The sequence below is a fragment of the Hyperoodon ampullatus genome, assembly GCF_949752795.1.
Source record: "Hyperoodon ampullatus genome assembly, chromosome: 8".
NCBI classification, from domain to species: domain Eukaryota; kingdom Metazoa; phylum Chordata; class Mammalia; order Artiodactyla; family Ziphiidae; genus Hyperoodon; species Hyperoodon ampullatus.
The window spans coordinates 116,795,616-116,939,794 of record NC_136921.1 but is presented as its reverse complement, the minus strand read 5'-3'; the positions used below and the strand labels follow the sequence as shown (position 1 = coordinate 116,939,794).

The 144,179-nt window shown below is 47.4% G+C and overlaps 2 protein-coding genes across 2 annotated transcripts in view; one reads left to right on the top strand and one right to left on the bottom strand.

Moving 5' to 3' along the window:
* Positions 1-44,831, bottom strand: part of SCTR (secretin receptor) — a gene marked incomplete at its 5' end in the record, with an annotated part of 62,177 nt that extends 17,346 nt beyond the window's left edge. Inside the window, 7 exons of the mRNA XM_079710718.1 lie at positions 3,199-3,352; positions 5,335-5,467; positions 6,697-6,794; positions 11,258-11,361; positions 15,625-15,732; positions 32,674-32,779; positions 44,781-44,831. Of these exons, the coding sequence (XP_079566844.1) occupies positions 3,199-3,352; positions 5,335-5,467; positions 6,697-6,794; positions 11,258-11,361; positions 15,625-15,732; positions 32,674-32,779; positions 44,781-44,831 (754 nt within the window). The remainder of the gene's footprint in view (positions 1-3,198; positions 3,353-5,334; positions 5,468-6,696; positions 6,795-11,257; positions 11,362-15,624; positions 15,733-32,673; positions 32,780-44,780) is intronic.
* Positions 44,832-59,908: 15,077 nt separating this feature from the next.
* On the top strand, positions 59,909-143,167 carry CFAP221 (cilia and flagella associated protein 221; the record flags this gene model as incomplete). Its single annotated transcript, XM_079710567.1, has 24 exons — positions 59,909-59,951; positions 61,329-61,514; positions 64,113-64,213; positions 74,220-74,306; positions 74,467-74,565; positions 76,339-76,439; positions 98,378-98,481; positions 103,948-104,107; positions 106,357-106,477; positions 106,561-106,672; positions 106,835-106,943; positions 109,971-110,058; positions 111,821-111,910; positions 114,981-115,079; positions 118,599-118,704; positions 119,843-119,976; positions 121,520-121,600; positions 122,371-122,478; positions 122,564-122,698; positions 127,405-127,563; positions 128,923-129,014; positions 135,434-135,526; positions 137,707-137,802; positions 143,062-143,167. The coding sequence occupies exons 2-24, from the start codon at positions 61,376-61,378 to the stop codon at positions 143,165-143,167; spliced, it is 2,520 nt and encodes an 839-aa protein (XP_079566693.1). The 5' UTR covers positions 59,909-59,951; positions 61,329-61,375.
* Between the last annotated feature and the right edge of the window lie 1,012 nt (positions 143,168-144,179).

Below are 144,179 nucleotides of genomic sequence, written 5' to 3'. Positions count from 1 at the left end.
CAAGTGGGAGCCTCTTCAGGAGGCTGCTTGCTTTTGTTTGTTTCTTCATTTTAGACTTGTAGATCTATTTAATTCTTTAAACCAAGTACACGTGTGGCTTTGATAAAAAAAATTCTCTGCCTCAATTGTGGGTACTTTGGGCAAACATGGATTCTGAGGGCCACCTGTTTATGATTGTTTGCCTTACATTTTTAACAGTGAGTCAGTGGAAAAATTTGAAAAGTGGATAATGACTTAAGTCGTGGTTCTCACTGTGGTCCCTACAGCAGCAGTATCAGCATCACCTGGGACCTGGTTAGAAATGCAGAGTCTCAGGCTCCACCGCTGGCCCACTGGACTGAGACTGTGGGGCGGGGCCCAGGCAACCAGGTAGACGTGCCCTCTGCATGGTTCCAATGCAGCTCCAGCTGGAGCACCACCAGTCTGAGTTCCCTCAGTGAATGGGAGTTGGACGCAGCTCCTATAAAAGCCAGAGGTGTCCCTCTTTCCTGGGCATAGACTGACCCCCCAGCCACCTTGAAAAAGTAAAAGCTTTGGATAAGTAATAAAAACTTCCAAAGCTTGTGCCTTCTGACTCAGGGGTCCCAATTCCAGGATGCTCTGTTACACGTGGAACAACCTTTGCCCATAAAAGTATTCCTCACTGTGTTACTTATCACAGTGAAAAATGAGAAACCACCTAAACATCCAAAAAATAGCTATTTGGTTACATACATCCACACAGTGGTTAAAAATGTTTACTGAAGATTTGAAAGAATACAGAGCGTGCTTCTGTGTTTGTGGAAAGAGACAAGATTCAAAATTCTACATACAGGATGATTGCAACCATGTGGGAAAAACTGGGAGTATAAAAGAAGTCTGGAAGGGAACCCTACTTAAAAGAAAAAAAAATTTTTTTTTTTTGCAGAGTTTTATGGTGGCCACATACTCATTTCAGCAACCTATCTCTGAGGAGGGGGGTGAGTAAAAACCGAGGCAGGAGCCGCTGCTTTTGCAAGACAAGAGCCTCTCTCAGACAAACAGCTTTAAACCTTCCTGAGTCCCTTCATGTCCCCTGGGGGTTGTGCAGGCAGAGAGGCAAGGAGAGAAGGAACTGCTGCTGTTTAATGTGCTGCTCTATCCCCAGGGCCTGGCATATAGTAGATGCTCAATAAATATTTGAGGAAGAGGGACTTCCCTGGTGGCCCAGTGGCTAAGGCTCTGTGCTCCCAATGCAGGGGGCCCGGGTTCCATCCCTGGTCAGGGAACTAAATCCCACATGCTGCAACTAAAAGATCCCACTTGCTGCAACTAAAGATCCCGCGTGCTACAACTAAGACCCAGTGCAGCCAGATAAATAAACAAATATTAAAATATATATATTTGAGTAAGAAAAGAAGGCTCTCATTATCTCACTTAAACCTCCTAAAAACCCGTGATGGAGATATTATCACAATGCACTTTTGTCTCCTTGCTAGACTACAAACCCCTGGAGCGATGGAACCATTTTTGGTTTTGGTTTTGTTTTTGTAATCTCTGTAAGCCCTTCTGAGCACAAAGAAGTGCTCAAAGAAAGTTCAGCAAATTATGATCCTGATATTATAGATGACGAAACTGTCCACGTTCATACAGGGAAATCCTGGCAGATCTGGGAGTCAAGGCTCAGTGAGGTGGCTAGACACTGGGGGGCACCTGGACCAGAGTTGGCAGCATAAGGCAAGTCCCTTGTCCCAGGCTCTCTGGAACTACTGGCCTATGTGGAAATCCAGATCTGCAGAGCCCTACATCTCCTGCTGACTGAGGGTCATGTGCTAATCAGGCTGCCAGAGTTCAGAAGCAGGAGGGCTCAGTGAACTCCGCTGGTTTAGGCAACTTCCCTGATGGTCTGATGAGGAGATAGAGCCCTTGCACATAAGGATTCAGACAAGCAGAAAAGCCAGTGGAGGGCATTCCTGGCAGGGGCTCTTCTTAATTAAAGGCACCAAGAAGAAAGTAAATGAAGCTAATGGCTACTACACATGACTACCCCTGTAAGCCTGTGAGTCACTTACAGAAACCTGACTCTATCTAGAACCCAGTGGGGAACTTACCTATGTTTATCAAATGAACAACTGATGGATGGATGGAGGGATGGACGGAGGGATGGACGGATGGATAGATGGATGTTTGTTTATGGCAGAATAAGAGTTAAGGGGCTTTGCAAATAGCCAGGCCTTGGTTTGAGTTCCGGTTCTACCCTTGTCTACAGTGTGAGCTGAGCATGTTATGTTATGTCTCTGAGCCAAGGTTCCTCTAAGAGGCCTCTGGAGGTTGTTGTGATGATTAAATAATGCATGCAAAGTGTTGAGCTCAAAGCCTGGCATACGGTAGGTGCTCAAGAAATCAGAATTATTATCATCTTCACGGACCAGAAAGGAAAGGGGGAAGAGAAGCAATGGGGCCTGCAGTTAGCTGTCTTACTACCGTTTCCCCTCCTTCCTGGAAACTGAATCCTGAATTTCCTTTGGGAAGCTATGTGGCTTGAGTAGCTTAAGCCCATCAGTGTATTCCATTCTCTCAGGCCCCTGTGATTGGTTCAAGGATGTGTATAACACTTCAGCTGGTCCAATCAGAGTGAATCTCAGAGCATTTGCCGGGAGTGCTTGGACACAGCCTCTCTCTTTCATCAGATGTAACAATGAAGCCAGGAAGAAGCCCAGAGCTGCTGGCAGTTACATTGGGAGCACTTAATGATAACACTGATGTTACAGAAGGCAAAGCAGAAAAACGAAAAGAAACGTTGAGCTGCTGGATTCAGCCTCACCTGAAGCTGGTGATCCCTGGACTTGTCAGTTACATGAACCAATTAATTTCTTTGATGTTTAAAGCCTATCTAAGCCAGGTTTTCTGATACCTACAGTCAAAAGCACCCTAACTGATACAAAAGGAAGCAGGAATATGGATGCAACGTCTGGGGAAGACGAGGCAACAGTGTTGGGGGTATCAAACTGTAAAGGCTTTGGATGCCAGAAATTGGGGCATCCAAATTTTAGCTATTTTTCCCCATGTGACAGACAAACTGAGGCCAGAGAGTTAACCATCAAGCAACTTGTCTAAGATCACACAAGTTCACGAGCGTACCTAAGTATAGAGCTGAAACTGGAACCCACGCCCTTCTCCTTCTGCCTCAGTGCCCTTTCCCACGTAGCATGCAGCCACCGTACCCCTGGAGAAACATACCCCATCCGAGGGCAATAAATCCCTGGAGCCACTTCCTTTCTGAGAAGAAGGAGATGACGAGGAGTGTGTGAAGGTAGAGGCCTTCCACCAGCAGCCAGGAGTAGTTGGCCATGATGCAGTACTGGAAGAAGACCATGACCAGCTTACAGCCCACCTGCAAAGAGAGGCAGCTGAGTCCCAGGCTGGCGACCCTGCGCTTCCCTCCAGGAGAGGTGGGGTGCGGTAGGGTCAGCAGCCAGGCCAAGGAGCGAGCCCCTGGGGCTCACGGCCACCCCCTCTGGCCTTCCACTATGAGAAGACCAGGCTCATAGTGTTCTCTAGAGTGGAAATCCACAGGCGAGCAGGCTCGGTCAAGATGGCCAAAGGGCTGTTGCAGCAGCAGGAGCGGCATTCAAATTCTGGAACCAGCTGCCAGGTGTCAAACGGTCAGATATCGCCCCATTCCCAGCAGCAAAGGAGGGCATTTTTCAGATGAGGGAACTGAGGCCTAGAGAGGGAAAGGGATTTCTGAGCAAAAGGTTAATAAAATCCTTTCCAGGTTTAGTTTTCCTGGAAATAGATGAAGGGACGAGCTAACACTGATGAGAATACATGACCCTGCCTGGTGCACTGAGTCTGGACTGCAGGCCTCTGAATACCCGAGGGCGGTGACAGGATTGGCCTTGCCTGATGCTGTGACTCTTGTGGCAGGCCTGTCCCTTGTCGGGATCCCTGGAAGCTATGCCTGTGGGACTGTCGGGCCGAGGCTTCTATGCCAGCACGGCTCCCATTCCCGCACCGTGAGGGCCTCCTTTTCTTTCACCGCACTGTTCCCTGAAGAGAGGACAGCTCCTGGGATGGCCCGAGGGCTGCTGCACAGAGCGCAGGTCACGTCCACGTCCACAGGGGAGGAGCGCCCAGGGCCGCCTGTGGCCTCCCAGACACTCCGGCTCCAGGCATGGCCTGTGGCTGGCTCGTTAGTCTGCGGGTTAGTAGAACCTGGAAAGCTTCCCTGCTGGGCACTGCTGGACTTCTCCACTGGTCAGTGATGGGGTGGGGCCTGAATCTGTCTCCTGACTCCCAGGAAATTCCCTGCGACACAGGGGCCCTCCTGGAGTGACCTCTCAGTCTTGAGTCAGAAAACACACACATACACACACGCACACGGAAAACTCTAAGCAATGAAAACCTGACAGATCTGTGAGCAATTACAGATGTGAGCGGTGGGAAGTAGCGGGCAGGCTGACTAAACCAATCTTGATTTCCAATCCCCTTCTCCCTTGCTGGCTTCTGCTGTGGAGACTATGATAGTAAAATACTCAATCTCCCAGCTTCCTTTGCAGTTAGATGTTGTCACATGACACAGTTCTAGCCCGTGAGATGTAGACATAGTCTTGGGAAGAGGCAAAGCCTCCCAAAGAGAAAAAAAGTTTAACCTTGACTTTCCTGCTTTTTGCCTGGAACATGGCTGTGCGGCCTGGGGTAGCAGCAGCCACGTTGCTAACATGCAGTGTAAAGCATGGGATCAAGAATGGCAGAGCAGAAAGGGGAAAGGACTGTGTCCATCATGGCATGGAGCCAGTGCCACCTCTGGGTCACCCACCTGTGGACTGCTTCTGTGGGGAACAAACCCCATCTGTTTAAGGCACTGGTGTACAGTTTTCTGTTACCTACAGCGAAAGGGATCCTCAACTGGTACCCAGTGACATTGCAATGAACAAAGACTCATCTGAGCTTTCAGAAGGAGGACGAGGGTTAGATTGAACAAAACGATTGTTCTACTGCACATCTGGGTGTGCAGACACACAAGCACATGCTCACCTTTTTCCTTCTACAACCCCAACCCTCTAGCTTTAGCGATCTGTCTACATTTGGGACTTGGCAGGAGCAGGGAAGGGAGAGGACTGCTAGGTGTCTAATTCCCAGAATGGCTAATCCACTCCGGGACACTGGGAGTTGAACAGCAGCCCCACGGGCTTCTCGACAGACTGCTTTCATGTGGGTCCCAGACTGTGCATCTGGGGACATGAGACTCCCTGAACCTCCCCAGCGCTGGCCCCCTGACTCTAGGCATTAAGTGCAGCCTCAGCAGGGACGGCGGGGGCAGCGGGGGAGCAGGCAGGCCTGGCCACGCCGTGGGCCACGCAGGCGTGTTACCCTGTGGGCATCACAGTGGGCGACGTCGTCGGAGGAGAAGAGCACGGCATCCTTGATGAAGTTGGACAGGGCCCGCAGGATGAAGGACACAAAGAGATGCATGTGGATGTAGTTGCGGGTGCAGTGGAGCTTCCTGGAGGGAGAGGATGCAGGGCCGTAGGGGCCAGAGCCGGAGAGGCCCAGGGCTCGGCCGCCCACCCTCCCCCCACACCCACGCACCACGGAAACCCAGGCCCTGGACGTGACAACTCTGTACATCTCCCTGTTTGCAGAACCTGAATGAGCCCAGGCCCCCAGGTGCCCAGCCTACTCTGTCTCATGCTGCAATTAAAAAAAAAAAAAAAAAAAAAAGCTGGGGTTATAAGGGCGAGATCCTATTCTGCCCCGACCACCACCTCCAGCTCCCAGAATTGTCAGAAGGGGGTGGGGAAGGGGGCAAGTGGCACAGAACGAACACAGGCTGCGGGGAGAAATCAGACCCGGGCTCTGTCACTTTTCAGCTACACGACCTAGAGCAATCCCTCCACCAGCCAGAGCCTAGGTTTCCCCCTTGCTGTAGGAGCAGAAGTCTCTTAACTGTTCCCCTCCTTCCGCTTCAGGAACCAGGGTTTCTTACGGGGAACGCATGCCAGCTCTGCTTGGGGACGACGCTACCCCTACCCTCATGACAGACCTGACCAATCAGAGCCCCATACCTGGCTGCAGTGATTGGCTCAGGGCTGGGCATGTGACCCAAGCCAGCCAATGAGAATTCCCCCCAGGACTTTCATTGCAACTAATGGAGAAGGGGGTCCTTGGCCCTGGTGTCACTGAGCTGGCACAATGTACGTCTGCAGCTGCTGGTGGTTGTCTGTGCCAGCCCCGCGTAAAGCCTGCCCCAGGCCAATGCAAGGTGAAGAAATGGCAGGAGACAGACCCAGTTCTGCTGATACCTTTGAGCACCTAGATCCAGGCATACCTAAAGCCAGATGCCCCTGAACTTGTCAATTGTGTGCATCAGGTCACCTTTGTTTTTCTTAAGGTGTTTTAAGGTGGATTTCTGTTTCTTGCAACCAAGAGTCTGGCTAATATACCTGCAAAATGGGGATGATACCTATCTCACAGCATTGTGTGAAAATTAGAAAGGATACACGTAAAGCAACTGGTGCCGTAAGTTCTAGTGATGTTCAGTAAATGTCAAATGAATAAAGGAATGAACGAGGTCACAGAAACTTCCAAGTTTTGCCACAGGTAAGCTTTAGATCAAGAGGGGACAAAGTGGCCCACCCAGACCTTCCTCCCTCTGGTCAGAACAATTAGAAGAGACCCGAAGTCTGTGCCGGGGAAGGCTGGGAAGATGGAGAGCTGGCAGCAGGTTCTTACCGAAAGGCACAGAGGATGCTGAGGGCCACCAGGAGCATCACCAGGGAGGAGCTGTAGCCCACGGTGTACATGACCTTCAGCTTGAGGAGGTACTCGTACTGCAGAGAGAGAGGGCCGTGTCAGCCCCACCCACCCACCTGGCTGAACCTGCCCTTTTCTGCCACAGAGTGCACCTGCTCCAGGCTGCCGAAGCCCCTTCAACTCTGACCGCTATTCTGTTCATACCCCAAGGACACACATTCACAGACTCACGGCATCTTGGCTTGGGAAAAGACCTTAGGGATCATCTGATACCAGTTCAAAATTCTGTCCCACACACAGGGCCCCTGACCATCACCCTGAATTCAAGCCTTTGCTTGAATACCTCCACGGATGAGGCGCTCACTGCTTTTTGAAGAAGTCGCTGGGTATACAACAGTGCGAAGTATTAGATACTTTTTTCTCAAGTGAATCTAAAATCTATTACCTTTAAATTGTACCTATTGGTCCCTTTTCTTCTTCTGGAGTCACTGAAAATAAATTCAATTTGTCTTGTACCTAGAGCCCATAATTATTTTAAAAATAAATTGTTCACTATAGAATAGCTTTAGACTTATAGAAGAGTGACAAGGATTCTACAGAGAGGCCTGTCCTTTCTGAATACAATTCTTCTGCCCATCTGTCCCCCACTTATCGTCTGGGCATTAAATATTCCCTGTGTCTTTAATCTCTTTCCATAACCCTTCACCACTTTTCTCAACTAATATGCTCCAGTTTGTGAATATCCTTCTTAAACAAGACACCCAGAACCAGAGAGCTGAAAAGCTCCAGATGCATTCTCTGACCATGAAGAAATAGAGTGGGACCGTCACTTCCCCTGATCTATACACTGCACTCTTAATGCAGCCAAGCAGTCATTTACTTGTTCAGCAGCCACCTCACAGTATTGGCTCCTCTGTGATTCAAGAAGATCTCAATGGAATGGAATAATGTGACATACAGAAATAAATGTGAAGACCTGTATTTTTAAGGTTCAAAAAAAAACCAAATTGTACAACAGTCTTTTATTTTTTTAACATCTTTATTGGAGTATAATTGCTCTACAGTGGTGTGTTAGTTTCTGCTTTATAATAAAGTGAATCAGTTATACATATACACATGTTCTCATATCTCTTCCCTCTTGCATCTCCCTCCCTCCCACCCTCCCTATCCCACCCCTCTAGGTGGTCACAAACCACCGAGCTGATCTCCCTGTGCTGTGCTGCTGCTTCCCACTAGCTATCTATTTTATGTTAAAAAGAATCAAGGAAATAAAAAGTAAAGCAATAATGCCATACCATTTTTTTTTACCAACCAAATTAACAAATATTTAAAAGTACTAATATTCTATGTAGGTGAAGGTATAGTGGGAGTGAAAATTGGTTCAGTCTCTCTGGAAAGTAGCATGTATCAAGAACCTCTGAAACATGCATTCTTTCTGACCACCCCTCTACCTCTAGGAATTAATTCTATTCTTATCAGAAATATAAAAGCATATTTATATATAAAGATGTTTATCACAGAACCATTTTTGATGAAAAACACGCAAATGTCCAACAACAGAAGAATAGTTAACTAAATTCTTTTAAATCCAAAGGTAAGACTACATTAAAAAATGGTGCTTACCAAGAGTATTAAAAGATGTCAGGACATAATGTAATATTAACTGAAAAGGCAGAATACAAATTTTACATGTACAGCGTGATTTCTGCTTTATGTAAAAAAAAGTGTTAGGTTGAATTGTATGAAATTGTCCTTTCCTGTGCATCGAAAAAGACTGAATATTGGCCATCTCGTGTGGTTCAGTCTCACGCACACACAGAAACGAGACAGTGAGGAGGTGTGTAGACATTATTAGTGGTTAACTGTGGAGTATAAACTTGTGGGTACAGTCGTTATTTTCATTTGTATTTTTTTCTGTACTTTTCAGTTTTCTTCAGTGGGTAAGTACTATCTTATAACCAGAAGAAAAAGGTAATAAAAAACAAAGAACCACAAGCACAAGAATACTATTGGGGAAACCTGACAGCTGCTCATATGAAAATGACCTTGAGGTTTGAGTGGCCCAAGCTCCATGGCATTAAAGAAGTGTATGCAGAGAGAACGTGCACAGGCTTCAGAGCCAAGAGACAAGGGTTCCAAACCCAGGACTGCTACTACTCACCGGCTGTGTGACCCTGGGCAAATTACTTAACTTCTCTGAGCCTCAGATTCCTCATCTGCAAAATGGGGATAATACCTACCGTGCAGGCTTTTTGGAAGAACAAACAGGGTATCAGGTAGCGTGTCTAGACAGTGCCTGGCACTTGGAAGACACTCAGCACAGGTTGATTCTTCCCCATCTCCACCCCCCCAACCACCGTTCAGTCTGAGTCAGCAGTCTGACACTGCCGGTGTGAGGTATGGGTATGAGGTAGCTGCTAGGACAATTAGGTCCCTTCTCAGTTACATTAATGGAGTGCTGTGAAGCAGGCCACTCCAGGAATGTCTGGAGTGTTTGGTCCAGTTCTGGGTATGTTATTTTAAGAGGAGCATTAGTAAAGTGGAGCATTTCCGGAGGAAGGTGACTGTCATCTGAACTGGCTACACTGCACCCTAAAGGAAACAAACAAGCTTAGGGAAGCCGAGTACTAAAACGCCTGAGACTTAATTGTGAGCCCCAGGGGTAGGGGAGTGACCACAAAGTCGACGGGACTCAGACCGACCGAAAGTTTCCTGGCAGCAGAGGGAACCTTTGACGGGCTGGCTGCCATGTGACCCTGCGCTTCTGCACTGAGGCGACTGCAATTCCAGAAGCCAGAAGCCACCTCTCAGCAACAAGCGGGGAGCCACAACGGCAGTTAAGTTGCATTGGATGAATGGTTCCTAGACGCGGGGACGTCAAAGAGCAGTGAAATGTCAAAAAATCGGAGGACCGATGTGTCAGCCTAGGATCTCATCACGTGTGGGATGTGCCCCACAGCTGAGGGCGTCAGCCTCACCCCGGGGACGCCTGGGTCTGCAGCCCCGGGTCAGGAGCACATCGGGTTAGCCTGTGGCAGCGTGAGGAGGCATGGGGTGACAAGCGAGCAGGGTCCAGGCTGAGCATCTGCCCCCGAGAGGGCTGCTGCCTGTCCTGGATCAAGCTGCCCATCTCTCTGCTGTGTGTCTCGACTGGGCCCCCTCCTTCTCCATCCTCTACATCAGGAGACAGCAGACGTTTTCCATAAAGGGACAGACAGGAAACGTTTTAGGCTTTGGGCACTATTTGGTCTCTTTTGCAACTATTCAACTCTGCCCTTACACTGCAAATGGGTGTGGCTGTGTGTCAATAAATCTTTATTTGCAAAAGCAGATGGTGGGCTGGATTTGGCCCAAGGGCCCTAGTTTGCTAACCTCTGCTCTGGGTAAGCAAACTCCATTTTTTTTACCCAAGTGGCAGCTTTGCCTGGTCTTTCTGCTAATCTGAGTGCACTGTTGGCAAATGGTGTGTGCCAAGTCAGGAAGTTGCAAAAAGACAACCAACAAATATATACTTGCACCATCATTTGATTAAAAGAGAAAAAGACATTTCAACACTAAGAAAGGATGATTCAATTCTCAGAATAAAAGAAAAAGTTTGTGGGAATTCCCTGGCAGTCCAGTGGTTAGGACTCCACGCTTTCACTGCCAAGGGCCTGGGTTCAATCCCTGGTCAGGGATCTAAGATCCTACAAGCCCTGGATCTCCCTGGTGGCGCAGTGGTTAAGAACCCGCCTGCCAATGCAGGGGACGCGGGTTCGTGCCCCGGTCCGGGAAGATCCCACATGCCGTGGAGCGGCTGGGCCCATGAGCCATTGCCACTGGGCCTGCGTGTCCGGAGCCTGTGCTCCGCAACGGGAGAGGCCGCAGCAGTTAGAGGCCCGCGTACCACAAAAAAAAAAAAAAAAAAAAACTGGGAGAGAAGAATCTCCATCCTCCACATCAGGCCCCACTCAATCTCCTTTGGGAAGGGCTCTGAACCAGACGGCCCCTTCAGGGAGCCCACCGCACCAGCGTCCTGTTTCAAACCAGGCCTGCCCACTGCCGGGCTCTCCTGCCTCTGGAGCCCGAGGCTCCTCTGAGAAGGGACATCTGTGAGCAGGCACTGTGGCCAGGCACCCTTGCCTGCACTTCCACAGGTTCACGAGCCTGTGAAGTCAGGACTATTACTAACCCCATTTCCCTGATGAAGAAACTGAGGCACAGAGAAGTTACATCCTCCCCAACCCCCAAGGTCACAGGCAGGTTCAGACTCACCACCGGGCCCCAAGCATTTAGCCCCAGTCTCTGCTCTTTCGGTTTCACGCCTGCCCGACCCCAGCATCCCGATGGCACGTGGCAGCTCTCACTGTGCCATGCTCCTCAGGACCATCACCTCTGGGCTGGTGGACCAGGGCGGGGAAGTGGGCCCATCCAGCCCAGGGGAGCGAGGAGGGTGTGGGGCTGAGAGGGGCAGCCCGGGGTCCCCAACCTCGCCCTGAGCCAGCTTCACTCTCTCCTCCCCAGCCACCTCTGCCCCGCAGGGAGGTGTTGGCAGGCTTACCCTCTTCTCGTTGGAGGAGTCGTTCACGTGGACCCCACAGGCCAGGTCGGGCCTGGGGAAGGTCTCTGACCAGCCGCCCTGCGTGCAGTTCCGAAATATGGAACCTGTGGAGGCCAAGCAGCCTGCAGTGAGCAGTGGGGACCGGACCCAAGGCTGGCTCTCCGGGTGCCCTCGCCACGTCTCAGGGGCAGCTGGAGCTTCCTTCCGTCACCCTGTCCCTTTCTCTGAACCACACAGGCAGCTGCAATTGGCCCAGCTGGCCCTGGGAGCCTTAGTAAGAGTCAGTCAGGAAAAGCAGTGGGAAAGGTGCGCAGGCAGATGGCTTAGAGTGGATGCGCAAGCATGGGACAGACCCGTGGCTCCTGGATATGTCGACCTGCAAAGCTGGCCGGCCCTGCACCGGTACTCCTCCGGCCCCCGCCTCACGGCCACTGTGCCAGGCACCGAGCTCCACAGTGAGGGAGACGACTGACACATGCCCCAGGCCCAGGCCCAGCAGAACTTTCAGCGTCACCACTCGATTCCCTGGGTGCCCCCGGAGAACCTTCAAGCTGGGAGGCACTGCAGTGTCTGCTATGAGGAGAGAGGCTGGATGCAGTGCTTAAGAAGAGCAGGTTACACACCTTGAATCAAACAATGTTGATCTCACACTAACGGCTGCATATTTACTCAATTATAAAATTTCGTGCTCTATTGTAACAATACACGGTCACTGCTACGTGCTGGGCACTGTTCTAAGCGTGTGATGGGTATTAACTCGTTTCATCCGAACAGGACTAGGAGGCCAGCACTGTTACTTTTACAGTAAAATGTACTGTAACATGTAAATACTACGCCCATTTTACAGCTGGGGAAACGGAGGCACCCCGTGGTGAAATAACTTGCTCAAGATCACACCACAGTAAATGGGGGCCCTGGGATTCAAACCCCGGGGCTCAGGCCTACACTCCTGGCCGCAGGCTTTGTCCCAACGCCCTTTCTTACTCCTGGCCTTCCTGCTCACGGGCCCTGCAGCCATCTAATGGGTGGGTCCCCCAGAGAATCTGCCCGGCTGGTGAGCACCCAGCCCTGCCCTTAGCGAACCTTCCTCAGGCTCCTGGTCCTACTCCTGCACTAAAAAGTTCTATTTTACGTCTACCTTCCCATCCTGCTCCCCAGCATCTGAAAACCAGCAGAGCTAGCCCTCCAGGCAGCCACCCCTGAGGATGGAATGATCAGCTCTTTAACCACGACACCAGGCACACCTCTGCGTTTCTCTGCGTTACAAATCGCAAGGTAGCCGCAGCCCTCCCTCCCTGTCCTGGGGCTCACCGCCCCACCCCTCCAGCACAAGGCTGCAGCCTGCGCCCCACACGGAGGTGACAACGGTCCCCCTGCCTCCCTGGCAGACGACAGTTCCCGAAGGCTCCCCCGGGCCTGCCCAGAGCGCTTGCTCATCAAACATTTGCGGGCTGGCTGGCTGGCGAGACAAGCAGATGAGGGGGGATAAGAGCCTGCTCCAAGCATTTCTACAAGAGGAGAGGGAAGAGCTTGCCCACGAGGAGCTCTTAGAACAGGAGCCCGTAGACGGGTAGAGGAGCTGCCGGCCAAGAAGGAAGTCTGGGAAAGCAGGGGGAGCTGCCCTGCCTGCACTGACCGGCCCAGCTGCATCCTCCTCTCCGGGCTGCCGAGGAGGGCCGAGTTCCGGTCCCCGGGTCTGGCTGCTGTGGAGGCTGCAGGGGTGCAGGGAGCTGACCCTGTACATAGGAGCCCTGCTGCTCCTTTCGCTCTAATCAGTATCCTGTCCAGGGCCCCCAGCCACCCCAGCTGGGCCTGGAGTGTTCCTCTCTGACAGGCCCCAGGGTCTGGGCCACTGGCTCTCAGGGTTCCACTGAGCTGGAGAAATATGGTGGGCATTTCTAGGACCAGCCACCAGGCTAACGTACTGATTCTGATCTCAGCCTCACAGCGCCCCACGGAGGGAGGGGCTGCTGACCTAGCTCACAGACGAGAAAACCAAGGCCCAGAACTGGGCAACAGTGCTCAGCCAGGGTGTGGCCCATCATTGTACGGCCCTCCTGCCTGGCCCTCTCTCTGAGGTCCCAGGGGCGGCTCTAGCAGGAGACCGTGGCCTTTGGGCTCTAGCTATGCCAGGTCTAGAATGGCTCACAAGACCTGGAGCACTGGTTTAGAACCAGCCAGATCTGAGTTCGAAACCCGGCACTGGTTCTTTGTTGCTGTGTACCCCTCGGGGCGTCACTTCTCTGTGCCAAATGGGAATAATCACCCACACTGCAGGACGCAGCAGGAAACACGACAGCACACGGACGTCACACGGACGTCACTCAGGCTGGTGCCAGACAGAGTGGGAGCCACAGGGCTACTTCCCTTCTGCTCTTGGCCTTTCTAAAATGGACCAGGACGGTGGGGCTTGGAGTCTTGGAATTCAGGAGATGGGTGGAAGGTTTCTGTAATTAAATCAAACAAGCTAGGCTGTCAGAGAGGAATGAATGGTGGTCAGAGATACACTGGTTGGATGAGAGGCTGAATTAAAAGCACACACACTGCCTGGCAGCCAGCAGCAGTTATCAGACAGCGCGTCCCTGGAGGCTGGGCTGCCTGTCTGGGGGCCTCTCTTCACAGACCCCACAGGATTCCCAAGATGATGCTGCATGTGGTCCAGGCCAGGTGCCCAGAGCAGTGAACAAGGCAGTGCCCTCTGCTGACACGGCTCTTAGTAGAACTGCAGAGGAGACAAGGGGTGAGCTCCCTCTGGAGCCCCTTCCTCCCACCCACTTCCCCTGGGTTTAATTCCTAATAGGTAAGGGATTCTGCCCCAAGTTCAGGTCAGTGAACACCTCAAGGGCCCCCGAAACTACAGTCAGCATTTCCGCTCACATATATGTATGTGTGTGTGCAGTCTGGGGAAGAGCCAGGCCAAAGCTTTTATCTGATTCTCATAAGTCCCCAGGACCCTAGTCAGGTTAGGAATCTCTGCTGCTATGAGGCTCCCATCCCCACCAAGGCAGAAGGGAAAAAAAGCCAAGGCCTGACCCCACTCGGGAAGTGTGCTTTTTAATAAGGAACTCTGCAAGACCAGCGCCCTTTTAAGCATCAAAGGAATGCATCCTAGATGGAACATTCTAGGCCCTGGCACAGACAGACAAATACCTGGAGACAGAGTCCAGCCTGCAGTTTCCCCAGTCACACAGACACTCATTCCATCTGGGCCCATGTAGCGGGTGCCCTGAGAAAGAATTAACTCATTCTGTTTCTTTCTTCTTTCAAAAGGAAGGGCCTGGAGTATCAGCTTGTTCTCACGGGGTGCTCCTTCCTTGCTTTGGCTGGGGAGCCCTGGAACCCTTGGGACACCACCAAGAAGCCTTCCTCTGGACCCCGGACCCGAGGTGGCTCCATGGGGAGGGAACGGGTGGTGGGAGGATGGTTCTCGGTAACTGATGCTGGACTGTCCCGACCTACGCTCCTGGGCTGCCCGATGCCCTGCACCTGCTGCTGGGCATGAGCACAGTGGGACCCAGGCTGAGATGATCCCCCCACCCAGCCCTGGGCGCCGGGCAGCGCAGCCAAGGGGCAGCGCCTCCGTGCCGACGGGAAGGTGGTGGGTCCTGCAGCCCCACAGCGACACCGTGCGGCAGAGAGGAGAAACGGCAGTCCCCGCCTCTCCACCTCCCAGCTGTGAACCTGAGGCCAACGGCTAAAGCCCTCTTTGACGCTGTTACTTTTACTCCTGAACTGGGTCAAGCGCAGGGAAAAGGTCTGTGGTTTGCAGTGGCTTTGTGATGACCGAACGAGCTCACGTCTCTAAACATGCCTGGCGCGTGACAGGGCTTTAGCCAGTGTTCGTCCCTGCGTGTCCCCCGAGACAACCTCCTCACTCTCCCTTGCCTGAAATTAAGGGAACCCTTATAAACTGCAGCTTTGCCAGAAGCTTCCAGGGAGGGCAGAGTTCACCAGCAGGGCCTGGCAGAGAGAGCACAGAGTAAGTAAGTGTCCTGGAAGGCCAGCCTGGGCCCGGTGTGAGCCAGACACGAGGGCTGGAGCAAGGGCCCCGGGGGCTAAGTGGGCAGAAACGTGGAAGGGGGGAGGGGAGCCCCTTGAAGAGGGCACCGGGCAGGGAGAAGCAGGCCTGGCCTCCTTCAGCACTTCCCCAGTATGTGGCCCCCGGCCGCCTTGCTTGGCGCCCTGACAACTGAGGCCACACCACACCTCCCCAGCCAAGGCTTCCCATCCCCAGCGAGGACCACCCCCACCCTTCCACTCACTCCTTGTCCCCAGAGAAGTCTCCTCGGCCTCAGGCCGCCAGGCCCAGGCCCACCCAGAGGGCCAGCCCACAGCCTCCCAGCTGGGCCCCTGGGCTGAGCGGTTACCGTTTCTGCCCACGAGCATCCAGAGGAACCGCGGGCAGGCCACTTCCACCGTCTGTCCCAGCGCAGAGGAGGGCCAGCAGCTCGTGTTGTCCCACAGCCCCTGGCAGCCTGCCGAGGAGAGAAGCGGCATCAGACGGGTCGCAGCGTGGACGCAGGGCCTCCCCAGCACCGTGGCACCAGCACCAGCACCCGCGCCTGGGCGTCCCCACTAGCTGCACTCCCGGGACCAGGAACCATGGCGTCTAATGGGCCCTGTCACCTTTGGGGCGGTGGCCTCGGCATCTACACGGTGAGTGCTCGGTGCTGAAGACACACGGGGACACACTGTCTCACATAAGCCTCGCAAGGACAGGGCTGGGCTCCTCCGGAGCAGAAGATGGAGCGTCTCCTGGCCTCTGCTCGCACCCACTGACCCCATGGCAGTGAGCCTGCATGCTGGCTGCACAGTACAACCACCGGGGAGCTTTAAAAACATACCTAACCAGGCCCTACATCCAGGGAGCCTGATTTCATCGGTCCTGCGTGGCACTCAGGCATGATGCAGTGTTAAAGCTTTCTGGGTCATTCTACCGTGATGGCAGGGTTGAGAACTTTGTCCCATGATTCTCAGACTTCAGCTTGTATCAGAATTATCCAGAATGCTTGTTAAAACACAGATGGCTGGGACCCCATCCCCAAAGTCTTGGTGGAGCCTGAGAATTTGCATTTTTAACAAGTTCCCAGGGGAGGCTGGTGTTACTGGTCTGGGACCACACTTTGAGAACCGCTGCCTTGGCTATGGAAGCAGCGCTGCATTTGTGGTAGGAACATCACTGAGGACGCTGCTTTCACCGCACTGGGTTCCCTTGATGAGGCCCCCGCCCCACCCCCGAAGGAGAACATGGTCTCAAGGCAACGTGAAGCTGGACTTACGGTGAACAACTAGTATACATCTGTCCTTATAGACACTGAATTTGAGGCTGTTTCCTTTTTGCTTTGTTTGGCTGCTAGGAAGCTCAGAGCCACATCTGTGGCCCACTTCTGGTAACTGAAAGGCTTTGAAATGAAAAGATTATCAGGTGTCTTCAAGGCAAAACTAGGCGTTGTCTAATCACAGCCTTCTGGGTTACCCGATTCTGTGGATCTCTGGCCTTTTACGTCCTTGAGCTATTTTGCAACTCTATACAATGTAGACAACTGATGTCCTGTCCAAAGGCATTTGAATCCACATTTCTATCTCTTCCTTTGCATTTGCATGACTATCAGTTATCTACAATTTATAAAGAATTGTTTCCAGCCAGTTTGCATCTATTTGTAAATTCATTTTACCATTCTGCCTTATGCGTACAGTACTTTGAATTCTCCTGTGAACCCGTGGTAATATCTTACTGGTTCTCTCATTACTTAGGTACAATGTTTGGCAGGTATTCATTTTGCACTTGCCCGTGAGTTATGATTATACTCTGTTAAAAATGATCATTTAACATAACCACCCACCAATTCTCCCAAAGTTGATCCCGGGGGAAGAAAGCCAGGGAAATTGCTCCTGTGACAGGCTTCTGGGGGCCCATGCCACCTGGGAGGGCATCACCCGGGGAGGTCTGGAGCAGACCGGAAATAAGAGCTGAGGTGACACCCATGAGCTCAGCAGTCACCCCACATCTGGTTTGGGGAACACAGAGCAGACCACACTAACCCGGAGCCCCAACCTTCAGAGAGAACCCAGACTCCTGAGGCCCACAGACCTGGGTTCCAATCTGCCTCACCACACACGCGCTGCCCGAGCCCGGCTCCTCGCTCAGCTCTTCTGGGGGAAACAGATGCCCTCCTCCTGAGGTTGTCCAGGGGAGGAGATCCACCTCACATGGGAAGCCCAGCACTCGGTGAGGGCAGGGGAACTACAGCTCCTTCCTGCCGTCCTCCCCAGTCCTCTTCCTCCCCAAGCCCTTTCTTGTTTCATCCTGGCATGGGGAGGGCAGGCCAGGCTGGGTCCTCTGAACTGCAGGGCACTTTTTAGCTCCAGGGACTGGCAGATGCGTGTGGCTTGAAGGGGGCCCTTGGATTACCCAGATGGCTAATTCCCAGCTTTTGTAAAGAGCAAGAGTCTCTTTCCAGGGATGAATAAAAACCAGGCTCAAAGCACCAATATCCTCCTGACACCCTCGTCCACTCCATGTAAAGTCCTTTGGTGATGTGTCCCACTTCAGAGGCTCTGATCCTGCAGTGGACGTCAGAATCACCTGGGAGATTCTAATTCAATCATCCTGAGCCCCAGGAATCTGCATGTGAAGACCTCCCTACAGGCGCTGCTGTATGTGTCATCAGGCTTTGCTTTGAGAATCTTCGCACTGCACCTCCCCACAGCGAAGGCCCCTGTTTCCGGGCTCAGACCAGCCTTGGGCTCCCAGGAGCACATCCAAGATGATGGTGAGAGGCCAGAGAGGTCACAGTGAGGTCACCTCCTGGTGCCTGGGTGCAGATGGCTCCCCCCACCCCAGGCAGACAGTCCGGAGAGCAGGAACCTGTCTGATTCCTGACTGCTGGACGCCTGTGCCCGCAAGGGCTGGGCAAGGCACAGACGTCCACAAGCGTCTAAGGAATGGATGAACGCCCCAGCCTCCGGCCCCTTCCCTTCCCCGTCACCCATCCCTTGTAAATGGCCTTTCACTGTGATGCCCACTTGACTTCTGAACCCCACGCTAAGGTCCTGGCCTTCCGGTTCTCTGCCACCAGCTCTGCTTTAGTCCCAGCAGGAGTCACTCCATGCTTCACACACAGCAGCTCGCTGAATGCACAGCAGCGCTGCCAGGCACCCGGCTCTGTCCTCGGTTTACAAACAAAGCGGCAGAGCAGGGAGAAGCAGGTTCCTGGAGTCACACAGCCAGGAATGGACGGGCTGGGAGGCGACCGTCCAGCCAGGCTCTGCCCACCTGCCTGTCTCCAGGGCATCAGCCCCAGCTTCCTGGAGGAGGGTGTCTGGGGGGCTCTGGAGGTGGAGAGCCCCGGGAGGGACAGGGAGGCTGTGGCCCTGGACAAGGGATGGAGGAGAGCCGCCATGGGCACACAGGGCGGGGCCTGGATGGGGCTCCCACAAGGACAGTGAAGGCATCCAGGAGTCCAAGGACCAGGTGTCTGCGTCCTTCGAGGAATGTGGGACTTGAGACCCCCTTGGATATTCCCGAGGCTTCACCCCAGCTCTCACAGAGCACCCTGAACGAGGGCGGGCTGGACCTTCTCTCTTCTTGAAACTCCCCAGGGCACCCAGGCAGGGTTCTGCCACTTCTGGGCGCCGGTCCTGCAGATTTCCACCATGGACGTGGCTCACCTGGCCCCCGGATGCCCTTGGGACAGTGACACGGTCCTGAGGGCCCTGGACAGACAAGCACAGTTTGCCTCCACTCTGAGTTCTCCCACACCTGGAGGCTGGAGGGTGAGGGGACCCCACGGCCTCGTTGCTTCTAAAGAAGCCCCACCGGCTCAGGCACACCTCCTGGGAGCAGACGGGGCATTTCCCCACTGTGGAAACACACGGGAGCCTCTTCCCTCACTTTGGGAGAAGTGGCTTCAGGGCTGAGGCTGGCCAGGTCAGCCAGGGCACTGGTCCATGGCCCCAGTCCATGAGGCCGGACGACCCATGTCCGGCTGGCCAGACAGATGGGAAGGGGGCCAGGGTGTCTGGCGGGCTTCCTGAGCTGGGGCATGTCAGGCCGGGCCCACAGGGACACTGGCCTGTGCTGGCAGAAGGCCGGGCGGGAGCGGCTGGTGGGGGCTGGGAGGGAAGCGGGATCCCCCTACAGCTGGTTCACACCCACGCCCTTCCTATAGCCCAAGTAGGCAGAAGAGGCTGGGAAGGGGCCATCCAGCCCTGCGCTGGACACACAGCAGGCGCTGTGCGCCGCAGGGGTCGAGTAGGGTTGCTGTTCCATGGCAGAGACGAGGAACCCAGGCCCCAAGAGGCGAAGTGACGTGCAGGGTGACAGCAGGACTGGTGGAGCTGAGATCCCACGCCAGGCTGAGCACTGGCGGTAGGAGGCCTGGATGCTGACACCACACGGCATCTCTCACGTCCCGAGCCCTGTGACATGGCCACACTCTCCCAGCCTTGGCCTCACTGTCTGGGCAGGGCAGGGCAGGTGCTGACACACACCCAGGGGACCAGCGTGTGAGGAGCGCATGATGGCGGTGTGCCCCTTTAGCTGGTACATGGTTGAACCCTTTTAACAGCTGTACATGTTTAAAAAGAGAATTGAATATGCATTAAAAGGTTACAGAACAAGCACATCACAGTTGTGACTCTGAGGGTTACTACTGTTTAGGATGAGGCTAAGTTAAAAAAAAGTCAGTTGAAAAAAAGGGAACCCTCATGCACTGTTGGTGGGAATGTAAGTTGGCGCAGCCACTGTGGAAAACGGTATGGAGCTTCCTCAAAAAATTAAACTAGAGCCACCATATGACCCAGCAATGCCACCCCTGGACACACACCCAAAGGAAATGAAGTCACTATCTCAGGAGCGATCTGCACCCCACACACACTGCAGCGTTATCTGCCACAAAGTATGGAGACAGCCTAAGTGTCCATCAAAGGGTGAATGGGTAAGAAAAAGTACAGTGAAATATTATTCAGCCTACTGGGATTCCCTGGCAGCCCAGTAGCTAGGACTCGGCACTGCAGGGGGCGTAAGTTCGATCCCTGGTCAGGGAACTAAGATCCTGCGTGCCAGGCCGCACAGCCAAAAACACACAAACAAAAGGAAATCCTGCCATGTGTGACAACACAGCCGATCTCAGAGGGCGTGATGCTCAGTGAAGTAAGCCAGACACAGAAACACAAATACTGTTATCAACTCCCTGGTATGTGGAATCCAGAAGAGTCAAACTCACAAAAGCAGAGAATAGAATGGTGGTTACCAGGGGCTGGGGTTGCAGGGAAAGGTGGAGAGGTTGGTCGAAGATTCCAGAGCTGCAGTCAGGTATGATGAATAAGCCTAAGAGCTAACGTACAGTGTGCTGAAAAAAAGTCAGCCAATTGATTTAAAGGAAAAAACATTAAGGAAACCACAGTACCTAAGGGGCATGGTGCAAGCGGGCTGGAGGGACTCTGGCCGGGGGAGCAGGGGGTCCGCGCAGCCCCCTGGCTGCTTGCAGGGACCCCTTTTCTGCTGCTCCAGGGTGTGAGTGGAGGGCCTCAGACCCCACTCCCCACAGGCTCCTGCTCTGAGTGCGGGGAAGGCTGCACAAGTGGAGCAGGAAAGGGAGGGGGGCGTCCTGGTCTGGCCTCCCGTGGGGCTCTGGTTCGGAAGGGACGAAGCACAGAACTCGGGTCACTGTCGGGGGCTGGGAGTTTTGGACCCAGAGCAGCAAAGCTCAGCGCCTGAGCCGGGGTTGAGGGGGACCCATGAGGTAAGGGATAGGGGAGCTTTGTAAACAGAGCCACTAGGGAGGGCTCAGCGCCTCTGGGAGGGCAGGGCTGGAATGAACGTAAACTGGCTGCTGCAGGGCAAGCAGGGCCAAAGGCGTCCCCACAACCCTCCACCACCTCTGAGGTCATCTGCTGACACTGACTGCCTGGCTGGAGGGGAAGGGATGGAAGGGTGTGCAAGTTTAAGCAGGGAAACAAGAAAAGACACCATGGGACCACAGATGTCACCTGGAGGGGCCCACGGCACAGCATGGCATCCTTGGTGGAAGTGAAGTGTGGCGGAGACGGACTGAGCTTCGGACATGCCACTTACCTCTATGAGCCTCACTTTCCTCATCTATAAAATGGGCATAGTAACGTCCCCCAGGATTTTGGTGGGAATTAATGATTTGTGTTTGCAGTGGATCTTTTTTTCCTCCTGGTTATTTTTTTCCTTTTTTCTGTCCTTCCTCCTCAGATTACTAGTTCACAGTCTCCAAGGAGGGCAGGAAAACTTACGATCTCCCTGACTTGGGCTTCCAAAGGTCCCTGGGGCAGGGGGATCAAGAGGAATTCTGGTGTAATCAAAACGCTTAGGAGAAAACAGAAAAAGAGCAAGACTTCCCTCAGACTAGGGAGACAAGGGGTGATGTGATGAGCAGGCACACAGAAGGTTCCAGAAAGAGGCATGAGTGCCCTGCTGCCCATTCGCCCCAGATGGCGGGAAAGCCCAGAGGAGAAACGGCTGCGGGAACACGTCCAGATGGGCAGGACCGACAGCCTGTTTCCTGGCTTCATCATGCCCGCTCTGCCTTCTGAGCCCACCCCCAGGGGCAACCTAGGGCGGTCTCCTTGGCTTTGCAGTATTTACGGTATTTAGGCGTTGCCCTGCTTGTGATGGCTGGACCACACACGGAGGTGGTCAGGGTGGGTTAGAGGAACTGAAGGCCCAGGGTGGCAACGGCGTTTACAGGCATGGCACAGGAGCGACAGCAACGAGGCTGGAGGTGTTCCTCTTTAAGCCAAGAAGCACAAACCGGTCCACAGAACTATCTTGGGGAGTAGTGGGGTGCCCACCACCTAAAGTGTTCAGAGAGGGTCATGCAATTAGGAGGCTGCATGGGATGAGACGAAGGACCCTTTGAATGTGAGGCTGAGCGCCACTTCCCTGAGGCAGGCTGGCTCTTCTGCCTCCGGGAGGCTTGCTCAAGGCTTCTGAGCCCGGACGCTGAGCCTCCCCACCCCCTCCCCGACGGCACAAGCTGCTCCTGGGGCCCGAAAAGTCCTCCTAGTCCTCCCTGGCTGAAACGCTTCCTTTCACGCCACCCCTCACACTAAATAGACATTAACTGGTATCAACAGTCTCTCTCTTCCTCTTTTTTTTTTTTTTTTTTTTCCCAAATGCCAATCTTTTCTTGAGGGGTGAGAGTATCAGTCCCTCACAGCTCAGTCAGGATTGTAAAACAGACAATCCTCAGGATTTGCAGTCAAAAGATATAGGCTGAGAGTCCTGTTTCAGCTCTGGGTGATACTGTGCCTCTAAGAGCCTCAATTTCCTCATCTGTGAAGTGGGGATGACAATGGTACTTACTGCACAGGTTGTTTTAAGAACTGAAAAAATATGTCGAAAATGCTACATGAACATAAGTTACTTGTTTCTGAAAAACGAGCCCAGATCAGTAGTGCCAAGGAAAGGGTCAAGAGAGCTGGGCTCTGGGCAGGGGAGGGAGGTCCCAGGTTGCCTGGCTGCCAGTGGCCCTCAGGAGCCAGGAGAGGCCAGAAAAGGACTGGAATGTTTGTTAGAGAAACTGCATTAAAAGCCAGCACGTGAGACACACTGAGAGCAGTGCCACAACGTGGATGAACCTTGGAAACATTAGTGGAAGGAGGTGACACAAAGGTCATGGACTGTGGCTCCATTTGTTATGAAATGTCCAGAGTCAGCAAAAGCATAGAGACAGGGAGTGGATGCATGGTTGCCAGGGGCGGAGCAGGGGGCAAGATGAGGAGTGACTACTCAACGGGTACAGGTCTTATTTTGGGGGTGATGAGAATGCTTTGGAGCTACGTAGAGGTGGTGGTGGTTGCATTGTGAATGCACCAAATGCCACTGAGTTGTTTGCTTTAGGATGGTTAATATTGTGAATTTCACCTCAATAAAAAAGCACTGCCCCCTGCCACCCGCTAGAAGCCAGCCCATGTTCTTTGGGAGTGGGCAACCAGCTGGCAGAGACAAGAGGAAAAGGGGATGCTGTGTCCCCATTTTGAAGGCGAGGACACGAAGGCCCAGAGAGGATCGGGGTCTTGCCCAAGGTCACACGGCCCCTAAGTGACGGAGCAGCACACCTGCCCAGGTCTGTCCAAAATGCTAAGCCCATATCTTTCCTGCCACTGCACTGTCTCTCAGGAACATTCTTCCTTAGGGAGAGGCAAAGCCCTTCAACCGGCCAGCTCTGAAGGCGTATCAGCTTCTGAAAACAGAGCAATAAATAGCCGGGTAGAGCACACCATGCAGCTATTAGGGTGACCCTGAAATATTCCCACAAAATGTTCCGCAGGCCTTGGCCACCTAACCCGGAATAGCTGAAGAGTTAATTTTTTATTCGTGATAAGTGTGCCGGGCTTGGTGACAGCTCGGTGAGTGGTGTTTCCTGGGACTCTTCTGGCGTTCAAACATTAACCTCCTCCCCAGGGAAGACCGGGCAGCTTAACCATTAACCTATACCCCCAACAGAGAGTCCGCCAGCCCCTCCCCGCCTCAGGCGCCAGACAGATCCTTGCTGGGGACGGAGGGCCTGTGGGCCCTGGCACCCAGGACTTCAGGAGTCGCGCTCCTGAGTGGAGGTTATGGGGCCGGACCGCCCCCAGGTGGCCTCAGCCCCGGCCCACCCCCGCAACCTGGTCCTGATGGGGATCCGCGGGGCGGAGCCTGACCAAGGGCTCTATGCCTTTGCTGTTTCTCCTGTTTTCATTCTTTGAAGGAATCTTCCCCCGCGGCCACCATGTCGGTTCTAAGCTCCACGATGGGTCTTCTGGCTCAGCTTTCTCAACCTGTCAGCGGAACAGGCCTCAAGACTTTCCCAGGAGTCCAGGTCCTTAGAAGACTTCAGAAGACTCAGAAGTCTTCTGGCTCAGGGGCTTTTAAACCAGGTTTTCAAAACAATAGACCTCTTTTCCTAAATGAAAATTGCAGAAGGCCAAACAAAATGCAAAACAGATCTAAGCGGCCTGAGCCTTTGTGCTGGGACGGGGCCGACCTGGCCCCGTTCACCCAGCTGCCGCGGCCTGGCCAGACACAGTTGCAATTACTGCGTGTGCAGCACAGCCCCATCGCACACGAGGAGAGCGAGGTGTCCCCAGGGAGCTCACGGCAGAACCCGGCAGGAGTCCCACTGCGCCTTCTCAGCCCTGGATGCACAAGTAGGACCACATGGGAGCCTCTGGGGACAGAAGATGGCTAGACCTGCTCCAGGTCGGTCAAGCTGGGCACATCCGCAGCCTCCCAGGAACTGCAATGTGAGGTCGGCATCCACAGGGTGACGGGCCCGCAGGTCAGGCTCTGGGGAGCACTACCCATGGGTGACGTGGCTACGCTGCTCACCCCGGCTGGTCTGTGACGAGCGGGGCAGGCCGGGAGCGTCCACATCCTCTGCTGCAAAGGCTCTGCTTCACCTCCCTCTCTCTCCTTCAAGTCTCCTCTCTCCCTGCCCTCAGTCAAACGTCTACACTCACTCATTCACCCAGTAAGCCATCAACAAACACACAACTACTAGGCCTTGCAGGCCCTGTGCCCCATGCTGGGGAAAAAGAGGAAAGTGACACAGTCCCTCCCAATCCAGGAAACATCCCTACGATGCAGTGCAGAGGTGCCAGGAGGGAGGGAAACAGAGGGTCCTGCAGAAGTCCGGGTGGCCAGCTGCACGGGAGAAATGGTTCCTGGAGGAGTCTAAAAAGGAGAGTGGTTGGCAGGGTGGAAGAGAGGGAATGGTGTTGGAGCAGAGGGATCAGCATGTGCAAAGGCCCAGAGGCAGGAGAGAAACAGACACGGTCAGGAAGTTGTAAGCAATCTGGTTGAGCCAAGTGGAAATGTCTGGGGTGGATGCGTGGACAAGGGAGTGAGGAGCTGAACCTCATCCTGGAGCCACTGGGGAGCAAAAGGACATTTAAACACTTCAGGCGCTTATTTTTAAAATAACCATCTGTAAGCTCTCAGTGTGAACTAAAGTTCACCATCAGCTCTCCCAGTGGCTTGCCATTCTAGGCTTTATCCCTCAGGCCTGAATGCAAGTCCCACGCCCTGTCACGGGAATTTCTGGCGTTCACCTTGGGGACATGCAGGCAGCTGTAGTTTCTGGGGTGGCAGGAGGGCCCAGGAAGTCAGGAGGCTGTGGCTCAATGGTGGGCCCCTGTGAGCCGTAAGACTACTGTCTGGCTCCCCCGAAGCACCTGCCACAGCCAGCAGAGGGGAAGGAAAGGCTCAACCTACAGAAGAAAGTAGTCATCCTGCCCCGTCCCTCATGCAGAGGACGGGTGACTCGACTGAAGCCCATTGCAGCACCCACACTGCTGGGCCTCTGCCGCCCACGGCACCACCTTCCTCCTGCCCACGGCTGCTCCTGACGGATTCGTGCGGGGGCTCGAGCCGCTCCCGGGCTCTCTCCTCCTCCCCTTCCCTCACCCTCTCCTCCCGCAACCTCAGCCTCAGTTGCCAGCCAGACAGAAGCGTTCCCCAGCCGGCCCTCCTTTGAAGCCTCCACTCCGTGTGTCTAAAACTGAACTCATGACCTTCATCTCTTCTCCCCCAAAATACTCCCCCCTCCTCCCTGGAGGTGCTGCAGCCACCTTACGACCAGGAGGCGAATGCCACACATTGAGCAGAAAGACAAGAGGAATCTGGAATCTGAGGAAACCTGGGAACTCCACACCAGCTCTGGATCTTTCGTGGTGTCTAAGAAACCAACCCCTATTTGATGAAGCTCGCTTATCAAGTCTCTGCCACATGTGCAAAAACACATTCCTAAGCCATAAGAGAGGAGTCCAAGCTCCTTTTTTCTCACCATTCTCAACTCACAACAAGAAGTGCTAACTATCTTTTGAATGAATGCTTTCCATTTCACACCAACCCCATAAAATAGATGTCGAAACTGAGGCCCAGAGACATAGGACTTGTTCAAGATCACACAGCCTAATTTAAAAGCCTGGGCTCCCCCTTCCCCCTCTCCTCCCCTGCACCCCTCTTCCTCTCTCTTTCTTCTGGAAAATACAGAGGTGGGGCTGCCTTCCCCTTGCAGCCACACACATACCGCCGCCATCGCCACCAGAGGGCAGACAGTTGTCTTCAGGGAGCGAGAAGCGGGACAGGAAAGGAAGGGAGGGGGTGGCCTGGCGGACACAGCTGAGAGGACCAGAAGGCACAGAGGCGGCAGCAGTTTGGGTGGCAGCCAGATTCCTGGGAGGGTTGAGCACGGTGGGAGGGGGGCTGGGAAGGAGTCACCGGCCTGGCCATGGGGGACAAGAAAGTGGACGACCAACAGTCCAAGGATTTCAAGAACAAAGGCCATGACTTGGAGATGAGAGTACTGCAAAAGGATCTGCCTGGTCTGTACACCAACAAGCTGGATAACCTAGATGAAACGGATCCATTCCCAGAAAGACACAACCCACCAAGATGGAAGCATGAGCAAGTAAAAACTCGGAGCAGACCTCTAACTGGTCGGGAGATGGAATCTGTCATAAAAAATCTCCCAACAGCAAAAGCCCAGATGGCCTCACTGATAGAGTCTACCAAACATTTAAAGAGAAATTAACACCAAGCCTCCTCAAAGGCTTCCAAAAACCTGTAAAGGAGGAAACACTTGCAAAATCATTCTATGAGGCCAGCATTACCCTGATACCAAAGCCACACAAAGGCTCTACAAGAAAAGAAAACTACAGACCAATATCTGTGATGAACACTGATGTAAAAATTCTCAACAAAATACTAGCACATTGAATTGAACAGCACATTAAAAGAATTATACACTATGACCAAGTGGGATCTATTCCTGCGATGCAGGGATGGTACAAAATGTGAATATTGCTCAATGTGATACACCACATTAACAAAATGAAGAACAAAAACCACAGGATCATCTCAGCTGATGCAGAAAAAGTATTTGACAAGATTCAACACCCTTTCATGATAAAAAACATTTAAACTAGAAATAAAAAGAAACTGTCTCAATATAATAAAGGCCATATATATAAAGGCCACAGTGAACATCATACTCAGTGATGAAGCCTGAAAGCTTTTTCTATAAGATCAGGAACAAGACAAGGACACCCACTTTTGCCACTTGTATTCAGCATAGTACTGGAAGCCCTAGCGTATAGCAAGTAGGCAAGAAAAATAAATAAAAGGTGTCCAAATTGGAGGAAAGAAGTAAAATTATCTCTGCAAACGATGTGATCTTATATGTAGAAAACCCTAATGATGCCTCAAATGGACTCACCAAAGTGACAGGGTAGATATAAAATCAACACACAAAAATTAGTTGCATTCCTATACACTAGTGAGGAACAACCTACAAAGGAAATTATGAAACAAATCCATTTACAATAGCATTAAAAAGAATAAAAAACTTATGAATAAACCTAACTACCAAGGTGAAAGACGTGCACACTGAAAACTACCAAACACTGCTGAAAGAAATTAAAGACACAAATAAATGCAAAGACGTCCTGTATTCATGGATTAGATGACTTAATATGTTTATGTCAATACTACCCAAAGTGATCTACAGAGTCAAAGCAATCTTTATCAACATCCCAATGACAGGGAGTTCCCTGGTGGCCTAGTGGTTAGGATTATGGGCTTTCACTGCCATGGCCCAGGTTCAATCCCTGGTCAGGGAACTGAGATCCCGCAAGACGCACGGCACAGCCAAAACAAACAAACAAACAAACAAACAAAACCCAATGACAGAAATATTTCATTTCATATTTATTTATTTAATATTAGTTTCAGAAATAGAAAAATGCATCCTAAAATTCTTAATGGAATCTCAAAGGATCTGGGAATAGTTAAAACCATCTTGAAAAACAACAAATTTGGGGATCTCATACTTCCTGATTTCAAAACCCATTTGAAAGCTACAGTAATCAAAACAGTGTGGTAGTGGCATAAAGACAGACATATAGACCAATGGAATAGGAAAGAGAGCCCCCAAATAAACCTTCACATATATGGTCAAGTGATTTTTTTACCAAGGTGCCAAGACCATTCAATGGGAAAAGGACAGTCTTTCAATAAATGGTGCTGAGGGCTTCCCTGGTGGCGCAGTGATCGAGAGTCCGCCTGCTGATGCAGGGGACGCGGGTTCGTGCCCTGGTCCGGGAAGATCCCACATGCCGCGGAGCGGCTGGGCCCGTGAGCCATGGCCACTGAGCCTGCGCGTCTGGAGCCTGTGCTCCGCAACAGGAGAGGCCACAGCAGTGAGAGGCCCGCGTATCGCAAAAAAAAAAATAAATAAATAAATGGTGCTGAGAAAACTGAATGTCCATGTGAAAAAGAATGAAGATGGACCTTTACCTTATACCACACATAAAAATTAACTCAAAAATGGACCAAGGACCTAAATGTAAGAGCTAAAACTATAAAATTCTTAGAGGAAGTTTCATGAGATTGGATTTGGCAATGCTTTCTTGGATATGACACCAAAAGAACTGAAAACAAAAGTAAAATCAGATATATTAGGTTATACATCAAATTTAAAAACTTGTACATCAAAGGACACAATCAACAGAATGAAAGGGCAACCTACAGAACGACAGAAATTATTTGCAAATCATATATCTGATAAAGGGTTAATATCCAGAATATATAAAGAACTACAACTCAGTAACAAAATACCAAACAACCCTATTTAAAAATGGTCAAAGGACTTGAAAGGACGTTTCTTTAAAGAAGACATGCAAATGGCCAAGAAACACAGGAAAATATGCTCAACATCACTAATCATCATGTAAATGCAGATCAAAACCTCAATGAGATACCATAAGCCAATCACAAAAAGACAAATACCATATGATTCCAGTTATTTGTGGTACCTAGAACCATTCAATCCACAGAAACAGAAAGTAGAATGATGGTTCCCAGGGGATAATGGAAGAGAGGAAAAGAGTTGTTGTTTAATGGGTATAGAGCTCCAGTTTTGCAAGATAAAAGGTTTTGGAGATTGGGTGCACAGCAATGTGAACTTAACACAACTGCACTGTACACTGAGAAATGGTTAAGCTGATGAAATTTACATGTTTTTTTAAACTACATTTCTTCAAAGAAGACATACAGATGGCCAACAGGCACATGAAAAGATGCTCCACATCACTGATCATCAGGGAAATACAAATCAAAACCACCACAAGATATCACCTCCCACCTGTCAGAATGACTATTATCAAAAAGACAAGAAATAACAAGTGTTGACGAGGGTGTGGAGAAAAGGGAACCCTCGTGCACTGTTGGTGGGAATGTAACTGCTTCAGCCACTGGGGAGAAACTATGGAAAGTCCTCAAAAACTTAAAAAATAGACCTATCACATGATCCAGCAATTCCACTCCTGGGTATTTATCCAAAGAAAACAAAAACACTAATTAGAAAAGATACATGCACCCCTATGCTCACTGCATTATTTACAATAGTCAAGATACGGAAGCAACCCAAGTGCCCATCAACAGATGAATGAACAGATAAACAAGATGTGGTACATATATACACAATGGAATATTACTCAGTCATAAAAAAGAATGAAATCTTGCCAGTTGCGACAATATGCATGGACCTAGAGGGTATTTTGATAAGTGAAGTAAGTCAGACAAAGGCAAATACTATACGATTTCACTATGATTTCTATGATTTTATAAATGTGGAATCTATAAAACAAATGAACAAACATAACTAAAAAGAAACACATTACAGAGAACAAACAGCTGGTTGCCAGAGGGAGGCAGGGTGGGGGAGGAAAGAAATAGGTGAGGGATATTAAGAGATACAAAGTTCCAGTTGCAAAATAAATGAGTCACTGGTATGAAGTGTACAGAGTGGGGAATATAGTTAATAACTATGTAATATCTTTGTATGGTGACACATCATAACTAGACTTGTCTTGGTGATCATTTTGAAACGTATAGAAATATTAAATTACTATATTCTGTATCAGAAACTAACATAGCATTGTAGGTCCATTATACTTCAAAAACAATCAAACAAACAAATTCATAGACAGAGATCAGATTTGTGGGAACCAGAGGCCGAGCTGGGGAGAATTGCAGGAAGGTAGTCAAAAGGTACAAACTTCCAGTTATAAGATAAATAAGTACTAGGGATGTGATGTGCAGCATGATAAATACAGTTACCACTGCTGTGTGTTATATGTGAAAGTTATTAAGAGAGCAATCTCAAGAGTTCTCGTCACACCATTGTTTTCTATATCTTTAACTCTGCATCTATAAGAGATGACAGTGTTCATTAAACTTCTTGTGATAGTCACTTCATGATGTATGTAAGTCAAATCATTATGCTGTGCACCTTAAACCTATACACTGCTGTATGTCAACTATATCTCAATAAAACTGGAAGAAAAAGAAATAAATAAAAATGGTTAAGACAGTACAATTTATGTTACATGTATTTTACTACAATTAAAAAAACCAAAGCAAAACACTGACAACATCAAATGTTGTCAAGGATGTGCAGCTACAGGAACCCTCATTCACTGCTGGTGGGAAATTAAAATGGTGCAGCCACTTGGAAGACAGTTAGGCAGCTTCTTACAAAACTGAACATGCTCTCACCATACGATCTAGCAACACTTCTCTTTGGTATTTATCCAAATGAATTGAAAACTTATGTCTGCACAGAACAACTTGATTTAGAATTGCCAAAACTTGGAAGCAACCAAGATGTCTTTCAGTAGGAGAATGGATAAACTGCGGCACATCCAGACGGTGGAATATTCTTCAGCTCAAAGAAGAAATGAACTACCAAGCCATTAAAAGACATGAGAAAAACCTTACATGTATATTACCAAGTGAAAGAAACCAACCTGAAAAGATTACACACTGCATGATTCCAACTATATGACTTTCTGGAGAAGGCAAAACTATGGAGAGAGTAAAAAGATCAGTGGTTGCCAGGGGTTAGAGGAGAGAGAGGGATGCATAGGTGGAGCACAGAGGATTTTCAGGCCAGAGAGACTACTGTGTATGATAGTAGAATTGTGGATACGTGCAATCATACATTTTTCAAAACCCACTGAATATGAACACTAAGGGTGACCCCTAATGTAAACTGTGGACTCTGAGTGACGATGGTGTGTAGGTTCATCAGCTGTAACAAATGCAGCACCGGCTGCAGGATGCTGAGAGTGAGGGCGGCTGTGTGTTTGGGTGGCAGCGGGTAGCAGAGAGAACGTGGGAATGCTCTGCACTTTCCGCTCCACTCTGCAGGGAACTGCTCTAAAAAATAAAGTCTATTAAAAATAAATTCACATCACATAAAATTAACCACTAGCCATTTTAAAGTGTACAATCAGTGGCATTTAGTACATTCACAGTGTTGTGTGACCGGCACCTCTATCTAGTTGTAGACATTTCACCACCACCACCACAAGGCAGTTCCTACACAGTTACTCCCCAGCCGTTTCCCCTGAGCCGCTGACAACCACGAATCTAACTTCTGTCTCTATGAATTTGTCTAATCTGGACATTTCATACAAGGAGAATCATATAACACATGGCCTCTTACAACAGACTTCTTTCACTTCACGTTTTTTAAAATTTATCCATGTGGTAGTATGTATCAGTACTTCATTCCTTTTTAAGACTGAATACTGTTCTATTGTATGTACAGACCACATCTTCTTTACCCATTCATCAGCTGACAGACACATGGGTTGTTTCCACCTGTTGGCTATTGTAACCCGTGCTGCTAAGACCTTGCCTGTACAAGTCTTTGTCTGACTATCTGTAAAGGATTATTCTCTTAATGCCACATCCCTCCCTGCCCTTAGATGAGTGAAAGCAAAGCAGATAAGTGAAAGAAGGGAACAGAAATAAAATTAACATGTAAATATCAAATTAATAATATTTACAGTCCTGACTATTTAAATTAATAATATTTAAGAAACACCTGTATTAACATACTTTATCTCATATACCTTTATAATTCTGATGTAGACTTTATCACCTGTGTTTCATAGATCAGTAAAGCGAGACTTGAAAGGTTAAATAATTTGTCCATGTTCAAACAGCCGGTGAGGGTCAGCCAGCCATGGACTCCAAGTTTTCCAGACCCCACGCTGCCTCTCCCATCAAACTAGCAGTAGAGGTGAGAGAATGGGTGAGAAGTACACTGCCTTGATAAGTAATTCCCACTAAACGCTTACCTTGGTAAAGTCATCACGTAGAAGCTAATGGTTCAACAACCCTGGCTGTAACCACAAACTCAAAGAACCAAAGAGAGGCGATGACGTGGTTTCTCTGTGTGTGTATAGACCGGTCACCAGGGTCACTCCAGGCCCTTCCCCTCAGCTTATTCTCTGAAAGGACGCAGCTGCTCCAGCCCCTACCTGCCCCCAACCCAGTGGACCTGGACGTAACTCACATCTCAGAGTGGGCCCAGGTGTGCACGTACCTGGGGCCGGGCGCCTGGCCCTCTCCTCGGCGAGTCCCTGCAGACACTGGTCCCGCTCTTCCCGCAGCACCTGCAGCACAGTGCACAGCCGAGGGAGGGCTCCCACCTGCAAGCCCAAAGCCGAGAATGTTCATCACTGCCACGAAGCTGAGTCTAGTACGCAGGGAAGGGCCAGACAATGGAGACTCAAAACGCGGAAGACAAACTAGTGAATATAACAAAAACAGAGCGTGCTCACAGATACAGACAACAACCTTGTGGTTACCAGCAGGGAGAGGGAAGGAGGGCAAGCTAGGGGCAGGGCAGTAAAAGGTACAAACCGCTAGGTATAAAATAAGCTACAAGGATACGTTGTGCAACACGGGGAATGGAGCCCATATTCTACAATAACTATAAATGGAGCATAACCTTTAAAAATTGTGAATCACTAAGTGTACACCTAGAGCCTATACAGTATCGTACAGCAACTATACTTCAATAAAAAAGACTTCTAAAAAAAGTAATGTAAATTAGAGACTTTGGTTAACGTAGCAATATTAGCTCATCAATTTTAACAAATGTACCACTTTTATGCAAGACATTAGTAATAGGAGACACTGGAGAGGAAGGGTTGAGGGAGTATATGGTAATTCTTTGTACTTTCTGCAGAATTTTTCTGTAAACCTAAATCCTCTCAACAAAATAAATTATATTAATTTAAAAAAATAAGTGGGAGGAATCAGTTCACCTAGTTTAAAGACTCGCTGTATAGCTACAGTAATCAAAACAGCAAGGTATTAGTAGAGGAATAGGCAATGGTGTTAGAGCGACTGGACAGCTACAGATAACAAAATGAACCTTGAACTAAGACTCATACCTTGTACAAAAATTACCTCAAAATGATTATGGACTTGAGCGCAAAACATTAAACTAAAACTTTTAGAAAAAAACATAGAAAATCTTCAAGATGTAGGGCCAGGCAAAGATTTCTTATACTTGACACCAAAAGCACGATCCATAAAAAGAAAAATTGATAAATTGGATTTCATCAAAATTAAAAACTTTTGCTCCAAGAAAAACCATGTTAAGAGGATGAAAAGGCAAGCTACAGGTGAGGAGACGATATTTGCAATCCGCAAATTAGAACTAATATCTAGAACAGACAGAGAACATTCAAAACTCAATAGTAAACAAATTAAAAAATCTATTTAGGGACTTCCCTGGTGGCGCAGTGGTTAAGAATCCGCCTGCCAGTGCAGGGGAAGCAGGTTCGATCCCTGGTCCAGGAAGATCTCACATGCCGCGGAGCAACTAAGCCCACGCGCCACAGCTACTGAAGCCTGTGTGCCCTAGAGCCCACAAGCCACAACTACTGAGCCTGCGCTCTAGAGCCTGTGAGCCACAACTACTGAGCCTGTGTGCTGCAGCTACTGAAGCCCACACACCTACAGCCTGTGCTCCACAACAAGAGAAGCCACTGCAATGAGAAACCCACGCACCGCAAAGAAGAGTAGCCCCTGCTCGCCACAACTAGAGAAAGTCCGCATGCAGCAATGAAGACCCAACATGGCCAAAAAAAAAAAATCTATTTAGAACATAGGCAAAATGCATGAAAAGACATTTCAGAGAAGACACACAGATGGCAAATAAGCACATGAAAAGATGTTCAACATTATTAGCTATTAGGTAAATGCAAACTGAAATCGTAATGTGATATCACTACATGCTTATCAAAATATCTAACATAAAAAATGACAACAATGCTGGCAAGGTTGTGGTGAAACTAGGTCACGGACAAATTGCTGGTGGGACTGTAAAATGAGACAACCACTCTGGAAAACAGGTTGACAGTGTCTTAAGAAAAGCTAAACATGCAACTACCATATGACCCAGCCATTGCACTCTTGGGCATTTACCTCAGAGAAGTGAAAACTTATATTCACAAAAAAACTTGTACACTACTATTTGTAGCAACTTTATTCCTAACAGCCCAAAACTGTAACAGTCCAGATGCCTTTCAATGGGTAAATGGTTAAACAAACTATGGTACATCCATACTATGAAATTCTACTCAGCAATAAAAAGGAACAAAGTAGTAATACATGGACCAACTTAAATGAATATCCAGAGACATACGCTGAATGAAAAAAGCCAATCCCAAATGGTTACATACTGTATGATTCCATTTATATAACATTCTTTTTTTAATTTAATTATTTTATATTGGGGTATAGTTGATTTACAGCCTTTGTGTTAGTTTCAGGTGTACAGCAAAGTGATTCAGTTATACGTGTGTCCGTTCTTCTTCAGATTCTTTCCCCTTACAGGTTATTACAGAGTACTGAGTAGCGTTCCCTGTGCTGTACAGTAGGTCCTTGTTGGTTATCTATTTTATACAGAGTCGTGTGTATATGTTAGTCCCAAACACCTAATGTATCCCTCCACCTCCTTTCCCCTTTGGTAACCGTAAGTTTGTTCTCTATGTCTGTGAGTCTGTTTTGTAAATACATTCATTTGTATCATTATTTTTAGATTCCACATCATTTATATAACGTTCTTGAAACAGCAAAATTATATCAATAGAAATGGAGACCCTATTAGTGGTTGTCAGGAGTGAAGGGAGGGAGGTGTGACTCTAACAGGGCACCACGCAGGGTCCTCAGGGTTGCAGACTTGTTTTGCACCTTGACTGGATCAACGTCAGTGTCATAGCTGGTCAGTCAAACCCCGGCTCACTTGCAAACACTAAGAAAGAAGTAAACATGCATTGCTATGTGCCACTAAGTTTCTGTGACTGTTACACAGCACAGCTGACTGGGTAGGAGTGACGTTTCCTGAAAGTGGGTGGCCATGTGCGTTGCTGGAAATGAAGAAAGGGGCGCTGCAGCAAAGAGGGTCCTGAGAGCGATGGAGCAAGATGAGGAAGGAGGGAACACCTACAATGGGAACCTCTCCAAGAAAAATTTAACTTCCTTTGTGTTTTTCCCTGGGACTATGGAAAAATAAACATCAGAAGACAGTGTAACTTTTCCTTTTCATTCTACATTTCTTTTTAAGTTGTAGTCAAATATACATAACATTTACCATTTTAACCATGGTTCAGTGTACAAAGTTGTACAATGATCACCCCTATCCATCTCCAGGACTTTTCAACTGTCCCAACAGAAACTCTGTATCAATTAAATAGTAACTACCCGTTACCCTTCCTGGAGCCCCTGGTAACCTCTATTCTACTTTCTGATTCTATGTATGTGTCTGTTCTAGGTACTTCATGTAAGTGGAGTCATGCAATATCTGCTTTTTTGTGTCTGGCTCATTTCACATCCACAGTGTAGCATCTATGAGAATTTCATTCCTTTTTAAGGATGAATACTATTCCATTGTATGGACAGACCGCACTTTGTTCATCCATTCATCGCTGGGTTGTTTCCAGCTCTTGGCTACTGTGAATAATGCAGCCAGGAACAGAGGTGTACAAATATCTTTTCGAGTCCCTGCTTTGATTCTTCTGGGTACATACCCAGAAGCACAATGTGTGGATCGTACGGTAATTCTGTGTTTACTGTTTTAAGAAACCACCACACTGTTCTCCACAGCAGCTGCCCCGTTTTGCCTTCCCGCCAGCCATGTACAGAGTTCTAATTTCTCTAGGTCCTCATCAGCCTTTGTTATTCTGTGTTAATAATATGCATCTTAGTGGGTACAAAGTGGATCATCCCACATTTCTTTTACCCTTATCCTTCCATTAAAATTGAATAAACTGGGACTTCCCTGGCGGTCTAGTGGTTAAGACTCCATGCTGCCAATACAGGGAGCCAAAAAATATTTTTAAAGACAGAAAAGAAAAATAAAAGATGAAGAAGAAAAAAACTATCCTCTATAGTTCACCCCCTTTAAAAAAATATTAAATATAATTTTACTTAAAATTCACAGGAGGAGAAACAAGTGAAGGTGAAAGTATTGCTAAAATTTATATGAAATTTTCCTCAAGAGCTATTAGTACTGAAAAGTTCCCTTTAAACAGTGTTTAAAAATCAAGTTGGTCTTTGTCTCTTAGGGGAAAACATAGGCAGAACACTGTATGACATCAATCACATCAAGATCCTTTCTGACCCACTGCCTAGAGAAATGGAAATAAAAACAAAGATAAACAAATGGGAGCTAATGAAACTTCAAAGCTTTTGCACAGCAAAGGAAACCATAAACAAGACCAAAAGACAACCCTCAGAATGAGAGAAAATATTTGCAAATGAAGCAACTGACAAAGGATTAATCTCTAAAATTTACAAGCAGCTCATGCAGCTCAATAGCAAAAAAACAAAGAATCCAAAAATGGGCAGAAGACCTAAATAGACATTTCTCCAAAGAAGATATACAGACTGCCAACAAACACATGAAAGGATGGTCAACATCACTAATTATTAGAGAAATGCAAATCACAACTACAATGAGATATCATCTCACACCGGTCAGAATGGCCATCATCAAAAAATCTACAAACAATAAATGCTGGAGAGAGTGTGGAGAAAAGGGAACCCTCCTGCACTGTTGGTGGGTGGGAATGTAAACTGATACAGCCACTATGGAGAACAGTATGGAGGTTCCTTAAAAAACTAAAAATAGAATTACCATATGACCCAGCAATCTCACTACTGGGCATATACCCTGAGAAAACCATACTTCAAAAAGAGTCATGTACCACAATGCTCACTGCAGCTCTATTTACAATAGCCTGGAGATGGAAACAACCTAAGTGTCCATCGACAGATGAATGGATAAAGAACATGTGGCACATATATACAACGGAATATTACTCAGCCATAAAAAGAAACGAAATTGAGTTATTTGTAGTGATGTGGATGGACCCAGTCTGTCATACAGAATGAAGTAAGTCAGAAAGAGAAAAACAAATACCGTATGCTAACACATATATATGGAACCTAGGGGAAAAAAATGGTCATGAAGAACCTAGGGGCAGGACAGGAATAAAGATGCAGACATAGAAAATGGACTTGAGGACACGGGGAGGGGGAAGGGTAAGCTGTGACAAAGCGAGAGAGAGGCATGGACATATATACAGTACCAAACGTAAGGTAGATAGCTAGTGGGAAGCAGTTGCATAGCACAGGGAGATCAGCTCGGTGCTTTGTGACCGCCTAGAGGGGTGGGATAGGGAGGGTGGGAGGGAGGGAGACGCAAGAGGGAAGAGATATGGGAACATATGTATATGTGTAACTGATTCTTTGTTATAAAGCAGAAATTAACACACCATTATAAAACAACTATACTCCAATAAAGATGTTAAAAAAAAAAAAACAGCCCTATTCGTTTTCCCCTGGAGCCCTCCCTCCCCCAGACCTCCTTCCTCTTCCCAACACCGGCCTGTGGTTTTGGGGGCCGCTCCCCACTCCCCCGGCCAGAGTTCCATTTCCTGGACTCCCTTTTTCTTTACTCTTCTTCCTTGTTTTACAGAAGCACGTTCTCTAGTAAACTTCCTAAGAAAGCACACAGAGGAAGTAAATTTTTGAATCTCTGAAGGAGTGAAAAAGCTCTTATTCACTTGAGTAATTATCCAATTAATTAATAATTTGGGGATAGAAAAGTCCAACCTGCAGAGAGAGAAAATAACGAGGCAGACCCCAAAATAAGAGAGGAAAGATGTTAAGAGAGGGTTCTGTTAGCTATTTTGGGCTCTTAAATCCGAAAAGGTAAAATCTGGGAGGAGATACAATGAAAACCTGTTGAATTCTGAAGGAGGTGAAGAAACGCAGCATCACTTTGCTCATCACACTTTACAATATAATGACTCACCTGCCAACATTGAGACCGGAAAGGAATAGTTTCAAGGGGAAAACAAGAGAAATACTAGTCTAGTTTATAGGATGAGAAAGAAAAAGAGGGAACTCGATCGTACAATCAGTTCGAAGCACAAAACGTCATCAAACACTTACTGGGCCCCCAGAATGCCCCGTGATCAAAGGCGAATGGACGCGGGTCCTGCTCCCGGAGCTCACCGGCTCCAAGGAGTCAGAGTGGCCCGAGGCGGGAGCGCGTGGGCAAGGCAGCCACCAGGTCACGATGGACCACCAGCAGCGGCAGGGGCCCCCGGGAGGCGCCTGCACCCGAGAAGTCATCCCCACAGAGCGGAGAAGATGCGGACGGACGAGACGGAGCCGGCAGGGGCCTGAGGGCCGGCTGAGGGCAGGGCCGGCGTGGCTCCCATGATGCGTCTGCTCTGGGTGCCTCGACAGCTCCAAGAACAGGGAAAACAAGGAAAGGAGACGTAGGCCTGGGAGCTGAGGTGAGAGAAGTGTGGTTGAGCAAGACTGGGTTTGTGACGCGGTAAGACGACCAAAGAAGCTCACACGGTAAGACGGAGCAGCTCCAGAAGATCAAGGGCCAGAGACAGGGCCTCGGGGAACGACCCCCACAGGCTGGGAATAAGAGCGTAAGGAAGGACCACGCCAAAGGACGGACCTTGCACGAGGAGGAGCCAGCCGCGCGAGGAGGAGCCAGCCGCGCGAGAAAGAGTCAGCCACGCGAGAGGAGCCAGCCACGCGAGAAGGAGTCAGCCACGCGAGAGGAGCCAGCCACGCGAGAGGAGGGGCCTAGCCACTGGAGGAACCATTGCGAGAGGGGGAATGTCTCGAGAGGCGTAGTGGGACCAGCGAAAGGTAGGAGCCAAGGCGGGGAAAGGGTCAGGGTGTCCTGGCACGGAATGATTCCAAGAGCCTGGGGTCCCATGGGTGTCCTGCCCAGTTTGACCAGGACAGTCTGGGTGTGCGCCTGCTGCCTTGATCTTGTTATTCATTAACGCCCAGCGCCTCTCATCAGTCACGTGGTCCCCGGGTAGACCAAAGACTGCACCCTGTCTAGTGAATGTGGCAACACAGGCCCTGGTGACTGAAGCCTGTGCGTGGCGGCTGGGAGCTAGGGTGCGGCTGGCTGAGAAATGGGCGGAGGTGGAGGCAGGGGTCGTGGACACTTCTTCTAAGATGACGCTGGCCGTAAGACGTCAGAGATGGAACTGTGGCCAGAAGGCCCAGAGTGCAGGGGGAGGACCCTGTGCCACCAGGCTTGGCAAGGTTGAGCAGCTGATGGAAAAAGCCAGTCAAGAGGAGGACAGTGAGGACTGGGCTGCCTCTGTGTCGTCTCAGGACACAAGTCACTGAGCATGGTAGGGGTGGGGTGGAAGCACAGGTGTAGGGATGGCCGTGGGCTGGAGCAGACCCTCTGTTCCGCCTGGATGTGTTATGGACAGGATATCTGTGTCCCCCAACGAATACATTGGTGCCCTAACCCCGGGTGTGGCTCTGTTTGGAGCCGGGCCCATAACGAGGTAATTAAGGTCAAATAAGGTCCAAGGGGTTGGGGCCCGGATCTGATAGGTTCGTGTCCTTATGAGAAGAGACACCCGAGGGCTCACTCTCTCTCTCTGCCCGCTCAGAGGAAAGGCCATGTGAGGATAAGGCAGCTGTCTACAAGCCATCTAGGGAGGGAGGGCTCCCCAGAACCCGACCATGCTGGCCCTGGATCTGGGACTTCCAGCCTCCAAAACTATGAGAAGATAAACGTCCACTGTTTAAGGCCCCCAGTCTGTGGTGCTCTGTTATGGCAGGAGGAAGGGCACAGGAGGATACAATTCAGACACCTCTGTGAGAGCAAGATGTTGCTCAGAGGAAGTTCATTCCCTGACTCTCAGGAAATGGAAGGTAGACCCGGTCTGTTGAAAATGAAAGAGGAGGTGGTGAGGTCAGAAATCTGAGAAGACACCAGGGGGAGCCTCTGGGAGCCAAGGTAAAGGGAACTGATGTGGGCCACGAAGGGATTCTGGAGAAGTCTGGAAAACTCAGGAATCCTGGCAGCACGCCGGGCAGGACATGATGCACCGGAGAGGTCCCTTCCCCAGAGGCCCCTTGGACTCTGTCAGACATGGCCTGTTGAAGCTGGGTGGGTCCCAGGAGATCCCTGTTTTCTCGTGTCCTCTCGAATGCTGGGCAGCCCTCTGTTTGTCATGTAAGCAAGCAGATAGGATCTGAGTGTTGTGGGGCTTGCCTTGGGCTGCAGGTTGTTCCAGAGCCCTAGCGAAGGTCAGTGGTGAGAAACCTCAGCTTGCTAAGGGCAGGGGTGCAGGCACCAAACCAGGGGCCACTGCAGGGGCCGCCCTGTGGGCAGAGCTCTAATGCTGGTTATGAAGTCTGCGCTTTCAACAAGGGGTGCCAGGAAGAAAGCTCTGCCCGTCCCTGGCATGCGGGGAATACTGGGGCTGGGACAGAGGGAGGGGAACTCTATAGCATCTCCTAAAAGGGGTGCCAAAGCCTGGAGGACTCCCCTAAACAGTGTGGGAAGCGCACCTTCTGTTGGACTTCGTGACCCCAGGCTCATCTCTGGCCCCCTCAATAAAATGCTGTGTGTAATCCAGTATTTTGTTTATGTTTTATGAAGCGATTAGATTAAACTGAAATTAGTGTCATTTTGCGGTGTGGGAGAGAATTTCATGACAGCGCCTTGGGCACCAGAAACCAGAGCGGCCTCTCCTTGGGAGCAGACGCACGTTCTGGCTAAGAACCGCTGGGTTTGGGTCCTCACGCCACCGTGTCCAGCTGGGTGACCTTGACCAATGGCTTCACCTCCCTCTGAGCCTCTGTTTCATGTGCACAGTGGGGATACTGGTTGTTGGTGTGAGAAGTAAATCAGACAGTGCCAGGAAGGGCTGAGCAGAGTACGTGGCGGGAAGCAGGCGCCCAGTAAGGGAAGCCTTCACCATCATCACCATCATCGTCATCAGTCACGCTAATCTAGGGGCAGTAAACCCTCAAAAAGAAACGCACAGATACTTCCTCAGAATATTGTCCAAAACTGCCAGTGACTTTCCTCTAAAAGGCCGCAGAAGCCAGATCCTCTGGTGACCTTTGCAGGCCTTCCTAAAATTCTGCTCACCCAGCTGCCACAGAGCTCGTCAGCCTCTGGGTCCAGACGCAGCCCTGAGAGGCGTGGGGACCACCATGTGTGCCAGATCCCCATCCTTGGAGTTTCTGTGTTTCTGAGCCGTCAACTGAGAAGGAATGAAGCGGGGGTGGTGGGGGGAAGGGAGGGTGGAGAAGCCCAAGGAACCCATGCCCTGCAGAAGTCTTCTTGTCTGGAAATGGGTCTCCATCGAGTACACCTGCTTCTGTCCTCTGGCTCAGATTCCCTGTCACCAACCCCACCACCCTGAATCCAACATCCAGAGACACCTGTTGTGAACCCTGTTTACGCATTTCCCCTGAAACATTACATTGAAGACAGTGGTTCTCAACCAGGGCAGTCTTGCCCTGCCTGCTCCCCGAGAGCATTTGGCAACGTCTGGAGGCACTTTGTGTTGGAACAACTGGCAGAGATGGCACTGGCTTCAGGTGGCTAGAGTCCGGGGACGCTGCTGGACAGCACACAAGGCACAAGACAGCACAGCCTCCGCCCCGCCCCGCCCCCTGTCTCCACGCCCTCGTTCCCTCCCGTGCCAGGGGACGGCCTAGCTCTCTTCCCAGCACCCCTTGTGAAAAGCCCAGGTTTAATATCCAGAATTACAGCGTCAAAGTTAAGAAACCCTGCTTGAAGGAAAAAGCAGCCCTGCACCCCGCTTGACTCAGGTTCTCGGATGGGCAGCTTGCCAGACGCCCTGGATTAAAGAGCCCTCCCCTGAGTGACTCCTCCCCCTTGCCTGACATATTTGTGTACAATTTTGTAAGCAACGATTGCTTTCAACATATCATGCTTCGCTACCTGTTGCTATATGAAACTGTCCCAGCTGAGGACAGCCACTATGGATAGCACCATCATTTCATTCACTCATTCATGCATTCAGCCCACACACACTCATTGACTCCCCCTTACGCTGGGACAGGCTCTAGGGATAAAGGATGAGCGACACTAAGGCTCAAGCTCGAAGTGAACATAGTGGGGAGGACAGATGTGCTGGTAAATAATGACAATAGCGTGCCAGGTAGAAGCCCTCATGAGAGACACGGGTGGGGACAGGCGAGGTGTGGCCAGGGTTTCCCACCCAGGTCTCAGAAAACTGCCCCATCAGCCATCAGCACTTGTTAGTCCACTGGCAAGGGACCCTCCCGACATCACCCTGTATGGAAAGGTGGGGGAGGGGATAGTAGTCAGCATTTGGCCTTAGTGACTGCCCCCCCCCAATCAGAAAGATGCCTATGATTTCCCTCAAGAGGGAGCACGGAATGAATAAGGAATTGTTTGAATGCCCTTCAGTTTCAAAATCGAATGTCTGACACCTCAAACAAACAGGAAAAAAAAAGCAGGGTTTCATAGGCTGGGAAATAGTCCAACCGAAGTAGGTCAGTTCCACTCCTATTTGTTGAAGGAGTTCTCTGCCAAGAAGTGTGAACCTCAGGTCTGGATAAGCCCATAAAATCACCAGAGAACCAAGACTGACACACAGGAACCCACCTCGAAGAACACAAAGTGGTACCGGCGTGGATGAAAATGAACGTAAAGACAAGGGGCGTCCCAGACAGAGCTCTGGGCCCTAGTCTCAGCGCTGCCACAAACCAACTGATGTGGAACAGGTCCCTGCTCTCTGTGGGTCTCAGTTTGCTCCCCTGTAAAAGGAGGTAACTGGACCAGGGCATAATAAAACATCCTTCCAAGGCACACAGAAGACTTGAACCAAGGGGAGGCTCTCCTTTCCCCTCTGTTTATTCCTGAGATGACACCGGGGTCCCCTCGAGATTAAAATGTAGGTTGAGCCTCAGTCCTGAAGCCCAGCTACCTGTCGATTTCTTCTGATAACCGCAGAGTTACTGCAGATACTTAAAAAGGAGGCTGGGAGGATCACCAAGAGGGAGCGGCTGCCTCCCAGCCCTGGGCACCGAATAACAACACACCTGGAGGCTGCACTGGGCTTCGAACTGTCCCCACCGTCTCAGGTGGCGTTTCCCCAAAGTGGGAGCTCAGACTAACGAGCGGGTGCTGTTGCCCTAGCACCTTCCAACTCCAGCCCTAGGACAAGAGGCTCCAAGTTACAAGCGAGCTGGGAACAGAGCCCCAAACCCCAGCCTGGATGCCACAGAGCCGCCCCTCCTGCGTGCCAACACTCCTGTCAGCTCGGGAGGCAGGTCTTTCTTGCAGTCAAACAGGATAGGACTACAGGAAGGCGAGGTCACTGGACGCCAGGAAGGACTTGCCCAGGACTGAGACTGCACACTCAGAAGTAGGTGCCCAAGTGCTCTCCCTGGGAAGTTTCTTGGGACAGAGGCCCCGGGGGCCAGTTTGGAAGGCTGGTGGGAAAGAGTGGTTCTGGAACCTGTGCGCCCACTTCCCAAGCCCCCGCCCTCGCTTCCAGCCAGCCAGTCTGGGTGCAGCCACTTTCCCATTCACAAATCCCACAGGGAGAGGCCCGGATTCCCTGGAGTTTCCGAGAAAGAAAGAAAAACACGCCACCCACTCCGCTGCCTTCTCGTTCTCGGCCAGCTCCTCCCTGGGCCTGGTTTGGGGAGACCAGCTGCTCCCAGGAGTCCCCAGACACACAGACATTGGGGAGCCAAACCCACAGGAGAGACGAGGGGGAGAGCCGCAGACGCGGTCCCATCACAGAACCAGCAGCTGCTGTGGCCAGAGCTTTCGGAGATCTTCCCATCCGCAGCCCGGTGTGTGTGCAAATGTCAAGGCTTTGGAGCAGACGGATTGGGTTCCAGTTGTCTTTTCTCGGGGCAAGATTTTTGGTCTTTCCAAGTCTGGCTTTCCTTGTCCGCAAAGTGAGGGTGAAAACATCAACCTCGAAAGGCGATGATGAGGTTTCAAGGAGATAACGCAGGCAAAGCGCCCGGCACACAAGACGCACGGCCAGGGGCGGCTCCAGAACTCCGCCTAGGAGGGCCCCGGAGGCGCAGCCCGGGAGGAAGGGGTGGGCTGGAGGGCATGGGGGTTATCTCAGCGCTCCCTGCGCCCGGGCTCACGCCGATGGTGTTTTGGAGGAGCGGGCCCTCCGGAGAGGAGCGGAGAGACATCGTAGCTGTGGGGGACGCATGTGGAGGAAGGGCTCCCACTCTCCAGCGGAAGATCGGCCCCCCACCCCCACCCCCACCCCCACCCCGCGTGGGACCCGCAGAGGCGCGCGTACTCACGGCGTGCGCAGCGCAGGCGAGCAGCAGCAACGGAGGCAGGAGGGCGTGCATGGTGCCGCGTGCGCTCCCTGGGCGCCCCGACGGCCGCCTGCCCGCGCGCACCGCCCGTTCCGGGCTCAGCGCTCCCCGCCTCCCCTCGGACCCTGGTCGGCCGCCGCGCCCCGGGGAGCCATGGCCGCACCCGGGACTTCGCCTCCTCGGACTAGGTGGCCGCGAGCCACGCCGCCCGGCCGGTTGATAAGTACGCGGCGCGGCGTGCGGTCCTCCGCCCACCGCGGCTGGCTGGGGGCCGGCGCGGAGGTCGGCGGCGGAAGAGGCAGAGGGAGGGCGCGGCCGCAGCGGCTCCCACGGGCTCGGCCTGCCCCGCCGCCACACCCCCGCGGACGGAAAGAGCCCTCCCCAAAGCCCGGGTCCGCCCCGCCGCCGCTGCGCGGCGTGCGCCACCTTTTCGAGCCTCTGTTCTCCTCCGGAACAACACGTCTAATAATACCCACCTACCTTCCGGTGAAAGAAGGTTGGGCGGGTGCCCTGGGACACAGCGGGCGCTGGGGAAATCGCTATGGCATCTGTTCTGGGGGGCAGCTACTCTATTTCCTATTTTCACTTTATTTTTCTGATTAGTTACACACGCTCATTCCAGAAAGTTGCACACCCATCACGCTGAGAAGCCTTTGATGAGCACGTGAGATGGAGGAAGACCATCCGGTGTACCCAGGCGTTTGGGGCTGTGCTGGAGGCTTTGTGCTTCCTGGTGTCCCCGGGAGGCTCTTTCAGCATCAGGCAGGTGTGCCCGGCAGCCGCTCATGCTGAGTCTGAGGCCTCAGATGTCCTGGAGGTTGGCTTTTGGCCTCTCAGTACAAGGCATCTTCAAATGGCTTTTGTAGACCCAAGTTTTCCTTCTTCTGCCCTGGTGCCCATTCCCTTTCCTCGTGTCTCTCCTATCTAGATCTTTCTCTCAGGCACTTCAAGTCCGTCAGCTCATTGAATTCCCCCCTCCCCCGACCCGCTCCCGCACACGTGGAGGTGAGGCGAGCTCTGCGTGATTGACGCATTTGGGATAAGGATTGGCCTGAGGTTCTGCGCGCGTGCACACACGCACGCACATGCACGCGCACGCACGTGCACGCACAGTGCTCCCACTAGCAGAGAGCCTATAACTGGATTGCCCTGGGCCAGGCTGTCATTGGAGGTCAAGGTTCTGACTGCCTTGATCCAGTGGTCAGTGGCAGGTGGTGGTTTTTATCTCATTCCAGCCCACAAGTATAAGCCACATTCTCCAACATTATCAGTGACAAACCCACTTGCCCACAAGTAGAAGCCATATGCTCCAAGACCAGCGTTATCACTAATTAAAGTGATATTGGACCCCATCTGTCTTAATCGTATTTCTCAACTGGTTCAAGATTCAGGCTGGAAAAAAAGTTACCAACTGGGTTTCCCTAAACCCTGACGTCATAAACGTGCATTAGAAAGTGCATGAGTTAAAGACGTGCCATTTTTACTGTATAGACTTTCATGTTACTTGAATAGTTTCTGTAACCACTGTGTGTATTGCTTTTTCGATGGAAGGACAAAAAAGGAAACAATGCAAGATGCAATCTGTGCTCTATACCGGAACCTCGTGAGTGCCAGTGAAAAAGCAAGACGACATTTGTTCTGGGCAGTTCAATCAATGGCCTGTGGCAAGCCATTCTTCCTTAAACAGGATGCTGTCTCTCAGAGTATCGAGAAAAAGATCTGAAATGCTCTGTGGGAAGCCGTGGATGCAGTCAGTGGCTTTGTAAAACCTGCCTGAGAAAACAATTTCAGAACAGGAGTGGAAGGGAGAAGGTAGGGAACTAACCATGTATTTAATACCCGCCATGTGCTAGGGAGTCTTTTAATAATTGGGGGTGTGTTACCATAGCCATTCCTCCAGGACTCAATGAGAGGCATTCACTTTCTCTGATGAATAGAATGGGAACTGGAGGGTTGGGGAAGGTAAACACTTGCCCCAGTAACACAGCCCAGGACTGAGCCCAAAGCCCCGGCCCTGCGTCCTTTGCGGGGCACTAGGATTTCTCTCAATCGTGAAGATGACTTCCTTACCCTCAGGGTTTCCAAAGCTCTTTTGCCTGCAGCATCTCCTTGGATCCTCGAAACAACTCCAGGGGTCGGTAGGACCAACGATCAGGGGCTGCAGGAGAGGAAGACCCCATGGCTCACATGGTTTCATTGAAGAGCTTAATGAAAGGACACCGTGCAGAGGTGTGGGCAGGACTGAGGGAACCGAGAGGGGACGTGAGGTGCCGGGCTCAGCCGCAGCGGGCCTGACAGGGGACGGAGACCCTCTCCTTGACCAAACGTTGGTCGGGCTCCTCTGAGCCTCTTCTCGACTAGGCTCTGACCTTGGCCCCGTCTGCCTTTGGCCTGCACGCCCAGCCTCAGCACGACTCCGACCGCCGGTCACTGGGAATCCTCCCCCCTTGAGGTCTGATTGAGCTCCTCTGCCCCCACCTTTGATGTCTAATCCCGCCCTGCCTTCAGCAAGAAGGCTGTTCTCTCAGTTTAGTGGGAAGTCTCCGTGCCTTGATGTCTCCTCTTAGCAGTCTTCCATCCGCTGCCGCCCTCACCCTGCTCCCTGGCTACGAACCCCCGCTTGTTCTTGCTGTACTGGAAGTTGAGCCCCAGCTCTCTACCCTATTGCAATGCCTCTGTTGTAACAGTCTTTTTTTTAATTAATTTTTATTGGAGTCTAATTGATTTACAATGTCGTGTTAGTTTCTGCTGTACATACAGCAAAGTGAATGATTTATACGTATACATATATCCACTCTTTTTAGATTTGGTACCCATATAGGTCATTACAGAATACTGAGTAGAGCTCCTTTTGCTATACAGTAGGTTCTTATTAGTTATCTGTTTTATATATAGTAGCATGTATAAGTCAATCCCAACATCCCAATATTATCCCTCCCTCCCCTTATCCCCTGGTAATCTGGATGTTTGTTCTTTGTACAGCCGTGACTCTACTTCTGTTTTGTAAGTAAGTTCATTTGTACCCGTTTCTTAGATTCCACATATAAGCAATATCATATGGTATTTGTCCTTCTCTGTCGGACTTAACATCACTTAGTATGACAATCTCTAGGTCCATCCATCCTGCTGCAAATGGCATTATTTCACTCCTTTTTATGGCTGAGTAATATGCCATTGTGTATATATACCACATCTTCTTTATCCATTCCGCTGTCGATGGACATTTAGGTTGCTTCCATGTCCTGGCTATTGTAACACTCTTGAATAAAGGCTTCCTTACCATTTTAACAAGAATCAGAATAATCTTCCTTTAACAAGGAGCAGAGAGAGAAAGCAGTGTCCCCCGAAGCTGGCAAGAGCTGCCCTTGGGAATGCAGCCCCTGTCACAACTGTGGCCTGGCAAGGGGTCAGGTTGGGATAAGTACCCTGACCTCTCCTCTGCCCGCAGAATCTCTTGGCAATCTCTTCCATCAGCTGGACCCAACCCAAAGCCAGAAACAAGGCAGACAGAGGGGGAAGAAACTGTCCACAGAGTTTAACCTCCTGCGTGGAGAAGGTAGGGATGAGGCAAAAGGAGAATAACCCCGCCTGGATATATCATTGTGCCCATTTAACAGATGAAGAAGCCAAAGTGGATGGGGCCAGAGGTCCAGATCACACAGGACTGTCTGTACTGAAATGCTGGTCTTTTGATTCCCAGCCCTGAGTTGTCTCCATCACGCTTATACCCCTTACACCTGAATCTAGTGATGGACAATCAGAGCAATGATTTACTATCCTTTCAAAGTCCTGGGGGCTACCTGGACTCGGCAGGCCGTTCTGGTTCGGGGTGTCTCACGTGGCTGCAGTCAGAGTCACCCTAAGACATGCTTCCTTGGATGGCTGGGGTTCCTCGGTGTCCCCCTCTATCTGCGTGGATCTCTGCGTACTCCCTACACATGGTCCCAGCGTCAGGCAGCCTCAGGGTGCCTGGGCTTCTTTTTTTTCTTTTAACTTATCTTTCATTTATTATTTATTTATTTATTTATTTATTTATTTTTGACCACACTGTGTGGCATGTGGGATCTTAGTTCCCCGACAACGGATCGATCCTGTGGCCCTTGCATTGGAAGCCCAGAGTCCTAACCACTGGACCACCAGGGAAGTCCCCTGCCTGGGCTTCTTACATTGTGGCTCTTGACCCCAAGGTGCTTGTCCCAAGAGAGAGCAGGTGGACAGTATACCGTAATTTATGACCCAGCCTCGGAGGTCATACAGTGCTGCTTCCGCTGCTTTCTGTTGTCTAGACAATCACAAAAGCCGGCCCCGGTTCTAGGCGAGGCAGAATAGATGCCGCCTCTCGATGGAAGAGTACGAAGATCCTGGAGGAGCATGTGAGACCCTAAGTACCGCTAGGTGGGATGTGGAAAGAAACTGTATGTCCACCCTCTGAATTCATTATAACCCTTACGAGCGACAGAGAGGGGCGTCTCTTTGATTTTGATGATTTTCTAGGTCTTCAGTCCTCTCCCTTTCTCCAAGTTACACTGCAGAGGTGGAGTAGGGTGTATAAACCTAAGTCATGGCCGCTTCAAACACTAGAAGTCATGTTCTCACAACAGCAGGTTCTCGCCTAGAACCGGGGCCGGCTTTTGTGATTGTCTAGACAACAGAAAGCAGCGGAAGCAGCACTGTATGACCTCCGAGGCTGGGTCATAAATTACGGTATACTGTCCACCTTCTCTCTCTTGGGACAAGCACCTTGGGGGTCAAGAGCCACGATGTAAGAAGCCCAGGCAGGGGACTTCCCTGGTGGTCCAGTGGTTAGGACTCTGGGCTTCCAATGCAAGGGCCACAGGATCGATCCGTTGTCGGGGAACTAAGATCCCACATGCCACACAGTGTGCTCAAAAGTAAATAAATAAATAAATAAATAATAAATGAAAGATAAGTTAAAAGTTACCCTGAAACTCTAATTCGAAAAGATATATGCGCCCCAACGTTCATAGCAGCGCTATTTACAGCAGCCAAGACGTGGAAGCAACCTAAGTGTAAGTGTCCATCGACAGAGGAATGGATAAAGGAGACGTGGTATATATAAACAATGGAATATGACTCAGCCATAAATAAAGAATGAAATAATGCCATTTGCAGCAACATGGATGGACCTAGACATCATACAAAGTGAAGTAAGTCAGAAAGAGAAAGACAAATACCGTATGATATCACTTATATGTGGAATCTAAAATATGATACAAATGAACTTATTTACAAAACAGAAACAGACTCACAGACATAGAAAACAAACATAAGTTTACCAAAGGGGAAAGCGGGGTGGGGGAAGGATAAATTAGGAGTTTGGGATTAGCAGATACAAACTACTATATATAAAATAGATAAACAACAAGGACCTACTGTACAGCATGGGAACTATACTCAATATTTTGTAATAACCTCTAATGGAAAAGAATCTAAAAAGAATATCTATCTATAAATTATATATCTGAATCACTTTGCTGTACACCTGCAACTAACACAACATTGTAAATCAACTATACTTCAATAAAAAAATTTTTTTAAGTTACCCTGAGGATGGGAGATCCTGTATTTGGTTCCAGGGTAACTTATTCCCTAACTGTTTCATACAGATATTCTTATCACCCCTGTAAGGCAGAGTGTAAGGCTGAATACTGAAGGGCACCAGAACGTCACCCCAAATATGCCACTTTGGCATAAGGATTCTTTTGAGCTAAAGGGAATTGAGAACCAGCAGACACAGGAAAAGCTTTTCACCTCCCCAGAACTGCCCAAAAGTAAAGTACAAAGGTGCCCTTTTGTAAAGGAAACGTCCATTTATAAGAAGTCTCTGTAGCAGGAAGAGAGCTACTCCTCAAGACAAGCCTTATCACCTGAGAGAGTCTTCCCTGCACAGCCAGACAAACCTCATTCACCATCCAGCCACCCCTCCTTCCTAGCTCACCTCCCCACCCAGAAGCCCCGAAACCACTTTTCCTTTGTTTAGCCTGAGATGGTATATAAACCTCAATCATCTGGGGACTTCCCTGGTGCCCAGTGGTGAAGACTCCGCGCTCCCAAAGCAGGGGAGCCGAGTTCGATCCCTGGTCAGGGAACTAGAGCCCACATGCCGCAACTAAGACCTGGCGCAGCCAAATAAATAAATAAATATTTTTAAAAATAATAAATAAACCTCCATCATCTGGCTGCCTCCTGGACTCTGGTTTCCTTGTGAAAGTCCGTGCATAAGTGGGTAATTAAAACTGTTTTTTCTCTTGTTAATCTGTCTTTTATCAGACTGATTCTCACAGGCTTCAGCCATTGAACCTGGGAGGGGAGAGTGAATAAGATTTCTCCTCCCCTACAATGCAAATTCCCCACCCCCTACCAAAATGAAATATAAACATTTCCCTGGCATCAAAAGGGAAAGAGAGTTTTTCTTCTCTCCCTTTTCTTTCAACATTTCCTCTAGAAAACTTATAAATCCCATTTGTCTCTTTGAGATGTATGTAAATCTTTATAAAAGCTCAATAGCCTCTTGCCAGTTTTGCATCCCAGCAATGTCTTTCATGAAGGTCTTGGAACCATCTCTTTGCAATGTGAATGTCAAGGAGGATGGTGCCCTGTCTTCCTAATACTGTGGGAGTTTAGCCCAAGCACTTGGCTCCAAGTTGTAATTTCCTGCTTGTCAAAAAGATAAGAGAAGTTTTATTTTTCCTTTGGTAAAGACAATTAGCATGTGTGCTGTGGATTGTATTTGTCTGGCTTTATAAAAGGGTAAGATTTCTATTTGTCTTTGTCGTGGGATTGCCAGTGATGTGCATCAGAGTCTGGTTATTAATGGTCACTCAGTAATAAAACTAATTCATTCTTTTCTTCATTTTGTGGAGAGGGGTCACGTGGTTGGCTGGAGATTTATGTTTAACTACTTCAACAAGAAATTAGGATATATATATATATATATATTTTTGGCCTGTTTTCAATAGCGATAAACACTTGTTAGAGAACTTAGCTAAGCACATCCACTCAGTGCTTATTTATTGAGCAGCTACTCTGTTCCAGGTGCTGTACCAGACCAATAGAGGCCTGGAGAAATTGCCTGCACGAGGCCCATGGTGCTGTGATTGCACCCCTCTCCCAGGAGGGAGGCCGGGAAAGATGACTGAGGCTGGTGGTCAAGACTTCAGAAGTTTGCACAACCAAACATTTAACAAACCTATTGGTTGGCTGAAGTAAGCAGAATGTATGGTGGGTATCATAAACTGGGATAAATTCTATGGGAGCGTATACATACTAAAGGAGCAGACTAAGCCTTGAGGGTTAATGTATTAGGCTGTCATGTCAGTCATCATTTTTGTAGATAAATTACATCTGGATAGTGATGATTTAACAAGGTTCAACCTCCTAGGCGTGTGTTGGTTGTGTCTGGCCAACCGCCATTCCCTCTTCTTCTGCTACAAGGAGCTCCCTTGGCCGTCCCCACTCGCAGACCACATGGCTTGGGTGGGGCTTGCACCACCGGCAACTCAGGCGTGAGCATGTGACCCAGACCTGGGCAAGGAGAGTCACCCCCTCCAGCTGACCACAGTGACTGCTTCAGGGATGGACACACGGCTGAAGCAGGGCCAATAGGAGTGGCACCAACAGAACCTATGTGATGGCATATTACACAGAAGCTGGTAGCAAGATGGCAGCCTTCCAACGTTATGGAGAGACCCAAGGGACAAAGAAGCCATCCTCTGGCACCTGCACGCAGCTGTGATGGATGCCTTAATAGATAGGTAGGTGGGTAGATAGATAGGTACGTCGATAAATAGATAGATAATTTTTATTATTTTATTTTATTTTTAAATGTTGAGCATAGTTGATTTTCAGCGTTGTGTTAATTTCTGCTGTACAGCAAAGTGAATCAGTTATACATACATATATATTCTTTTTCATATTCTTTTCCATTGTGGATTATCACAGGGTATTGAATAGAGTTCCCTCAGATAGATAGTTTTTAAACTTTTATTTTTTTAACTTTTTAACTGTCACTTGTAACAAAAAGAGCCCTGCATACACTATGGAAGCTTCCCAGGACAGTGATGCTTGAGCTGCAGGGGCTGGTTTGGGGGCGGGGGGTTGAAGAGAGTGCTGGGGGAGGGGTGTGGTGGGGGGGTGAGGAGCTGTCCTGGGGGTCCAGGTCTAAGCCCCCTGCACGACTACACCAGCGAAACCTCACTGAACTTGCTCTGCCCTTCAGCTACTCAATAAACCAAACAAAAAGGTCTGTTCTCCCGTGTGTGAGCTCCTCTGGGACGCAAGCTAATGTATTATTGATGAGCCATAAATGATGGGGCCGGCATGCTTTCCTATTCAGTGCTGAAGTGCAAAGGTGTACACTGACGTTTTCATGAGGTTTTAGGGCTCGGGCCCACTGGTTACTCTGGCATGGGGGCTGGCTTTTTCAGGAAAGCAGTTTTTACTTCTCTACCTTTCCTCCTCCATTTGTCAGCATCCTTTTAAACATTTGTATGAAATATTATCATGAAAACAGATCAGATAAAAGAGAGCAAATAAAACCATATCTGAAAGACAGTGTTGCTAGTGCTCTCCAGGCCTTATCTTCACTGGACGGAGCAGAGAAAGGTCAGGTGCACGCTGGCCTCCCAGAGGCTCCCTGCTTTTCCGCCTACTAAGGCACTTTGACTTGGCACACAGAAAAGAAGCTTGGCAACAGACAAACGTGGAATCAGTTCCTAACTTAGTCATCAATTACTGTGACCCTGGGCAAGTTACTTTAGCCCTGTAAGCCTCGACTTCCTCATCTGTAAAGTGGAGAAAATAATACCAATCTTTCAGCATTGCATGAGGTTGAAAATAATCCAGTGCAATTAAATTATCTAGCAATACTAATTAAGATGCATGTGGCGGGGCTTCCCTGGTGGTGCAGTGGTTAAGAATCCACCTGCTAATGCAGAGGACACGGGTTTGAGCCCTGGTCCGGGAAGATCTCACATGCCGCGGAGCAACTAAGCCCGTGCACCACAACTACTGAGCCTGCGCTCTAGAGCCCGCAAGCCACAACTACTGAAGCCTGCTCGCCTAGAGCCCGTGCTCTGCAACAAGAGAAGCCACCGCAATGAGAAACCCGCGCACCGCAACGAAGAGTAGCCCCCGCTCACCGCAACTACAGAAAGCCCGTGCGCAGCAACAAAGACCCAACACAGCCATAAATAAATAAATAAATAAATAAATAAAATAAAAAGATGTGATACACACACACACACACACACACACACACACATACAATGGAATACTACTCAGCCATAGAAAAGAATGAAATAATGCCATTTGCAGCAACTCGGATGAACCTAGATATGATCATACTAAGTGACATAAGTCAGACAAAGACAAATATATGATATCGCTTATATGTGGAATCTGAAAAAATGATACAAATGAACTTATTTACAAAACAGAAACAGACCCACAGACATAGAAAACAAAATTATGGTTACCAAAGGAGCTAGTGGGGGGTTGGGAGATAAATTAAGAGTTTGGGATTAACATATACACACTACTCTATATAAAATAGATAACCAACAACAACCTACTGTATAGCATAGGGAACTCAATATCTTGAAATAACCTATAAGGGAAAAGAATCTGAAAAAGAATATATACATATATACGAATTACTTTGCTATACACTTGAAACTAACACATTGCAAATTAACTATACTTCAATTTTAAAAAATTTTTAAAAGGAAATACAGGGGGCTTCCCTGGTGGCGCAGTGGTTGGGAGTCCGCCTGCCGATGCAGGGGACACAGGTTCGTGCCCCAGTCCGGGAGGATCCCACATGCCGCAGAGCGGCTGGGCCCGTGAGCCGTGGCCGGTGGGCCTGCGTGTCCGGAGCCTGTGCTCTGCAGCGGGAGAGGCCGCAGCAGTGAGAGGCCCGCGTACCGCAAAAAAAAAAAAAAAAAAAAAAAGGAAATACAGCTTAAACCTGGCTCTCTCCTGGGATACTTGCCCTGTGAACCCAGCAACCACGTTGTGAAGAAGTCCAGGCCATTTGTGGGTATTCTGGGCAAGATCCTCATCTACGCTTGCAGCTGGCAGCTTTAGTGTCAACTGCCTTCTGACAACTTCACCTCCCCAGTTTCGGGTCTTCCAACTGAAGCCCCAGACATTATGGAGCAGAAACAAGCCATCTCTGCTGTGCCCTGTCTGAACTCCTGTCCCACAGAAATCGTGACAGATAGTAAGTGCTTGCAGTTGTTTTTTTTTTTAATATTTTTTGACTATTTACTTATTTATTGGCCACACCACGTGGCATGTAGGATCTTAATTCCTGGACCGGGGATCGAACCCATGCCCCCTGCAGTGGAAGTGTGGAGTCTTAACCACTAGACCATGATGGAATTCCCCGTAGTTGTTTTAAGCCACTAAGTTTTGGGGTAATTTGTTATGGAGCAATACATGATGAATACAACATAAAATTTTTTTTTAATTCTGCAAGGCAAAAACCATTAACAGCAAAGTCAAATGACAAGTGCTGGAAAAATTTTTGCAACACTTATCAAGGAATGAAAGACAAATCCCCTGATATATAAAGAGCTTCAACAAGTCAATATGAAAAAGATCAAGAACCCAATGGAAAAATGAGTAAGGGACATGGATTACAGAAAAGGAAACACAAATGTCTCCTTAACATGTGAAAACATGCTCACCTTCACTGATCATTAGAGAGATACAAAATCAAACCAAACTGAAATACCATTTTTCACCTATCAGATTGGCAAAAGTATAAATGTTTTGTAATATATTCTGTTAGTGAGGCTGTAAGAAAACAAATGACCTCATACTTTGCAAGTAGGAGCAAAAATTAATGCAAAGCCCATGATGGGTGACCCAACAATAGTTATCAATAGGACAGAGGCACAGACCCTTCGGCCTAGCACTTCTACTTCAGGGACGTTTCCTACAGATATACTCACATGTACGTGAATGAATATATGCAAAAGTTTGTAGAAATGATATATGCATTGTATAAGTCATTACAACACTTTTTTTTTTTTTTTTGGCTGCGTTGGGTCTTTGTTGATGCGCACAGGCTTTCTTTAGTTGCGGCGAGCAGGGGCTACTCTTCGTTGCGGTGCGCGGGCTTCTCATTGCGGTGGCTTCTCTTGTTGTGGAACACAAGCTGTAGTCGAGCAGGCTCCGTAGTTGTGGCACGTGGGCTCAGTAGTTGTGGCTCGCAGGCTCTAGAGCGCAGGCTCAGTAGTTGTGGCACACAGGCTTCGTTGCTCCGCAGCATGTGGGATCCTCCCGGACCAGGACTCAAACCCATGTCCCCTGTATTGGCAGGCGGGTTCTTCACCTCTGTGCCACCAGGGAAATCCTACAACATTGTTTATAATGGTGAAAGATCAGGAACAACCACATATCCAACAATAGGGGACAGGTTACATAAAATACTGAATATACGCAGCCATAAATAAAGAATGAGGAGGTACCTTATGTACAGATATGGAATGATTGTTATGGAACTGTCCATTTGCCAGACTCACAGCAAGCCAACAACTAGACGCCAAGGTTTACAGCAGAGAAAGTTTATTCACAAGGCAGCCAAGTGAGGAGATGGGAGAACCAGTCTCAGATCCACCTCCCCAAAGACAAGGGGCTTGGGATATTTATGGGATAAGCAGGGTGGTCTTAGGCGTGAGGAAAGGGGATTAGAGGTAGAGGAAAGGTGAGGTAATCGCTGTTCTGTGCAGGTTCATCTCGGATACCTGCTTCTGGATATCCAAAATGGAGGCACTGACCATGATTGGGGGGTGGGGTTTTCCAGTCCTCTGAGGTCAACAGGCCATTCCTAGGGCATCTGCACAGGCCCAGTTTTAGGGTCTGTGGTCTCAACCAGCCCCAGCTGGCTCACACAGGGCAGGAGCTGAAAGGTCTTGTAAAATAAGTGGGCTGAGTGGGGCTGGGAAGGTATGCAATTAAAGAGAGAGAGAGAGAAAGGCAGGGAGGGAAGGAGGGAGGGAGGAAAGAAACTAAAGCAAACGTCATCACTGAAGGCGGTTGACAATGAAGACAGAAGCAAAGTGCTTTACAAGCTGTGCCCTTAACTATTGTCCTGTAAGACAAGTTCAAGAATTTCTATTAGTTATCAGCTCCTGTGGACTCTGTGGGGCAGTTTCATGATCACTCAGATTTATTGTAAGTGGAAAAAAGAGGAGACAGAAGAGTGAGCAGTTCGGCTTTTAAATAGGGGCTGAACTGCTTACAAATAAAAGCATAGATACAATTGCTTGTGTGCGCATAGCATATGCCTGGAAAGAGAAATGAGAGTCTGGCAACATGTGTTACCTCTAGGAAAGGGAACCTGGTGGCTTATGGACAGGGGTGGGGGGGGTACTTTCTGAATTTTGAACCATATGAATATATTGCCTATATTTCAAACACATGTGTGTGTGTTCTAAATATATATGTGTGTGTATATGTGTGTGTGTATATATATGTGTGTGTGTATATATGTGTGTGTATGTATATGTGTGTGTATATATGTGTGCATGTATATATGTGTGTATATATGTGTGTGTATGTGTCTGTATATACGTGTGTATATATGTGTGTGTATATATGTGTGTGTGTTCTAAATATATATGTGTGTGTATATATATGTGTGTGTTTGTGTATATATGTGTGTGTATGTGTATATGTGTGTATATATATGTGTGTGTGTGTTCTAAATATATATATGTGTGTGTGTATATATGTGTGTATACTATATATTGTGTGTATATATATGTGTGTGTTTGTGTATGTATATGTGTGTGTATATATGTGTGTGCATGTATATATGTGTGTATGTGTCTGTATATACGTGTGTATATATGTGTGTGTATATATGTGTGTGTGTGTTCTAAATATATATGTGTGTGTATATATACTGTGTGTATGTATATGTGTGTGTGTATATATGTGTGTGTATGTGTATATATGTGTGTGTATATATATGTGTGTGTGTGTTCTAAATATATATGTGTGTGTGTATATGTGTGTGTATACTATATATTGTGTGTATATATGTGTGTGTTTGTGTATGTATATGTGTGTGTATGTGTGTATATATATACTGTGTGTATATATATGTGTGTGTATATATGTGTGTGTGTGTGTATGTGTATATATGTGTGTGTATGTGTGTGTGTATATATATGTATATATGTATGTGTATATATATATATATATATATATATATATAAGTTTAGGACTCTCTTGGCATAATTCATTAATGACTTAATTCTCTGAATATTTTGGAGGTCCCACCATGTCCCAGGCAGTGTGCAAGGTGATGAGTATACGGTGGTGAGCAAGTCAAACTTCACTGAGCTTATGGTCTAGGAAGACAGATGTCAAAGACGTAAAGCCATTGGTCTAGAATCACACACTGCGAAAAATGCAGTGAAGGAGAAGAACCTGGGGCTGGGAGAGAGGACGATGGGGTAGGACCTGATTGAGCTCGGGAAGCCAGGAAGAGCCCCTCTAAGGAAGGGATCCTCAAGCTGGGTAGGACTTAGCCGAGTTTTCCATTATTCATTGCTGCAGCTAGATGTGTCCCAGAGCTTGCAGGCTTGAAACAACAACCATTTTATTCTATTGCATGAATTTTGGGGTCAGAAATTCCTGCAGGACTGGACTGGGCAGTTAAAGTAGTTCCAGACCCACCCAGATTCAAAGAGAGGGCGCAGGGTCCCCACCTCTCATGGGAGGAGTGTCAGAGAACCTTCAGCCAGCTTTAACTCACCACACCAGGCAGAGGGCTGTGGGGGGAGAAGAGTGGAGCCGGGGGTGAGGGAGAAGGTGGAGAGAGGGGCCAGCAGTCAGCCTTGAATGTTGTGTTAAGGATTTTGAATTTTATTTTCTGCACAATGTGAAGCCACCGAGGAGTTTCAGGCAAGGAAATTCACCGCTCCCCTGTGCACCAGCTTCTGTGCCTCTTGTCACACCCATTTCATTGCATTAGTTTCGCAGAGGCTGGGATACCCCTGTATTCTGCTCACTGCAAACTCTAAGTGAAATAAATGTGAAATACGTAAATGAATTGATTAAATAATTGATGATCTAGAACAGCTGGAATTGTACGGCATCAGTTCAGTCATTTCGAAACTTTAATGTGTCCATGAATCTCCTGGGGAGGGGGTCTTATTAAAATGCAGATTGTGATTTGGGCCTTCCGAGGTGACCTGAAATTCTGCATTTCTAACAAGCCTCTGTGCTACCACTTTTGAGTAGTGAGTGTTTAGAAATCACTGTATGTCAGAATGTTTTCAGCTGAAAGAAAGAGGTCATGGGATTTGGGTACCAAACAATCAGAGCTGAGATGACGTCATCCAGGTGGCGTCTCAGTCCTGCTCTGCTATCCTCACCACCGCCACCTTCACCATAACACTAGGACCCCTCAATGCCTCTGCGGGCTGCTGCACTTCCAAGGAATCACTTCTGGATACTACACTGTCCAGAAAGAGAAAGATACTGTATGTCTCTTTCCTAGGAGAAAGGAAGCCTTTTTCCAGGGTCCCCCGGAAGCCTTACTCTAATGTCTCTGTGGCCAGAATTGAGTTACATACTCAACTGTTTGAAATTTGTATATGTTTGAAATTTGTCATAATAGAAAGTGTAAAGTGAGCTATATTACAGTAGGATGTCTAGGACTGAATGTCTCTGGGGAAGCTCCACCCACTGAGCTTGGTAGGCCCCGTCCCCTTCGGCCCCGCCCCACCCCTTCAGCTTCAGCCCCGCCCCATCAGCTTCAGCACCACCCCTTTAAGCCCCGCCCGTTTCAGCCCAGCTCTCCCGCCGTCTGCTCTCAGGGTGTGCAGTTTATGGTGTGTTCCGACTTCCTCATGTCCGCTCGGGAATTCGTGGTCCTCAGACCCTATAAGTCGCTCTCTTTGTTCTTCCCCAGGCCGTAGAGACTGCTCCGAGTCCCCAGAACTGACCCACGGCCTCCAGACCTCCAGCAGCGGCTGCCCGGGTCCCCCCACGTCCCAGGGGAGTTTGGTCGCGTCCGGTCGTGACCCAGGGAGCGCGTCCGCGTCGTCTTGGCGACGCTCGGGGAAGGTGGCAGCGCCCGCGGAATCCCGCCCGGGAACCCGCTCCGGGGTGAGCGGCCTGGGACCTGGGGCCGTGAAGGCAGCCTGAACCCCGGACGGGTGTCCAGCCGCAAGTCAGCCTGGGTTGGGGGCGGAGGAGAGCTCGGGCCCATAGGGGTAAATGAGGATGCGGGTGGCGCGTGGGTCTGGATTCGACCCTGCTCTGGAGTCGAGGGGTACTGAGGGGAGCAGGCGTTTGTCAAGGGTGAGAGGGCCTGCCCCGAAGAGCATGGCGCCGCGAAACCGAGGATGCCTGGGGGTGGGGGGGTGGGGGGGAAGGGGGAGAGTTCACCTTGGGGGTGAGTGACCTGGGATGGGAGCTTGGGTGACAACGGCTTAGCTATTGTGTCTCCCTGAAGTACGGGCAGGGAATGCGAGGGGAGGGGGCTGGAGAGTGAACCGGGGCGGGTGTTGAAGGGGTGGCGGGGAAGGAGGTGGGCGAGGTGAAGCTTCAGCCATGCTGGCGAGAGGGGACGGGCCGAGAGTGGACAGGAGAACCTTCCGTCAGAAAGTGATTGCTGAGCACCTCTTCAGGGTGCTCAGTGTATTTTGCTTGATGCTGTGCTCTTTGGGGAATCTAAAGCTATGAGCCTTCTCAAAACAAAAAACGAAAGAACACACGTAAAGATCCACACGTGATTTTACGTCAGTCTCAGGGGCTTCACAGAGCAGCCCCCAAGCTTGGAGACGCAGCTGTGGGAGATACAAAGATGTGTGGAATTTGCAAAGTGCCATCACAAGGCAACACATTATTAATGCCAGAAGTAGTGGAGGCAGCAATTGCTAAAGAACGTTAAGGGGCATTGGGATGAGTGTGAACTTTAGGAAGGCAAGCCTGGCAAAGGGTGTGACGGAACCGGGACCCTCGGTCCTAGGACAGAGCTCCTAAGAAAGCGCCCAGTGGCGGGGGAGGAGGTCTATGGCTCTCCACCTCCTCTCCCCAGAGAGGGGCCCAGGAAGGTGGCTCAGAAATGCCAGTGTCTCCCAATGTTGAAGGGTTTCATGGTCACGTCCATCTAAGAAACTTGATTCGGAGAAATCTCAGAAAGAAAAGCCCTGTTTAACTGCTGACTTCAACATTTTCCAAACTTCATCAACTGTGAGAGCCTCAGGAAGCATCAGGGCTACATTTTGGGAAAAGCTCTTGAGGAGAATTAAGGACCACGGAAGGGTTTTGAGCAATGGCACGGCACTGGGTGCAATGTGTGATGCAAGATGAATGGGACCGCCCGTGTGGGAACGGAGCGGCCGCGAGAGAGAGGAGGTGGGGTGGGGGCCCTGAGCCACAGTAAACCACACAGTGACAAGGAGTACCTTTGTCAAGGGTTGAGAAAAAACAGTGTGTGGTTTCCTGTGGATGATTATATGACTACTGTTTTCTTCCCAGGAAATGACCTTTGGCTCTAAAAAGAAGGCTCCATTTTTCATGATAAAATGGCAGCGGTGAAAACCCCCAGCAGAGAAGTAAAGAATGCTGAAGAACCTTTTCATGATGTATCACCCCTCCTTTTAAGGAGCCTAGTGGAGGAACCCAAGAAACCAAAAGAAGTACCTAATCACCTCCTGGAATCAAGTAGGTGGTTAGGAAACAGATTTGCTTTACAACTCACGTCTTCCGAGAGGATCCAAAGTCCAGAAAGCATAATGGAATGTTGGGTGCTGATTTATCTGTATTGTTTTACAGGCTGGTAATCGTGTTCATCATTAAGAACAATGGGTCCATTCAGATCCATCCACTTCACTGGTAGACTTTATTTTTTTTAATATTTATTTATTTTTTTGGCTGCGTCAGGTCTTAGTTGCAGCACATGGGATCTTCTGTTGCGGCATAGGCTCTTCGTTGTGGTGCTCGGGCTTCTCTCTAGTTGTGGTGGCGGGTTTTCTCTCTAATTGTGGCGCCTGGGCTCCAGAGCACGTGAGGTCTGTAGTTTGCGACACGTGGGCTCTCTCGTTGAGACGCGTGAGCTCAGTAGTTGTGGCGCGCGGGCTTAGTTGCCTGGCCACATTTGGGATCTTGGTTCCCTCGACCAGAGATCAAACCCGCTTCCCCTGCATGGGAGCGTGGAGTCTTATCCACTGGACAGCCAGGGGAGTCCTGTAACTGGTAGACTTTTGTGGTGGAAATTGGTCACTGAGTTCTGCCACCTCCACTTCCCCAAATATCTTTCCTCTCTGTCCCCACTTCATCATCAGCAGGTCACCAGGACTACTGCAGGGCCCTCCTCCCTGGCCACACTCTTCACAGCCCTGGCAGTGTCCTTCCTAGAATCCATGCTGGCTCCTGCCCCCATCCTGTCTGGATGCTCTCAGGGGATCCCCTGTGTGCAGTTCCTTTGCTTGGCACTTGGCCCTCTTTGCTGTCGATCTGAGCCTGCCCACCCAGGGCCCCTCCAGTCCCCCAGCTCCGGCCACGCCGGTTACTCCTGCTCCTTCAAGGATACTTGCCTTTTCCCACGCACATCCCTGAGCCTGGAAAGCCTGTTAAATCCTATAGCTGTTATGCAGAAGGCTAATTATGCAGAAGGTTATGCATTTTGCCTACGGTCTTCTCACTGAATCCATCGCATCATCACGATACCGTCTATTTCCATTTTACTGTTGGGGAAGCTGGGGTGGCCCAGCTAAGCAGAGAGGTGGTGTTCAGCTGTTGCAGCCCAGTGTCCCGCTCCCTACGTCCCACTAGCTTGCTTCCCACTTGCCATTCAAGGCCCCTCACGAATGCTGGAAATGCAGCATTTGCTGTGGCTCTGTTGTCACTGAAGAACACACTGAGTGCGAGTTAGTGTACTTGACTGTTTCTGGGCATTAACAGAAAAATGCCCGTTTTACATCTATTTTGTGGCCCTACACACAAAATCTTCAGCATTAAAAAAAATGACCAAGGGACTTACCCGGTGGTCCAGTGGGTAAGACTCCACGCTCCCAATGCAGGGGGCCCGGGTTTGATCCCTGGTCAGGGAACTAGATCCCTCATGCTGCAACTAAAGATCCCACATGCCACAAGTAAGACCTGGTGCAGCCAAAATAAATATAAATAAATAAAAATTTTTAAAATTACCAAGTAATGTTCAATACTTAAAAGTAATTACCAATACTTACAAATTTACCAAATAAACTACGGAGATCATAATCCCCCTGAGACACCACCCTTACCCCAGTCCAGCCCTTCAGTTTGACCCACAGTTGATGACAGTGACCATTCACCTGCAGAGGAGAAAAACACCAAATGTTTCACACCCACTGTAGATGGGTACGAAACACGGCGGCAAAGGGTGGGGTCAGGGTGTCTGTGACTCACAAGATTTAGCTATAGCCAAAGGAGACAGGTCGTCATTTGTAGGAAACTGGACAGGGCATTCATACCGCAGGAGGCAGTTTACTGGTCGAAACCCGGCCTGGGCTTGATTTTTACAAACTGGAAAGAATGGAGGGTTATAAACAGATGCCTGGCCTGAAGCACAGAAGGCGTGGAAAGGCTTGGGACCCAGTGTCTTCTCCACACGTCTCAGTTCCTGCTGCGTGAAGAGCCGGGACAAGTTTTGTAGCCCTGGACTCTTCTGTGAGCTCAGCTGTCCTAACCTTGTTCTCAAAACTCGGAGCAAAAAAAGACACTCCCATGACAAGAGCAGTTTGAGACTGTACCGTCCAGAGGCATAATTTTTCAGAGCCTTAGGATTATTCTGTATTGCACTGTAATTCAGTTCAGAGGAAATCAAATAATAGCAGTTAAATACACAGTAATAAAATTAAACCCTTGGTGTTTGGATTCTTTGAAGTGGATATTCATTACATAATAAACAATTGCAGTGTTATACAGAGAAAACACAGGGTGTGTGCTCTTCACAAGCTTGTTTTATTATGAAGACTTGTATAAAATGTGTACAGAGCAAGTTATTTTAATAGATAATAGATTTAATAGATAATAAATAAATGTGAATTTGTATTGTGATGATAATATCTCCCAAATGATGTGTAAAAACAGAGGGAGAAGCAGTCCAGTTCATGTGGAACAATCATTAATCTTGTTGACAGCTGTATCCTCTGTCTGAAACTTTCGTATGCTTAAAATACCCTAGATTAAAGGGAGCTCATGTTGATAGGATCTTCGTTCATTTAATATACGTTTTTATGTCTCAACTCATGATATACTTAATCTGCATTGTTTTTATAGAGGTTTATGCAAATCTTCTGAAGAATAAGGTCATACAGGCAAAACCTGGCATATTGCATTTTGGAGGCTATCAAGTAGAAAAACAACACCAGCAGATACTGGTAGGTACTTTAAAAAAAATTTTTTTTTAAATTTCATTGAAATATAGTTGATTTACAATGTTGTGATAGTTTCTGCTGTACAACAAAGTGATTCAGTTATACATATATATACATTCTTTTTCATAGTCTTTTCCATTATAGTTTATCACAGGATATTGAATATAGTTCCCTGTGCTCTACAGTAGGACCTTGCTGTTTCTCTCTATAATAGTTTGCATCTGCTGACCCCAAACTCCCGATCCATCCCTCCCTCACCCCTGGGTAGGTACTTTCTAAGTGGGATAATTAACCCTAATAATGAAATGACATGAACGTTCTGCATTTATATTACTCATTCATGTAAAGAGCACCATAATCAGCAGAAGTGCAGGTGTAAATTGGACCAGAAAGGTAGTTCTAGGATGAGAAATTTTAAAGTTGCGTCAGTGTCCTCGGCCAGCTTTCCTCCGCCTGCCAAAGGCTCATCCCAACACTCTCCAAACTGGTGCCGTTGCTGAGTGACCGTAGGGGCCAGGAACTGTGCTTTGTGTCTCACGTGGTCCAGTTTAGTCTTTACACTAGCTTTGTGGAGGTTGTATTGTGGCTCTCTTTGTAGAGATGAGGAAACCGTGATTCCAGAAGGTTAAATACAATACTTGCCTCAAGAGCATGGCGGCGGAGACAGAGTGACTCTTAGGCTGCCTGCCTCCCAACCAGTGAACTTTTTTTTTTTTTTAGATTTATTTTATTTATTTATTTATTGGCTGTGTTGGGTCTCTGTTGCTGTGTACAGGCTTTCCCTAGTTGCAGCGAGCAGGGGCTGCTCTGTTGCGGCGTGCAGGCTTCTCACTGTGGTGGCTTCTCTTGTTGCGGAGCACAGGCTCTAGGCGCACAGGCTCAGTAGTTGTGGCGCACGGGCTTAGCTGCTCCGCGGCACGTGAGATCTTCCCGGTCCAGGGCTCAAACCCGTGTCCCCTGCATCGGCAGGCGGGTTCTTAACCGCTGCGCCACCAGGGAAGTCCCTCAAGTGCCCTGTGCTCCACGCCTCCCCCACCAGGGAAAAGGTGTCCCTTTCTTAGAAGGTCCCAGCAAAGGTTCCGTTTCGCCTGCTCAGGTCAGATGCCCAGGCCTAAATCAGTCACTGAGGCCAGAGACACTCCGGCCTGACCTGGGGCAGCAGCTCCGCTGAAAGGGCTCCGGAAGAGACAGGTGAAAGGACGCACTGAGGAGCGGCTGAAGCTGTGTCCACCGCAGAGCCACATGAGTCCGGGCCTTCCTGGCTCCCCGTGCTTGACCGGGATGTCCAGACTGGGGAGGGCCCGGGGTGGCTACAGCACTCCTGATCCACCACGAAAAGGGGTCCTGAGCATTAAAGCAGCTGCAACGCCTCAGCGACCCCGCCGTGACCCTCCAGAGTCACACTGAGCAGGACGTCAGAACGACGGCAGCCGGCCGTGGAGCTGGGCTAGACCGGGCTGCGGGCACGTGCTGGAGTGGGGCCGATAGGCGTGGGCTCTCTCACGTGGGTCCTGCGGCTCCGGCTTTGTGGGTGGCGTCCCCTGCCACCGCAGGCGTCTCCGCGTTTACGCGCAGTGCGTTCTTATAAGCCATGTCTTTCACTTATTTATTTTTGTTTTCACATAGCGTATTTTCTAAAATTTTTTAAATTTAATTTTTATTTTATATTGGAGTATAGTTGATTTACACTGTATTCGTTTCAGGCGTACAGCGAAGTGATTCAGTTATACACATACGTATATCCACTCTTTTTTAGATTCTATTCCCGTATAGGTCATTACAGGGTATTTTTTTTTTTTTCTTTTTTCTTTTTTCTGGTACGCGGGCCTCTCACTGTTGTGGCCTCTCCCATTGTGGAGCACAGGCTCCGGACGCGCAGGTCCAGCAGCCATGGCTCACGGGCCTAGCCGCTCCGCGGCATGTGGGATCCTCCCGGACCGGGGCACGAACCCGTGTCCCCTGCATTGGCAGGCGGACTCCCAACCACTGCGCCACCAGGGAAGCCCCCATTACAGGGTATTGAGTAGAGTTCCCTGTGCTGTACAGTAGGTCCTTGTTGATTATTTTATATATACAGTGTGTATATGTCAATCCCAAACTCCTCATTTATCCCTCCCGCCGAAACCGTGTCTTAAAGTGGATCATTTAGAGCCAGAATTCCAACTATCGTGTTAGTCTCATTCTCAGAGTGAGGAAAACCACTGGAGGAAACTGACACATGGTAAAGCTGTCAGGAAGTGAGGTCAGGTTCTATCGGGCAGACCCCTGCCGACAGAGAATGCAGCTTCCAGAGAACGCAGCTTCCGTGAGTCCTTACACATCTAAGAGGGTGGAGAGAGACGGGATCAGGAGAGGAACCTGTTAGGTGCCCAGTGCTTCCTCTTAGGAAAAGGGTCAGGATTTAAAACTGTGATTAGGAACTTTACCCCTCAATCTATAAGGACACATTCCTTAGAACACAGCATCAAAGACCAAAGTTAATCATTCATTTTGGAACTTGCTTTTCCTGGTTATTAGGTTTGCTATCTAGATGATGGTAGGGTAAATCTAAAATAATTATTGTTCATAATTACTCATTGTTTGCAATGAGTGAACAATTCACTACCCGTTCCCAGCCGCCTCACTCTCCTCCTTCCTTTACCCACCCACCCCCAACCTAGGCAGCCACTGATCCACCTTCTGTTGGTATAGATTTGCCTATTCTGGACGTTCCACATAAGTGGAATCACACAACATGTGGTCTTTTGCGACTGGCTTCTCTCATTCAGCATGTTTTCCAGGCTTGTTCAATTTGTAGCATGAATCAGTACTTCATTACTTTTTATGGCCAAATAATATTCTGTTGTATGGCTTTATTACATTTTGTTTTGTTTTTTTAATTTAAAAAATTTTTATTGAAATATACTTGATTTACAATGCTGTGTTAGTTTCAGATGCACAGTAAAGTGATTCAATTATACATATCTATATAACTATATATTCCTGTTTTACATTCTTTTCCACTAAAGGTTGTTGCAAGATATTGAGTATAGTTCCCGGTGCTATACAGTAGGTCCTTGTTGTTTATCCATTTTATATATAGTGGTGTGTATCTTTTAATCCCAAACTTCTAATTTATCCCTCCCCCACCATTCCTCTTCGGTAACCATAAGTTTGTTTTCTATGTCTGTGAGTCTATTTCTGTTTTGTAAATAAGTTCATTTGTATCAAATTTTAGATTCCACGTATAAATGGTATCATATGATATCTGTCTTTCTTTTTCTGACTGACTTCACTTAGTATGAGAGTCTCTAGGTCCATCCATCTTGCTGCAAATGGTGTTATTTCATTCCTTTTTATGGCTGAGTAGTATTCCACTGTATATATATACCACATCTTCTTTATCCATTCCTCTGTCGATGGACATTTAGGTTGCTTCCATGTCTTGGCTGTTGTGAATAGTGTTGCTATGAACATTGGAGTGCATGTATCTTTTCAGATTATGGCTTTCTCTGGGTATATGCCCAGAAGTGGGATTACTAGATGATATGGTAGCTCTATCTTTAGTTTTTTAAGGAACCTTCATACTGTCCACATTTCATCAGTTGATGGACATTTGGATTTTGTCTTTGGGGCTGCTAGGAATAATGTCATCGTGGACATGCGTGTCCATGTTTTTGTGTGGATATATTTTTAATTCTCTTGGATATATATTAAGAAGTGGAATTGGGTTGTATGATATGCTAGTTTTCTGTGGCTGCCATAACAAATTACCACAAATTTAGGGGCTTAGAAAACTAGAAACTTATTCTGGAGACCAGAGTCCAAAGTCAAGGTGTCAGCCGGGCCTCTCTCCTTCCACGGGCTCTTGGGAGGAATCTTTCCTTGCCTCTTCCAGGTTGTGGTGGCTCTAGGTGTTCTTTGTTTTGAGGCTTCATGATCCTAAACCTTGGCCTCCATCTTCACATGGCTTCTCCTCCCACTCCCTTTTGTCTTCTCTTCTGTCTCTAAAAGGATACTTGTCATTGGACTTAGGGCCCATCCGGGTAACCCAGGATGATCTCATCTCAAGGTCCTTAACTTAATAGCATCTGCAGTCACTCTTTTCCCAAGTAAGGTCACATTCACAAGTTCCAGTTATTAGGGTGTGGTTGTATCTTTTTGAGTTCACCATTCAACTCACTGTTGTTCTATTTGCATTTCCTTAATCACGAATGATGTTGAGCGTCTTTTCATGAGCTTACTGGTCACATTGCACCAAAGGCTTGTGGTGGAGAAGCCATCTGGGATAGCCCAAGAGCAAAGTGAGAGATGGGGAGCCGACACCCAGGGCGTAGAGGGAGACGAGGAGAGAGGCTCGGGGAGCAAGCATGTGGCGTATTTGGAGACCAGTGTGAGGTCTGCTTTACCCAGATGGTAGGCTTTTTGGAGGGAGGTAAAAGCTTCATTCTGCTGAAGAACAGAGGCCATCTCTGTCTTTTGTACAACACAATGCCTAACACACACAAGGTACTCAATAAACACTTGTCAAGATATTGAACTCACTTTATTGGAAGAGAGTGACTTGGTAGAGACTCGTGAATTCCAAGTAAATACAGGCTAGAGTCTAAATAATCACACTGCTTCTATCAGACATTGAAACAAACAGAAATGGATACAAGTACAAAATTTCATCTTAATAACATTCTGGGAGAGCCAGCCTCCTGTTTCTATCAGGAAACTTAAGCAGATGCCTAAGGGAATTACCTTGAGACTCTTGGCAAACAAGGGGGGAAATCCAACTCTGCCTTTATCTTGGTTTTGTTACAGGAAACTGTGTAAATTACCCAAGAATGGAATGACTGAATGTGTGTTTAAAACGACAATAAATTGTTCATTAACATTTGAGATTGATCCAGATCTGGTTAAAGTCTTTAAAGCCTTTTACTTGGATTCATATCGAAATCAATCTTTCGATTTAGAAGTTGAAATAATGGTTCCCACTTTTCTCAAAACCAAGACCTCTTAAAATCCCTTTCCCTCTGCGGAAAGACTTTGTCTGGGAAACTATATTTATTAAGGAAATAATTAATCAATTTTCCCATGAGACAACCAGTGTTACTGTGGCCAGCCCCAAACAAAGTTGTCAGCCTCTACAGCCTTCTCTTATGCAGAGCAGCATTCCCTTCAGGCTTTCTGCAGTAATTGTATTAGTTTTCAGGTCCCTGTTGCAGCATTCAGAGACACTCCTGCCCCAGGATCTTGGTTCTCGAACTGGGGCCACGAATCCCAATGGCTTCTAGTCAGTGTGCGAGGGTGGGGACTTGAAGCTACAGTGTAAACAAACATGGTGCAGCCTTCTGGAGCATCAATTTTACTCTCCCATTTTGGAGAAATGCAGTATAGAGCAAAATTTTAGAGTAAAATCAATTGCCAACCTGCATTTTAAGGTAAAACTGTTACCGACCAGGGTCCTTGGACTCCGTAATCAGTAGAAATTAATAGGAGGCCAGAGGAGACATTCAGGCAAGGCTTTACTGGGGCCCTTGCTGCAGCAGTGGGGAGCGAGAACAAGTAGCAGGTTCCCAGTTCCCTTGCTGGGTCCTCGAGGTGGGGCGGGCTGGTTCCCTATATGGGGTGAGGCTGGGGGCAGGTCCAGGGGTTGGGCCTGAGGGGTGGCCTAGGTGCCCTGCCTACCCCCTGGGTGGGCTGTGTGCAGGCATCCTACACAGGGCCCTGCTTTTGCTACCGGCTCCTCAGAAGTGGCAGTTGGGTTTTTTTGTTTGTTTGTTTTTTGTTTTGCTTTGGTCTTTTTGTATCTTGTTGTCCATAATTTGCCCCAGCTGCACGTGCACGCAGTTATTTTTAGTCCCTTATAGTTTCTTTGTATCTGTTGCTCCAGGAGACGTCTGTCCCGGTGCCAGCACTACAGCAAAGGGTCCCAGGTCCCAGGTCCCAGCCTGTCTCAAAACACTTTAAAGAACTTAGAGGGCTGCTTGCATTTTGCCCCCAGATCCCTGGCGTCGGGTATTAACCTCTGAGAAGCTGTGTCCCTGAGGGGAGGGGTCGGAGGACCCCGACTTGGAGGCTGAGCTGTGTTTGGAAAATGCTATGATTAGTGCCCGGGGTTGAAGGTTAGGCCCGACGCTCTGCCCGGTGGAGGGGCTGGAAGGAAAGAGCAGAGTGGGGACGGAGGGGCGGGAGCTGTGAGCAGCCCTTGGGAGAGCTCTGTGACCCTTGAGTAAAAGCTGTTCAACCCCGGACTGCCTGGTTGGTGGTTCCATGCTTGCTTGCCTGTTCTGGGGGCACGTTCTGAAACACTGAAGCGGGGGCTGTCAGTTGGGGCCCGGGGGGGTCAGGGGAGGGAGTGTCAAGGTCGTGAGGGCCCACAGGGCCAGGAGAAGGTCAGCTCCCAGGGGCGCAGAGAGCTTGGGGGGGTGGGGAAGTAAGGATATCTATTGACCCCAGAATTGCGGGACAGAATAGGGTTTTAGGTGAGTTTATCTTGTCTCGCCTCAAGGGCAGTCCTGGGTTGCTCACGTTTTCAAATAAACTTTAAATATTAATTTAACATACACTTTCTAAGCACTTGATCTTCCCAAGGCTTTTTTTCCCCTTTCAATGATGATTATTTCACCCCCAGTTTTAGTTATAAATGAAAAGGCAGGAATGCCATTTTAGCCCTGAAAGCATATTACTTTTTAAAAAGAAATCAAACTGACCTGCTGACAAAGTGTAAAAAAAAAGATAGATAGGGAATGCAGTTTGGGTACTGAGACATCCTGAGCTCTGAGACGGGAAGAGCCCTAGGTTCCAGGCATCCTGGGCCCCAGCATACCAGTGTCTCCTGGAAGGAACATTCTCCTGGGTAGGAGACCCAGGAGCCCACACCTCACCAAGATTCCCCCATGCAGAACCCCTGGAGGTCAAGAGAGGCCTGGGCAACTTTTATTTTTTCAGGCTTCTCACATATTAAAGAGGTATGCCAGACTTCCCCAGTGGCACAGTGGTTAAGAATCTGCCTGCCAGTTCAGGGGACACAGGTTCAGTCCCTGGTCCGGGAAGATCCCACATGCCGCGGAGCAACGAAGCCCGTGCACCACAACTACTGAGCCTGTGCTCTAGAGCCCGCGAGCCACAACTACTGAGCCTGCATGTTGCAACTACTGAAGCCCACGTGCCTAGAGCCCATGCTCTGCAACAAGAGAAGCCACCGCAATGAGAAGCCCGCGCACCACAACAAAGAGTAGCCCCCGCTCGCCGCAACTAGAGAAAGCCCACGCGCAGCAACGAGGACCCAACGCAGCCAAAAATAAATTTTTAAAAAAAGTAACTTTAAAAAAAAATTAAAAAAATAAAGAGATATGCCATGTTGCTGCAAATGGCAATATTTCCTTCTTTTTTATAGCTGAGTAATATTCCATTATATGTGTGTACCACATCTTCTTTATCCGTTCATCTGTTGATGGACATTAGGTTTGCAGCAACATGGATGGACCTAGAGATTATCATACTAAGTGAAGTAAGGCAGAGAAAGACAGATATTATATCACTTATATGTGGAATCTAAAAAAATAATACAAATCAAGTTATTTACAAAACAAAAACAGACTCATAGACAAAGAAAACAACCTTATGGTTACCAGAGGGGAAGGGGATGGGGGAGGGATAAATTAGGAGTTTGGAATTAACAGATACACACTACTATATATAAAATAGATAAATAACAGGCTTTTACTGTATAGCATAGGGAACTATTTTCAGTATCTTGTAATAATCTATAATGGAAAAGAATCTGAAGCTTGAATTTGACACTTGAAACTAACACAGTATTGTAAATCAACTATAGTTAAATAAAAAAAATAAAAAAAGATATGCCAAAACAGGGTCACAAAAATTGTGGTCCTTTAAGAATATTCACAGGTGAACAGATAACTAATAAGAACCTGCTGTATAAAAAAATAAAATAAGATAAAATTCAAAAAAATATATTCACAGGTGACAAATGAAACTTTTAACAAATGCAAGCATCAGTATAATCTCATCAAGAGATTATGTCTTAAGTCTGACTTAGGGCCTCAGTGAACTCGAGGCCTTGGGCAGTGGCTGTGTGACAGGCCCAGCCTCTGGCCTGGACTTTGGAGACCAAGGGCCTCTTAGCTGTCCTCCGGCCCGGGTGAAGGCCAGATCCCAGAACCCAAGGTCCTTGCTCTCCTTTCATGTAGGGGAAGGAAAAACCCCTCTACTCAGAGACCCAGTTAACTTACCCAGCAGGTTGTCCTGCCTTGAACGAGGGCCTCCTCCCGACCCCATCAGAGAACTCCTGACTTTGTGTTCTTTTTTATCAGCCCTAGCGATGGATTGGAGGCTGTCCTCTCCACACTCCTTTTCCTGATTTTTTGACTGCCTTAGTGTCACCAGGTCCCCAGGACAAGTGGCATGTAATTAGAGAAACTGGGAGTGGGTGGGTGACTGGCTTCTAAGCTCAGCTGAACCACAGGACTAAATTGAGTTCAACAAAAAGGTGCACAGGTAACCAGTCAGGGCAGGAGGAGGGGAGTGTGCAAGGCCATGCCGGGGGGTACCTGGGGCTGTAGCTCTGGAAAAGTCTTAGGTTGGGCAGAGACACATGGGCATATTTCATTATTCTTTAAGTGGTGTTGTATTTACTTTATTATTCGTTAAGTGGTGTATGATAGATTTTGAATCTCTTAAAGCGTTTAAACATGCACTGAAGCCAAAGCAATCTTGAGAAAGATAAAATGGAGCGAGAGGAATCAGGCTCCCTGACTTCAGACTATACTAGAAAGCCACAGTAATCAAAACAGTATGGGACTGGCACAAAAACAGACACACAAATCAATGGAATGGGATAGAAAACTCAGAGATAAACCCACACACGTATGGTCACCTTATTTTTGATAAAGGAGTCAAGGATATATAATGGAGAAATGACAGCCTCTTGGATAAGTGGTGCCGGGAAAACTGGACAGCTACATGTAAAAGAATGAAATTAGAACACTCCCTAACACCATACACAAAAATAAACTCAAAATGGATTAAAGACCTAAATGTAAGGCCAGACACTATAAAACTCTTAGAGGAAAACATAGGCAGAACACTCTCTGACATAAATCTCAGCAAGATCTTTTTGGCTCCACCTCCTAGAGTAATAAAGAAATAATGCCATTTGCAGCAACATGGATGGACTTAGAGATTATCATACTTAGTGAAGTAAGTCAGACAGAGGAAGACAAATACCATATGATATCACTTATATGTGGAATCTTAAAAAATGATACAAATGAACTTATTTATGTACAAAACAGAAATAGACTCAGAGACATAGAACACAAACTTATGGGGACTTCCCGGGTGGTGCAGTGGTTAAGAATCTGCCTGCCATTGCAGGAGACACAGGTTCGATTCCTGGTCCAGGAAGATCCCACATGCCGTGGAGCAGCTAAGCCCGTGCGCCACAACTGATGAAGCCCACGCACCTAGAGCCCGTGGTCCGCAACAAGAGAAGCCACCGCAATGAGAAGCCCGCACACCAATGAAGAGTAGCCCCCGCTGGCTGCAACTAGAGAAAGCCCGCGCGCAGCGACGAAGACCCAATGCAGCCAAAAAAAAAAAAATCATAAAAAAAACCCCTTATGGTTACCAAGGGGAAAGGTTGGGGGGGAGAAATAAATTAGGAGTTTGGGATTAACATATACACACTCCTATAGATAAAATAAACAACAAGGATCTACTGTACAGCACAGGGGACTCTACTCAATATTCTGTAATGACCTAAATGGGAAAAGAATCTGAAAAAGAATAGATGTATGTATATGTATAACTGAATCACTTTGCTGTACACCTGAAATTAAGGCAACGTTGTAAATCAACTCTACATCAATATAGAATAAAAATTTAAAAAATAATCAAAGTGCACCGTATCTCCTCACATCCCTTTAGGAACAAGATGAGGTAAAGATAAATGAGGAGGTGCACGTGCAGGTAGAGGAAGCAGTGTGTTCATGGGAATGCTTCTTTTTCTCTCCAGCACGTGGTCAATATTTGCAATGAAGATTTACACGTTCATATTCTACGCCCCCAAACCAAACACTTTCAGATCAAGAATGTGAAAAAGGTAGGTGTCCCTGGGGGGCGTCTTCTCCCAAGGTGTTCATCGCCGGGGGTGGCTTTCCGTGCCGCAGGTCTGCCCGGGGCAGCATGTAGCGTGTTGTCCCCGTGGTCCCGCTCCCGTGGGCGCTGGGGCTCGTCCGGACAGGAACCCCCTTGTCTTCTAGGAGCACCACCTTGTCCCTGGCTTGTCCCTCACGGTCACCATTACGTTTACTCCAGATGAGTGCCGGTACTACTATGATTGCATCCGCATTCACTGTAAGGTGTGTCCCTTAATATCGGGGGGTTTGGGGGGCTTGGGGGTGGCACCTTACATCTTCAAGGGAAGAAGAGAGACGGAGTGACAAGGATGAAGTTTCTCAGCCTGATGCCTTGGGCAGCCGGTCTGAGTGGCTTGAGGGTCCTGCTCCGGTGACGTGGGTCCCAGCTGGGGAAGCTCCAGGCTGCCGAGACCTGGGGCAGAGCCAGAGACACTGCTTGCTGCAGGTTCCCACCTGCCCTGGCCTAAAAGTCTCCTTTATCTTGTGGTGCTGGGAGTTGAGGAAGGCTTGTCAAATAACTTAAACATCCTCCTTTAAGAGCTAGGTGAGAAGATCAGCAACACCCCCCCTGGGCACCAGCAGCAAATGTCCTCTGAGGCAGCCCTGGGGGGTCTGCAGGGAGGCTCCTTGTGTGGTCCGACCCCAGAGGCTGTGCTGTAGGAGTTCTCGCCGGCCTTTTCCAGGTCACCTCATTCATCCCCGTCCTCCAGCCTCCAGCCCCACCTGCTGTCAGTCCTTCCCTTAAAACTGGCACCTCCACACCCCTCTGCTCTGGGTTCCACGCCCAGCCCTTACACGTTGAGAAGCCTTAAGGTTAAGGAAATTTCCCTTTTCAAAATAAAAGTGGAAGAGTGTGCTTTAGTAACAGACGCGTCTCAGTTTTTAAAAAGAGGGGGGAAAAAAACTAGAAATGAAACCAGAATAGTGCTTTCAGGAGGAATGTTCTGTACCAAGAACAAAAATCCTTAGGACAGGCATTGCCCAGAGCACCAGGGCAGGTGCCCTGCTACTTCATAGCCATGCTATTAGTAGCTTGTATCTATGTGGTGCTTTAAACTTTTTAAAGCAGTGTCTGCTTGAATTCTCAAAAATACCTTTAAAGAAAGGTGGCCTTATCCCCACTTGAAAGCAAAGGAAGAAACGAGCTGTGGAGAGGTCAGAGGGCTTACTCAAGGTCACGCACTGTGCAGGTCTAGAAGCAGGTCTCTGCGCCTCTGGCTGGCCCAGTGCTTACTGTTCGGCGCTGTCCAGACCAGCTGATTCTGTGCTGGTTTCTGTTTATCTCAGGCCGCTCACGATTGTGTTTCCCTATAACTCTCTTGTATCGAAACAGATGACTGTTTTCATCTCTACGTGAAGGCATCATTAGCTTTCCTGGATAATATTGAATATCATTTCAGTGAAATACACTAAAAAGTTTCTATACTTTGTTTATAGCTAAGAAAACTCAATATTTCAACTGTTATATTTAAGCACTCAGTTGTTGTTTTTTTAAGGAAATGTTTTCCCTTTTTTTCTGGAAGTATTTTTTTTTTTTTTTTTTTTTTTTTTTTTTTTTTTTTTGTGGTATGCGGGCCTCTCACTGTTGTGGCCTCTCCCGTTGCGGAGCACAGGCTCCGGATGCGCAGGCTCAGCAGCCATGGCTCACGGGCCCAGCCGCTCCGCGGCATATGGGATCCTCCCAGACCGGGGCACGAACCCGTATCCCCTGCATCGGCAGGCGGACTCTCAACCACTGCGCCACCAGGGAGGCCCTGGAAGTATTTTTTAATGATAGAAAACAAGATAAGAAGTAAAGGATCTACAAATTCATCTTTGAAAATTATAGTCTTGGGACTTCCCTGGCAGTCCAGTTGTTCCAAAGCAGGGGGCGTGGGTTCAACCCCTGGTCGGGGAACTAAGTTCCCACATGCTGCGAGGTGCAGCCAAAAACAAAGAAAAAGAAAATTATAGTCTTAAGCATGGTAAACTTGACTTTTTTCCCATTAATTTTAGGGAGGTGAGACTTTGCTTGTCCCCATCCATGCCTATCCTGTCATGAATAGACTGGACTTTCCCTCATTTATAAATCTATCAAATGTTCTACTTGGTGAAAGGTAAGTTATCACAATGAATTACCAAACTGTCATGGGATGTGAAAAGTTAAGAGAGACTCACATAGATAAAAACTTAGATTTCTGTTTTTCCTAATGGAAAGTTTTCCTTCCAGCTGAGTTAGACTGGACTTGTAGCTGCAAAGGCAAAGCAAACAACCAACAAACAAACCCAACCGAGTCAAAATATCGTTAAGCAAGAAAGGAATTTATTGGGTCATCAACCTGAAAGGTGCAAGATGGCACGCACCTTCAGGCATGGCTGGGTCTAGGGGTTTAACAGGGGTTGCAGGGACCTGACCCTCCCCGGATCTTGGTTTTGCTGCCCTGTGCAGGCTTCTTTCTCCACAGGCCCCCCTTCACAGGAGGGCCTGCAGGGTTGGGAGTATTGGTGTCGGAGTCCCAGGGAGGCATCGCATGCCTGGACATTAACCAGCATCTGTTTTTGGACGGAATGGCTACAGGGAAGGCCAAGACCCTGGACAGTCACTATGGAAGCCAAATCTCCAATCCTCCCTCCTCGTTGCGAAAATAATCGATGACTCTAGTTGTACTTCAAGGTGTGTCTTGTTTCAGCAGTAAATATTTACTAAATACCTACTACCAGGCACAGTGCTGTCTGTCGCTAGAGACATAAAGAAGGTGGATATCGAGCTGTTAGATACCGAGATACAGTGGCCATGCCGGTTGTTAAAATCTTGTTAAACGCTGAAATATTTCTGTACTGGTTGGGAAATATATACTGTCCTGAGCCCCCGATGCCTCCCTGCCATCTGCTTGGCCCCTCACCTCCAATGATTCCGTAACTAAGTTGTTAATACCTAGCCATCTGGCGGGGTCGGGCAGGGGGTGGGTACCTGCAGGACCTGGCTCCAGCTTTGTATCCACGCTAGTGGCGCACTGCCCGTGAAGTCCTGTTTGGGTGATATTTTGAATATCACCTGTGGTAAAAAGATGAATAGACAAAAGCTCTCATTCTGAAGGTCTTAAAGTCGGACGGGGACAGAGCCACGCCCCTGATTAATTACACCACGTGCTACGCGTTGTGATCGGGGCGCACACAGGTCCCGTGCAGGCCCAGGAGAGCGAGCACAGCACTGATTGGAGGCGTGGGGAAAGTCCTCACGCCTAAGCAGGGGACGTCCGGTTATCCTATCCGGTTAGCCACCATGGGGTGGTCCGTGAGGGGGGCAGTCCAGGCAGGGAAACAGCACGTACGAAAGCACACTGGCGGCAAAGAGTGTGGACTACGTCTTGCAGGTGATGAAGCCACCCAGTAGCCGGTAGATACTAGATGCCTTGTGGTCTAGGCCCAGACAGTGAGCAGAGACTGTGGGCTTCAGCCTGTGTCTGGGGGTGAAAGCAAGTTCGGGTGCCTGCAGGCAGCTCTGAGCAGGGGATACAAGTTGCTAGTGACTGGGTAGTAGAGGTAGAGGGGGCAACTGAAGCTTTTTGGTGCTGGCGGGGGACCACGGTGTATGAGCTTCAGAGCCCTTGAATGAAACTCACCATCTAGATCTGAACAATCGCGTTGGTTCAGCTGACGTGAGGTCCGCTCCCCCGCCCAGCGGCTTCGCATGAGCTTCTGATGCACCATCTCGCTTTACTTAGTTTTTTATTTTTATTTATTTATTTATTTATTTTATTAGTTTCTGCTTTATAACAAAGTGAATCAGTCATACATATACATCTGTTCCCACATCCCTTCCCTCCTGCGTCTCCCTCCCTCCCACTTTACTTAGTTTTTTAAAAACAGCTCTTTAAGAATTGTCAATAAGGGGGCTTCCCTGGTGGCGCAGTGGTTGAGAGTCCGCCTGCCAATGCAGGGGATACGGGTTCGTGCCCCGGTCTGGGAAGATCCCACATGCCGCGGAGCGGCTGGGCCCGTGAGCCATGGCCGCTGAGCCTGTGCGTCCGGAGCCTGTGCTCCGCAACGGGAGAAGCCACAACAGTGAGAGGCCCGCATAACGCAAAAAAAAAAAAAAGAAGAAGAATTGTCAATAAGGGACTTCCTTGGTGGTCTGGTGGTTAAGACTCTGCACTTCAAATGCAGGGGATGTGGGTTCGATCCCTGGTCAGGGAACTAAGATCCCTACACGGCGTGGCCAAAAACTAAAATAAAAATAAAATAAAATAAAAATTCTCAAAAAAAAAGAATTGTCAATAAATTATACATACAAAAGGGGCTGATAGAGGTGAACCCCTCCTGGCAGGACCCACTCACTCTATGCATTTTGAGGCCAAGCATAGCTATTTCCTTTAAATGGGTGAATAAGCAATTTTTAACCAAAATTGAAGTGGCAGGAAACAACTAACTTCCTAGTTCGTCTGTCTTCCTCCCTCCCTCCCTCCCTCCCTTCCTCCCTCTCTCTCTCTCCCTCTTTTTCTTTCTTTCCCTCCACAAATCCCTCCTTGTTTGGACCGTAAGCAAGGCTGTCCAGGTTGAGAGCACTGGTCCATAGGCAGGAGGCAATGATGCAGACATCAGCCTTGGTTCTTTTTTTTTTTTAGTGGGGTATAATTGCTTTACAATGTTGCGTTAGTTTCTGCTGTACAACAAAGTGATTCAGCCATACGTATACATATATCCCCTCCCTCTTGGACCTTCGTAACAGATAAATCTGCCCACTTCCCTGGAGGCTTCTCCCAAGCTGTTTTATACATCATGCCCTTCATTTGTAATCAGAATGAAAATTTCAGCTAAACAGTTTATGAAGCTGAGTTACTGTGTGTAACACTGTGATATTTTAAAAAAATCTTTCAAAAGATAAGCCTGCTACTTTGTTTCTCCAAGCATTCTGGCAGCAGCGCCTTCCCAAGCCTTGATGCACTTGACTCAATGGCTTTTCCCCAACTTTTAACTACGCAAACTGCCCAGCACTGCATTGCATCCACAATGTCTGGTCGCAGCCTGGCATGGGGGGCGGTGGTGGTGGTGACTATTTGAAAGGGTTTTCACCTGAAATGTCCTCTGTTAATCCTAGGCTGCCTTGGGGGTTGAAGGTATTATTTGGGTAGGTTCTTTATTCAACATTCATTCATTCATTCATTCAACAAACCTTTATTGAACGCCTACTATGTGCCAGGCACAATGGTAGATACTAAGGAAGTAGAGGTGATTAAACCCTCAACTCGTGATTAAACAGACAATTCTTTATTTTATTGAAGTATAGTTGATTTACAATGCTGTGTTAATTACTGCTGTATAGCAAAGTGATTCATATACACACACACACACACACACACACACACACACACACACACATTCCTTTTTTTTTTTTCCGGCCGCACCACATGATAGGCAGGATCGTAGTTCCCTGACCAGGGATCAAACCCGCGCCCCCTGCAGTGGAAGTGTGGGTCTTAACCACTGCACCGCCAGGGAAGCTCCCTACACACACATTCTTTTTCGTAGTCTTTTCCATGATGGTTCATCACAGGATATTGAATAGATTTCCCTGTGCTCTGCAGTAGGACCTTGTTGTTTATCCATCCTCTGTGTACTAGTTTGCACCTGCTGACCCCAAACTCCCACTCCTTCCCCCCACACCCCGCTCCTCAGCAACCACAAGTCTGTTCTCTACGTCTGCAAGTCTGTTTCTGTCTCGTAAGTTCATTTGTGTCATACTTTAGATTCCACGTATAAGTGATATCATATGGTATTTGTCTATCTCTGTCAGACTTACTTCACTTAGTATGAGGATCTCTAGGTCCATCCGTGTTGCTGCAAATGGCATTATTTCATTCTTTTTTATGACTGAGTAGTCTTCTATTGTATGTGTACTACATATTCTTTATCCATTCCTCTGTCGATGGACACTTACGTTGCTTCCATGTCTTGTCTATTGTAAATAGTGCTGCTATGAACATAGGGGTGCATGTATCTTTTTGAATTACAGTTTTGTCTGGATATATGCCCAGGAGTGGGATTGCTGGATCATATGGCAGCTCTATTTTGAGTTTTTTGAGGAGCCTCCATACTGTTCTCCATAGTGGCTGCACCAATTTACGTTCCCACCAACAGTGTAGGGTTTCCACACCCTCTCCAGCATTTATTGTTTGTAGACTTTTTGATGATGGCCATTCTGACCGGTGTGAGGTGGTACCTCATTGTAGTTTTCATTTGCATTTCTCTAATAAGTAGTGATGATGAGCATCTTTTCACGTGCCTATTGTCCCTATGTATGTCTTCTTCTTTTTTTTAAAATAAATTTATTTATTTATTTTTGGCTGCGTTGGGTCTTCGTTGCTGCACACTGGCTTTCTCTAGTTACGGCGAGTGGGGGCTACTCATCATTGCGGTGCACGGGCTTCTCATTGTGGTGGCTTCTCTTGTTGAGGAGCATGGGCTGTAGGCGCACGGACTTTGGTAGTTGTGGCACGTGGGCTCAGTAGTTGTGGCTCGTGGGCTTAGTTGCTCTGCAGCATGTGGGATCTTCCCTGACCAGGGCTCGAACCCATGTCCCCTGCGTTGGCTGGCAGATTCTTAACCACTGTGGCACCAGGGAAGCCCTGTATGTCTTCTTTGGAGAAATGTCTATTTGGGTCTTCTGCCCATTTTTCGATTGGGATGTTTGCTTTTTTGTTGTTAAGTTGTTTGGGCTGTTTGTTAAATGGACGATTCTCATTTCTAATTCAGTGTGTTCTGAGGAAGGACACGTAACCCAGCTCAGTGTGAAGGGAGTTGGGGGCAGGTGGGACGGCGGAGCTCAGACAAGACTTCCTAGAGGAGAGTGCGCCTGCCGTGAGCTTTTGAAGCGCGACTAGACCTCAGGCAGCGGCAGGGAGCAGGAGGGAAGAAGGGTGTTGCAGGCAGTGTGGAGGCTTGGGCACAGGCAGGGGCGCGGCCCCTGTGGACTGCCCTGGGGCGTCCGCCAGCCTGGACCTGGGTTATCCGCGCTGTGGCAGGGAAAGGGCTGCGCGAGAAGGGCCTCAGAGGCTTTGCTGGCGAATGTGGATTTCACTGAGGCCACCGCTGAACAAGGGAAGCAGAGAAATGCACGGTCGTGTGTACCTTGTAGAAACTGCACTCTGGGGACTTCCCCGGTGGTCCAGCGGCTGAGGCTCGGTGCTCCCAGTGAGGGGCCCAGGTTTGATCGCTGCTCAGGGAACCGGATCCCGCATGCCTGCCACAGCTAAGACCAGGGCAGCCAAATAAATAAATAAATATTTTTTAAAAAGAAACCGCTTCTCTTTGAAAGTTGGGGCATATTATATTGCATTTGATTGTCAGACTTTTAAGAGTTTGACTTTTCAAAGCTTACATTCACGTCATATTTGTGTGGGCTTATGTGACTATAGTAAAACTGTTTTGTACCTTTCTTTAAAATTTGCATATAAGAGGTAAAAATACTACAATGATCATCAGAAGTATAATCATTTCACTGGTGTCTTTCAGCTAATGAATTGTATCTGAAAGCTATGTGAAAGCCAGGTGTTGAATAGTAGAGATTGTGAATTGAAACAGTGTATTTATTTATTTATTTATTATACAGCGGGTTCTTTATTAGTTATCTATTTTATACATGTTAGTGTATATATGTCCATCCCAATCTCCCAATTTATTCCACCACCACCACCCCCGCCCACTTTCCCCCCTTGGTGTCCATACGTTTGTTGTCCACATCTGAAACAGTGTTTTTAATTAATTATAAATGTGGCTGACATATTGTTTATTTTAAAATTTGGATTTTTTTATACTCTTTACCTACCTCAGTTATCAGTGAGTTTCAGAAGGGGGCTTTAAAGTATAATCTTATGTTCTACTTGATACTGTAGCAATTTCTATATATAGTATAACAACTCTATTAAATAAACACATCATGTACTTAACACTGCTGTGGAGAGGGGCCTGGAACACCTCAAAAGCAGGCACTGATGGCAAGTATTTAAATGTAGCAGTGGGGCCTTAGGTTCCTTAGAAGCAGAAACAAGGATTCATTGCACCTGAGTTACTAAGGCATAAGCCATAAAGGAGTGCAGGACAGGGATGGGGGTGCCCAGCCCCTCAGCCAAGGGCACTTCTCTGGAGAAGGTCAAGGGGAGAGTCCTCAGCTCCAGCCCTCCCAGAGCCGGGAGATGGGTCCCCCAGCTGGCCAAGGGGAGGGCACGCAGCATCACCACAAATCCACAGCAGGCGGACAGGCCCTTGATTCACACACCCGTCTGTCCACCCTACGTCCGGCTTCATCGGGCTCTGGAATTGTCCTTCTCTGGGGTGATGGTGTGGATTTGTGCGAGGTTGAGCTGATGTGAGCTGCCGCCTGGCAGAGGTGACGGTCCCTGGTGGACGGTGTCATGATGGAGAGTGTGGGGTGACTACGTGGCGGTCCATCTCGGGGCTGCCTTCCCTTCCCGGGAAAGCGGGGCGTTCGAATGTGACCACGCACTGTTCAAAGGTTATTTATTGTTTTAGCTGGTATAACACTTGGGTAGTTGCTGCATTCTTTATGTAGATTCTTCTTTTTTACATTACATGGCAATGTACACTATTCTGATACATATAGTACATAAAATAAGATTCTTTAGAACAGTTATGCACAAGACATGCAATACTGGATTTATACATTAGGTCCCAGGATGTGATTAACTGGAGGAAGAAGACGTTGGACTAGGCATTTTGACTACAGGAACCAGAAGTTATATAACACAGAGTGGACACACATCTGGTTTGAAGAGCAGATGCTAAATATTCTCCGTGAGGAAACACTCCTCCCACAAGGGCGGGCGGGCTGCAGCCCCGGCTGGGTGCGTGAGGAGCGGCGATGCCCCGGCTGTGACCTCCAGCCTCGCCGTGGTCCCGAGGTCCCAGGCGTGCCACTCGCCTGGGAGCCCATCAGCCCTCGCCCTCGAGGCTGCACTGCAGTCCGGCTCCTGCTGTTTCGCTGCCCCAGGCCCGCAGCCCCCGTCCCACGTGCACACGAATGCCCGGCTCTGCTCTGTCACTTCTTCAGGGGCTGCTGGTGAGCTCCGGCTGCGAACGACGCACCTGCAGGTGCTGCCTTTCTGTGCTTGTCCCAGCTGCTCGGCAGCTTCTGCGCCCAACCTCACCCACTGTCGGCCCCACCCCGCCCACTCAGAGGACCAGCACGCCCTCCAGCTGCACCGCCAACCTGTCACTGTGTCTTACGAGGTGGGCGCCTGGCTGCTGGCAGCCGTACCTCTGGTTCCTTCTCCCGTCTCATCCCCTCAACCTCAGTCTTTTCCTTTGTAGCTCCCTGTGGGGAGTAAAGCCCAGGCTGGTTCTCTGAGGAATTTTTAGGTTGTTGGGGAGAGTGGGGAGCGCCCCACCCACCCCCCTGTCTTGTCTGGTGCAGACAGTTTACCCCTCAGCCTGCCACCCCTCCACCCGCTCTGAATTTGTGGCTCTGATTTCATTAAACTGCTGACCTGCTTCATTTGGTCCACGTGGTTGGGGCCCACATGATTTATTTTTTGTAAACATTTCAGGCTTGTGGTTGCCAGAGGGGAGAGGTGGGTGAGTAGGGGATGGGGACTGGGAGTTTGGGATTAGCGGATGCAAACTATTATGTACAGAATAGGTAAACAATAAGGTCCTGCTGTGTAGCACAGGGAACTGTATCCAACCTCCTGGGATAAACCATCATGGAAAAGAGTATGCAAAAGAATGTACACATATGTATAACTGAGTCACTTTGCTTACAGCAGAAATTAACACAACATTGTAAATCAACTAGACTCCAATAAAATAAATTTTAAAAATTTCAGTTAGTTGCCAACACTTAGAAATCAGAAGACTGCACATGAAAATTTAGATTTCCACTCTTTGTTTAAAAAAAAAAAAAAAAGAGGAGGATCCAGCAGTACTAGACGCACATTCCTGCATGACCACAGTCAGTTCCTTCAGAGGGCAGTGCCTTTGCCAGGCCACCGCAGTCCCCACCGCTCCCTGTTACCTCACACGTAGCCCTCTCCTCTCACTGTTACCCGCCTGGCCTGCAAGGACCCTCCATAAAGAAACTCAAAAGGAGACGAGGCAGTGCAGTGTCTAGATTCCAATCCAGACTCCGCTTCGTGATGGCTGTATGACCCTGAAAGTGACCCAAAAAATTAGGGGGTTTTTTTTCAAGTTTTTCTCACAAAATGTTGAATCCCAGACTTTCGACTCCTGGAGAAAGCCATCAAAAGGCTGAAAAACTGAAATGTGGGAAAACAATACTGACCTTATTAGAGCCAAGCTTGACAATTGTAACACTCTGCTTTTCTCCCTTCGATTTTGTGCAATTTTTTTTTTTTTTTGGCTGTGTTGCCTCTTCTCACTCAAAACTGTTACAGACTGCAATTTCAGAACCAAAAGTATTTGAAAATACCCTGCTTTGCTTTAAAAATTCATTTCTTATTCCACTGCCGGGTGAGTTTTTGTCCTTATAATTGCTGGTGGGTGAGCAGCAGGGACTTGGAGCTGCAGCCAGGCGCCCGGCCGGCAGGACAGGTCATTCATCTCCAGCCGAGTGTGTTTTAATACCTTCAGTGTGGGCTGGCTTCTCCCTTGTCTCCTAAAATAGGAAAAGGCCGTCAGTAGTTCTTAGTGTATCCTCTTATCTTCTCCCAATAAGTGCTATATTTTTCTCAACTAAAAAGGAAATCGATCTGCAGGAGGCTTTTCAAGGCCTTTTTGGTGATGGTTGCATAACAGTGTGAATGCACCTAATTCCACTAAAGTGTACCTTAGAAATGGGTAAAATGTTAAATTTTATGTACATTTTACCACATTTTTTAAAAAGGTGTTTAACCAGTATGAATAGGGTACATACTGTCTCTGCAGACGACATGTCATCTGGTCACCTCTAACTTTTCCAGAATTCAGTTCCCTTCCACCCCCCAGAGAAATACCGACGGTAACTTCCTTTACCAAGTATGCAAAGGAGACCTCATTTAATTCCCATTGTTCCCTAGTGATTTTAGCAGAACTCCACCTTCTCCTAAACTACTGGGGTGTGGGTGAGGGTGAGGTTTTTCCAGTAGGAAGAACTAAGTAGGGTTGGGGAGGGAACTGAAGTAAGGGCAAGAAAGGGGCTTGAAGGCCAGGCCAGCAAGAGAAGAAACATCAAACCTCCCTGACACTTTGACTCTTTATCGGTCTTTGCCTCTAACACTGGTCTAAGCCTAGTCTAAAATGAGTGTGGCGTTTAATTCTATAAGGGCAAAAGAATAATGAGATGCCTGTTCCCTGAACGTTTCTTTATGTGAATTTGTGCTTGTCTTTATTTGACTATGTCATTAAGGACCATGGGTCCACTGTGCTTCTGGTTTCAGGCCCCAATCCCAGTGAAGTTAATTGTGTCTTTGAAAACAAGATAAGCAGCCTATGAAAGTTCACAAGAACATAAATCATCTGAGATAAAAGAGCATTTTGAAATTTGAAACATAATTTACTCTCCACTCTTTGTATCTTTTCAAATTGTGGCCCAGTCGTTTGGGGGTTTCGGGGTCTGGCTTATCCGGCAACTAATCATTATGTCTGATTTCTTTCTGTTTTTGTTGGTCATATTCTGAATACAGCAATGTACATCTCAAGCTTAAAGGAAAATAACTGGCCAGGCCCCAGATTTCCCCCTTTCTCTCTACATGCATGCCAGGACTTGAGGGGAGGTGGGTAACGTCTGAGAAAAGGTCTTAGGACTTTATAAGCCTTTGTTGCTGATGGGCTAATTAAAGGACACGTCTTTCAAAAAGCTCAAGAAATAAAGCACAGAGGGATCAGGGTTTTTTGTTTGTTTTTTGTTTTGAATTTTATTTTATTTTATTTTTTTATACAGCAGGTTCTTATTAGTTATCCATTTTTTACATATTAGTGTATATATGCCAATCCCAATCTCACAATTCATCACACCACCACCCCTCCACCCCTCCACTTTCCCCCCTTGGTGTCCATATGTTTGTTCTGTACATCTGTGTCTCAATTTCTGCCCTGCAAACCAGTTCATCTGTACCATTTTTCTAGGTTCCACATATATGCGTTAATATACGATATTTGTTTTTCTCTCTCTTGACTTACTTCACTCTCTATGACAGTCTCTACATCCATCCACATCTCTACAAATGACTCAATTTTGTTCCTTTTTATGGCTGAGTAATATTCCATTGTATATATGTACCACATCTTCTTTATCCATTCTTCTGTCAGGGGGCATTTAGGTTGCTTCCATGACCTGGCTATTGTAAATAGTGCTGCAGTGAACATTGGGGTTCATGTGTCTTTTTGAATTATGGTTTTCTCTGGGTATATGCCCAGTAGTGGGATTGCTGGGTCATATGGTAATTCTATTTTTAGTTTTTTAAGGAACCTCCATACTGTTCTCCATAGTGGCTGTATCAATTTACATTCCCACCAACAGTGCAAAAGGGTTCCCTTTTCTCCACACCCTCTCTAGCATTTATTGTTTGTAGATTTTCTGATGATGCCCATTCTAACTGGTGTGAGGTGATACCTCACTGTAGTTTTGATTGCATGTCTCTTAAGAATTAGTGACGTTGAGCAGCTTTTCAAGTGCTTCTTGGCCATCTGTATGTCTTCTTTGGAGAAATGTCTATTTAGGTCTTCTGCTCATTTTTGGTTTGGGTTGTTTGCTTTTTTTTTTTTTTTTTTTTGCGGTATCGGGCCTCTCACTGTTGTGGCCTCTCCCGTTGCGGAGCGCAGGCTCAGCGGCCATGGCTCACGGGCCTAGCCGCTCCGCGGCATGTGGGATCTTCCCGGACCGGGGCACGAACCCATGTCCCCTAGCATCGGCAGGCGGACTCTCAACCACTGCGCCACCAGGGAAGCCCGGGTTGTTTGCTTTTTTAATATTGAGTTGCAACAGCCGTTTATATATTTTGGAGATTAATCCTTTGTCCGTTGATTCATTTGCAAATATTTTCTCCCATTCTGAGGGTTGTCTTTTCATCTTGTTTGTAGTTTCCTTTGCTTTGCAAAAGCTTTTGTTTCATTAGGTCCCATTTGTTTATTTTTGTTTTTATTTCCATTACTCTAGGAGGTGGATCAAAAAAGATCTTGCTGTGATTTATGTCAAAGAGTGTTCTTCCTATGTTTTCCTCTAAGAGTTTTATAGTGTCCAGTCTTACATTTAGGTCTCTAATCCATTTTGAGTTTATTTTTGTGTATGGTGTTAGGGAGTGTTCTAATTTCATTCTTTTACATGTAGCTGTCCAGTTTTCCCAGCACCACTTATTGAAGAGACTGTCTTTTCTCCGTTGTATATCCTTGCCTCCTTTGTCATAGATTAGTTGACCATAGGTGTGTGGGTTTATCTCTGGGCTTTCTATCCTGTTCCATTAATATATATTTCTGTTTTTGTGCCAGTACCATATTGTCTTGATTACTGTAGCTTTGTAGTATAGTCTGAAATCAGGGACTCTGATTCCTCCAGCTTCATTTTTTTCCCTCAAGACCACTTTGGCTATTCGGGGTCTGTTGTGTCTCCACACAAATTTTAAGATTTTTTTGTTCTAGTTCTATAAAAAATGCCATTGGTAATTTGATAGGGATTGCATTGAATCTGTAGATTGCTTTGGGTAGTAGAGTCATTTTCACAATATTGATTCTTCCAATCCAAGAACATGGTATATCTCTCCATCTGTTGGTATCATCTTTAATTTCTTTCATCAGTGTCTTATAGTTTTCTGCATACAGGTCTTTTGTCTTCCTAGGTAGGTTTATTCCTAGGTATTTTATTCTTTTTGTTGCGATGGTAAATGGGAGTATTTCCTTAATTTCTCTTTCAGATTTTTCATCATTAGTGTATAGGAATGCAAGAGATTTCTGTGCATTAATTTTGTATCCTGCAACTTTACCAAATTCTTTGATTAGCTCCAGTAGTTTTCTGGTGGCATCTTTAGGATTCTCTATGTATAGTATCATGTCATCTGCAAACACTTACAGGTTTACTTCTTCTTTTCCAATTTGTATTCCTTTTATTTCTTTTTCTTCTCTGATTGCTGTGGCTAAGACTTCCAAAACTGTGTTGAATAATAGTGGTGAGAGTGGACATCCTTGTCTTATTCCTGATCTTAGAGGAAATGCTTTCAGTTTTTCAACATTGAGAATGATGTTTGCTGTGGGTTTGTCATATATGGTGGCCTTTATTATGTTGAGGTAGGTTCCCTCTATGCCCACTTTCTGGAGAGTTTTTATCATAAATGGGTGTTGAATTTTGTCAGAAGCTTTTTCTGCATCTGTTGAGATGATCATATGTTTCTTCTTCTTCAATTTGTTAATATGGTGTATCACATTGATTGATTTGTGTATATTGAAGAATCCTTGCATCCCTGGTATAAATCCCACTTGATCATGGTGTATGATCCTTTTAATGTGTTGTTGGATGCTGTTTGCTAGTATTTTGTTGAGAATTTTTGCATCTATATTCATCAGTGATATTGGTTTGTAATTTTTTTTTTTTTTTAGTATCTTTGTCTGGTTTTGGTATCAGGGTGATGGTGGCCTCATAGAATAAGTTTGGGAGTGTTCCTTCCTCTGCAATTTTTTGGAAGACTTTGAGAAGGATGGGTGTTAGCTCTTCTCTAAATGTTTGATAGAATTCACCTGTGAAGCCATCTGGTCCTGGACTTCTCTTTGTTGGAAGATTTTTAATCACAGTTTCAATTTCGTTACTTGTGATTGGTCTGTACATATTTTCTATTTCTTCCTGGTTCAGTCTCGGAAAGTTATACCTTTCTAAGAATTTGTCCATTTCTTCCAGGTGTCCATTTTATTGGCATAGAGTTGCTTGTAGTAGTCTCTTACGATGCTTTGTATTTCTGCAGTGTCTATTTTAACTTCTCCTTTTTCATTTCTAATTTCATTGATTTGAGTCCTCTCCCTCTTTTTCTTGATGAGTCTGGCTAATGATTTATCAATTTTGTTTATCTTCTTAAAGAACCAGCTCTTAGTTTTATTGATCTTTGCTATTATCTTCTTTGTTTCTATTTCATTTATTTCTGCTCTGATCTTTATGACTTCTTTCCTTCTGCTAACTCAGGGTTTTGTTTGTTCTTCTTTCTCTAGTTCCTTTAGGTGTAACGTTAGATTGTTTATTTGAGATTTTTCTCATTTCTTGAGGTGAGCTTGTATTGCTATAAACTTCTCTCTTAGAACTGCTTTCGCTGCATCCCATAGGTTTTGGATCGTCGTGTTTTCATTGTCATTTGTCTCTAGGTATTTTTTGATTTCCTCTTAGATTTCTTCAGTGATCTCTTGGTTATTTAGTAATGTATTGTTTAGCCTCCATGTGTTTGTGTTTTTTACGTTTTTACCATGTAATTGATTTCTAATCTCATAAGCGTTGTGGTCAGAAAAGTTGCTTGATATGATTTCAATTTTCTTAAATTTACTGAGGCTTGATCTGTGCCCCAAGATGTGATCTGTCCTGGAGAATGCTCCGTGCACACTTGAGAAGAAAGTGTAATCTGCTGTTTTTGGATGGAATGTCCTATAAATATCAATTAAATGTCTCTGGTCTATTGTGTCATTTAAAGCTTGTGTTTCCTTATTAATTTTCTGTTTGGATGATCTGTCCATTGGTGTAAGTGAGGTATTAAAATCCCCCACTATTATTGTGTTACTGTCGATTTCCTCTTTTATAGCTGTTAGCAGTTGCCTTATGTATTGAGGTGCTCCTATGTTGGGTGCATATATATTTACAATTGTTATATCTTCTTCTTGGATCGATCCCTTGATCATTATATAGTGTCCTTCCTTGTCTCTGGCAACATTCTTCATTTTGAAGTCTATTTTATCTAATACAACTATTGCTACTCCAGCTTTCTTTTGATTTCCATTTGCATGGAATATCTTTTTCCATCCCCTCACTTTCAGTCTGTATGTGTCCCTAGATCTGAAGTAGGTCCCTTGTAGACAGCATATATATGGGTCTTTTTTTGTATCCATTTAGTGAGCCTGTGTCTTTTGGTTGGAGCATTTAATCCATTCATGTTTAAGGTAATTATTGATATGTATGTTCCTGTTACCATTTTCTTGATTGTTTTGGGTTTGTTTTGGTAGGTCTTTTTCTTCTCTTGTGTTTCCCACTTAGAGAAGTTCCTTTAGCAGTTGTTGTAGAGCTGGTTTGGTGGTGCTGAATTCTCTTAGCTTTTGCTTGTCTGTAAAGCTTTTGATTTCTCCATAGAATCTGAATGAGATCCTTGCCAGGTAGAGTAATCTTTATTGTAGGTTCTTCCCTTTCATCACTTTAAGTATATCATGCCACTCGCTTCTGGCTTGTAGAGTTTCTGCTGAGAAATCAGCTGTTAACCTTATGGGAGTTCCCTTGTATGTTATTTGTCATTTTTCCCTTGCTGCTTTCAATAATTTTTCTTTGTCTTTAATTTTTGCCAATTTGATTACTATGTGTCTCAGTGTGTTTCTCCTTGGGTTTATCCTGTATGGGACTCTCTGCGCTTCCTGAACTTGGGTGGCTATTTCCTTTCCCATGTTAGGGAAGTTTTCGACTATAATCTCTTCAAATATTTTCTGAGGTCCTTTCTCTCTCTCTTCTTCTTCTGGGACCCCTATAATGTGAATGTTGTTGTGTTTAATGTTGTCCCAGAGGTCTCTTAGGCTGTCTTCATTTCTTTTCATTCTTTTTTCTTTATTCTGTTCTGCAGCAGTGAATTCCACCATTCCGTCTTCCAGGTCACTTATCTGTTCTTCTGCCTCAGTTATTCTGCTATTGATTCCTTCTAGTGTAGTTTTCATTTCAGTTATTGTATTGTTCATCTCTGTTTGTTTGTTCTTTAATTCTTCTAGGTCTTTGTTAAACATTTCTTGCATCTTCTCGATCTTTGCCTCCATTCTTTTTCCAAAGTTCTGGATCATCTTCACTATCATTATTCTGAATTCTTTTTCTGTAAGGTTGCCTATCTCCACTTCATTTAGTTGTTTTTCTAAGGTTTTATCTTTTTCCTTCATCTGGTACAAGGTTGCCTATCTCCACTTCATTTAGTTGTTTTTCTGGGGTTTTATCTTGTTCCTTCATCTGGTACATCTGCCTTTTCATCTTGTCTATCTTTCTGTGAATGTGGTTTTTGTTCCACACACTGCAGAATTGTAGTTCTTGCTTCTGCTGTCTGCCCTCTGGTGGATGAGAATATCTAAGAGGCTTGTGCAGGTTTCCTGATGGGAGGGACTGGTGGTGGGTAGAGCTGGCTGTTGCTCTGGTGGGCAGAGCTCAGTAAAACTTTAATCCGCTTGTCTGCTGATAGGTGTGGCTGAGTTCCCTCCCTGTTGGTTGTTTGGCCTGATGCGACCCAACACTGGAGCCTACCGGGGCTCTTTGGTGGGGCTAGCAACGGACTCTGGGAAGGCTCACGCCAATGAGTACTTCCCAGAATTTCTGTTGTCAGTGTCCTTGTCCTCACGGTGAGACACAGCCACCCCCCGCCTCTGCCGGAGACCCTCCAACACTAGCAGGTAGGTCTGGTTCTGTCTCCTACAGGGTCACTGCTCCTTCCCCTGGGTCCTGATGCGCACACTACTTTGTGTGTGCCCTCCAACAGTGGAGTCTCTGTGTCCCCCAACAGTGGAGTCTCTGTGTCCCCCAGTATGTTGAAGTCCTGCAATCAAATCCTGCTAGCCTTCAAAGTCTGATTCTCTAGGAATTCCTCCTCCCGTTGCTGGACCCCCAGGTTGGGAAGCCTGACGTGGGGCTCAGAACCTTCACTCCAGTCGGTGGACTTCTGTGGTATAATTGTTCTCCAGTTTGTGAGTCACCCACCCAGCAGTAATGGGATTTGATTTTATTGTGGTTGCACCCCTCCTACCGTCTCATTGTGGCTTCTTTGTCTTTGGATGTGGGGTATCTTTTTTGCTGAGTTCCAGTGTCTTCCTGTCAATGACTGTTCAGCAGTTAGTTGTGATTCTGATGCTCTCGCAAGAGGGAGTGAGAGCACATCCTTCTACTCCGCCACCTTGAGCCAATCCTCAATAGAGTTTTAAATCAAGGGATCAGTTTTAAAGAGAAAGTCAATAGGGAAGAAGACGGCAGTGCTAGCAGTGAGATGTTCTTAGCTCTTGGTTGCTATTAGAGACCGAGAAGAGAGGTATAGTATCGCAGTTAAGGGTCCTGGGGTCCTGGCTTTAATTTCCACCTCATCTCTTATTAACTGTGTGTCCTTGGACCACCTCACAGGTCAGTTTATTTGTCCATGAAGTGGTCATAGTAATAGTACTCACCTCACAGGGTTGTTAAGAGGTTTAGCTGGGGGGCAAGCACAGTGTGACCAGGACATATGAAGGGCTAGTACCAAAAAGAGAAAAAAGACTTAAAAATTGCCAAATTATTATTCCAGCCAGAAATGGGGTAACGTAATCATTCACTAAAGGAGAAATGAGATGAGAAAGAATGCTGTTTGGGTCCGTTTTTTCCTTACTGCTGTGTAACAAAACACCCTACAAGTAGTGGCTTAGAGTAACAGCAGTCATTTGTTTTGCTCCTGGATCTACTATTTGAACATGGCCTGATGGAGAAGGCTGCTTTGCTTCGTGCAGAGTTAGCTAGGGGCTCAGACATCCACTTCCTGAGATGGTCCACTCACACGCTGGCCATTTTCTGGGCTCAGCTGGGTGGAGGGCGGGAGCCTCGGTTCTCTCCACGTGGGCCTCTCCACAGGCTGCTTGGGCTTCCTGAGGGCATGGCAATGAGGTGAGTATACAGGAGGAGCAAGAGATGGCAGTTTCCCAGGTGTGGTCTTTAGAAAGCAGTACGGCATCATTCCACTGCATTCTAGTAGCTGAGTGGCCAGAGAGCCCAGATTCCAGGGAAGGAAACCTCTCAATAGAAGAAATGTTGAAGAGTCCGTAGACTTTTTTGTTGTTGTTTGTTTGTTTTTTAATATTTATTTATTTATTTATTTGGCTGTGCTGGGTCTTAGTTGCCACATGCGGGCTCTTAGTTGTGGCATGCAGGATCTAGTTCCCTGACCAGGGATTGAACCTGGGCCCCCTGCATTGAGAGCACAGAGTCTTAACTGCTGGACCACCAGGGAAGTCCCAATAGATGTGTTTTTAAACTGCCATAATATGTAGTTCCAAAGCTTGCTCAGATTTGATTTTCCCATGCGTTTTCTGTACATTTGGAAGGGACTGGATGTCACACAAACATCATTGCTGTCCACATCTTCTGATCTATAAATGGTTCCTGTATCAGTGAGTAGTTGACAAAGGAGAAGTCCTGCTAAATTGACATGTTATAGTCTACATTATAGTTTAAATTATACATATGTCTCTGTGGGAAGGCTTCCCTTTATCTTGATGGTGTTTCTCTCAAAGTTTTGTACATGTGTAATAGCTAATGATTAATTTATTGTGCTGTCTGAATCCAGCATCTTGTAATAAGTTAGCATTTGTCATGCTTATTATTGTTACCGAACCAAACTTGGGTCTGCTCACCCACGTGCAGCAAAGCCAATCTACTGACACTGGGTCGTGATGAAGGAAAGTGCAGCATTTATTGTAGGTGCCAAGCAAGGAGTCCAGGCAGCTAGTGCTTAAAAGGGCCAAACTCCTTGGAAGCTTTCAGAGAAAGTTTTTTTAAAGACAGGGTGAGGGAAGTGGGTTGTGGGGTGTGTGATCAGCTTGGGGGCATTCTTCTGCTCAGCTGGTGGTGAGGTGATTGGGAGTCAGCGTCATCAACCTTCCAGTTCCAGTGGGTCTGGGGTCTACGTGCTTGTGGGCAGCGTGCGGTTAACTTCTCCCACCTGGCGGGGGTTTTAGTATCTGCAAAACAGCTCAAAGGACATGGCTCAGGATATTCTCTACAGCCCTTGAGGAGGAACTAAAAGTCCTTGAGATTGTATAATGGCTAAACTATTATTGTTTTGTCTTGATTGACGGTTTTCCTTTCTTCCTGCATTTTCTCACTCCTCTTATTAAATTTACTCTTTGGAACTCAGGGAAGACCTAAGAGGCTACAGGTTTTCTACAGCAAAGAGGCAGGTAGAGGACGTGAGTCGGGGGGGTGTCTGTTCCGGGAAGGCCCCATGGTATCCTGCTCACTTACATTATCAGTTATTACCATAATTCTCCAAAAAGGAGTCCAGCGCTATTGATGGCAAGATGGTTCACTCATTCCACTGTCTAAACATTGAGACTTTTTAATTAGGGAGGAAATTTGATTTTATGTTATATACAATAAGTCCACAAGATCATTCATTCTCTCAAGAAATCCTTGATTACTCCTGAGACAAACACAATGTTAGATTTTAGGGTAAATGATAAAATAAGATCAGAGTAAAGTAAAAACAAATATTATATAATTTACTAGAAATTACTGTGGTGTCTGGCCCTCTACTTGCATTTATTTAGAGAAGGGACAAGAAAGAAATCTGAGTTTATATTAAGTTATTTTATAATATTTACTTTCTGTGAGGCAAATTTATACTCTTCTAATAGGCACAGAGTTTGTACATGATCATAATATGTAAGTCTAGTATTTAAAAGGTGTGAGTTGGATTTTACTAAAAATAAGGAATAATTCTTTAAAAATACTTAATATATTTTTATACATAGCCTTAGCACGTTTGGTTAAATGTTTAAATACTAAAGTAGCAGGGGACTTCCCTGGTGGTCCACTGGTTAAGACTCTGCACTTCCACTGCAGGGGGCGCAGGTTCGATCCCTGGTCGGAGAAGTTCCGCATGCCTCGCAGTGCGGCCAGAAAAAAAAAAACACATAAAGTATCAGGGATAAAAGTTGTCATTACCTCCAAAAGGACTAACTTCTATCTGCTTTACTATTTTAATTGACTGCTTTCTATAAGTTATGGAAGAGCTCTTAATTCAGGCTCCTATTTGCATCTGAAGATTAATAGGCATAAGATATGTATATTTATTCACGTTTCTTCACTGCAGATCAGTTTTAATTGTATTTAGCAATGGGGATTTAGTTGATAATTTTTAAGTTCCCCCAGAATTTAACGGTATTATGTTTCTTGACATATGGAAAACTTCTAAAAATACTAAACTTCGTATTTGCCAAAATTGCTCTTGACCCAAATTAATCTAGACTGTCCTTGATTTATGATGAAGGAAGCCAACCACACTAATCTGACATCCGTAATGTGAACAGCAGCAATGAAAGCAAAGGTCAGTTCTTCCACTGAATTTGCATTCCTTGCACTGCTGTGTCTCTTTCTGAATCAAGGCCCTTGGAATTTTGCGCCCTTAATGAACTGTTTGTTTTTCCAACTGGTTAATGCATCAGGAACTTGGCTTCATGTAATCATCATTAAACAAATACTCTGACACTTTTTCTATGGGAATTATCAGAGCTCTGAAATTAGCTACAGATTAGGCATACATAAAAAGCCCTAGCAGCTTTTGTTTGTTTGTTTTAGTTCAGGAAAATGCAAACATTCAGCTTCTAGCAGGAGAACCCTGAGCAGCTGCTGGGGCAGCTCTGAGCAGACCCCTGGGGGTACTAACTGGAGGGCCACATAGCCCAGGTGGCCTGGGAGTCACTGGCCTGATCTTCAGGGACCAGGTTTGGGCAGTTTCATGCTTCACGTTGACCATTACCCAAAGCTGCTTACGTCTTGAGAGGCATGTGTAATTTGTAATGTTAGTTTTGTCTACCCAGTGCTGTAAAGGACCTGATGCTCAGTGGGGCCTGAGTGTCTGTTAGGTTGAATTGCCTTGAAAATGTGACGACTTTTATGTACCCTGTATTTCAGAATTAGCATCTCAGAGTGTTAAGATGGATGAACTGATACTTGTAGTAGAGCCTGATTTAGGACAGAGTCTATGAGTTTGGTAAGACAAAACAAAACAAACAAACAAAAAAAACTATGAAGTATTCATCCCACTGTTGGCTGAAGTGATTACTCTGTATAATGACCCTTATCTAGAATTTATATCAATGGATGTAATTGACAAAATGAATATCTAGAATTTCCAAATTAATAAGAGAACAGAACAACCCAATAGAAAAATGGGCAAAGAATATGCACAGGCAGTTCATAGGAGAGGGAACCCAAATGGGTACCCATGAGTAGAAGCTCAACCTCAAAGAAATGAAAATGAAAATAAAATGAGATACCATTTCACCCCCGTCAGGTTGGAAGAAGTTAAAATGTCTGAGAATGCTGTGCTGGTAATCAGATGCTGCTTGTGGAAGGGTAAATTGGTCCAAGGGCTTTGGAGGGTGTTTTGACCATATGTAGTAAAGCTGACATTTTCACTTTACTGCTAACCAGTAATTCCATTTCTTGGTTATAGCTAGAGCAGCTCTGGTCCAGATGCATAAGGAGTCCCACCCAAGGACTGTCCCCACCACAGTGCAGTAGCGAAACGGTGCAAACAACCTAAACACTTTCAGCACAAGAGTAGAGAAACAAGGAAGATGTCGTCATAAATGGTTAAACCAGTCATCACTGGTTAAAACGAACGAACAGAACTTCATGGGTCAACCTCAGAAGCATAGTGCTGGGCAAAACCAGCACGTTTTAGAACCATACTGTTGAAAACAAATAGTAAACATTATACATTGTATGGCTACATACATATGTGGTGATACTATAAAAATCCATGGGGTTGATGGTGAATCCAGGTGAGGTCACCCCTGGGAAGGCAGGAAGGAGCAGGGGACCCGGGAGACGGGGACAGGGAGCTGCAGCTGTTCTGCAGTGTTTTAGTTCTTTAAGAATATGACATTGATTTACCCAGAGCAGAAGACTTGATAGACGTTGGTAGTGGATAAAGGGATCTATATTTTATTCTTCTCAATATTTTTCTTTATATTTGGAATATTTCAGAAATGTTTAAAAGATAAGGAGTTTAAAGCCAAATAAAAATGCTCTTGGCATCGTTTTTCAAACCATGTTTGCACTATACTGTATCCCCCAAAGTCCTACTGACAAAGGGTGATTTCACTTTGCTCCAACAAATCCTCGTCGGGCTCCTCTGTCCGGGACTCGGGGGCTTGGCTGAGGCTGTGCAGCGGAAGCGGGTCGACTCGGCTGTGCCTTCATGGCGCTTGGAGCTCCCAGGCAGACGGGCGCTGGCCGCTGAGGGAGTGGGCCGTGATGTGAAAGCCCACAGCCAGCTCGGCGGCAGCGAGAGCTGCCCAAACCCCCTGCGATCAATCTCGCTCTCCCGGCGTTGGAGCCGGGCGCGCTGGGCGTGCGGAAGGGCGCGCGCAGCCCCGAGGAGAGGGAGGAGCTGCCGGAAGGGGCCCGGGTGACCTGCCCCAGCCCCGCTCGGGATGCCACCGAACGCCTGGAGGGCTCTGTTCTCCTGCCAACGCGTCCCGCACACTCGGGCCCCCCGGGCGCGCCCCGTAGAAGGAGGGGCCGTCAGGCGAAGCGCAGGGCTCTCTAAGAAGAGCAGGTGGCCTTGTCCCCGTGAGAGCATTTCTCTCCAGCTCCTCCGCTGGTTTGCAGCTTCTAACCGAATAGCCTCTAGCATATTTCGGCCAACGAAAGCCACCGTGTAGGTTTCTTCAACACGGGCCAGTTCCAGGCTCTGCAGGGGCCAGGGCTTCCCAGACTGTCCATGACGCCTGCTTCTGCAGCGTCCCCAGGCTCCCCGGGGCCCGTCGTGTGGCAGAGACGCCCTTTCCTTGTGACCGAGCACCCATAGGTTAAAGCTGCCCGACTCGACAGGCGGCAGACAGAGCTGATGTCGGGACAGTGGACCTGCACTGAATCCTGGTTCTGCCTTTAACCAGCTGTGTCCCCTTGGGCGGGACAGGAACCTGCACTGTGCCTTGGTTTCCTCTTCTGTCAGTGGAGAAATCATCTTACCACCTGACAGGATTAGACTAGTTTACTATTGGCTAGCTGTCACCCGGGAATTATTGTATGAGTGTCGACTGTCCTCATGGTTGGGATTGTTTATTACATAACCTGAGTTTCTTTTCCTTGATACCGAAAGATCTAGTTATAAAGAAAAATAGTATTTTCCGTTTTTCTTTTCTTTTCTTTTTGCAGCAAAAGCTATGTGATTCCTTTGCAATGCAGTTGCCCTCTAGATTTCGAGTTTCATGTGGCTTTGGTTCAGTCTCATCAAGCCTTTACTGTTGAGCCAACATCAGGTAAGGAGAATGAATTCTCAAGTTGCCAGAGTTCTCAGATTGAAGATGATTTGGAAAGTAGCTCTCCAGTTATGGAAAGGAATAAGCCACATTTGAATATGTTATTTTCAAATGTGTAAGAGTAACAGACTTTACCTTTCTGACGTGATGTGAATTGGAACCAGAAATTTGGGAGTAAAAACAGTTTGGGATAATTTGTGTCATGCAGATAATTTATAATAATGCCCAGGTAAATTTCTCCCAGAGTCAAAACTTGAAATCAGAAGTTCATCCATTCTGGGCTTCCCTGGTGGCGCGGTGGTTGAGAGTCCGCCTGCCGATGCAGGGGACACGGGTTCGTGCCCCAGTCCGGGAAGATCCCACATGCCGCGGAGCAGCTAGGCCCGTGAGCCATGGCCGCTGAGCCTGCGTGTTCGGAGCCTGTGCTCCGCAATGGGAGAGGCCACAACAGTGAGAGGCCCGCGAACCGCAAAAAAAAAAAAAAAAAAAAAAGAAGTTGATCCATTCTCATTCTAGTTTTGACTCTTGGTACGTCCTTGGTTTTGTAGTCACCTTTAATTCATGTTCAAATAAAATGGGAATATTATTTCTTTCCAAGCCTTCAGAATCTTAGTGAAGGGTCTAAGGATTTTGTCTCACAGGTGGCGTAGACCATCTGTCTCTGCACGCCCCAAAGGATATAGATCCCAAAGATGCTCAGGACCTCTGAGAGGGAAATCTCCACCCGAACTGATTTCTGCTTCCCACTTTCTGTCTCTTGACGTTTAGGTTTCAGATTGAAATATCTGCCCTCTGTGATCTGCTGTGAATGCTAAAATCGTTTTGGTTTTATTTTGTATTTTTTTCTTATTTTTTGAGGTATAGTTGACACATAAAATTGTTATCTTTTTAAAGTGTACAATGTGATGATTTGACGTATGTACACATTGTGAAAGGATTCCTTCATTGAGTTAATTAATATATCTATCACATCACATAGTTACTTTTTTTTTTTTTTGGTGAAACATTTAAGTTCTACTCCACTCTTAGCAAATTTCAGTTATACGGTACGATGTTACCAACTATAGCCACCGTGTTTTACATTAGGTCCTCAGACCTTATTCATCCTGCAGTTGGAAGTCTACACCCTTTTACCAACCTCTCCTTTTTCCCTCACCCCTCAGCCCCTGGAAATCACTTTTCTACTCTCTGTTTCTAAGAATTGGGCTTTTTTTCTTTTAGATATGCGTATAAGCGATACCATGCAGTCTTTGTCTCTGTCTGGCTTATTTTACTCAGCATAGTGCTCTCCAGGTTCATACATATTGTCGTAAATGGCGGTGTTCCCTTCTTTTTTAAGGCTGAAAATATTCCATTGTATATATGTACCACATCTTCTTTTCCATTCAACTGTTGATGGACACAGATTGTTTCCATACCTTGGATATTGTGAATAATGCTGCAATGAACATAGGAGTACAGCTATCTCTTCAAAATAATGATTTCATTTCCTTTGCATATATACCCAGATGTGGGATTGCTGGACCATATGGTAGTTCTATTTTTTTTAACGTTTTGAGGAACCTCCATACTGTTCTCTGTAGTGGCTGTGCCAGCTTGTATTTCCAACAGTGCACAGGTCTCCCTTTTCTCCACACCCTCACCAGGATTTGTTATCTCTTCTTTTTGATAATAGCCATTCTAATAGGTGTGAGGTGATATCTCATTATGTTTTTTATTTGCATTTCCCTGATGATTAGTGTTGTTGAACACGTACCTGTTGGTCATTTGTATATATTCTTTGGAAAAATGTCTATTCAGGTCCTTTGCTTATGGAAAAAATTGGGTTATTTGGGTTTTTCTGCTACTGAGTTATATGAGATCCTTCTATATCTGGGGTATTAATGCCTTACTGGATATGTAGTTTGCAAATATTTCCTTCCATTCCATAGGTTGCCTTTTCATTTTGTTGATGGTCTCCTTTCCTGTGTAGGAGCTTTTGAATTTGATGTAGTCTCACTTGGTTATTTTTGCTTTCGTTGCTTTTGCTTTTGGTATCAAATCCCCAAAATCATTGCCAAGACCAGTGTCAGGGAGCTTTTTTCTGTGTTTTGTTCTAGGAGTTTTATGGTCAGGTCTTACATTCAAGTCTTTAATCCACTTTGAAATCATGTTTTTTAATGTTTTAAGTTTTTATTGATATATAGTTGATTTACAATGTTGTGTTAGGGTAGGGTGTACAGCAAAGTGATTCAGTTATACATTCATATATATATTCTTTTTTAGATTATTTTCCCTTATAGGTTATTACAAACTATTGAGTAGAGAGTTCCCTGTGCTATACGGTAGGTCCTTGTTGGTTGTCTGTTTTATATACAGTCGTGTGTACATGTCAATCCCAAACTCCTAAGTAATCCGCTTCCCACATTCACTTTTGTATGTGGTATAAGATAGTGGTTCAGTTTTGTTCTCTTACATGTGGCTGTTCAGTTTTCCCAACACTATTTATTGAAGAGACTGTCCTTTCCACTGTGTATGTTCTGGGATCCTTTGTTGCCAGTTAATTGACCATGTATGCATGGGTTTATTCCCGGGCTCTCTATTCTTTTCCATGAATCTATTTATCTATTTTTATGTCAATATCATTCTATTTTGATTACTGTAGCTTTGTGATAGGATTTGAAATCACAAAGCGTGATGCTTTAGCTCTGTTCTATCCCAAGATTGTTTTAGCTACTCTGAGTCTTTTGTGATTCCATACAAATTTTAGGATTGTTTGTTCTATTTCTATGAAAAGTACCGTTAGAAGTCTGATAAGGTTGCATTGAATTTGTATATCTCTTTGGATAGCATGGACATTTTAACAATATTAATTCTTCCAGTCCATGAACATGGAATATCTTTCCATTTATTTGTGTCTTCTTCAGTTTCTTTCATCAATGTCTTATAGTTTTCAGCGTACAGTTCTTTCAGTTCCTTGGTTAAATTTATGCCTCATCACAAGAAGAATTTTTTCTTTTCTTTTTATTGTATCTATTTGAGATAAACGTTAATTAAACCTATTGTGGTCATCGTTTCACAAATATGTAAATCAAACCATCATGCTGTGTACCTTAAACTTATACAGAAATGTATGTCAATTATTTCTCAATAAAACTGGAAAAAATTTATTCCTAGGTATTTTATTCTTTTTGTTGCTATTGTAAATGGGATTGTTTGGGGGGGGGTTGTTTTTAATTTTTATTTTATTTTTGGCTGTGTTGGGTCTTTGTTGCTGCATGTGGGCTTTCTCTAGTTGCGGCGAGCGGGGGCTACTCTTCATTGCGGTGTGCGGGCTTCTCATTGCGGTGGCTTCTCTTGTGGAGCACGGGCTCAAGGGCTAGCGGGCTTCAGCAGTTGTGGCTCACGGGCTCAGTAGTTGTGGCTCGCGGGCTCCAGAGCGCAGGCTCAGTAGTTGTGGCTCATGGGCCCAGCTGCTCTGCGACATGTGGGATCCTCCCAGACCAGGGATCAAACCCGTGTTGCCCGCATTGGCAGGCGGATTCTTAACCACTGTGCCACCAGCGAAGTCCCCAGTGGGATTGTTTTCTTAATTTCACTTTCTGATGGTTTGTTGTTGGTGTATAGAAACACAACTGATTTTTCTATGTTGATTTGTATCCTGCAACTTTACTGACTTTTAAAATTAATTCTAACAGGTGTTTTTGGCGGAGTCTTTAGGGTTTTCTGTAGTTTTCTGAAGCACCGTGCCTGGGATCTGGGAAGATAAAAGAGCTCTGGGGCCTGGTGTCTGCCTTAGGGCTTGCAGTCTAGTTGGGAGACTGGTAAACATATCAGGGTGACAGCTGGGGTGGCACCTGAGGATTGCAGGGCGATGGAGTGTCGGGGGTGGAGGCTCCTGGGGGTGGAGCGTCAGGAGGAGTTTGCTGTAACACGTAGGCTGACACAGGCTTTGAAGTTTTATTTATGGAGCTGGGAACACCTGTAATGAGCAGGCACTTGCTTTTTTGAGACTTAGTAGGGGGGGAAGACAGCAGAGAGATGGTTTCAGGGGTGGGAATCAGCAGCTGAAAGAAGACTTGGAGGGGAAGGGCTTTCCAGGCGGGGGAACAGCGATGCCAAGGCCCTGGGGTACAGGAGCCCGTGTCTGGGGATTGGAGCAGAAGCCGTTCTCCTCCTCACCTGAGCCTGATGTCCCTGTCGCTCAGACAGCCCCTTGTGCTTCACTTGCCTCCCCAAGGCCTGCTCTGTATTCATGCCATGACTTGAGAGTTTATCTTCACTTGCTTATTTCTTTTTGTTTGCTATCCCGACTAGCATGTAAACTCTGGGAACTCTGGGACTTTGCTTTGTTTATTGCTGTATCTCAAATGCCTAAAAGAGTGCCTGGCACCCAGCAGTGCTCAGTGAATGCTTGGATGGCTGAATGAAAGGGCTGTGCGGTTGGCACAGAGAGCAAGGCAGAGGGTGGACCAAGATGCAGAGGCCATGGATGGGAAGGGGGGATGCCAGGCATTTATGAGGGGGTGTACAAGGCCTCTGCAGGGGCCATAGAAAGACCTGATGCACCGGGACAGAGGGAACCACCTAGAAAGCAAACCAGAGAGCCTTCAGTGGAAGTCAGAAACATTAGCCCCTCTCACACTTAGGGCATTGACCCTCCCTCCCTCCCTGCCTTTTATTTTCCTTTCCATGTTTTTTGAACACTTACTGGGTTCCAAGCCCTGCTGCCACCAGAGATACAAAGGAGAAATAAACATCGTGTGATATCTGACTTTGGAGAGAACAGTCATCCATCCTGAAGATTTGAAAGGAGAGAATCAAATTAAAACACAAAAATATAGGGAACTGAATAATTTGGACACAAACTTTTTTTTTTTTTGCGGTACACGGGCCTCTCACTGTTGTGGCCTCTCCCGTTGCGGAGCACAGGCTCCGGACGCGCAGGCTCAGTGGCCATGGCTCACGGGCCCAGCTGCTCCGCGGCATGTGGGATCTTCCCAGACCGGGGCACGAACCCGTGTCCCCTGCATTGGCAGGCAGACTCTCAACCACTGCGCCACCAGGGAAGCCCGGACACAAACTTTTATGTGTGTTCCTTGCTTTTCCTTGTGGCTTACAGCATGAACATTGACATGTGGGAATTAGCTTAAAGATTATGGTTCTGGGAGTTCACTTCTGAGTCAGTAACGCTGACTGATAGGTATATGTTTATATAACTGACACAATCGAGTTATTATTATAAAGAATTAAGATAGTAGTTGGATAAATAAGGTCAATGTAAACATGCAGCAGTTGATTCACATGTATTTAATGAAAAGACTATATAAAGATAATAGAAATGCTGGTGCTTCTCACGGGAAGAATGTATTTGTGTGTGTGTGTGTATGGTGTGTGTGGTGTGTGTGGGGTGTGTGTGTGAGCCTCTTTTCTGGGACTTGGCAGGAAGAGAACGCATCACGTTTTTTCTCATGTCTTTCCTCCCAGGAATAATACCAGCGGACGAGAAGATGGATGTGACAGTGACGTTTACCCCCTTTCAGTGTGGGATCGCACAGATGAAAGTGCAGCTGTGGATTTCACAGTTCAACTCTCAGCCGTACGAGTGTGTCTTCACCGGCACGTGCTACCCCAACATGGCTTTAAAGTACGGCCGCCTGGGTGGGCTTCTGTGTATTCTTCAAACTTTTTCATAACCCCAGGTCTTCTTCCTTCCTTCCATTCTGTGTTTCTTTCTTGCAGAATGCCATCAAAGCATACTTACTATGCCTGAAACGAATATACTGTTTTCTGTCAATTCTATGTCAGTTTTAAAAACTTATTTAAACGATGAACCTTCATAAAATACACTTAAGATACAACAGCAATGTGGAGGCTATCTCTGCACTTGTAGCCGTCGTTGCTTCTGGCAAAAGGGGAAGAGATGACTGAGGAAAGGAAAATTTCACAGTATAAACCCCAACCTTGGAAAACCTTGACAAATATTTTGAAAACAATAAAGAAAAAGTTTGATTTTCTCCTCTCCCGTTCATGCACAGGTACACATCATACAGGAACATCATTAGGCACATTAAATAAAGTGGACTAACAACCTAGTATCAAAGTAAGCACTAACACCATGGTTTATTATATATTTATGTTATTTTTTTTTTCTAAAAAGCCAAAGCAGCTAAAGTCTAGAGACTATTAGCAGCTAAAGTCTAGACTATTAGCAGCTAGACTATTAGCAGCTATTTAGCAGGTAAAGTCTAGCTAAAGTATAGACTATTCGTGTGGCCCGCTGAGCCCAAATCTTGCAAGTTCCCACAGTAGAACTAAAATGAGTCAGCCGATGAAGAAGTGGCGTTGGATGTAACTGAAAAGCAGTGCTCATTCTCCTGGTGTCAGTTAGTGGCCGAGCGGAGCGCCACTGGCCAGCTCACGTCACGTGCTGCGACACCCAAACTGCCTCCTCAATGGCATCACCTGAGTGGGACGTTGACTTGCCCCTCTTTGACCTTGACTTCGACAGGCGTGTTCGTACATACGATGGCGCATTGCGCGGCCCAGGCTCCGTACGAGAGCGGGAGCAGACCTTTTCTAACTGATGTTTTGGTTTCCCAACTGGAGTTTGATGTCCTGTTTAGAGCACTCTTGCTGTTTTCCAGGACTGTGTCTCCCCAGGCTGCAGGTGGGGCTAGAACAGACATTCCACCAGGAAGGAGAAAAGTGACCCAGCTGCAGTGTGTTCTGAAAGTGTCATAGGTTGCTTTTTTGTTTCAGAGTTGGGTGCGTGATGGATGCACTCACGTATGTCCTGACTTTGGCACTGCCAATTCCACGTAACTCTTTGGTTTCTCGTTTTCTCATTTGCATCCTTAACACTAGCAATTAGACTTCCTAAGGAGACTGGGTTTTTTGCTGTTGCTGTTAATTCTCATTGGAGTATGGTTGCTTTAGGAGACTGGTTTTTAACACCCTCAGAAATTTGGGGTTGTTTCCCAGATATTTACGGCAGAGGTGGTATCAGAGCTCTGTTGAGATGCAGATGCCAGGCCACAGCTCACTCGTCCCCACACCTCACAGCACGTCAGTCAGTGTGGACAGGTTCTCCCGTGCCGTGACCTTTCAGGACTCTCACACAGGCCACGTTAAGTTTGGGATCGCAGGCCTATGGCCCGTGTTGTGCAGTGGGGCCGGGTCAGTAGGCTCTAGGCCAATGCACCTGGCATGTCAGAATGCATGAATGGTCGCAATCTCTCATCTTACCTCTGTAACGCCACGGACACATGTCATCCCCCCAAACACGTGTTCACACGTTCTTGCTTAAGAAAATGCTTTCATGGGTAGCATTTATAAACATACGTGGTTCTACTACATCTCATGATAAATAAGCAGCTTCTGCAGACGTGGAAGCAGCCCTGTCTATACCTGCCTATGTTTAAAGCAGTTTTCATTCACAGAAAAGATCTCAAACATTAACCTGAGTCACTTTTTTTAAAAAAGATCTTGCTACGAACAGTGGGAAAAATTATTCTTTTACTAGGAACATAAATCAATGTAAGAGTTTTTAAATGTGGTAAGTAAATTTAGCTGTGGAAATCCAACAGCCCAGAAATGAATTATGCTGGACGCTGAGAGCATTTTTCAGCACGTCCTGTTTTCCAATTGTTACGTTCTTTGAGAACATAAGGAAAACAGCCATCGAACAGCTGTTTGTATATGATTATGCTCTGTTATCCTGACCTTGCATTTATTTTAGTAAACCACTGTTTTAGCACTCAGATTGATTTTTAGTTTAGATATAGTATTGATATTTAATGGACTGTAAGCCGTGGTATTATTGGAAAGAACTAAAATTAGGAGCCTTGCGTTGTTGCATTACATACTAATTTAATCATCTGTTCTCAACTCTAGGTTAGAAGAATTTGAAAGATTAAATACTCTTTCTAGGAAAGTAGTTGTTCCTCCAGAAAAGGCAAGGACACATGTACATTTTCACCAATTGCCAGCAAAGGCAAAACCTCCCAAGATTAAGGTAAAGTGGGCGTTACGTGAATCACAAAGGAAGGAATGACACAGAAGGCAAATAATGACTTTTCCCTCCTGGTTTGGTCTCAGGAAATCGAATATCAGAACTTGAGATTTCCGGTAGATTTATCGAATCCATTTGCTGTGGCAACTGTTCTAAACCAAGAACCAGGAAAATTGAAGATTAAAGAATTAAGAGAAGGTAAGCAGTTGGTCCTCCGTAAATCAGCCCCTGGGCAGAATCGGAAGCAGCAGCCAAACTCCGTTAGATCGCTGTTGTGTTTTGCCATTAGAAATGTGTTTTTCTCTCAGCCAATGATTCTGATTTGATTACTGGTATAATCGTGTTTGCTCCCTCCCTCAGTTTTGGACCAAGGCACTGAGGTTTCACCAACAAGACAGATGAAGGAAGCACTCTTCGAACAGAAAGTCAGACAGGACACTTACGAAGAGCTCAGAAATCACCTTAAGTGGTAAATATTGCGCAATTATTTGCATCAAGTGTCGGTGTTCTTGGTAATGGCTTTTTATCCATGAGACACAATGAAATGTAATACCTTTTTATGCCCTTTGAAAATTTTAATTATTCTCTTCCCCTTTAATGGACCTTCTGTTTCAGAGTGAAGTTTCTATTGGGAATAAACTAATGTGACCAAACCACGCTGTTTCCTAAGCGTGACCAGTGGCAGAGCCAGAGTGCACCCCCCTTGCTCAGGACCGATCTGGGTGACAGGCACCCCGGGTCTTGCCCCATCACCTCTCACCCCACCCCGAGCCCCCTGTGTCCTGGGCTGTGTGCCCCAGAGGCCATCCGGGGATCCCGGCAGTGCAGACTGGGCTCGGGGAGGCTCCCGGTGGAGGTTTTCAAACTCAGATGCGGGGCTTCTTCTTTGTGCTTCTGCAAACGAAATGGAACCCTTTTTACAAATTTTTACCAGATCACACCAGGTATATCTACATGTACAGATTCAGCTGAAGTAACTTTAGAAACTCTTAAACTGAATTCAAAAAGAGACTCCTGGAGGCACTTCCCTGGCGGTCCAGTGGTTAAGACTCTGCGCTTCCACTGCAGAGGGTACGGGTCCGATCCCTGGTCGGGGAACTGAGAGCCCACATGCCGCCCAGACAGGCCACGTGCCCTGAGCTCTGGGGCCGGCCCAGGTGTCCCCACCCTGCCACCCCCTCAGGAGAAACAGCCCCTTCTGTGAATTCACAGAATCCTGTGTGAGCCTGTACTCGGGGTCTGGCCTCAGTTGAATAGGGCGTACGCCAGGTTACCCAGGACCCTTTAAAAAAAAATACTCTTTCCCTGTTGTAAAAAAAGTGGACATGTTGTCATTGTAGAAACTTGAAGATTTTTTTTTGAGTGTAGAAGAGGAAAAAAAATCACTGTTAGTACAGTGACCACTGTTAACCCTCGTGTTTTCCCTTCCACCTATGCTTCTTTGTAAGAGACTCGAAATCACATCCTAAATTTTGTTTTTTGTTTATTTATTTATTTATCTATCTATTTATTTATTTATTTTGGGCTGTGTTGGGTCTTCATTGCGGTGCGTGGGCTTCTCATTGCGGTGGCTTCTCTTGTTGCAGAGCACGGGCTCCAGGTGCGCGGGCTCAGTAGTTGTGGCACACGGGCTCTAGAGCGCAGGCTCAGCAGTTGTGGTTCATGGGCTTAGTTGCTCTGTGGCATGTGGGCTCTTCCCGGACCAGGGCTTGAACCCGTGTCCCCTGCATTGGCAGGCGATTCTTAACCACTGCTTCACCAGGGAAGTCCCTAAATTCACTTTTGATCATGTGTTGTTCACTTAATACTTTCTCCCTAGTTTTTTGTTAAAAGATTTTAACCCTGCCAGTAAGAGGCACACACACTGATGTAGGGTCAGTGGTTAACGCCACGTGCGTGCACACGTGCACAAATGTTCACACGCAGACACACCTTTTATCCCCCTGAGCCCTTTGAAAGCAAGTTGCAGGTACAGGTGCCATGAACCCTCGCCCCTAAAGGCTTTAGCACGTAGCTCCTAAAAGCAGGGACATTCTCCAACATCGCCATAATCACTTCCAAGAGGTTTACCATTGATGAAGCACCAAATAATCAGCCTATATGCAGATTTACCTTGTTGTCGCAGTAATGACTCTTATACCAGGGGGTTTTGGAGTGGGGAATCCAAGGTCCAATCAAAGATCATACAATTTGTGTGTAGTTTTCATGTCTCTTTAGTTTCCTTTAATCTAAGACAGTTATCCAGAACTTTAAAAACCACAGCTACTGTATCCTTGTTTTGTTCTTTTTCTTTTTGGCCGCGCCATGCAGCTTTCAGGATCTTAGTTCCCCGAACAGGGATCGAACCCACGCCCTCGGTGGTGAAAGCCGAGAATCCTAACCACTGGACCGCCGGGGAACTCTGCTACTATATACTTTGAACACGTATCAGACTCCATGATGGGTACATTACATACCAGAGGTGTTTTAAGTGTGATAAAATTCACATCACATAAAATGAACCATTTTAACCATTTTAAAGTGTACAAGCCAGAAGTTCTTAGCACGTTCACGGTGTTGTGGGACCATCACCACTTATTTCCAGAACATTTGCGTCCCTCCAGAAAGGAAGCCCATCGTAAGCATGAAACAGTCACGCCCTGTCCTCCTTCCCCAGCCCCTGGCGACCACTAATCCGCTTTCTGTCTCTGTGGCATTGCCCCTTATTTCATATGAATGCAGTCGTAGAACACGTGGCCTTTAGTAACTGTCTTCTTTCACCGTTTGTGTTTTCAAGCTTCATCCACGTCACAGCACCTGTCAGTACTTCATTCATTTTTATGGCTGAATAAGATTCTATTTTATGGACATACTACATTGTGTTTATTCATTCATCAGTTGATGGACACTTGGGTGGTCTCCACCTCTTGGCTATTTTAAATAATGCTGCTACGAACATTTATATACAGGTTTTTGTGTGAACTTATCTCTTCAGGACTCTTGGGTGTATGCGTAGGAGAGGAATCGCTGGGTCGTACGGTCATTGTATGTTTACCTTTTTGAGAACGGCCAAGCTGTGCTCTGCGTGGCTGCAGCATTTTACATTCCCGTCCGCAACATACGACCTTCCAGTTCCTCCACCTCCTTGGCAGTTCCTGTTGTTTCCCTTCGTTATGATTGTCGTCACCATCATCACCATGGATCGTCATAGCCACCCAAGGGGGTGTGCAGTGGTGGTCCATCACTGTGATTTTGATTTGCATTTCCCTAGTGATGACTGAGGTTGAGCATCCAGGTTTCTCTATTATTCATAAATATTTTAGTGTGTGTCACTAGAAGATGAGCTTCGCCTTGTGGAACACATCATTCACCCTAGTTGTGTTGCTGTGGTCTCTGCAGCTTCTCTACCCCACGGTGTGTCCTCCCTCTTCAGCTGTGCAGTGTGGCTAAGACACTCCATCCTGAAGTCGACTATGGTATTCTGATGGGTTCTGGAAGCTGGTTTTTTTCTCCCCAGGCAGGTACACCTCGGTAAAGATCACATGTCCTTTAAATTTAAAAAAGACCTTACTGAGGAGCGGCAGAGAATAAACAACAAATACAAGGTCAGAATCACTGCTAATTCGATGTCATTTATTTCACTAAATATTGTGAATTCCTGCTGTATGCAAGATGTCATATAAGGAGAGAAAACCTTACAATTAAGTCGGGAGGGGAGGCTGATAACCAGCCCACGGTTAACTGTAAATCGAGACTGCCTGTAACTGTCACCGAGACCTCTGCTAAGCAGTGTGGGGCTTCAGAGTCCAGCTAGCAGAGGACTCATCCAGCTGGAAAGCTTCCTAGAAGACACGGTGTAAGTTGGAACATTAGTGAAGAGGAGAAAGGCGTCCAGCTTAGAGGCAGGGAATGGCTCCAGTTCGGGCTGGAATGCTGGGCATGAGCTGCAGAGCACGAAGGTAAGAGAGACCCAGAGACGGTGACCAGGAGCAAAGCCAGAGCCAGGTCCAGACCAAAGCTGGAGGCCGAGCCCTGTGGCAGGAAACCGAGCAAAAGCGAGAGGGAGGGAGGGTGCAGAACAAGTGGGCATGGGAACCGCAGGGCCCAGACCCTCGGGGGCGGCGGCTTCTTGCTCAAGGGAGACGGCCAGTGATGCTAAATTCTGAGATGTTCATCGTAAATGAGTAGAGTCTAAATAAAGGTACAAGAAGTTTCCCTCCTCTTTCGTCTAACAACGCATCTGCCAATCCCTTCTTTAAATTCCCTCTATTTTATTTGACTTTTAGTCGTCATGGAGGTCTGGGTCTCTCCCCACGGAATCTGTATTTTGAACCTAAGGTCCCCAGTCTCAAACTCAACCTCCTGCTGCATGCAAATCAGACTGGACAGCTCACCACCCTGGTGACAATCATAGGCATTTGTTATTTCTTGTTTTCTTTGATTGCAGTAGAGTTGATGTACAATATTGTGTTAGTTTCAGGTATACAGCTCAGTGATTCAGTTACACACACACACACACACACACACACATCTCTTCTTTTTCAGATTCTTTTCCCTTAGAGGTTATTACAAAATATTGAGTAGAGTTCCCTGTGCTCTCCAGTAGATCCTCTCATTTTTCGAGTAGGGTGTTAAGGTTTTGGTCGGATTTCTTCCAATTTAGTCTATAAAAATGTTTGTGAGCAGCATACCTGAAAGCCAAGCTAGTTTTAGAAGTTACCTAACACAAAAATAATAAAAACCACAGAGAGGCAAAAGCTAACACATGTTTGCAGGCGCACGGCCCTGTTGCCGTGGAGGCAGGTGTGGGGAGACACGGAGCCAAGCCCGGCGGCCTTCCTGGGAGCGACCCGGCAGTGCCAGTGGCTCCGGGGTAGGGAACATTGCCCGGGGGCCAGGGAGCAGGCGGCGGGGGACACCTATCCACGGAAGAGACAGACCCCCAACTTCCACCACCCAGGAAAGGGAAGGGATCACGTGCCTTTGTTAAAACCTGACACTTGGATAATCGTCTCTGAGGAGCTTAAAACTCCCCTGGGAGGTTAGATTTCTTTTAAATGAAATCTCTCTACTCCCATGTGACACAGTTTCCTAAGATCCATTCTGTGAGTTTTAAATGCCTCAGAAATAGTTTCCAGAGACTATCCTCTAATTATAAGAAGAAGGTATTAGGTTTGTGCTTCTGTAGAAACTTCCCATGTTTAAACAGTAAGTGTACTTAAAACGGTCATTTTAACCACCACTCCCAGCAGAACTTCATGGGTGGATTGGACCAATGGCTTAATGGGTTTCTACCAGTTTCAAAGAGAAATGCAGTTGTGTGCCTTTGTATTCCATTTTAACATTTTTGATGATTGAAAACGCCAGCTAGATAGAGGAGATCCTGTTGTGGATGACGAATTCCAGCGACTCAAGACAGAAGTTCACCAGAAACGGGTTGTACGCGACCTGGAAGAAGTAAGTAACTTTCTTTATTTGGAATCTAATTATCAGCAGCTCTTTATATGCTTATTTTTTAAGCATATAAACAATTTTATAGAAATCCTTTTACCAAGAGATTTGTAATCGTTTTTCATTTGCATACCTTTCGGAGTGTTTTTTCTTACAACGTATCCACAAGTCAGGCATCCACTTGTCATTAATGTTTTCCTTGAAATTAACAGCCTTGTGTATGGGCCCCTGCTTCCCACACCTCCGATTTCTCCTCTTGGTCTCCTTTGTTCTTTCCCTTTGCTGCCCATGCCCCTGTCCGCAGGTCCTCAGGGTGGGTCCCTGGGTGGGTTCCTGACCGCCTCCCCTCCCCTTGTAAGAAGACAGCCAGTCAGACGCCGGAGCTCTGGTCCCAGCTCCACCTCAGATTTGGGACCCGGGAAGAGCCCTCTGAGCCCTCGTGCCTCGGTGTCCTCAAACGTAAAGTGGGGACAGTAGTCCGCCCCCCACCAGAGTTTCCTCTGTCATGTGATAGTTTCTGGTTAAAACCCCAATTTTTAATTTTTTTACTTAAAGAAATTTTTTTGAAGCATAGCTGATTTACGATGTGTTAATTTCTGCTGTACAGAAGTGATTCACTTATACATGTATATACATTCCTTTTCATATTCTTTTCCATTATGTTTTATCACAGGATATTGAATATAGTTCCCTGTGTTCTACAGTAGGACCTTGTTGTTTACCCCAATTTTTAATTTTAACAACAGAAAAATGCTTCGCAGTCTCCCCACCTCCACCATTGTCGGTTTTCTCTTCTGGGTCTGCACGCCGGCACTGTTTTTACCTCTTTTCTCCCCCCGCCCCGTCTCATCTGGCCACACAGTCGTGCTAGTCGCTGTTCCACGAGGCCACCCCCCGGTCCACCTCCACGGCTCACCCTCAGCTCATCCTGCAGGTGAATCGTTTGTGTTCCGCCCCTCCGCCCTCTCCTCCGTGGCCCACTGCCCGGGCCAACGCAGGACTGACTCACTTCCGATGACTTTGTCTTCACGTTGCTCCCCTGTTCAGTGACCTGCAGCGCCCAAGGCTCTGGCCGGCGTCACGACACCCCCAGACACCCTTTCCTTCCCAGTCATTACTGATCCACACACGCTTGTGCCCCCGGGGTGGGCTCCACTGGGGACCACATGGTCTGGCCTCCTGCTTCTGCAGCATCCCAGCACCCAACACAGGGTTCTGATTTCTGTGTGACTTTATTCTTCCTCTCTAGGCTGTACATGTCTTTCTTTCTTTTTTTTTCTTGATGTAATAGTCACAGTTTTCTAAAAAGAAAACTCTTAACAAATGAGGGAAACAGAAGCTTTTGTAAACTCATAAATTGTTTTTTCAAAAAAACTGCAGTAAAAGTCATTCTAATTGGCGAACAAATAGAAGTACTGTATATACAAGCAAATACAAACTCTTTTTTTTTTTTTTTTTTGTGGTACACGGGCCTCTCACTGCTGTGGCCCCTCCCGTTGCGGAGCACAGGCTCCAGACGCGCAGGCTCAGCGGCCATGGCTCACGGGCCCAGCCACTCTGCAGCATGTGGGATCTTCCCGGACCGGGGCACGAACCCGCGTCCCCTGCATCGGCAGGCGGACTCTCAACCACTGCGCCACCAGGGAAGCCCCTACAAACTCTTCTATTCAATATTGTGTTAGAGGTTCTGCATAGTACAGTATGTTAAGAGAAAGATACAAGAAAAGTTATAAGTATTGGAGAGAAATAAAAAGATCATTGATTTTATATGATATAATTAACTATGATTGTAGAAAATTGTAGAAAATCTAAAAGCATTGCCAGATTAATTAAATTAATTAATTAAATCTACCGAATTTGTAAGAGAATTTGGCAATTGCATATAAAATCATTATACAAGAATATCTACTGTATTTTCATATACAAGAAATAAAACGTTAACATATAATTTAATAGACATGTAATTTATAATAGCAAGCAAGTACCTAGAAGCAAATCTAACAATTACAAAACTTTACATTAAAACAATAACAAAGATCTAAATAAATTGAAAGATATTTATAGACGTTTCATGGAAGAGAATAAGCATTGTAAAGACGTTACCTTTTTCCAAATTGATCTACAGATTAAATGCAATCCCAATCAATATCTCAGTAGGCTTTGTCATGGAATTTTATAACTCTTTATGTGGATATATATGTACATATACACAACATGAACATGAATATTATGTATATATACGTGTATATATATGAAAGAGCAAAGGCTCAAGAATTTTTTTAACTTAAAATGAATAAACCGGGGGAGACGACTTTCTCTGAAGGAGACAAAGCTTTATGACCAAGTTAGATCATTAAGGCAGTGTGGTATTATTGGCATACGGATAGACAAAAGATAAATGAAACCAAATAGACAGAAACAGATCCACATGTATATCGAGTCTTGATACATGATACATGTGGCATTGTAAGTCACTTGAAAAATGAGATTAGATTGTACATTTCTTTCTTTTTTAAAATATAAATTTATTTATTTATTTATTTTTGGCTGTGTTGGGTCTTTGTTGCTGTGCGCGGGCTTTCTCTAGTTGCAGTGAGCGGGGGCTACTCTTCATTGCGGTGCGCAGGCTTCTCATTGTAGTGGCTTCTCTTGCTGTGGAGCACGGGCTCTAGGCATGTGGGCTTCAGTAGTTGTGGCTCGTGAGCCCTAGAGCGCAGGCTCAGTAGTGGTGGCGTACAGGACTTAGTTGCTCTGCAGCATGTGGGATCTTCCCAGGCCGGGGATCGAACCCGTGTCCCCTGCACTGGCAGGTGGATTCTTATCCAGTGCGCCACCAGGGAAGTCCCTAGATTGTACATTTCTTGAAACCCAAATCTTGTCTTCCACTTTTGGTCCCTAACCTAAGAAGTATTCCCTATAATGCTAGGTACACCAAAAGTGCTTAAAAAGTGCTCATTACATGGAAGAACAAATAATAACTTGGTTTGGGATCCAACTCTGAAACATTTTTATTAAATGCTTTTATGCCAGGAGTTAAAATTTAAATCTAACATGCACCTATATTTTGTGTTCACAGAAAACCAGGGAATTTCATCCTAATTTTGATCCGCTCGTAAATAACACTTGGGTCAACAGGTTCTGGGCGCAGAGACGGTTTCAGCAAGCAGCACGCAAGGTAAGTCTCAGCACCAGGTTGAAAATTTAATTTCTTTAGTTATCAGCACAGGGAAATTGAACAGTGAGGGTTTTTTTATAGCAGCTTTATTGAGATGCAATTCACATGCCTTAAAATTCACTCCTGTAAAGTGTACAATTCAGTCGTTTTTAGTGGAGTACAACCATCACCGTACTATCTGATTTTAGGGCGTTTTTAACACTGCTTAAAGAAGCCTGGTCCCCAGCAGCAGTCGCTCTCCACCCCCCACCCCCTTCCCTGTTCACTTTCTGCCTCTGTGAATTTGCCTATTCTGGACGTTTCGTATACACGGAATCCTACAATACATGGCCTTTTGTAACTGGCTTGTCTCTCTTAACATGTTTTCAAGGTTCATCCACGCTGTAGCGTGTTTCAGTACCTCATTCCTTTTTCAGGATGAATAGTATTCACCCTTGAACGGAGACACCACACTCTTTATCTAGTCATCGGTTGAAACATTTGGGCTGTTCTCACCTTTTGGCTGTCATGGTGAGGATGACGGCGCTACAAACATTTATGTGCAAGTTTGTGGACGTGTTTTCGGTTCTCTGGGGCGCGTACACCTAGGAGCAGAATTGCTGGGCCGTATGGAAGGATGCTGGTTGGTGATTTCTAGGGAGGACAGTGGGGTGCTCCTGTGCCCCTCAGCCTCTACAGTCCATAAAGGGTGTGAGGTGACCCCCTGGCCTGCCCCCGTCCTCTGTGTGGTCCCAGAACACCACCTGAAACCCCATCCCATCTCCCTTGCCTCCACCCACACCTGTCCTCCGGCCAGCTCAGCCTGCCGCTCCTCCCACAAACAGCCCTGTAAGCACTAGCGCTTGGCCATCTTGGGCTGCCTCGTGCGTCTTATGTTGCCTGTCGACCTCTCGTCCCAGCCACTGGAGCCTGACTGCCTGGGGGTCAGACCCCCTCCCGCCCCCGCCCCGGCAGGGAGACCAGCGGTGGAGACACGGACTCTGCAGACCGGCTTCTTGCCCCTTCATTCTGTTTTCTTTTTCTTTAATTATTTCATTTTTAGTTTAGATAATCATTTTACTCTTTTTTTCCACTAGTAAATGTGTTTGATGGATGGATGGATGGATTGATTTTTGGTCATGCCGTGCAGCGTGTGGGATCTTAGTTCCCCAACCAGGGATCAAACCTGTGCCCCCTGCAGTGGAAGCACAGAGTCCTAACCACTGGGCCACCAGGGAAGTCTCTTGCCCTTCATTCTTGGTGCTACTTCTTTTTTTATGGTTTTTAAAAGTTTTTTATTCAAGTATAGGTGATTTGCAATGCTGTGTGAATTTCTGGTATACAGCAAAGTGATTCAGTTATACATATATATGCTTTTTTTAAATTCTTTTCCATATGATTTATCACAGGGTATTGGATATAGTTCCCTGTGCTCTACAGTAGGACCTTGTTGTTTATCCGTCCTGTATATACTAGTTTGCACCTGCTGACCCCAAACTCCCGATCCATCCCTCCCCCACCCAACTCCCCCTTGGCAACCACAAGTCTGTTCTCTATGTCTGCAAGTCTGTTTCTGTTTTGTAGATAAGTTCCTTTGCGTCATATTTTAGATTCCACATGTAAGTGATACCATGTGGTACTTGTCTTTCTCTGTCTGACTTACTTCACTTAGTATGAGAATCTCTAGGGCTATCCATGTTGCTGCAGATGCCATTATTTCATTCTCTTTGATGGCTGAGTCATAGTCCATTGTATATATGGACCACATCCTCTTTATCCATTCCTCTGTTGGTGGACATTTAAGTTGTTTCCATGCCTTGGCTATTGTGAATAGTGATGCTATGAACACAGGGGTGCATGTGTCTTTTCAAATTAGAGTTTTGTCTGGATATATGCCGAGGAGTGGGAATGCTGGATCATACGGCAGCTCTATTTGTAGTCCTTTGAGGACCCTCCAGACTGTTCTCCATAGTGGCTGCACCAGTTTACGTTCCCATCTTGGTGCTACTTCTCATGAGTTTTCCAGTCTTGGACAAGTTCCATGACCTCTGTGCCTTGGTCTCCTCATCTGTCACTGAGGAGACCAGTAAGACCTATCTCAGGGCTGTCATGAAGGTCAGGTGAGTCAACACGTAGAAGACTCCAAGAGTTTACGTTACAGGTGATCTCTCAAGCAGTGCTTGCAGCCTAGGCTGATGTCTGTAAACCAGTGTCCCTGCTGGGGCTTTGTCTGGGTGGGCTCTGTGCGTGTGCAGGACAGAGGTGGCCACGAGACACTTGCTGCTCGTGGGCCAGCCCCGGGCACTCTGGAGCCAGCCCTCCTGGGTCAGCAGCTGTGTGTCTGGCTCTGTCTGAGTGGAGGCCCCGTCTTTCCCGCACACTGCCCAGCACATGCTGCCACTTAGACGTGCCAACACGTCCCCAGCCCGACGGCCCCTGCCATCCCCCCGGCCCAGTCACAGCCCCATTCTCTCTGCCTGGACCATCGCAGCCAGAAGAGGCCTCCCAGAGCTTGGACGTGATCGGACGTTGCCCCTGGGAAAACCTTCCAAAGGCCCCCCATTGCACTTGGAATAAAAGGCGCAATTTTCATCGGGGTGACAAGGCCATACTGGGTGTCCCTCTGCCCTTTAAGCCTGTCTCCTTTGTTCCTGAATCAGGATCTTTGCACCTGCTGCTTCCTCTGCTCAGAACTCCTTCCAAGGCCAGCGTCTCCTCATTGTTCAAGTCTCAGATCAAACCTCACCTCCCAGAAAGGCCTTCCTTACGTCGTCCCCGCGGGAGTGGCCAGACCCCCTCCCAGCCCCTCAGTCATGCCCCGGTGTGTCTAGTCTTCTTCATTTTCATCATGGTGTTTAGCCTGTGTGCTCGTGTGTCTCCTGCCGTCCCACTCCACACACACGCACGTAGAGGACGTCAGCTCTGTGCGGGCTGGACCCTTGTCCGCTCCCCACTGTGTCCGCAGTACCTGAACAGGACTGTGCACGGAGCAGCCACCTCATCATACTGGATAAGTGGCAAGGCCGCGGGCGGATGGGAAGGAGTGGGAAACGTGAAAGGAGCGGCCCCAGCTCTGGGCGCAGGGAATGCTCACCTCCAGCAGCGCCTGCTCTGGACACAGAGCGTGGGGTGTGCAGCCAGCACCGCCCAACCCACTGCCCGGTGTCTATGGAATTGTCTGCTTAGTTTGTCCTTCAGCTCTGAAAATAACATGGCAGCAGTGTCACGACTCAGATATACCGAGAAGAAAGACCGTAGAACTAGTAACTCTCTCCACTCCAGAAATATGAGAAAACTGGGGCTCATAAATTGGGAGGGTCAAGGCCAGACGACAGCCGGGTCTCTGTTTGCGTTCAGGCAGGTCTGCACCACCCAGACCTCGGTGCCCGTGGCCTTGTCCAGGGCACTGTGACCCTCCCTGGGAATTCCACGTAGATCGGTGGCCTCAGCCCCTGGCTGTGGTTGAGGAAATTGAGCTAAACTGAATGCCAAAGTGAGCACCGATGAACACTGTGAAATCCTTCTTCTCTCTAATTCCAGGTCATGATTCATCACCGCTTGCAGAGCGTGCTGACTGCGATCCGTAACATGCACGGAGACGCCATCGTGAAAAGGTTCACTCACGGAAGACAGTCCACAGCGCAAGGTAGAGCCGGCTGCAAACAGCTGTGCTTCCATCAACACGTGTCCTGAGCAGCGGGCTTCTCTGTTAGGAAGTCAGCTGGGTACAAATGCATGGCTTCATCAATCACATGTCCTGGATTTTAAAAAGTTTTACTGAAGTCTGGTTGATTTACAGTGTTGCATTGATTTCTGCTGTGCATCACAGTGATTCAGTCAGTTATACACATATGTTCACATTCTTTTCCATTATGGTTTATCCCAGGATATTGAATGTAGTTCCCTGTGCTCTACAGTAGGACCTTGTTGTGTATCCATCCTATAGATAAAAATTTGTATCTAGTAACCCCATCCCTCCCTCACCCCCCACCCTTAGCAACCACAAGGCTGTTCTCTCTGTCTGTGAGTCTGTTTCTGTTTTGTAGATAAGTTCATTTGTGTCATATTTTAGATTCCACATATAAGTGATACCATATGGTATTTGTCTTTCTTTTTCTGACTGACTTCACTTAGTATGATAATCTCTAGGTCCATCCATGTTGCTACAAATTGCATTCTTTCATTCTTTTTTATGGCCAAGTAATATTCCATTGTATATATGTCCCACATCTTCTTTATCCATTCTTCTGTCGATGGACATTTAGGTTGCTTCCATGTCTTGGCTATTGTGAATATTGCTGCCATGAACATAGGATATTTTATTACATTTTAATTATCCTTTTTCCTCATATATTATTTTATCTCTGATGCTGACATTTCTAATGAAGAAACTCTTTTAAAAAACATCGTAAAATTTACCTGTGAGTTACATATGGACACCTGTAAAATGTCTTTACATGCTTCTTTAATTTGATCTCTTTCTTTGCTGACAAGGGCAAAGAATATTCATCAGAGAGACTTTCACTACGAATTATAGTTTTTTGGAAGTAAAAACAAAATTTGTTAAACATTGGAGAACGGGTTGAGGTAAAGAACAAATGAGAAACTAAAACCGAGACGACGCACAGACATACATACACACACGCGTTCCTTCTGAAATGGCGTGTGCCAGGGACCCGGTAACTGGTGTGTGGCAAACGCACACATGCACACAACCAGAGACGGTGGTTTCGCACACATACCTTACGATTCTCCCAAAGCGCTGTTTTGTTTTTCACCCGCAGACGAGAATTCCTGCAGACACCTTGGGGCGCGGGTCCGTCAGGACGATTATGGCAGCTGCTTCTCTGTGTCACCCCAGCAAGTGCTGCCGTTCGCCTTCCCGGCCTACAGCGCCCCCCAGGGCTCCAACGAGCTGGTGGGTGTGCAGGGCTGCGGTGGCCCAGGCGCCATCATGGTCGCAGGCAGGTGCCCAGGGGAGCCCCGCCCTGTATCTGCCCCTCCGCCGCCTCCTGTGAGGCTCCCAAGGCAGACCTGCGTCCAGGTTACTGTGATGAACGGGAAACCGAGTGGTCCCCGCTGCCCCCTGCCTGGCCCCTGGGATGCCTGTGCTCAGGCCCTGCCCAGCTTGGAGGCCGCCGGGTGCGTGGGATCTGCGGGGGCCAGGGGTGGGCGGCCACAGCCTCGAACAGGCCAACCTCAGACTCACAGGTCCATCCCTGTCTCCCTCTCGGTGGCAAGACGTGTGACAGCCAAATGATGCATTGTCATAATTCACATCGGGGCTAGACCACGAGTCAGGCAGTTTCTTAAGCGCTTCCGTTCTGTCAATTCATTTAATCTTCAACAGGTCTACATGGTAGGTTTATCCTCTTACAGCTGAGAAGGAGCCTGGGACACAAGGTCACAGAGACAGTCATGAAATGTTGCCGGAGTTCCCAAAGTTCATGTAGTTAGCAATAAAAAGTGTGTTTTAATCGATAGTGAAAGGGCACAAGCCAAACAGTTTTTTGGTTTCAAAGAATGAAGTTGCCATTCACATCCTGTAAACTGTGCTGAGCCTTGCAGGTTAATCTACTCAAGCATCACAGGAGCGACTTTAGAGATTCCGTGTGTTTTCCGCATTAGAAAATCAAATGACTTAAAAGATGAGACTATTTAGTTCCTAGGAAATGATAAATCTGAGATTTTCAAGCACTGAGAATTATCTCATACTCAATAATTAATGGGTGGAAAGACTGACAGGGGTGAAGAGAGGCTGTCCCTGTGCTGTGGAGCCCGTCTTTTTCTCTCTTTTTTTTTTTTTAATAATTCAAAGCTTATCATTTCATTTGGTACTTGAGTTAGTGCTGCAGGAACTTCTGTGCTGCTCCGGGTTGATGAAAAACAGAATGCTCAGCATTCCTGTCCATAAAGAATTTTGTAATTCATTCCGTAAATACTGTATTCACCTATTCTAAGATCATGTTTTAAAATATACAGCACCTTTGAGATTGGGAAATGTCTTATAATGGGTGGCACATTCGCATTGCATCGTATCAGTCTAACGACGGTGTCTCAGCTCGGTGAGCCGTAGTATTTACTGAGCGCCTGTCACAGGTGGGGCGCTGTTGCAGGCTCTGGGTGATGCAGCAGATCCGCATGCAGGACCTTTGTGAGGTGGTGCTTCGGGATTAGCATCCGTGGAAGGGACGCAGCCACGGTGGGCAGAGGAGAACTCAGGCTGCATCCTTTGACAGAGGCCTCAGCTGCCGTCCTGAGAATCACACCCTAAGAGACAAAGGGGGCGGGGGCCCACGCTGCCTCCAAGCCACTCGCGGGAAGCGGCAGCTGTGGTCACGGGAAGGGTCACTTAGAGGGAGGGGCTGTTCGTGTAACGTGCAAAATGTAGAGAAACAGAAGCATAGCTGCTCGCGCTCCGTGATGATCACGTGTCACTTCTTTGAATTTTCACGTTTTAGGCTCCTGGTGGCCTGGGACCTGTTCCAATTAAACCTTCAGAAGTTCAAGTCAAGCAGGCCTATCCCGTCTTCAATCTGCAGGTTAGACCCGTCATGTGGTTCTGTTAATTGGGTTTCTTATGAAGTGAACAGAATCGTCTTGGATTTGAATTGCACTATTTTTATTAGTTTTGTTCTATGATGGATTATGCCGCGTAGCATACTGTGTGTATTTCTCTGCTGTTATTGTATGCGACCTGCAAGGTGTAGCAGATTCTCTTTTCCTAACATGGCTTATGGAAACCAGGATCTTTATTCTGTGGATATACCATATAGTATGCATATCTGAAGCTGTCTGAACTACATATGTTAGAAACTTGAAGAAAAGACACAAGTGAACAAAAGTGAGTCAGCCTTTGTGTGTGACCACTTCTGTTTTTGAAAATGTGCATGCTTTATTTCTTTTTTCTTTTTTTTTTTTAATTGAAGTATCGTTGAATCCCAATATCTTGTTAGTTTCAGGCATACAGCAGAGTGATTCAGTTACACACACACACGTATGTATATTCTTTTTCAGATCCTTTTCCCTTTTAGGTTATTACAAAATATTGAGTATAATTCTCTGTGCTGTCCAGTAGGTCCTTGTAAAATATTCACGTTTTAAACTGACAAACCAGTGTTCAGTGTATTGCAGTTAAGCCCTAAGACAGGGGCGAGGAACTGAGAACACCGCTGTGTGCTGGGACCCAGAACAGGGCCCAGGACGGCGTTGACAAAGCTGCTGGTTAAACGTGGCGCTCATTTTCCTTTTACCCGCAGGTGGCTGGGAAGTGCCGCCCAAGGGCTTCGAGCGCCTGCCTTCTCTCCCCCAGGTTCCTCAGCTGTACCAGATCAAGAGGTACCAGCCGGTCTCTGTGCAGAGGGCTTCAACCAGCTACCGGTCTCAGAAGCTTGCCCGGGCCCTGAAGCCAGGAGCTGAGGTGACAGGTCCCCACCCTCGGGAATGCCCCACCTTCCCGCCGCCCTGGCGCATGGACTAACGCGCTGTCCTTGGTCTTGGCCCAGGACGAAGCCACCGCCGTCATGGCCCTGCCCAAGCAGGACTCCGCACCCCAGCTCCCCGGCGAGACCTCCGTCCTGAGCATACGACTCCCTGAGGCCTTGGCCCGGGCTCCAGAGTACGACCCGCTCTATATCTTTGTAAGTGACATCAGCAGAAGTCATTGTTCCCTGTCCCTTTATCCAGCAGTTACTTCATAAGAAAGCAGAAACAAATAGAAAACAATCTTATGTTTGGTTACCAGAGGGGAACGGGGGGAGGGGTAAACTAGGGGCGTGGGATCAGCAGACACACACGACTGCACGTAAAAGAGAGACACCGGGCTTCCCTGGTGGCGCAGTGGTCGAGAGTCCGCCTGCCGATGCAGGGGACGCGGGTTCGTGCCCCGGTCCGGGAAGATCCCACATGCCGCAGAGCGGATAGGCCCATGAGCCATGGCCACTGAGTCTGTGCATCTGGAGCCTGTGCTCCTCAGTGGGAGAGGCCACAACAGTGAGAGGCTGGCGTACCGAAAAAAAAAATATATACATATATATATATATATCACTGAATCACTTTGCTGTACACCTGAAACTGACACAATATTGTACATCAACTATACTTCAGTTTTTAAAAAAACATTGAGAAAAAGAAGACAGAAGCACTAATTGGGAATATTTTTCCGTTTTTGGAATTTCAAGGGTTAAACCACATCTCACCCTCGAAATTGCTGGCCAGCCTTTATCATTTGGACAATATCAATGTTTTTGTCTTTTAACAACTCCAGCATTTATTTTTTTATGACAATAGCTTTATGATCTTTTCTAATTATCTATAATATGCACATGTGTATTTTTGTGTTTCTTTTAAGTATAGTTGCTGTGCAATATCATGTAAGTTACAGGTGTACAATACAGTGATTCACGATTTTTAAAGGTAGTATATATGTATATATATTTTAAGAAGAAAGTATACAACAGAAAAAAAGTCAAGTCACCCCAGCCCCGTCCTGCGGCGCTTAGTTGATTCTTTATCCCATCTTTGGGCACCATGGCCCTGCCACACTGACGCCTGATTCCCTGTCTTCTACCAAATTGAGTCCAGTCTCCCAGCGATGTGGGGTCCAGCCGGTTCTTCCCCCTCCCCTGCGTGTGTCCTCCTGTCACCTGCCCTCAGGGGCACCCCCTTCCCCCTTATCCTTCTAGGTGCCCAAGCCCTAAGTGACTGAAGGCCAGACAGGAAATCTGAGGAGGTTCTATGTAAGAATGGAATCATCAGCAAAATGCCACGGTAGTTGCCCTAGTTACGGTCTGTTTTGTAAGGACATGCACACACACACGAACACACACACACACACACACGCAGGATGAGGAAGGACCTCAGACACTACCTGAGAAAGTCTCCTCTGGGAGAATCTACACGTGACCCTCTGAATCTCTGACAGGGCAGAGATGCTGGTGGTCGCACCCAAGGCAGAGCTGGGACAGACGCCTGCCTGTTTCCTGGTTCTTTGCCTCGGGGCTCCTTCTCTGAGCTCTGCTGCTTTCCTCCAGGGAGCTGTGCTGTTTGTGTCTTGGCCAAACACAAACACAGCGTGTTCTGGTAGTCTCATTGCGGGGCGGGGGAGGGCTGTCCCTCAGAGACATAGAGTCAGGGCTGGGATGGCCTCACGGGACATCTAACTCAGTGATTTTCAGACTTCACTTAGCACCAGCACCCTATCGCCAGCTGAAATTTTACACAGCAGGGCAATATGCAAAATAGGGTCCCGGTTGCTGGGCTGGCAGTGGGTAAGGGGCTTTCCTGAGGAGGGTATCCCTGCAAAACCCCAGGGTCTTCACAGTCTCCCCCAGACGCACCCTCTACCACCCCTCACCACTCTGCAAGTGAGAAAGCTGGTCTAGAGACCGGTTTTGCAGATGTAACATACATCAACATTTACCAGATTACATACTTTTCACATGGGCAGTTTATTGCATATCACTTATACATCAGCATGGCTATAAAAGAAAGAATTCGAAAAGCCTACGAAAAGAAACAAAAATAAAAGGCAAGCAATGCTGGTCGCAACGAGTAGAGCATTGCAGTGGAGTCTTGGGGGGATTGTGCGCTGTCTGCAGGGGGTAGGGGGCTCTGGGGAGGAGACGTTGGGGCAGGGTGGACCCCACGCGCCGACGGTGCAGCTGAGGCCATGGAAACGCTGGAGGGTCCTATAGAGGCGCGTTACTAAAACAAAACACAAGGCCATTATCAACTCCAGGGGGAGAGTCAACTAAAAATCGATGTATGTTCCCAGTAGGAAGCCAAACTGAAATCTGGCATGATTTTTAAGACTTGATGGAAAATTGAAAAATAGAATCCGTCTGGCCTTGATACTAGAACTTCCCTCTGTCACTGACCCAGAGGTCGTGATAGTGACCCTTCACCAGAAAGCTATAATCCAGGCCTCGGCTTGGCCTGGCAGAGGGACATACTTAGACAGTTAAGACAAAGTAAATGCTGTTTACTAGTTTCCGGCTTTCAGAGACAACTTATGAACGAAGCGTACAGGTCTCGGTGTGGTTCCAGAATGCAGATGTTGACGAGCTCAATAATACAAAAGTAAGATTGTGGAAGAGAGGAAGAAAGGAACAAGACAGCATGGGAGTGGGAATGCCTTCATTTCACCTGAGGGGGAGTTGAAATACTCAACTAAAGATGATGAAACAGGAAATAGGTGGATCAGTGCATCATTTCAAGTGGCAGCAAAACTAACGGTAACCATGTGATTTTCAAAGTCCAGAAGGAGCATCTGTGTACACGAGCAAGACCCTTACCTTATGTGGTAATGAGTCAGTGGATACTGTGAGGTCAACAGTCAAGAGATGGAAGAAGAAGCGTGATGTTTAGAGTTAGTGACCATCCCAGGCACAAACCCAGACCTGAGCCTGGGGTAGGAGGGGCCCGCACGAGCCCCCTTGTTTTTCACCACGAATCCTTCCAGCCTGGGTGAGCCGCTCCCATACGCATGCGGTGCTCTGAGGGAAATTAAAATTAAAATAGTCACGGGCTGACCACTCAGACTTCCTGCTCTGGTAGCGATGGCCACCCTGGGGGAGGTGAGGTGTGGCAACTATTAGAGACGGTGGCATGGCCATTTCCAGAAAGATTTCATCCACTGCACTTGACTCAAGGCAGGTCCAGAGAGTCGGCCACACGGCGGGTGTCCCCCCGACCCCGGTGCTGTGCACCTTTGCCCCCATCCCCGTCCCCGTGAGACTGCCAGCCCCTCCCCGATCGGTGACTCCACCTCTTGGTCACACTGTGACCAGGCCCAGCTGGGGTCTCTTGTCATCCTGCCCCGAACCCCTGAGGCATCCCTTCCCAGGGGTTGTCCTGATTGTCCTTTGTCACCACAGGGGTGACTCCTGGTGACGGAGGCCAGCAGCCTCCAGATTCTGCTCCTCGCCCTATTTCTGGGGAGGTAGTTGTTCCCAGAGTGCCTGGGTGGCTCCGGCTGGGTGCTCGCCCTGCCTCCTGTCCTTTGCCCCTCCTTCTGGCACGTCCTCGCACTCTGGGGGATTTAAGGGGCCCTGCACGGCGGCAGGACGCGTCCCCCACTTGCCCACCCACACCCGCCTTCCTCTGCATCCTCAGCCTCCCTGGCTTTGTCTCACCACACCCCACCTTTCCCCTTGGTCCCTTCCAGCCCTCCAGCCCCGACCTGGGTCAGGGTGGGGACCCAATGTTTGCCTTCACCTCTGTCCCTGTCCCCATTCCGTGCGGCACCGTGATGGACGGGAGAAGAGCTGCCGTGGACACACACATACTCCACTCCTGCCTCCCTCGGGGGGTCATCGCCTCCCTGCCGTCCTGTTGCCTTTACATCCATGCGTTCGCGCAAGAGCCTCTCCGCGGCCCTGGCTGCAAGTCAGCCTCCCTCCATGACCGGAGGACAGGCAGCCCAGCGTTCGTGGCCGGGACGCCTTCATCACACCCACGATAGCCGGGCCGTCCTCTGGGTGCTGTCACGTCGCCTTCAAGTTGTTGGGGACATTTGTTTCTTGGCGGTGAGACTGGGTTCCCGTCAGTCGTGTGGAGTTCTGTGGGTTTAAAAAAAAAATTTTTTTTAATTATTCAAACAAACAAAAAGAACAGAATCTCAACTTAGTGGTTCCTAAACATCTGCAATTAAACAACCACAAGGGAGCTAAAAGCTATGTTGTTTGGGACAAGAGCTGGGTTTTTGTTAGGCCCCAGAAGGAACATTAAAAGTCTCCACATTTTTGTATATTTTGATATAATTGCTCTGTGCCTCCATTAGTTCTGCTGGAAAATTAGTAAAAAACAGGAACTCCCGTAAAGCCAGATACTTCATCCAAATGGAGCCTTCCTGAATTAAAAACATCACCAAAACAATGTTAAATGCTGATGTTTCCTGATACATCACATGCCACCCTCTCCTTTGTCTTCTCTTTAAAGTTACTTTTTAGAAGCTATTCTTTTGTTTCCAAAACCAGAAGCTCATTGCTTTTTAAAACCAGTTTCCTTATTTAATAAATCCCCCTAATTGATCAAATTTAGAAACAAATACTTAAGCTGTTTAAGCTGCAGTTTCATTTGTACTCGTTTCCATGGGAGCTCAGTGAATCCGCGTGGTATGTAATGAAGCGCGTCAACCGGAAGAGTGACATTTGTGAATGACCGTGACCACTGCCCATCTGAAGCCACCTCTGCTCTCCTGCGGCTCTTTCCCAGACGGGCTGACAGAGGTGGGGTCAGAGCGCGCGTGCCGGGGGGGGCCGAAGGGAGCCTTAGCTGACGCCTGTGCTGTGGCAGAGGAGGAAACCGGTCAACAAAGGAGACCCCATTTTCGTCTCTCCCGCAGAACCCCAGCCCAGGGTTATTTGCCGTGAAGCACCCGCTGACCTACGCGGAAACCTCGATCGATTACCATCTGTGCACCCACCCCAAGTACAAGTTCACCAAGGAGTCCCACTGCAGCTCCAGCATCCCCCTAACCCAGAAGCAGTTTCTCCATCACACGGTAAAGCCGGCAGAGCTGGCCCTGGGCTGCGGGGACGGGCAGGGGACAAGGAGGGAGGGTCACCGCTGGAACCTAGGAATAGAGGGTTTGCCGCCACAGCTGCAGGACAAGGACGGTAACCGTGGCGCTGTGGACCCTGTCACGCCCCAGCCCTGAGTGGGGGGCAGGTGGGGACTCAGCACCGTCCCCGTCCGCCCGTACCCAGCTCCCAGGCTTCACGTTGCCCCCTTTTCAACATTCTTAGTCTCTTTTTCCCTTGAAGGTCATGCCTAATATCATCTTATCCCCACTGCAACCATGGAAAAGCAGTCCCGTGGCAGCCATAACCCCGTGGCCTGACCCCCCTCTTTGTTTGGTCCCCAGCAAGGACAGAAACGTCATAATGGGCAAGGTGGTGATGTGACAAATGCACAGTGAGGAAGAGGCCCCCGAGATCTCCTTCTTCCCCCAAATAACCAACCTGACCTCAGCCTCCAGGCACCTCCTGGGGAGGCCCTCACCCTCCGCTCGGCATGAAACCCTAACTTAGGTGGGTCGCTGTCTCAGCCCCGCCCCCGCCAGCTCCGCCTCACGCCTCTTCCCGCCTCACCTTCCTGCCTCTTGGTTCTAGGATTCCAGCCTGATCCCCGTGCTCCTTGCTCGCTGCCTCTTCCTCAGCCCCGCAGCCAGCCGCCCCCGGGCCCTCCCTGGATCCCACCGGCCGGCCTCACGTGCCACGTGACTCCCTGTCCTGCACCCCAGGGCCCCAGCAGCACACCGTCATCCTCCTGAGAAGCCTTCCTTCCACACAAATCCGATCCGGTCGTTTTCCAGTTTGGAAACCCTCCATGGTCCCTGCTGCCCCTGGGAGCAGCTCCAGGCTCATTAGCTTGGCCCACGAGGCCCTTCACGACCAGCCTGCCTCTCCAGCCTCATTTCCTGTCACCCCTGTCACCCTCCCTGCACTCGATACTTTCCTGACAGCACCCTCCTCGCATCTTCCACGCCTTTGCGCGCACTTAGCCCTGCCTGGAAAGCCCTCTGATGAACCGACCCATCCTCTGAATGTTGTGTTAGCCTCACATGCACAGTAGTCAAAACGGATGGAAAGGCCAGGCCTGTCCTCCACCATCAGGACCGTTGCTCCTGTGCCTCATAAGTCAGGGGCGGGAGCCTGTCCGTCCTCCCTGCGTTAATGCCTGTTGCCTTGTTGCAGCAGTTGCTGGAGCAGTTGTCTTTTTTAGCCTCAGAAAAGTTCTACTAAACTTAATGAAATGATACATTTTGGAGCTCAACTTGGATTGAAAAATATTCAGTTGAATGAAAAGGTAGTCCGTCCTGAACTTTACACGTGGTCCCCCTGTGCCGGCTCTATTACAGGATGTCATTCCTGGAGTGATGACCTGGAAGAGTTTCCAGTGCCCGATCCTCTCGTCCCTGCCCGAAACCTCTAAGACAGAGATGACGCAGCGGTAAGCCCAGCTCCCCGTCACCTCACAGAGGTGTGTGTGCCCCGCAGAGTGCAGAGGCTGCAGCCCCAAAAGTTACCTGCCAGTAGTATGTCAAAGCATACTTGTAGTGCATCGTGAGGGAACTCTGCTAGCCAGAGGAATATGATGGTGTGTATAAAGTCATATCTTGACTTCATCTTAATTGAGATATACTTTATTTTTTTAACTTTTATTGAAATATAGTTGATTTACAATGTTATGTTAGTTTCAGATGTACAGCAAAGTGACTCAGTTATATGTGTGTGTGTATATATATGTATATATATACATATATTCTTTTTCACATTCTCTTCCTTAATGGGTTATTACAATATATCGAATACAGTTCCCTGTGCTATGCAGTAGGCCCTTGTTGTTTGCTTTATATAAATTAGTGGTGTGTATCGGTTGATCCCAAACTCCTGATTCATCCCCACCCACTTCCTCCACCCCACCTCCCCCCTGGTAACCACAAGTTTGCTTTCTATGTCTGTGAGTCTATTTCTGTTTTGTAAATAAGTTCATTAGTATCATTTTTTTAGATTCCACATATAAGTGATATCATATGACATTTGTCTTTCTCTTTCTGACTTACTTCACTTAGTATGATAGTCTCTAGGTCCATCCATGTTGCTGCAAATGGCATTATTTTGTTCTTTTTTATGGCTGAGTAATATGCCATTGTATATATGTACCGCATCTTTTTTTTTTTTAACATCTTTATTGGAGTATAATTGCTTTACAATGGTGTGTTAGTTTCTGCTTTATAACAAAGTGAATCAGTTATACATATACATATATCCCCACATCTCTTCCCTCTTGCATCTCCCTCCCTCCCACCCTCCCTATCCCACCCCTCTAGGTGGTCACAGAGCACCGAGCTGATCTCCCTGTGCTGTGCGGCTGCTTCCCACTAGCTATCTATTTTATATTTGGTAGTGTATATATGTCCATGCCTCTCTCTCACTTTGTCCCAGCTTACCCTTCCCCCTCCCCGTGGCCTCAAGTCCATTCTCCACGTCTGCATCTTTATTCCTGTCCTGCCCCTAGGTTCTTCAGGACCATTTTTTTTTATATTCTATATATATGTGTTACCATACGGTATTTGTTTTTCTCTTTCTGACTTACTTCACTCTGTATGACAGACTCTAGGTCTATCCACCTCACTACAAATAATAACTCAATTTCGTTTCTTTTTATGGCTGAGTAATGGAATCATTGTGTATATGTACCACATCTTCTTTATCCATTCCTCTGTTGATGGACACTTAGGTTGCTTCCATGTCGTGGCTATTGTAAATAGTGTTGCTATGAACATAGGGATGCATGTATCTTTTCGAATAAGAGTTTTATTCAGATACACGCCCAGGAGTGGGATTGCTGGATCATATGGTAGCTCTTGAGATATACTTTAAAAAAGTCAATGTGACAGGTGGCTAGTTGGCCATACTTCAATAAAAGCAGACAACCAATCCATATAATTCAGCGGAAATAGTCATGGTCCATTTTTAACATTTTAGAGTTGCCAAGATTAATCGTCCACACCCTCCATATCCACTCCCAAAGGATCCACCTCTCTCCATGCCCCAGCCCGGCCGTTCACCGGGCGGCCCCGCAGCTGTCATCACACAGACACAGAGCAGGTAGATGAGAATATTGTTAGACCAAAGGAGGAGGAAATTTAGAGTAAGCACATTTTTGCTAGTTTGCTCATTTAACACCTCTTCAGAGCCCTAAGATCTCAAACAAGTAGACTGATGCCTTTGCTTTAAGACACGGCCTGGTCAGTGACCTGCTCCTGAGCCCTGGAGTTTGCTTCTTTGGCCCATTGTCCTTATAAAACGTAGTGAAACGAGTCACTGGTGAGCAAATGTGACTAGTGTCCCAACCCAGTGATCACCAACAGCGACCTTCTGTTCAAATCCTCCAGTCCAGGGTGCGGCCCAGCCCAAGGGGCGGAGCCCTGCCACGGCCCAGGAGCGCTCAGCTCTGCCGGAGCACTGCCACCAACCAGGGTCGGCAGGGACTCCCACCAGCGTGTCCCGGCTCCTCCCCGTCACCAGGACGGCCCGCGGCCTCCCGGAGCTGGGTGACCCCGGCCACGCTCCGCGGCCAGCTCTCTGGGCCCAGTCCTCTCGTGCAGAGCACAAGCCGATCGGACTTGCTGCGAAGACCCCGCTGAGCCTCGATATTTTCGTTCTAGCAGAGGTAGGAAGGCTCACCCCGGTGTGCACCCGCCCCGTATGTACCACCCGTCACGTGCCCCTCCCCGGGTATTTGAGGAGGTCGTTGAAATCCAGTTTGTGACCCTGGAACACTTACCTTTACTTCCTCCTGCACTGCCAGCCAAAAGCTCTTCCTGAATGAAGCAGAATCTAGGCTTGTCCACCTGCTGTTCCCTGCGGGTTATTTCCTCAGCGCTTCTCAGCTGCCCGCCCTCTGCCTGGAGATTAACATGAGACCAAGATTTGGCCCATGGTAGGGGCTCGAAAATATGAGTTCCTTTTCTGTGAGTTCATGTTACTGAACCAAACTTGGGTCCACTCGCCTGTGCCCAGCAAAGCCAATCTACTGACACCGGGAGATTGTGGTGGAGGCCAGTGCAGCGTTTGTTGCAGGCGCCAAGCAAAGAGTCAGGGACAGTTAAAGCTCAGGAAGCCCCAACTCCCCGATGGCTTCCAGGGAAGCATTTTTAAAGGCCAGGTGAGGGAGGGGTGTCGCAGGGTGTGTGATCAGCTCGTGCACATTCTCTGATTGGCCGGTGGTGAGGTTACAGGGTGGTGTCTCATTCTCAGTCCTCAGGTCTGGGGGCTACGTGCTCATGGTCATCAAGTAGTTCACTTCTTCCGCTTGACAGGGGTTTCGGCATCTGTAAGACAACTGAGGAGTGTGCATCAGATACTGTTATCTGGGTACACCTCAGAGAGGAGCCATGGCAGAGGACATGGGAAGGGGTCTGTACCTCCCCACCGGCCAGACAGAAGACGGTCACACACCCTGCAGCCCTCACCCCAAATTTCGCCTTTAAAAACACCTGCCTGAAAACCACTGGGCAGTTCTGGGTTTTGGGGGCACAAGCCACCTCGTCTCCTTGCTGGCCCTGAGCCTTTCTCTGCTCCAGACTCCGACGTTTCGGGTTGCTTGGCCTTGCTGTGCGTCAGGCACACGAAATTGTGTTTGGTAACATTAGCATATTTCTACAATCTGAAAACTCCAGAATCAAGGGCTGGGTGGAACAGTGACCTTGTAGGGAGAAGGAATGCTTTGGTGTCTGAGAGACCTGCCTCGTAACCTGCTAGCCCTGTCACCCACTCTGTGTCCCTGGGCCACAGTTACCTATTACTGGAGCCCGTTGAGCAATCATTTCCTCGTCTGTGAAACGGGGACGGTGAAGTGGTCCTCACGGACCACGTGAGTCGTAAGGACTCAAGTGGTGCACCTAGCACCATCCTTAGTAACCCTTCCCGTTTCTGCCCTCCCCCACCCACTAAACCTTGCGGTAACTCTGCTGCCACCATACGGCGAGGACCCGCCACCAGCTAGACACACGGCCTCATTTTGCTGTGGGGTGAGGGCACTTCCGAATGGACCGCAGTCATCAGTAGACCAAACACAGCTGGGTGTGGGTACCATCCAGAGACTGAATACGCACATTGAGCACGGTAGGCAGGGGACACGCCAGGGTCCACCAGCTGTCAGCAAGCACCGGTCTCAGGAATGAAGAAAAAAAACCCTGTTTTGTTTTCCAAAACAATGTTCTTGGAAAAATCTCCCGAAGCTGTTCTTTCAAAAGGCACTCAGAATGCAGTCACCTTGGACTTGAAGTAACCATGAATTAAACGTGAATTAAATGTGAATTAAACAAGAAAACTCCCCACCTAGGACTTGTTACCTCCAGCTTCTGTGCCCAAGTGCTCTGTTGGCCAATTTGTTTCATAATAAACCATAATTGCACCACAGATTATAAAATCAGGAGAGGATTCTTTATTTCTTTATCATGGATTTCTATGATGTAAGACCCTAGATAATGTTTTTATTTCTAAAAGAGTTACAGAATCATAATATTATTCCTTTTTAAACTTCCTACACATCTGCTAATGCTACTTCAAGTCTGCAGTCATTTTTCTGGAATAGATTACCTATTTCTTAGCTGCTATTTCCCCTGTATTTCTGCCCCTGAGAGTTGCTGTTAAACCACACAGTATCCTTAGTTAATGTTTATTCACTCCAAGTCATTTTTGCATTCATAATGATCAAAACAGCTCACTTGGGTTCTCTGTTCGTTAATAAATTCAGAGAGAATTTACTGAGTCTCTGTGACTTCCATGCAATCTGAGTAAGTAGCGACAAAGAAGTCGTCTAATCCAGTGGTGCCCAGAGTTTGGGGTTTTATAGACAACTAAAATTTCCAGAAGAATCTTAGGAATTGACTCAGAGTTTTCAGCGTTTTACTTTTCCAAGAAAGGCATGAAACAAAACAAAACAAAGCAAAACAAAACACCCAACCTCCGTCCACTGCCACCACCCTTTCAATTCCAGAGGAACATATTAACACATGGAAGTAAGCAGGACATGGTCTCAGAATTTTAAAATTAGGTAAGTTTGGTCTCATGAAAAACCCTTGGTTGTTGCCGTTCTGTCTTCCAGACCACCCTGGCCCCTGGGGAGTGGTCCAGGCTTCCACCTTCTCTCACCCTCCTCTCGGCTACACGCACTCTGAGATCTCAGTGGGATTGTCCGTTAGAACCTGCATTCTCTGTCACCAAGTCAGTAAATAGGACTAATCTCTGGGTGGTGGAGGCCAGGTCCCTTTTCAGTGAGGAATGGTGTTAGAGACCAAAATCTGGGCTCCTGGTGCACACATCGTTACTGCAGGTGGATCCGGCCGGGGGTTGTCTCTTGGCCTCCTCAGCAGACAAGCCAGAGTGTGTACGTGGGGAAATGCATACATATATATGCACACACATACACACGTATGTACACATTCATACAAAAATACATGACCACATACATCTACACACATATGCACATGTCCATGTGCATGTATGCACACATATACACACCTATACCTATTTTAGGCATCATGAATCCACACCGGTGCTCGTAATCCCAGTCCACATTCATGGAGTTGCTGCTTGCTTTCCCCCGTTCCATAATTGTCCGTCTCTTCTTTCCCCTGTGAGAACCCCCGGTCTCCTAACACATTCACTCTCTCAGTTTTATAGAACGTCAAAAATAGTTTCAGAATTGCTTCACCTATACCCACTTTAGTAAACAAGCATTTTTGCTTATTAAACAAGGAGAAGAAACTTATCTCCAAGACGTATCTGCACACACCAAGGAGGCTCCAGTTAACCTCCTGGTTTTCCGTTCCTGCCACCTGCCTTACCCTCCGCCTGCAGCCTTTCTAGAGCCTGAGAGGAGCTCAGTGTCCTGCCGTGGGTCATTCTTTTTTTTTTTTTTTTTTTTGCGGTACGCAGGCCTCTCCCGTTGCGGAGCACAGGCTCCGGACGCGCAGGCTCAGTGGCCATGGCTCACGGGCCCAGCCGCTCCGCGGCATGTGGGATCTTCCCAGACCGGGGCACGAACCCGTGTCCTCTGCATCGGCAAGCGGACTCTCAACCACTGCGCCACCAGGGAAGCCCGTCATTCTTTACTCTCTTCTATGAGACAACATTCCTCTCAGCTTCTAGAAACTTATTCCAGAAAATTATTTAAAAAGTGTATCCATTTGTGACTCTTTTCCTATTATCTTTGCTGTTGTGGGTTCAGTTTTTATTCCTCTAATATCATTTGAGAGGCATGTTAAGAAGGAGTTGACACAAAAGGGAAATTTTTTTAAAAGGTGAGTGTTGCTCCACCAACTTGAAACAGAAGTCTGCCGCCGACTTTAAAAATAACAAAATGTCTTTTCTCCCCATCTCAATTCTTTTAATGCCCTCAACACCCAGTAATTCGTATATGAAGCTGTAAAATCATGATACCAAACAATATATAAGGGGGTGGGGAGGAGGTTTGATACTGAATAAACAGCTAAGGAAGAGTATAAACGTGGGAAAAAATATTAAGAACAAAAAAAGTGAACTAACTGCCCCACGCCAGCCCGACCCCCAGGAAATAGTGTAAGTTGAGACACCACAAGTTTGACAGTTCTGTTTCTAAACTCTGGGAAATGTCTTTCTCAAACCTGAAGTATAGTTGATTTACCATAACACCGGGAAGTGTCTTCTTTGACCCCATTCTCTTGGGTTTGACTGGTACCTATGGCAGCCCCGCCTTTACCTCTAGGGAGACATGAGTGGGTTTGCAGGAACGGAGAAGGGCAGAACGATAGTGTAAAACACCAGTGGTGGAAAGAAAAGTGCTTTAGGACATTGTGTAAATGTGTGATGTTTCCACAGCTGCGATTCCTTCAACGTAGCCATGCTTCCTATAGACGTCCCTGCCGTCCTTGACGCCTTACCAGAAGAAGACAGGATGGAGACCATCGAACGGTACTCTTTTCCTTTTGGTCTCTCGTCTTGTCTATTTTCCAGAAACAGTCCCGGTGCTATGAGAGATTTCCAAGGAGCCCCCAGTGCCCGAGCTTGCACCCCAGCCGAGACACAGCTAACACCCAGCCATACGCCCAACTAGATAGGATGCTGGATTCGTGGTGGAGAACAGTCTCAGGTCTCACACTGGCTGGTCGTTCCATGCTGCGGGCGCTCAGGGGAGGGGCCAGCGGAGGGGGAGCTGAGTGGGCTTCCAAGGCTGCAGAGTCGCGTGGACTGGGGTTAGTACTCGAAGGGTGGGTGGGGTTTGGAGGGGCGTAAAGAAATAGAGCGCCCCCAGATAAACAAAAAAGAGGAAAACGAGAAAAACAAAAACAAAGGAAATTCTAAAAGAGCGAAAACAAAACAAAAAAAAAGGAAAAAAATAAAAAGAAATATCAGCCCAAAACTAAGCTGCTTAAATTTGATTTTACTGATGAGCATCCAACATCCGGTGGGAATGCATCCTTGAATCTCCTGTGGCTGTGCCCACTCGACCACTTTTCCCTGTAGACAATCAGTGAGTGAAGTCCTGAATATCCGAGGCGTGTGTCGGTTTCCATGAGACCTGCCCACACACAAGTGTGAAACTTGAGCGCCTGAAGCTTGGAACCCAGGTGTGAACAGGAAGGTTGAGTGTCTGCCACTCAAACCCCGGAGCACGAGGCCGTTTCCTGAGGACACTGCAGCCGGGCGGGCGGGGGTGACACACGGTTACTTGAGGGTCAGCGCCTGGGGCAGCTGGGGAGACGCTCGGCAGGCCTCTCCCCCACTCAGCACTGATGCGCGGACCCCCGGGGCTTAGTGCCCTCATCTCTGAAATGGGAATAGTAGCACCTGCTTCTCAGGGATTGTCACCCAGGACGACGAGGAGGAGGTGGGGTGAGCGACATCTACTGAGCACTAAATGGGCGTCAGGCAAATGCGTCGCTCACCCGCAACAAGGTCTTGTTATTTTCCACTCTTGGGGCTGAGGAAAGCCTGACGGGAAGGCGCTCCCCGCACAGCGCCGGCTTCACGCGAGGCCGGCCCGGAGCCGCTGCTCAGCGAAGCTCACGGATCCGAGCGAGTCCGCGGTTTTCACGGTGTTTTCCCAGCAGAAAACTGCTCTGCCCACCTCTGTTTACGTATCGCTGTCAGCAGAGGGTTCCCGCTGCTAATTCTAAATTTTGAAGCCTTCGTTGGTCTTGGGAGCATTTCTCTGAGTGTAGCAGAGACGGCCTCTCTCAAAAAAACGGTCCCCTCTTCTAAAGAAATAGACTTGTGTGGAAACCGGCTCATCGTCCCAGCCTCCCCTGCAGCTACGTCATCCATGTCACTCGGCCTCTGCCAGAGGGACAGGAGCAGACGTGAGATCTCCTCCCGAGGGCAGGACCAGGATGGAGTGGGCTCCTGCACCCTCCCTCTCGCTGCTTCTTGGAGCCGGAACCCACACGTGCAGGGACCCAGCTGTAACCATCCAACACCCAAGCCCGAGGCCAGGGGTCCGCAAACGGCCGAATCCGGCTGCCGCCTGCTTTTGCAAACCATTTTATTGAAATACAGCCACACTCATTCATGTATGTATTTTTCCATGATTCCTTTCATGCTGCGACAGCAGAGCTGAGTAGTTGTAAAACAGACCCTACGACCCGCAGAGGCCTTTACAGGAAAAGTTTGCTGACCCCTGCTCTAGGGGATCGCGGAGCCCAAGATAAAAATAACCTCGGTCCCTGTGATGTCTTCTCTCACCCATAGGTTATTTAGAAATATACTGTTTCATTTATAAAGCAGTCGTGGATTTTTTTACTCTTCTTTGCTGTTGATTTCTATTCGAATTCCATGTGGCCATAGAACATTCTCTGAATGATTTCAATCTTTTGAAACATTCATGCTCTCCTTATGGTCCAAGATATGGTCAATATTGGTAAATGTTCCACGTGCACCTGAAGAGAATATGAATTCTGTAACCGCATTTCTAAACCGCTTTTTATTCTCTGCTTATAAATAACCATTCCCACTACTGTGGGTTGGTAGAAAGCTATTTGTCAGCCTTATGCTTTTTCTTAACGTAGATTCCAGAAGAGTAGGTGGGAGGAATGTTGAAGGAATTGCATAACGCTTAAATGACGACAATATTTCTCGATTTTATTCCTTTTCAGCGAGCTCTGTGAGCAGAGTATAGACATCACGCTGACTCCAGAAATGATGGAGGTGGAATTCCCTATGTTGGACTACAAGGACACCAAGAAGGAGAAGTAAGTGGATGCTTTGATGGCTTAGGAAGAGGCAGCCAGGATAAAGTTCATCCTGCAGGACGCACAGAACTGCCGTGCTGTTTGGATCTAAGAACGTGTCAAAAGGGGCACGTTTCCAATGCTTCAGATGTTTAGATGTGTATTTTATGCATAGCGACGCTCCCTCAAATGTTGTTGGCAAATAAACCTTTAGAACAGAGTCCAGCATTCCCATTTGCTTATCATGTGATTTCAGAGCTGTGTTTGTTTCTTATGAGTAGCTGAATGAGCTTCGTGCAGTGTAAGAGGCCCAGGCTCTGGAGCCTGGCAAGACCTGGGGCCGCATCCCATTTAGCGCCCGTGCCACCTCCAGCTGCACTGCTCATCTTCAGTAACTGGGCAGTTGTGAGGGTTAAATGAGACGCCGGTGCGAAGACACCTCTCCAGCTGCTTGATGTGAACTCGCTTGGCACACGCGAATTCTTCTCTTTGCCTCTCCCTCAGGGGCCAACTAGCCGAGCAAACCATCACCCTTCAAGAATTGGTTTTGAAGAATACTTTGGTAAAGTAAATAACCACCAGAGTTCATATGGTTTGTAAGTTTGAAATTCCAGTTATCCTTTTTAGAATTCTTTTTCTCTTTAAAAAAAAAAAAAAGTCTTTTTTGGGACTTCCTTGGAGGTCCAGTGGTTCAGACTCCACGCTTCCACCGCAGGGGGTGTGGGTTCAATCCCTGGTCGGGGAACTAAGATCCCGCATGCCGCGTGGCCGAAAAATAAACAAAAATAGAAATAAACCAGGGATTTTTTAAAAAGTTCTACTGAAAAAAATTTTAAAAAGCCTTTTTTTACTATTAAAATGTTAGAAAATACAGAAAAATATAAAGAATAAAATAAAAACAATAATCCTACCACCCAGAGGCAGTAACTTGTACATTTTGATGTGTGGTCTTCCAAGGATTTATTTGTTTGTTTGTTTATTTGTTTAAATAAACCATAAACACCTATTATATTTTGTTAAACCATACATAAATTCATCACTCGCTATCCACAGGGGATTGGTTCCAGGACACCCCCCATCCGGGGTACCAAAATCTGTGGATGCTCAAGTCCCTATATAAAATGCTGTAGAATTTGCATATAACCTATGCATATCTTCCCATATACTTTAAATCATCTCTAGATTACTTATAATACCTCATACAATGTAAATGATTTGTAAATAGTTGCCAGCGCACGGCAAATTCAAGTTTTGCATTTTGGAACTTTCTGAAATTTTTTTTCATCCAGGGTTGGTTGAATCTGAAGATGCAGGACCTACGGATACAGAGTGCCAACTGTATGTGTTGGTATGTGTTCATACACGCATACCTTATATATATATGAATTCAATCATATTCATATTGTTTTATCTTCTAGAATTTTATTTAGCAGTATGTCATAAACATAGATGTACAGACACAGCTACACACCTTTGTATCTCGTTGGTGGATGTGCCATCGTGCGTCCACACGTCCTTCTCCTAATGACCACATCTCCTCTTTCCAATGTTCTGCTGTTGCCAGTAGCGCTGCAGCAAACCTCCCTGTGCCATAATTCCCTGCAGACTTATCAGCCTGTCTCCTTGGGATAAATTCCTAGAAACATAAATGTTAGATCCATGTTCATTTTAAGGTTTTAATATAGAGTGCTTCACCACCATCCAGAAAGTTCATCAACAAACCTGCTACCAGCAGAGGTCAGGACGCCCCCATTCAAATGCCCTGAACAACGTGTTACATAATCAGGCTTTTTTTCTTTACCAATATGATAGGTTTTTAAATGGCCATATCATTGTTTTAATTTTAAACTTCCTTGTTTACAAGTGATGGTAAAAAATTTCCTATGTTTATCAATTGTTTTTCTTCTTTTATGAAGGGTTTTTTTGCCTATATTGTAGAAAGTGTTTATCTTTTTCTTACTTATTTGTAAGAGTGCCTCATATTTTAGGGATAATTACCCTTCCTGTGTATACTGTAAATTTCTCAGTTTGTCTTCCATGTTTGGGGTGTTTTGAGGAGGCCCTGCCTTTTTGGAAGGGAATACCCACGTATCTTGGAGGAGCATGGGGTTCCCTTGGTTTGTTTGTGATAGTAGCAGAGGCCTACAGCAAACCAACACTTCTCAGAAAGTAGACTGGCAGTTTCCCATAAAAGAAAATTGAGGAAATAAAAATTTTAAATAGAATTTCAGTGAGCATCTGTTTTAAGCAGCTAATTAACAATAAAATATCATGTTACACTGCATAGCACATAGAACCTCTGACACCTCAGCAAAGAGATGTACTTTGCATTTTGTTTCAGGTTTCAAACAGTTGACCAAGAGTTTTTTTCAATTAATTTTTTAAAATTATTTTATTTATTTATTTTTGGCTGCATTGGGTCTTTGTTGCTGTGTGTGGGTTTTCTCTAGTTGCGGCGAGCGGGGGCTACTCTTCATTGCAGTGCGCAGGCTTCTCATTGCGGTGGCTTCTCTTGTTGCAGAGCACGGGCTCTAGGCGCACGGGCTCAGTAGTTGTGGCTCGCAGGCTTAGTAGTTGTGGCTCGTGGGCTCTAGGCGTGCAGGCTCAGTAGTTGTGGCGCATGGGCTTAGTTGCTCCACCACCTGTGGGATCTTCCCGGACCAGGGCTCGAACCCGTGTCCCCTGCATTGGCAGGCAGATTCTTAACCACTGCACCACCAGGGAAGTGTCCCTAAGAGTTTTAAATGCAACCCCTTTTTTTTTTTCAATTTCAAAAATTACCCCTGGACTTAGAATGGTTTGCCCCATGAGTGGGGCAATATCTAATACCTCTTTGCTTACTTGGTATTTAACCTGGTTTTTCACCATTTTCACTACAGAAGCTAATATTGAATGCCATTGGATTATCAAATGATTATTGAATGAAGTAGAACTTATTACTTTATATATTCAACCAAAGTGGAAGATCTTCTTTTCTTGTTCAATGTATTTTAGCTACTTTACCAAAAACAACAAAAAACAAAAAAACCAACAATGAACTCTAAACATTTTCTGCACAACTTAGCTTCCAATTTTTTTTCAAAATACACATACATTTCACACATTTTCAATAAATAGATCCATGCCTTTTGAATTCATCTATTTTGCAGTTTAAATGATTTTCTGTATGTTTTTTCATGTGTCAAAATTGTCAATGTAATTATCAGTTTATTGGCTGCATAGTATTCCAACTGATTGATATCCCACAGATGATTTTGTTTCATTTTTTTCAAATTTTTATTGAAATATAATTGATTTACAGTTGTGTTAGTTTCAGGTGTACAGCAGAGTGACTCAGTTATACATATATATATCTATTCTTTTTCAGATTCTTTTCCCTTATAGGTTATTACAAGATACGAGTAGAGTTCCCTGTGCTGTACAGCAGGTATTCGGTTCTGAAATTCTCTCCAGTGCATAGCAAGCATGACCCAACGCTCAGTTCTGTCTTCTCTGTCCTTGCGCCTTTTCCTCACCTCCTTCAGCCTCAGCCAGAAGCGGACAGAGTCAGACACACACACACCAGAGCTTGGTCAGACAGGGACAGAAATAAAGAGCCCATCAGTGGGATTTAATGTCCCCATGAAGACTGCTGTCTATTGGGTTTGTGGCAAATATTCATCTTCATGGAGGCAAAGAATCATCTGCTCTCCCTCGATGGCGGTAATCAACCCGAGAGATTCTTTGCTGCCTTGATGGTGATCTCACCCTCGCAAGACCCACTAAGGAGAGTCATATTGCAAAACGTCCAAGAAACTGTGAGAGTGACTTTAGTTGCCAACATATCATTCAACTCCCCTTAGATGATCATATCACTCAGTCATTAATATCTTTAAGGGCTGACATGATCTATATATTTTTACACTGATTCCATAAGGTGGTGCCAATTAGTTTTTTCTTTTAATTATACACATTATGGAACATTTTAGTTCTTCATTTTCAGATATTTCTGCTTTTTCAAACTTTCGGGTATTTGCCAAAACTTCACATTTCACCCTCTTTAGGAAATGTTTCAGAAGCACTTTATTTTTTTAATTTTACCGAAGTATAGTTGATTTACAGTGTTGTGTTAGTTTGTGCTGTACAGCAAAGCGATTCAGTTATACATACATATATATATATGTTCTTTTTCATATTCTTTTCCATTATGGTTTATCACAGGACATTTAATATATCTCCCTGTGCTACACAGTAGGACCTTGTTGTTTATCCATCTTATAGATAACAGTTTGCATCTGCCAATTCAGCCCTCCCCCACCTTGGCAACCACCAGTCTGTGCTCTATGCCCATGAGTCTGTTTCTGTTTCTGTAAAGAAGTTCATTTGTGTCAATTTTAGATTCCACATATAAGTGATATCATACGGTATTTGTCTTTCTCTTTTTGAGTTACTTCACTTAGTATGATAATCTCTGGGTCCATCCATGTTGCTGCAAATGGCATTATTTCGTTCTTTTTTATGGCTGAGTCATATTCCATTGTGTATATGTGCCACATCTTCTTTATCCATTCGTCTGTCGATGGACATTTAGGTGGCTTCCGTGTCTTGGCCATTGTGAATATTGCTGCTGTGAATATAGGGGAGAAGCACTTAATTCTGTATTGAATTCTTCTGTCTGGTCAGATCGTATAGCTGAGCTCACAGTCCTTAGACATCTGCGCTTCCAACCAAATACACTCATCACGTCCTCCCAGATATTTGGAAAGTTCTACCCCTCGCCACACCGGTGACACCTGGCCTCCACATCAGCCACTCCTCCACCCAGGTGCAGAGCCCTCCCTCTTGATTCCCACCTTCTGGAGCTACGGCCAGAGTCAGAGATACTGTGCGTCCACTCGACTCATAAACATGAAGAACCAGCTCCCGCCAACTGCGCCTTCAGAAGCCATCATGCCGGGATGTGTACAAAGAAGTTCTCCCTTCCCCTTTGCAGCAATCCTGGGGGACGGGACGCACACCAGGTGTGCGTCTGGAAACGGCGGCCGAGAGCTTAGGTCACGTGGCTCTGCTAAGAAACCGGTGCGGCTCAGACTGGAAACCAGGCTTGAGCCACTTACCAGTTGGGTGTTTCCACTGGTAACTAAGGGATCGCTAAGCGGGGTTTCAACTGTGTATGCGGATAAACAGCCCTCCGACCTTCGCAAGGCATCTTTCTCAACGCTGGGCCCGGCAGCAGGTTGGTGGTGCTTGATGAGGGCCCTGATGCGCCTTGCCGGGTCTGTGCTTGATGTATATACACAGAGAGGCGAGAGACCAAGCACAGCCACTGGAGAAGGCAGGAGAAAAGGGGTTTGAGGAGATGAAGCCCCTGCGGGGCAAAGCTCTCAACTCCTTGACTCTGGAGTAACAACAGTCACCGGGGGGTCAGTTCCGCTCACTTGCTTTCTGCAGGTCGCCGTGGTCCTCTTGGTCTGTTTATGTTCCAGCCATTTGGGGAATTAAACTTTCCAGAGAAAAAAAAATTGAAATGTGGATGATGTATATATTTTTAACTTATTTTTCTCTGTAACAATAAAATGTCATCAGTATGATGGCAACGTTTGGAGCTCCTGGCTGCTAGCTTCAGCGTGGGCGCAACGGCTTCCGGCGTGCGAGAGGTTGAGCGCCCCCTGGGGGGCGGGGGCGGGGCTGCTCCCGCCGCCGCCACCGCCAGCTCCCACGGCCCCCCAGCACCAGACCCTGGCTTTGGCGGCCGCTCCCGGAAAGAGCAGCACTGGTGAGGGCGACGCTGGCCCCCCAGCGGCTGTGACGGGGGCAGACCCAGGCGGCGGGCGACCGGAGCCTGCAGACTGGCTTTGGAGAAGAGGGGGAGGCCCCTGCGAGGGTTCTCGGGAGCAGCTGGGGCGCGAGGGCGTCGCCTCGGGCCCAGGAGTCCCTGCGAAGGGTCAGTGGAAAGCAGGCCTTTTGACCGCGTGTGGCAACGTGACTCCAGTTCTTATGCACAGGCTGGCTGCACGTCAGAATCACGTGGAGAGCTTCAAAAACAACAGCTGAATCACTGCTATACTTAAAATGCATAACCAACAAGGACCTTCTCTACAGCACGGGGAACTCTGTTCAATGTTCTGTAATGACCTAAATGGAAAAAGAATCTGACAAACTCAGATACATGTATATGTATAAGTGAATCACTTTGCTGTACTCCTGTGAAACTGACACAGCACTGTTAATCAAGTCTACTCCAATATAAAAAACAAAACAAAACCAAAACAACAGCTGAGTCAGACTTCCTGGGGTAGGACCCAGGCAGTAATCATCTTCAGAGCTCTTCGGAGGATCTGATGTGCAGCCCAGATTGAGACCCACTGGCCTCCAGGATAAAGTCCAAATTCCTCGCCGGGGGCTGCAAGCCCTTGCTT